The sequence below is a fragment of the Phaethon aethereus genome, assembly GCF_964289735.1.
Source record: "Phaethon aethereus genome assembly, chromosome: 23".
NCBI lineage: Eukaryota > Metazoa > Chordata > Aves > Phaethontiformes > Phaethontidae > Phaethon > Phaethon aethereus.
Genome location: NC_138599.1, coordinates 6646474 through 6789318, shown reverse-complemented (window position 1 = coordinate 6789318; position 142845 = coordinate 6646474). Strand labels below are relative to the sequence as shown.

The 142845-nt window shown below is 50.8% G+C and overlaps 1 protein-coding gene across 5 annotated transcripts; it reads right to left on the bottom strand.

The window, feature by feature from the left end:
- Positions 1-52064: 52064 nt before the first annotated feature.
- On the bottom strand, positions 52065-127189 carry ETS1 (ETS proto-oncogene 1, transcription factor; the record flags this gene model as incomplete). Of its 5 annotated transcripts, XM_082009882.1 has the most annotated exons (10): positions 52065-53669; positions 54252-54370; positions 64006-64266; positions 67691-67939; positions 68862-68939; positions 72352-72552; positions 73220-73339; positions 117169-117313; positions 119334-119416; positions 125901-127189. In XM_082009882.1, the coding sequence occupies 10 exons, from the start codon at positions 125944-125946 to the stop codon at positions 53454-53456; spliced, it is 1518 nt and encodes a 505-aa protein (XP_081866008.1). In that variant the 3' UTR covers positions 52065-53453. The 5 variants fall into 5 exon arrangements, with proteins under 5 accessions (XP_081866008.1, XP_081866009.1, XP_081866010.1 ...); XM_082009883.1 differs by lacking the exon at positions 125901-127189 and having other exon boundaries at positions 119340-119405; XM_082009884.1 differs by lacking the exons at positions 117169-117313; positions 119334-119416; positions 125901-127189 and adding an exon at positions 96811-96880.
- Positions 127190-142845: the final 15656 nt, after the last annotated feature.

Genomic DNA, 142845 nt, shown 5'->3' with positions numbered 1-142845 from the left:
TTTTTCCATTCTTTCAGAAAATTATTATTTTTTAACAATCTCCTTGCCAACCAAAAGACAAATTTTCTTTGAATGTCAAAACAGGATGTTTTTGACAATTCAGGACATTCTAAAAGCTTTTTTTTCTCTCTTTTTGAAACAGGAAGCTTGTTTGAAAGCTCTTTCCTGCAAACGGTTTCAGTTGTGATAAAACTAGAACTTTCTGACAAAGTTTTGGGGTTTTTTTCTTTAAAAAAAGAAGATGCCACACGCAAACAAAAGTTAAAAAAACCCCTCTGCCAGGTTACTCCTTACTGAAGGTGGGTGTGGATTTCTGCCCCTAAAAAAGCCCATAAATGGGTAATATGTCAAGACTGAAGTACTGCAGGAGCTGGGCGGTGGGGATGGGGATATCCAACACGGATATTTGGAGACCAAGGTCATGGCAAGTAATTGAAGTGAATGTGTCCACGACATATATTGCGACCAGCCACCCCTGCAGCAACCCTAAAATCAGGCAGGAGGCACATCTTTGGGTGCAGGCGTGATGCAGGAGGGAATGGAGGTGGCGGTGGATGGTGGAGGATCTCGGTGAAAAACAATGCTGCTCAAAATGCTCAATTCTCGACGAGGAACCGAAACAATATTTGCAAGTCAAATTCTTTGCCCCTCTTTGCATGCAGAGGGAAATGGGGCTAAGGCAGGTCAAGGGGGCTAAAAGGCTGGTCGGGGTGGGTTCATGGTGGGCTGAAGCTCTTGTGTGGGGCTGGGAGGTGGTCAAGGCTTCGTTAAATCCCAGTTGCTTTGCAATGCCTGTCGAGCTGGATTCTGCCCAGATTGCCTGGGACTGTAAGCCTGGGAGCAACGTTGGCTCCTCTGCCCCTGTCCTGCCGATGCATTTAACCTGAGCTCTGGAAGGGATTGCAACAGGATGAAGTCCAAGCCCCATCACTACCAAAAATTATGGCAAAGGGCTGATCTGGGGCTCTGGATCCCTAGACCTTGGTGCACCAATGAAGGTGCAGATAGGGCGCTTTTCCAAAGAGCTCTCCTCCTTTCCTAGCCTGACTCTGACTCCCTCGCGATACAGGGATGGGAAAAATAACCTGGTTTACACAAGGGCACAGATATTGCAAGACATTTGTCTTTTGTTTGCTTTGGGATGGGACCAACGCATCCTGGCTCGGCTTCAAACCATCACCACTTTGCTTGGCTCTCATCTGGTCCTTGAGAGGACGAGCACCCAGCTTTCCAAATGCCACAAGAGCAGATGCCTGGTTGAGATGTCTCCTCTACAGCCTGCTACATCCAGCCTGGGCATTGCATCTGCAAAGCCATGGGAAGCCTCCATGAGACCCCAGCCCTGTCAAAGCTCAGTGTCACCCACTGACCACAGATGAACCTGGGTGGAAGTGGGAAAGGTAAAATCACCATCGAGTGACAAGCCAGCGTTCTGTATTGTTGGGTGGTCTGAAAGTTATGGGATTAATATGATGCATACACAATACTTTGCATTCATCTTCTCTATTTTCGCCAGGCTTTTGTGGTGACTTGCAAAAGAAGTCAATGTCAGAAGGAATGTAATGAAATATTCATTCCTTCTGTTAAGGAAATTCAGAGAAAGGCAGGAAGAAGGAACCAAATGTGAGATCAAGACAGGAGGATGTGTCCTGCTCATTTCGTTTGCATTCCTGTAACCCAGAGCAGGGAGAGGAGAAGTCTGCCTCCTCACCGTCATGCTGAAGAGAGCATCGCAAGCAAAGAGCAAAAGCAGGACAAGGACTCTGTTGGGAGAGACAAGAAACTCCTTAATTCACAAAGGAAGAGAAGTGCAGGTTTATTTGAATTTTAGCAAAGGGACAACATAGCAATGAGAAATAGGTCTTGATTTTCTCTCGCACAGCCCAAAGCAGCAGGACTTTGGTAGCGGTGGAAAGGATGTTCACCTTCATCTGCTTGCCTCAGACGGTGCGCTTGCTGAGTGACACTGCCTGGATGAATTAATGCGCCAACGTTCCCCATCAAAAATGTTCTACAGGAGTGCAAAGCACTAATAAAATTGTTCCCCAGATGGGATATTCAGACTCCTTTTTCCTTGTCTTTCATCTAATTTGATTAACTTAGCTCATTTCCTGTTCTCCCTGTGATCTCGCTTATGAGATGTGCAATCACAGGTTTTATTGCAGCCTGATTAGGATCAGTAAATGACAGGAGGGAGCTTTGCAAGCACGACCTTGGCCCGGCTCGGCTGCTTCCGTGTCCTCTGGGTTCCCCGAGCTACGTCTCTGTACCCCGCTGTCGGGAGATGAGGTAGCCCAAGGTAGCAGGAGCGGGCTGGGCCACCCAGGGAGCGCAGGAGCATCTCAGGGCCACGGGGCTGCAGTTTGCTGGTTACGGGCAGCGCAAGACCTGCTGTGCTTATGCATCATGGATACCACAGCGACGTGCTGGAGGGACCCCAGATTTTCTGCTCTTGCCCTCCTTTTTGGGGGTACCAGCTTTGCACCGCTCCATGTGGAGTATCGCCTGATGCGCAGGGGGTGGGAATCGGGGGCTTGTGCTCCCAGCCTTGTTATCTGCTCTGACCTTACTGTTTAAACAACGTTAAGCCTTCGAAAAATAAATACGCTGGAAGAGTTTGGCTTTATTCAGCTCACTGCCTGGCAGCGCTCCTAAAACATCCAGGAGTTCTCGCAGAGCTATTTAGCATAATATTTCACACTTCTATCACTCTTTTCATCCTGAAGTGCTTCTCAAACCCAAGACCACCGCCGGAGCCAAACTTCACATTGGACAGCAGGGTTTTTCCCTAAGGACCAAATCCTGTATCATCCTGGGACCCCCATGCATCCTCCATCCCCCTAAAATCAGTGAGAGGTCAGCACGCTGCATATCCATGAGGATGTAGCTAGGACCATGTGAAAAGGTTGGGGAGCACAGGAAAGTGGTCCTGCTTTTGAAAAAAGCAGTGCCTTTGGAAAAAATATGCCCAAAAATGCATGCACAAAACACACAGGAGATTGAACTTGGCTCTGTAATACTCTGCTGGAGCATCGGCTGGTGAGGTGTTGCTGTTAATAACACCCAAAGCAGGACAACCACCTCCCAGGAGCTGATTCCTACACACTTCTACCTCCGGAGCCGCTTTGGGTCCAGACAGAATGATGCTTTCAGGGCTTCGGGAGCAGTTTTGTCTCTGAACGAGCTCCCGAGCCACCAGCATGCCCCAGGACAGGGATGCAGGGACAGGGCGAGGGCAGCGCAGCATCTTGCTCAGCACCTCCCAAAAACAGATTAACCTTAGGCTTATTTGGCTTTTTCCACCTGTCTTCCAGACCCCAAGCACTTAAACTCCTCTTTCTACCTCAGTGTAGGTGAGATGGAGAAGCTCACCCCATTTTTGCATCTAGGTCTCCCTGTGACACTGTTTATTGAGAAGCGCATAAAGCCTTAGATGAAAAACATCCCTGTCCCCACGATTAAAGCCGACGCTCGACAAACACTGGTATGAAAAACCTCCAGCGCAGCGTCGGGTCACAGCGGCCGCACAAAGAGGGTTCAGTGCGAAAGGCCCCGTTCAGATGTTGCACTTGGACTCGATCCTCCCAGCTCAGCGAGATTTTAATTCACTGTTTTGCTTAAAATCGCCGCAAAGAGGCAATTGGCCCTCAAATCCTCTTTCTTCTCGGTGCCTGTATTCGCCAGCGGGGTGAGAGCTGGGAGAAGGTGCTTTTGGGTCCTGCAAGAGCCAATTTGTGCTGGTGATGAAGGAGGATGCTCTGGAGCATCATGTTTCCAGGCAGGCTCCGGAGAAGCATCCTTGCAATTCGAGACAGGTTTGCCAGGAAAAAAATAGACAAATATGGAAAAAAAAACGAGCCTAGGACTCGCTACGGGAGCTCTCCTCCCTCCTCCGGACACCCAGGTATCGCCTGGCCCTGGAAGCTGTCAGGAACGTGGGACTGGGGTCTGGCTGACGTTAAGCAGGATGGGGACCGGTGGGATTTATTAATTGCAACCAAGACTTGAGCGTGTGTGGCTGGGGGAGCAGGACATGCACGCTTCGGGGAGATGTCCTTGGGGGAAAGAAGGGGAATGCATTAACCCCTCCATCGCCGAGCTGGTCAACCCCTCTGCAACCCAAAATCTGCCCCTGCCTACTCTGGGCTTTGCTGGTTGGGTGCTGGAGAAGGGAGCAGGGTCCAGGAAGGGCTGTTGGAGCTGGAAAGTTCGTTAGAGAAGGATGGCATCTCCCTGCTAATGAGGCTGGCAATGGGGAATGTGCAGCGCATGGGGGAGCTGCCTGCACAACCTGGGCTGAAGTTACAGGGAAAGCAATTACATAATTACCGGCTAACGAAGGACAATTGAAATGGATAAGTTGTGCTTGGGAAAACCAAACGAGACCGACCGCGGAGTTTCTAGGGAGACCAAATTGTCATGATCTCAGCTGAAGCAACAGCTGAGGAGGAGAAAGGGAGGATGCAGACCCCAAGCCAGGGAGGACAGTGTCTTTTCTGACTCAGGATCCCCAACTTTGAACCAAATCAAAGCCGTTTGCCATGACTGTGTGTGCACACATGCTCACGTACCCCAAACTGAGTTAACAAGAGGCAACTACTTTGTGCAGCCTGCAAGGGCGAAGACAAATTGCATTTTCCAGCCGCTGTGACTTCAATCGTGTCTCCTAGTCCCTGGGCAGAGCTACAAAATGAAGTTTAATGTGTCTGACTGGGAAGGAGGTTATTAATTCATCTGGGGGCACAGGGGTACTGGTCATGTTGCAAAAGTGATGGTGCTGCTTTCATCCAGGATCATGGAAGTGAATCAACAGGCACCCAGAAGACACGACATCTATTTATTTGTTTTATTTAACAAATGTATTTAATCCTTACGCCTTGGCTGGCCTCACAGCCTAAGCTGACCTCCTGCATGAATAGATGCTCTGTTGGGGGAAAGCTGGAGGGCCGGCTGGGCTGAGCATCCCACCCGAACCACGGCAGCACCCGCTCTCCTGCATCCCTCGCTGCGGGGGAGGATGCTGTGCACGGCCAAGGAGAAAGGGCAGGGTACCAAGTTCTCGGCACGGCAAGAAATAACAGAGCGGCTGAAGGCCGGCGCAGATTACCCGTCAGCTGTGTTATTTCTGCTGCCGGGAGATAAAAGGTTGTAAATGTGTCCGAGCCGGGTGTGCCAGAGATAGATTTCCCGAAGGCAGGTGAAACGCTCACCGGCAGAGGTTGAACCAGAACGCGACGGTGTTCGGAGACGTCCCGAGCTGCTCGCTGGGGACGTCCCATCCCCATTCCAGGAAAGCGCCGGCGCTGCCGAGCCGCGTGGGTTCCCCCTCCCCGGCACAGCGAGTGGGTCCGGCACGCGGAGGGGAGGGGGTCACGCCGGGCTGATAACAGCCCCGGAAACCCATCAGAGACACCCGGCCCCGGCCCTCTGCCTCTCGTCAAAATTACCTGCCAAAGGAGGCTCCGCTCCAGCCCTGCACCTTGTCAGCTTTTACAGTAATAGGAAACAGCTGCTGCTGGGGGATGGCGAAGCAGAAGTGAAAGGGGCTGGCGGGGAGGGAGAAGGAGCCATTCATAATTTTTACTCCTAGCCCAAGGCTCCAGCGTGAGGCAGGGATGGGGAGGAGGCACCCGAAAAGCCCGGCGGTGGGGATGCTGAGGATGCTCGGACCCCCCGGAGCTGCCTTTTGGGACCTGCTCACCTGCAGATGTGGCTGACATGTGCCGGGGTTGGTTTTTCCAGCCGGTGAAGCTCTCAGTGGGGTTTCCCATTCCCCAGAGGGAGTCTTGGCTCCGGTGCCGTTTCCGGACATTTCCCCCTGCCCCAGCTAGGGGGAAAGCTTCGCACGGAGGAGGTCCCGTCTAGCACCAGAGCTGAGCTTCCCAGCCCAGGCTCAAGGTCATCCACAGGAGATAAGCTCAAATTTTTACCCAAAATAGCCCTTCCACATCCCGAACCGCCTGCGGAGCTCAAATCACTGCTCTGCACAGACCACAGGTCTCCAAGGAGGTGTTGGTCCCACGGGGATGGTCGTCCTATAGGTGCGACAGCACCATCCCTCCCTGCGCTCCAGCACCCCAAGCCATGCAGCACCCCAAATTCTGGTCTTTCCTTTGGGGATTTCCACCCTCCTTAGCACTGGGAATAGAAGCGGGGTGAGGATTTACACGTGTGCCCAGGAAGAGTTTCTGGGAAGAGCAGCATCGTCAAGGAACTGGCTCCATAATTGGGTTAGCTACGCTCATTTTCAGGAACAGGTTGCTGCTAACGAGTTTTAATTAAAACCATCTTCACGGTGTCAGCAAGTTGAAATCAAGGGCAGCTATTAATATCGGCAGTAATTCTCCCCACCTGATAGACAGGCATGCAGCTGGTAGGACCCACCGTCTGCCAGCGTTTCAATTTTGGGGTAAATAAAGCAAAATTTGCCATCCCAAAGGGCTCGAGCCCCTCTCAGACCCCACACACAAAGCCTGTGCTTGGCTCAGCCTCTTCCAGCAATGTCGATGCTTTCTCGCTCTCCCAGCTCCCAAGCTTTCTCCAGGCTAATTTTAGCAACCAGAAGGTTTCTCCAGGGCTTAATCCCACTCACGGCAGGGGAAGGAAGAGTTTTCCTGCCGTGGAATCACTCTGCTTTTTTTTTTTTACCATGAAAATGCGAGTTTTGGGCCCTCTGAAGCTCTGGAAGAGATTTTCCCCTGCTCTTTCCCAGCCCTGGCTCTGCCCTGAGATTTCACAGCTCATTGCAGCCGCCCTTGAGTACATCTTGAGTCTTTTAAAGACGGCTCTTTTATGCTCTCTCCAGCTTTTAACGCGGGAGGGGGACGGGGCTGCGGTGGTTTCGGATGCACCGACGCTGCACCGTGAAACGGGGTCTGTGCCGGGAACCGCTTTCCTCGCTGGAGGAGGAGGGCGGTGGGTGCTGCTGAGCATCACTGGGTGCAGGAGAGGATCAAGCCGATGGGAGCACAACCCTGATGCAGCCACTTGCTTTTTGCAGAGCTGCATAAATTCGCTTCAACAGAGGCCAAGCGTATTTTGTGCGTGGGAAAAAAAGGGCCTCTGTCTCTCCCCTTGCCGTTCTGACAGTTGGGTCAGGCTCACCGGCTGCGCAGGTAAGGGGTTTAATTCACCGAGAGATAAAAATTCTGGTTTGATCCATTAGTTCAACCCATTAGGAAAATGAATATTGAATTCCAGGGGCCGTTTGGGTCCATGCCATTTCCCTACTCAACCCCCAACACGAGAAAAGCTGAAACATTGCGCTTCTCATCACGGAAACACAACATTTTCCTTTTTTTCCCGCAAAACCAAGTCTCCAATCCAAACCTGCTGCTGCTGTTGGCTTTTTGTCTCCCTCTTGTGACTGGCCCGGAAAGGGTTTCCAGCCGGCTCGCTGCGAGAGGTGGGATGCTGCTTTCGGCACATCAGGCCTCAGCTCCATGCCGGGGATGGGCTGAGCACAACAGGGCTGTCGTGACATCAGGCGAGAATTAAAGGCAGCTCAAAGATCTGCCCTAACGCAGCAGGAACTGCAAAGGCACAAATCCTGCACGGGCACGTGCATCACTCGTCCGCCACAAAGCCCGAGGACCAGCGCCCATGGCACGTAAACCTGGAGAAAAGCTGAATTTTTTAGAGAATTCTCATATCTGCCTTGCTCACCTGGAGTAAAAAGACCCCGATTTGCTCTTAAAGGCAAAAACCTGCCGGAGCGGGGTTTTTTTAGGCTGGAGGGCTCCAAACCAAGCGCGGGGAGCGGGTTTTGTCTGCCCAACGGTGCCTTTAAGACCCCGAACCGCAGCAAAACTTGGCTTTTCCCAGCGCTGGTCAGATGAAGGAGCGATGGGAAGCAGATGTTGGAGGCAGCAGTTTGTTGCGCGGGGGCGGACGGGGCACGGCGAGGGGTGCGAGCGGCTGGGGCCGAGCCCCCGCCGGCAGCCCCGGGGCTCCCGTCGCTCGAGGAGGGGGCTCGCCCCCCCCCCCCCCGCCGGCGACGCGCTTGGCGGACGGACTCCTAACCCAAACCAGATGGGAGGGGGCGGCTTTTTTGGGGGGGAGGGAATGAAGACCTGGTGAGATAAAGCAATTAAAATAGATCATCTGCAGTAAGACAGCCGAGGTGCCCCGGGGATGGGGGATAAAATTTGGGATAAAGCCTCCAGCGATGGGGGTTTTGCTGCATCTCCCTTGCAGGGATGCTCTTACCGGGATGCCTGAAAGCACGCGTGCTGTGGAGTTGATCCATTCTCCTTTCCAGCACCCAACTCATGGCAGGTTTGGCAGTCCCCAGGTCTACCTTCACATGTTCTCCCCACCCCTCACCCGGACCCTACGGCAGGAGCGGGGCGCGAACGCGGCGTCCCCCTCCCTGCCCGCTGCCGCGCGTGGATTCCACGCGGAAAAAAAAAGTAGAGAGAAGTCCTGGCTCCCTCAGTCCCCAGGAAAATTTGGGGATTTTTTTTGGCTGGGATGGGAGATGGTGCCCATGGGACCTGCGTGCCTCTGGACACACTGGGAGGGATTTTGGGGTTGGCAGGAGTGCCGTATCACCGTGCAAGCCCCTCCGAAAGTATGGCAAAATTTCCTCTTTTCACCTTTCAGTTCAGAAAAAAAGCAGAGGGAATAGGGTGGGTATGTCGGTGCAATGGCTGATCTCCACCCACAGCACAGACTTCATGGGCTCCTGTGGGAAAAGCTGCTATATTTGCAGCGGTGCCGGGGGTGGCAACATGATGCACTGGCTCCAGCCAAATCTGAAATGCAACGACAATCCAGTCTTTATCCAGTGTTTTTTCGCTGACATTCTCCCTGCAGGCTGTCGTATGCAAAAAAAAAAACCAAAACCAACCAAACAAAAAAAAAACCCACCAAAAAAAAACCCCAAAAAGCCCTTTTCTTCTGCCTTCGTGAGGCTGGGACTCTGCATGCACAAATTCTTCCCTCTCCCTTTCCAAACCAGCCTTGGAAAAGAATAAAATCATTGAATTAGCCAAGTTAATCAGGTGAGCTTCTGATGCACCTCATTTATCTTTCTTTCGAGGCTGAGCCCGGGAGACCCAAAAATGGGATTAAGTGCAGCAATAAACAAAAGATCCCAGACGGCCAAGAGATTTGTGGATTTTCCCCTGATCTGAACTCTGGGCTGTACGGCCCAACATTTGTTTTTTATTTTTTAATAATAGGAAATGACGGAATTGGGTTTTTCTGCCACACTTTACTGACCGATTAAAATAGCCTGGAGGAGGCGGGAAGAAGGTGTGGTGAGGCGATGGCCAGCGGGATCCACTGCTCTACCCTGTTTTGGGACCTAAAAGATGGATCTTCTCCACCCTGTTAGTGCAGAGGGGCTGCAGCTCCCACCTCCCCTCGCCCAGATGCTTCCCTGCCTGGATCTCCCTGTCTGGAGGGGGAACGGGAGCTCATTTTTGGGTTATGCAGAGTGCAAGGATGGGGATGAAAACTCTCCCGAGGCTTTCTCAGCCTGCCTGCAGACACCCTCGGCCACCCCCATCCATCACCCTGGATCCAGCCCCTGTAGGCAATCCATCACCCGGAGGAGCCCTCTCTGCCCGCGCCCTCCTGATGCCTTGCAGGCACGCAGCTAAATCCCCCTTCCTCCCCTCCCGAGCCCCCAGCTAGTGCTGATCTTCCCTTGGGTTCAGCAGAAATCACATTTTCTGTTTTAAAAAAATCCTTTCCTTGCAAACATTCCCACCGCCCATCCCGATTTTCTGGTCACTGGGGGATTTTGGGTGCTACGGAGCTACTGCTTGCACTGAACGTAAGCAGCAAGGCAACGATGCTGTGTGTCTGGAGGATGTCACGGCAAATGGAAACACATCCTAGACCTTTCCAGCAGTGCTTCTTGTTTGGGGATAAGTGGAAGTCCTTTGCTAGGATTATAATAGAGACATAGAGGGATTCAAAGCCCATGAGCTAAGTGAAAATTTTCTAGCAGCTTTCTCCTTTCACATTTGGCTTTTCTTCCCCGAATGAAATATGTTCCTTCGTCTGGAATTTCCTGAGAGGAGCACAGAAACCCATAGTCTCAGTGTGAAAAATTATAATTGATCTCTTCAGTTCTGTATTTTTAAGGGAAACTTTTTTGGCTGGAAGATTTTAAAGGTTTCTTTTTAAAAAAGAAAAAACAAAAAACCTACATATACAGCAACCAGCATGTGAACTCTTCTAAGAGCTGCAGACTTATTCCTAAGGCTCCTAAATTAGCATCATTTGCAAATACTGAATCTAAGGAATACATCTTCATAAGAAAATTGGTGTTTTTCCTTTAGTTTAATAGAAAACCACCCTGGAAGGACAGTGCTCAGTGCTGGATGGAGGAAACTGGGTTTTTTTGCTGCTTAAGATGCCCTAAAACTAGTCTGTGCAGGCTTGGATGGACTGCGCGGGCAATCCAAGAGAGCATGCACTGATCTGGGCGTAAAATCCTAGACACGCATCCACAGTGAGAAAACTCAGTCACCCCACTGGTAAATGGTTATCCAAGTGGAAATTTTATTTCTGTAGAATTTATTCACAGGCTGGTGAAAAGGGAGGGCAAGAGAGACGTTTCCTTCTTGGAACTAAGTGTTTCACACCAGGTTACGCATGCATTGAAATTTAACCCCTTAGGTCAGCTGGAAATAGCTCCCAAAGACCCTACGAGGCAGAAGGCTTGGGTTCTTCCTTTCACCCAAGACCCTTCATCTTTTAGGGTTTGGGTTGCATGCTTTCAGCATCCCCAAGGCATCCCAAAGCATCCCAAAGGAGTGAAGGCAGGCTGGAGGCAGGAGGAAGAGGAGGAGGTGGCCTTCTCACCCCAGTCCAAAAGCAGAGGAGGCATCTCCGAGCCTATAACCACTAGATGGTGCCAAGAGAAAGAGCGTGTGAGAAACAGGGTGGGAGGAAGGAGGGGGGGTACCCACACCACCAAAAATCCCCTGCACATGGGGGATGTCGAGCATCGTTGCCAAACCCGAGTCTCAACCGATTGACTGCAAACTGCCGAGCCAAGCCTCACATCGAAAAATGGACAGTTTGCGGCTGAAGACCTCCCAGACTGGGTCCATCGGGAGGTGGTAGGCTTCACCCCTCTGTGGAGCGGTTAGGATCTATCCAGCGGCTGTGCTGGGTGATGCAGCTATAGTGGGAAAGTCCTTGCTTGGTTTATACAGGGTTTGCAGGCTGATTTCCCTTGTTGTGCTTGCACCAGGGGTGCTTTCTGCACTCCTCCTGCCTCTGTCCCCATCAGATGTTCCTGGTTTCCTCAGCCAGTGAAGACATGATGCACGGAAAGAGGTAGATAGCTCTACTATCGTGCTGGAAACTGGTAGCTATGGTGAGATGGGTCCTGGCTGACTTATCCATGGAGACGCCCGAGGAAATGAAGGGCTCCCCACACCGAAGGGGCATTTTCTCCTGATAGCTGGGAACCCGACAGAGTAACTAGCCTCCCCACAGCCATCTATGGGCTGTAAACTTGCCACTTCCACTGACGCATAATTTGGAAAGCTGAAGGATTCAGGCGGATCATAAAGTGTCATCAGCCGATCTTTCGTTTTCAGCCAACCTCTTACATCACCTCCTTTATTCCTCCCTTGCAGCCAGCGGTCCTCTTCGACAGCCTGACCTGTCCGTCTTCTTGCAGTTCCCGCTGTCTTCCCATTTCTATTTTACCCGTGACCTACTGGTAAAAAAACCCCACAGCTATTCTGAAACCAACTCCTGGCTTTCCTCGGGTTGTTGTTCCATCACGAAGTGTCATTTCTTGATGTCCATCTTCTCCACACTAGCAATCGAAGCCGAACCTCTGCAGAAACCCAACTCATCTCCAGAGGGACATTTCAGAGAAGCCTGATAAAGTACGACCACGCCACTCAGGCTGAACATTACCTAAATTCAGCTGAACCAAGAGCCAGAGATGTGGCTGCGGGTTCGCCACACGGAGATTGCTCATAACAGTACCCTTGCAGGCTCCTGCGGCATGAGAAAAGATGGGTGGAAAATACTGCTGGGGTGGGGGAGATGTGAGTGCACAGAGTGGCCAACCTGCAGATATTACAGACTCCTTGCAAATTCGGGGTATGAAAGACCTGGAAGAATTTGAGGAGTATCTCTCGGTTGCGTTTCAAGATCAAAAGCAAACCTCATTTGGCTTCATTTCAATGAAAGCTGGAAGTTTGAAAGAACTATAAAAGTAGAGTAAAATTTCTCTGTATCTGTCAGCCTGCTGAATTTGCCCATCCGTGCCAGGTCACCTGAGTTGGTTTTGTGTCTCACATTCTTTATATTTCTCCTAAAAGCCTCAGTTCCTGGAATGCCATCATTGCAGATGCACCTCAACTTTCTTTTCTATTGAGGAGGTTTCTAGACTTGACTCCATCTCAAAAACATGACCTCGGGGCACCTCAGAGGCTCAGAAAAACCTTGCCCGTTCCCAGAGGATGTATAAAAAGAGGTCATGAACTTTGATCATGAGCCTTTGACCAGGCTGGATGAGCCGGACTCGTTGCACGTGCGACAGCTTCAGTTTTAAACTGGAGTAGGAAAAGAGCCAAAAGTGCAGAAAAAAAAAAAACCCAAAGTATTGGGTTTCCCGTGGTTCAGCATCTCCATGCAATAATGAAGATCAAGGAATAATGCCATGGTGCACACGGAGATGAGGAGATGGAATCCACACCACCACGCATGATGCTTTCTGGGGAAACCGAGGCACGGAAGGATTTGGCTGTATTGGAAATCTTCAGCACAGCTGGTGGCTGGATGTAAACGTGCCGAGCGCCCTTTACCCGCATGTTTCCGTACTAATAGGCAAGAAAAAAATTGCCTGCAGCATGGGCATTTCTCAGGACTTGCCTGCAGCCAGTCAACAGAGCTGGAAAGCTGGTACGTGGTGTGGGGACGTGTCTCCAGGCCCCCTTTCACCCTTCTCCTTCTCTTCCCAAAGTCCTGGGGGTTTGCTTCTTCACCTTGTATCATCCGGGCTGGAAAATGGATGTGAAAGCAGCGCTGGGCTGGATTCTCCATCTGCAGCACTCCTAGAAATTGGTAGTTTCCTCTCATTTTTTAACTCCTTTGTTTGGCAATCAGGAGTGGGGAAGAACAACATGTTTCCAGAGAAGAAACCACTTGAACTTGCTCACCAAGCCAAGGCAGAACCCTCCGGGGAAGCTCTTTTTTCTCACTCGTGTTCAGATATGGCTCAGCACAGAGCAGGCACCCACCACGGCTCGGCCGTTTCATGCTGCCGCATTCCCATCCCTGGTGTCCGGGAGCTTTTCTTCTTTTAAAACCAAATTAAAAAAAAAAAAAAAAAGGCAGCTCAAGCTTGGAGCCAAAACCCAGGGAGAAAAACCCCTTTGCTAATAAGCTGCGTGCCGAACACCTCCCTCCTCGCCCCTTCGCCCGCACGTCCCCGTCCCGGGGAGCCAGCTGCGGCGTGTAGGAGAAAACGACCCTGTCACGGCTGTCTGCGCTGTGTTATTGTTAGTGTTACGTTACAAATCCCCTTTCCATGTGGAGGTCCCGGGGGGGTCATAAACGGGGGGGGAGGTCAGGACCCTGCCAATAAACAGGACCCCCAGCCCCACCGCGGCCTCCCCACAGCGGCTGGAGCAATGCAGATGGGATTTACCTGCTCGTTTGCAAGACTTGGTCCTCTAGATCCCGGCTCCGAGATGATCATCGTCCGTTCCCACCCAGCCAGGACACATAAATCCCCTTGGAAGCAGCGGTGCGGGGTGCCCGGCGTTGCTTACGGCCACGCTCGATCTATAATTAACTACTTTGCAGAGACGAGGCTTTTAAAAATAGGTATAAGCAGGAATTGTTGGTTTTCCCCCATAATTAGTTTATGTGTTTGGCCAATACTGTTTTCCAATATTCCCTGGACGGCTTGCTGGCTGTTCGTAGGCATGTAGTGCAAAAATATCTTAAAATAAATTCGAGTGTAGATGGAAAGTCAAGGCTGATGCTCTGGGTTGGCTCCTTATGCACGGTACAGGGCGGCTTTCCAAAGGCTTTTTGGCACCTCCTGATGCAAAGAGGTTTTTGAGAGCCAGGCTCGAACTCGGCCACAGCATTTGTGATCGTGAGCAACAGCAGGGAAGGGGTTAACGTGAAGGTTCCTGCCGCAGAAGGTCCCATTGGATGCCGTTAGGAAGGTGCACAGTAGCCCATGAGGCAAATGTCAGGAGTGGTATATCCTGCAAACTTCTCTTCTCACCATCTTCCCCTGCCCTGGACCACACTGCTGAGGATATTTCTTATTAATTGGGGACGTTTCTTATCAATGTCTGGATTTATTTTGCTGAACACGGTGGGAAAAGGCCAGAGAAGCAAAAATCACCCGAGTGAGGACCAAAACTCAAGCTCTCCTGTTTGCATCTCGCTTTCCCTCAGTCTTCTCCAGCACCTTCTGCCCTCCCATGGTTTGGGATGACAGCCCTGGGTAGGTATTTGCAGAATGGGGGAAGATAAAAAAAAAAAGGGACTTTTCCACCATGAGGACAGAAATAAAACCCCGCAATAAATCATAGGTATTATGCAGACCATAGAGTTCAAAGCATTGAGGTTTCTGGATGATTTAGGAGCTTGAACCTCGCTCAGATGGGGTTGAGTGAACCTGTGCTCCACAGGCAACGAAGGTCTCGTTAAAAAATCCCACCCGTGGCTGCCATGGGAGGGTTGCAGGGGTGGAAGCCGTGGTTCATTGCCCAAGTCCGAGCGCCTTTCAGTGATGCCTCTGGAAACCCCACGCCCAAAGAGCAGTTTGCTGCCCACGGACTGAAAGACGGTCCTTCCACACCTGACGCGTGCAGCCAGGCTCAGCCGCTCTGAAACCACCTTGCAGGTAGTTTCCTAATAGGAAGGGGAAAAAAGAGAAAAAGAGGGAAAAAGAGAGAAAAAGAAGGGCTCAGCTGGCTGAAGGTGCTCAGCTTGGGCTGGCGATGGAGCACCTGGGACTGCTTTTAGGTCCAGCGCCGGAGCACACTTTTAATAGCCAAAATCCGGTTAAAACCAAATCTTCTGCCATTGCAGACTGAAACTTTTCAGAAGGGCACAGCTTACACTCAGTTTGTAAATCTGCATCTCGAGGAGTCAATAAGGGACCCACATCTCTTAAGACATTGGGCCATATAGTCAGTGAAGTTGAGCAACAAAGAGGTCGGATGCTCTCCGTGCAACGGGACACGTCAGTTGTTGTAAACATCTCTTTTACGTTGCGTCTCTCTGAAAAGCAAATACTGTAGATGCGCGAAGAGATTTCTACGAGTCCTCTCGTGCTGAGATCCTGAGTGTTACCATGTACACCCAAAAAAAACCCCGAGACAAACAGCGCGGTGACTCAGAGCTATGTGTGATATCGGTTTCAGGTAGATGTGAAAAGAACTCCCCGTCTCATTTCTACTTGCGGGTTGGGGTTGGTAACAGCTCCTTTTTTAAAGGCAGGAGGGTGTTTTGTTGGGTTTTTTTAAATATTTTGCGTTTTGTTTTGTTTTGCAGATGCTTTGCCCAGAAGCCAAGCGAAGCGCTGGCAATCAAGATAAAGGGCTGAATAGCAACGGAGGACCCTGCGCTGGGCAAAACAAAATAAATAGGTGCAGAGCACTAGGAACCGCAAGAGCCAATACTGGGGCAGTGGTTGGGTTGGTGTTCCTGCTCCAGCTCTTGAGCTTACATGGTGGAGAAAGCTTCTTACATGGTGGAGAAAGCTGGGGGACAAGTGTAAAATTGCCCCAAAATTGCCCCAACTCCAGGGCAAAAATGGCTTTATGGGCTTCAAGTCCTTTCCCCAGATTATACATGCAAATAGACATGAAGCATCTTCCCTGCAAAAACCTGCAGATCAATGCCAATCTATTGAAAGGAGTTGAGGTCGGAGATGAAAACGCAGAAGCCCCTGGCCCAGATGCTGTAATACGCTTTATTTAGGGGACTTTTAATCCATTTGCAGCCTTTAATTGCATCATTTTTCACAGGAGAGTGACAAAGTCACGATGTGTTTTGCAAGGGTGGGAAAAAACCCCACCCTGTTTGTAGAAATAGGGAAACTGAGGCACGGCATAGGGAGGAGCTTTGCTTGCATGGGTGGGATAAATCATGGCCAGCCACAATATTTCATGTTTATTGGAGGATTTTGGAGCTCGTTTTTATGGTTTGGGTGGAGTAAATCAGGGGTTGGTAAGTAAACCAGTACGAAAATAGTTTTGTGTCCAGGGAAACGTTGACTGACGACGAGTCAGGGTAGGAAACTGCGCTGAAAAGGTCAAGTTCATCTCCAAAAATGCAAACCATTGTCTATTTTGACAAAGTCCCCCTTTTCTGAAGGCAGCTGATACTTTCCCATGTAAAGTTGTATTTCGCTTATTAAAAAGAGAAGTCGCCTTGCCCGTTCAAGCATCCCAATAAAGGTTGAATAAATAAATAACAAAGAGTATGTTCAATAAAGAGCGTATATAGGCGTCCTCGGTCAAATGGAGAGGTCTGCCCAGGAGCATCAGCAACTGCAGATGAAAATAAACTCTCCCCTTCCTCTCCATTCACTTTTTCTCCCCAAACCAGGCTTTCCTTTAGAAACCAGAAACCTCCAGGATCAGAAATATTCAAACGTTCCGGCTTTATTTGATGGGAAAGTTGAAAAAAGAAAAGCATCCAACCCCAGTGACAATTTGCATTCAGTAAACTCCCAATTTTCCATGGATACATTAATTTTTTTTCGATCAGCCATGAGGCCTTCCCCTCCATGAGAAAATATTTTAAAGGCCTCAGAAGAAAGGAGCAATTTGGGCTTGATTCAACCCAAATACCAATAAAAAAGCAAAGAGTCTTCACCTTTCTCAGCCTGTTTTGCCAAGCAGTGAAGAGCTGGAGCATCCTGGGGACTGAGGTCTTTGCCTTCATCCCTTCTTTTCCCATCTTCGCCTTGAAAAGCGGTTTATTAATGAAGCCTGGCATAATTACGTCCCCTCCTCGCGCTACTGTAACCTTCAACAGTCTCTATATGAATAAGGGTTAGTGCTTTTGATCCCCATTTTCCCTCCGGCTCCATCCCCCCAGCCTCAGATATCCTCTTCCCCACCTCGTAAAAGGATTTTCTCCCTGAGAAACGCAGTTACTATTTTACTGATGGGGTCAGGACCTTTCTTTTTTTCTTTTTTTTAATCCATTTTATTGCCCCCCGGGGAATGAGGCTTTCCATCTGGGGAGACGTGTAATGCAATCCAAAAATAACAGCGTGGCTGGAGAGATGGAGAAATGGAGATCGGCGGCAAAACCCTGCACCGAAACACCCGTCCCATGGTACAGGACCAGCGTGGTACACGTTTGAGAGGAAGGTTTACACATATATTTGTATATTTATCCCAAAGGCACTGTTCCTGAGTATTATGTTCCAAAATGAAGCGAGTGGCGGTGGGAGCATCCTAAACCAGCTTTGTCCCCACAGAGATCTTGGCAACATCTGGGTCTGGGGTCTCTTCCCCCCAAAAAAGGTGCTTCAGTGGAGAGGCTGGGCCAGATGCACACCGCTCTGGATTCACCCTGGTGAAAGGGAGCCGGAGCTGGACAGCATTTTCCTTCTAAAAAAGGGGGAAAAAAGCAAAAGCTTTTGTTTTCTTTTGTTTCATGCTGTTCCCAACAGCGCAGAGCCCGAGCCATGTCCAGATGTGCAGGCAGATGCTGATAATGCTCCCGATAACGATGAATCCAGTGAAACGCTGCTGTACCCTGCAACAAGGTGGACTATATCCACTTAAAATAAAAGTTTTCCAATTTTTTTTCAACTTTTATTAAACTTTCCTCGCTTCTTGCTGTGTCTCAGAGCCCAGCAGGTACCCTGGGCTCCATGCAGGCAGGAGGTCCCGCCGGGGGCTCGGCCCCAGCCCTGCCGCGGAGGAGCTGCAGGTTACCAGGTCCACCCTCACACTCATCTCAGGAGCACTGACTCAGCCTCCAACGCCAGCCGGTAGCGAAGCGAAAACGCTTTTCCTCCAAAAAGAAGTGGGTGTGTTGGCAAACCCACCCTCCCCCTCTAGCTCATCCTTTTCGGCATCCCATCTCCCTTATCTTCTCTTTCCATTTTGCTCATCTACGGCTTGGTGTCACCTTCCCCCTCCCCACCCACCTGCCCTCTCCTCCGAAAAAAGAGAAAAACCTATAAAAAGAAGAGTTCCGCACCCTTCGCCTCTCGCCATCTCTCCCTTACGCTGGCAGTTGAGCGCGGTCACCCATTTGGTCCGCACGATGCTCCTCACGCCTCTGCGTTCATCCATAGCAGTCATTAGTAGTGGTGATATTATCACCCATAACGTAATTAAGGAGGGGAGGGCAGCCCTCCGTCCTCGTACGGTCAGGCCTCGCTCTGCCGTTTTCAAGGTGGGTTCCCCAAGAGGCATCCGGCACCCAAACCTTGGCAACGCCGTCAGGACATGAGCGGGGCGATGGGACCAGTGTGCCCTTGCAAACCAGTAAAAAGGGCAGGTTGGGGCTCAGGGTGGGGAGTTGAAGGATGCTGAATTTGGGGTCCCTTATGCAGAGCCCTTTGGACCACGCCACCGGCGTGCACACACTATATTGCACCAGAAAAATACATTTTGAACCCAAACCCACCCGAATCGGTCAACTCCACAGCTCAGATACCTCCCCAAAACACGGGGGAAAAAGGTGGCTTTTAGCATCCAGAAAGCACCCACAGAAGCTACCGGGCGGCTGAGGACTGACCCACCTCATAACACAGACCCCCCAGCCCCAGCCCCTTCACATCAGAAGGGATGGGAAAGGGATGGGAGAGTTATTTTTAGGCTGATAATTCAATATGGCACGGGAGATGGTTCTAAAAGCCACCCTGAGCACGGGCTGCGGGGCTCCAGGGGAGTTATTCCCCCTGGATACCCACCCAAATGCCGCCCGCAGCCTCTTTTTTGACCTCCTGCCCAAGCCTGTCTGCCTGCGGAGGTGCCAGCAGGGTGGAGGTCTGGGTAGCCGACGGCAGAAATCTACCCCGAAACCTTTCAGAGCCCGCGCTAAAAACGCTGCCTCCGCCTCCGCCCTCTGCAACCCCTCGAAACAGCTATTTCTGGCAAAAAATCACACCCCTGACCAACAAAGCTCTGGCAGCATGAACACTGGTGGGGGGTACTTAATGCATAAAGCTGCATGTTTCCTATGAAAAACCGGGATAGGATGTGACGGACAGGGTTACTTTGGGGATTATTTTATTATCTACGGTTTATTTAATAAACAACCCCCAAATATACGAGGAGGACGCTTTTCAGGTCGCCTTTTCCCATTCTCCCCTTTGTTAAAATGTTTGCAGCTCCCAGCCAGGAAATCAAATCTAAATATTTTTTTCCTTTTGCAACCAAAATAAGCATTTTTTTAAAATGCTTTTTCTAAAACGTTATTTCAGAAGCATGCCTTGGAAAGAAACAACGTAAGCTCTTCATAAATCCACCATCCCTCGAAGCTCCCACAGACCCCTGAAACATCATTTTCTTTTGAAATGGAAAGGGGGAAAAGTAAAAGTTAGAGAAAAAGCCTGGTCCCCATGTAGTCCTGTTTCTCCTCCCACTGCATCACTCCTCCTTTAGCTTTTCGAAAGGGGTTTTTTTTCAGTTTTGAAATGAATGTTCACACGCCGTTCGTTGGTTCAAAAGGTGCCAAGAGAAAGGGCTCAACCGCTCGGATGTGCGGCTCTTTCCGTAGGTGTGCTTTAAGGAAAGAATTGAAAAAACAAGGATTCAGGTTTCTTCAACACATTTAGGGAAATGTAATGAGGAAAATACTAAAATTGTGCACTTTTTTGGTGGGTTTTTTGGGGGAAGCAGAGCTGACCCTCAGCGCTGCCGACACCACTAGAGGGCCCAAAGAGTGTTTCGAGTGATGCCGGTGCCTTCCTATATGTCCTTTCCATAGCCACTGCCTTAAAAATGGCAGGGCTGCTTGTGCATCCCCCAACCCCTCCAGGAAAAAGTATAGGTTAAAAAAATAAAAGAAAAAGAGCTGAAATTAAAAAGGTACCAGCGGTTATTTGGCAGGATTTTGCTATAGACACTCCTCCAACTCTCCTGCAACAGCATCTCTCACACATTTTAGGCCACTTTTGCAATCACCAGTACATCTGTATGTGTCGGTAATCTTTATTTTGGGTATGTTTGTACCTGTATAAAGTTGTTTCATATCAATACAACTCACATGGATGTAATTCCCCTTCTCAGGGGTGAAATTCAGCTCCTGGGCTGGAACAGCCCCGCACTGACCCTCCTGCCATGGCCGATGCCCGTGGGCTGCGGGACCCCAGCGGCTCCAGGCAGCTGCGGCTGAAAATCGATAATTATTTCTCCTGGGGTTTTTAAACCGCTTTTCCACATTCCTCTACGAAGTGAAAGAGGGAACAGCTTTTCCTGGCATTCTTCTGTTGCGATATTTGGTTTTCAGCTTATAAAATGCAGAGGTAAAGACCCCACGGGCGCAGGCTCGGGGGGTGTTTTGGCTCCTGCAACCCCTCCGAGGTGGGGGCGTGGGGAGATGTTATCCCCAGCCAGCAACTGTCGTTGCTAATTGGTATCTGCCCCGCCCCAGCACCCTCTGCCCCCTCCCGAATTTTAGCTAATTCCCCGGGGGGCAGAGGCATTAAGAGCAAGGCGCGTCTCCTCGGGGACAAAGGGAAGCGCGATCGCTGCCCGGGGCAGCGGCGAGGGGGAGCAGAGGGGGGTTATCGGGCGTGGGGAGGGCGAGCTCAGGATGCGAAGTCCGGAGACCAGCGCGGTCGCCCCGGCCCAGCTTCCGACCTAAATTAGGGGATTTCCAGGGCCGAATTCGCTGAGCTCTCTGCGGTGCTCAGGCACTTTCGCATCCAGCGACTGAAATGCCCTTTCGGGCAGGAGCCCAGGTCCCGGGGGGGATTTCGGCGCCCGGCGTGCCTCTCCTGAGGACCAGAATGGAAAACCAATAGATACGATGGTATTTGAGCCCCGGGCCACCGTCCCGGAGGCAGGTCCCAGCGGAGCAGCTTCCTGAGCATCCCCGTGCCGGGGACCGCGTCTGGGGCGCAGGAAGGGGCTGGGCCCCCCTCCAGCACCATCACGATGCTCTCGCCGGCGGTCACGAGTGGCCAAGATGTTTCCTGCAATTCTTGCCGGCCGTGACCCGGCTTTCGTTATCGAGCGCGGTCCTGATCCTCGGCACCCGCAGCAGCCGGCTATCGCTGACATCCCCTGCTGAAGCCGAGCCGGGCTGCAGCATCCCCCTTTATGCTGGTTTATCTGTCCATGGCTCTCGCTTCCTTTGACGTCTTTAGATGAGCATGGAGCAGAGGTGGCTTCGTGGGGTGGATTATACAGCTTGGGGAGCGTCACCGCCTCCTGTGTCCTCGGGAATCGCGGCGACGTGCGTGGATAACCCCATGAGATGCTGGAGGAGGGTGCGAAAGTGTGCCCGCCTCCCGCCAGCTCTGGAAGAGCAACCTAAGGTGTCCACATCATTCATGAGCAGCTCCCTCGCTACCAAACACCTCTACTTAAAATTGTATTGGTGGAAGGTCCTGGCTAGGTTTAGGGCATCCTTGCAAAGTCCTGCAAGCCTGGGTGTGGAGCAGGAGGTGTGACCCCTCCTCTCCAGGCTGTCGGGATGCTCAGCGTGAGACCGTGGTGGTCTCTTAGATCACCCTGTCCAACGTCAACCGGGTGCTGTGTCCCTTGCCACCCCCACCATGGCAAACCGGCACCCGCAGAGGTACCTGCACCCCTTTTGGGGGAGTGGAAACCGCAGAGCCGGCCAGTGGTCCAAACCAAAACCCCCAGAATCCAGCCCACACCAAACTACCCGACCCTGCAAAGGAACCAGCACAGCTCTGCTGATGGGGGGGTCACTGTGTGGCTTGGGGAACACCCAACACCCCACAACACCCACCACCTCACAGAGGCCGATTGCATCCCCCAAGCCCCTGGGAGCCGAGCTGCATCGCTGCGTTACCGCCTGGGACGCCGGCCTTGGCCCTGTGGCGCGAACGGCTCGTCCTCGCCGGCCTTTTCCATCCTCCCTCTCCCTATTGTTCGCCAGGGCCCGGCCCTGACCCCGGGTATTTATAATCCCCCTTTCCGGCACGGCATTGTGTGCCGGCAGCTCCGGCGTGCACCCCACGTCCTGGATGAGCCGGGGCTCGACTCCTCGCTTCCTCGCTTTCCTGTTTACGGGGCTCGGGAGGAGCCGGTTCTGGCCACTCCTTGGAGGCCTCCGTAAAATCCTATTTATCCTTCCAGCAGAGAGAGGGACGGCGGCTTGGGATGGGTCTGGCGACTCCATAAAGCGCCCAAAATTTGGGAAAAGGTGGGTTGAGCCAGGATGAGGTGTAAGATGTCTTATCGCCATTGCAAATGGGCCATGCACGCTTGCAAACCCTGATGGGTTTGTCCCGAGGCTGCTCACCCGTTGCAGAGGAAAAATGGGTGCTGTCAGTGGGAGAGCAGCTCCCGTGATGTTTGTCCGTCTGTCGGGTCAAACCCTTTCTGTATTCGTTGCTTACGCTTCCTCCAGGACAGGCGCACGTTGCACCGAGCCGTAAGATCTGGGCTATCTCACAGAATCACAGAATCACAGAACCATTAAGGCTGGAAAAGACCTCTAAGGTCATCAAGTCCAACCATCAACCCAACACCACCACATCCGCTAAACCATGTCCTGAAGTGCCACATCCACACATTTTTTGAACACTTCCAGTGATGGTGACTCCACCACCTCCCTGGGCAGCCTGTTCGCATGCTTGACCGCTCTCTCAGTAAAGAAATTTTCCCTGATATCTAGTCTAAAATACATCTCAAGTCTCTTAACCTCCCTGAAATCCCCAAAACAACATCCAGGCTCAGATTTGGGCCCAAAATGGGCTTTTTGTTCTCTCCTAGAGCAGTTGTAACCCAACGGTCCATGGCCATGGCCACGCCTTGATGCAGGCAAGCCTTGTATGCGTGCTGTATTAAGTAAGGGGGGGAAAAAAAAAATCTACACTCTGCCCTGGTATCGTGTGCGAAACAGTTTATTACAGCAAAAGGGACCTTTTGCCCGAATACCTTTTATTGTTCGGGGAGGTAAATTAACAGCGCTGGCAAATGACCTTGGCTGGGGCGCGGGTGTTGCCGAGGGCTCGCAGGCATTTCCCCCCCTGCCAGTGACCTCTGCGACAGAGCTGGGCCAAAACAGGATGGGGTTTGGGCTTCTCTCTGCTGAAGGGATTGGTTTCAGGCTGAAAAAAAAAAGTTAATCGACGCTTAATGAGAAAAAGTGTGTCAAGAAAATGCGAGCACTTGACCCCAATTTCAGTTGCTTTTGCTTGGGTGGGTGGATGAGTGCGAGGGTTCCCTGGCCATCAGCATGATGCCGTCCTGGCAGAGGGAGAGCTGAGGCACAGGAAAAAGTCATTTTGCTTGTGCCAGAAAGAGGGCAAAATTGCAAAAAGGAGGTAAACCAGCCCTTGGGTTTGCTCTGAAGAAGTTGTGATCAGCAGGTTGGGCAGAAGGGTGGCCCGTTCCCACCATCGCCCTCTGCGCTGCACAGGGGGATGATTTATCTCCATTTTTCCCTTTTTTTTTTTTTTTTGGTCTAAACTGAGATGTTGCTAGCCCCATAGTTTGCAAAGGATACCCACAGGGTCAAACTCCATCCCCCATCCCACACCCTGGCTAGGCACGGTCCCCTCCCGCCACCCGAACCCCCCCCCGGTGCCATCCCAGCAGTGGGATTTAAACAAAGCCAAACAAGAACCCTCCCAACATTAATCTAAGCCTTGCAAAAGCCGGGTGGAGCGAGCGCTCCAGGAAACTCCCATTCAAAGCCATTCATTAGTCAAAACGCTGTATAAATAATTATCTTTGCTGCTGGCCGCCAGTTCCCCAGCCCTCAACCTCTGGGTCCAGGTGGGGACATCAGTCCCCGCGTCTACTCATCGCTGGAGGAACACGAGTCGTTTTTTCCCCCCTCCGACATCCAAACAACGGCGCGTGAACAATAGCCTTGCGTCAGCCCCTGGTCCCACCGCCGCGGCTCATGGAGCTCCAATATTTGTGTTTTTTTCCCAGTCCTGACCCACCGATGGAGAATTACCCCCCGAAATCCCACCTGGCGCCCCGGCTGGGCTGTCAGATGTGCAGAGCCCATGGCTGTCACTTAACACGTATTCTTTATCTGGCTGTGACAGGCAAGACAAATATATTTCCAGATGTTTCCTACCCCGGAGCCCAGCCCAAGTCTTTTGGGTTTTTCAATGCTGGGCTGCCTGCTTGGCCAGGCTGGCGGTGGGCTCATCTGTGGGAGGGAGCAGCCACCTGCAAATGATTTTTTTGTAAAAAAATAGAAAAAAATCCTCCCCCCCCAAATCCATAGAGCTCCTATTAAACAATATTTAATATCAAAATAAAATCTCATGTGCTTACTTATTTATTAGGTCATTGATATCACTATTTGTGGGGTTTGGGGTAGGGGAGAAGGATGGATAAGAGGAGTAAGCCCCCATAAGGGAGTCAGTAGAAATGTCACTGCATCATCAGAGCTGGCCTTTGCAAGGAAACCAAATTTCCTTTGCTGAAGATGGTAAAACGATGGAAACCCAGCTGAAGGCTTACACATGCACTCCATAAGTCCCACCGATCGCTGGCAGGGAAGGGACCGAAGCAGCTCCTGGTATGATTTTGAATGTGTTGGTTTTGGCAAAACTAGATCTCATGAGAAAAAAAATTAAAAATAGTCTTTAGTTTTCATTTTTTATTTTATTTTAATTCTAAAGCAAAATAGTGTACGCATCTCCCATGGAGACCCCGCATCTGGATGTCACCATCTCTACGGTGGAACTGGTGACATCTCACCCACGTCCTGGCAGGAGGAAAGTCCTGCTGCCAGCGTAGGCTGAGGTTTCTCGGTGCTGTGACTGTTTACTCATCTGCTAGACCTGCTGCAGCCAGCGCAAAATGAGCCTTGCCTTAGCACCGTGCATCTGTTGGCCAGGATGACCTTCATCCCCCTGAAACTCCTCCTGCAAACAAGCTGGGGAAGGAAAGCGATTTCTCGCAAGCAGGGTGGCATTTTTTGGTGAAAGAAATTGTGCATCAAGGAACACGGGGGTTGTGTGATATGGGAGTTTACAGCAGGGAGATGTCTATTTTTTCAGGACAAAAAGAAAGGATGGTGCTGGTGACCCACCTCGAATGAGCAGGGAAATTATAGCTGATGTAGTTGAGGTTGGAGATCCACCTTCCTTCCAGATGGTAGCCAGGATGCTTCTGAAAGAGCTGTGAGATCCTGCCTTGCGTTTACGCCAAGTATTTTCTCCCTGCATTAATTCTCCCTTTGGACTTTCCTGGTTGAGTACCTACACAAGTCCCCAGCTGCATCGATGCTCCTGGTGCTATTGATGAGGTCTCTGGAGACGTCCCCATCACTTTCTGCTCTTTCCCTCATTTGGAGGAAAAATACAGTTCCTACCTAGATGTGAAGCCTACAGTCAGGGGAAATAAACTCCATCTCCAATTAATAAGGAGTTCCAGAGAGAGTGTCACACATTGATGGTGTAATTGAAAAAGCACACAGTTTCTCCATGTCCAGAGGAGACTTCCCAAAGCCTTCGTGCACCTCAGGATGACAAGCCCAGCTGGCTTCATCCTGAACATCTAAAAAGATCTGAAATAGTGACTGGAAATGAAAAGCTCTTTCTTTCACTGACAGCGGTTGCTACAGAAAGTGGAATTTCCCTTTATTTATATTCAGGTCATTAGAAAGAAACACTCAGAGTTGTTGGTTTCTTCATCTCCTGGACATCCAAATGAAAGGGTGGACAAGCGTTCGGTGAGGTGCGCACTCGTGCTTCTTTGCAAAGGGCGGGGTCCATCTTGCTTGGTGGGTCGAGACGTCTCTGCGGGGTTAACGCCCTGGATCCCATGGGGACACGGGTATACGGCTCCAAAATCGGTGCCCTGAAACTATTGGCACAATTTCAAAGTGCTTTGCAACCACCAAGGCTGTTGGGTAGAGATGGTCCCACAAGCCATGTCCTCACCACACTGAGCAAGCAGGGTTTGGGCTACCTGAAGAGAAAACTGCTGGGGCACACAGGTTTAATTTTCCCCCAGCTTTTCCTGAGACGAAGAAGAAATAGATCTCAGCTCCACGGCCGTAACACCCATGGGGTTCAATTCCTCTTGGATCACCCAAAGCCCTTGGAGCTGCCACGTCTCCCAGGTCCATCTTGCTGCACATCCCAAGCTGGCGTCTGCCCAAAGCCACGTCGCAGCCTCCCACACGCTCCCCTCGCCTTGCTGCTGTGACTCAGGAAACCAGAGCCTCCCTGTTTGTAAACTCAGCAGCTTTTATCAGAGCCCAGGCCCCAGCACGGGGCCGGCGGGGAGAGGACACAGGCTGCTTTGTCGTGCAGACAGGCTGGAAGGAAGGAGATGGCTTGAGACCTAAAAAACGTCCCCAAGCCACAGCTGGATCCCTGGAGTCCACATGATGCGACACTGCCCATGTAAACCCACCCATTTTACAGATGGGGAAACTGAGGCGAGATGTTACAAGGGAAATAGTGAGACTCTGTGGCCTGAAAAACCTGCCTAATCTTCCAATTTTATTTTAGAAAGCCACCCTAATTCTGTGTATATTGTCCAGGTTCACGGCTGTCAGCAGAGACAGGCTGGTTGGGGGTTGTTTTTCCGAATATAGGTAGGCTTTCAAAGCAATTTATCTCATGGCTAACCACACTGTGCTCTCATTCACACTGCTGAGACTCTGCTGGCTCTGTGGTCTTCACCGTGGCGTAGCAGAGAGCAAAGACTTTGCGAGGCACGTCTACCCGTCCCTATCCTCCCCCGGGCTTGGCCCTGAAATTTCTGCTACATAAGATCACAGATTTATTTTTAATGTAAGAGTATAGCTGCTTAGGATAGTGCTACAGCACTCGTAAAGGTGGCTCGTCTTCTCCGGGGAAGAAATGGCTTCAGTTTGGGTACGGCAAGAAACGTTGGAGGAAATCCCAGACCTGGAGAACCCGTGGCGGATGCTTCGGGATGGCTCCACGGAGCATTTCCAGGATCGGCTCCCCCAGGGCAATCCAAAGTTGGCTGGGGGGTGATTTATTTTACCCACGGCAGGGGAAGCGATATGGTTTATAGGATGGGTCTTCCTTCCTATAAACCAGAGCCTGAGGTCAGCTCTGCTGCCCTTTAAGCCTGGGATGAAGCTCCAGGGTAAACACGAACATGGCAGGGATTCCATGGAAAAAGGGATCTAGAGGAGCAGGAGAGCTCTGGGCACAGGGGGTGAGGACAAACAGGAGATCTTAGCGGCGAAGGCGGGAAGAAGCCAACAACAGGGATTCACGGGAACGTTTGTGGATGTTTAGAAGCTGGAAAATCGGTGGATACACCAAATCAAACACCCACCCTTTTTTTTCCCCCACTCCAAGGTGGAGATGGCTGCAGCTCCCTGTGCCCAGGGTGGGGGAAAGAAGAGCAAGGAGGGTTTGATGAGGGAAAGTGGTCCATGATGCTGGCTGGCATGGGATGGGGAGGCTTTGCAGAGCCGTTCAGCCCTGCAACGACGCAGTTTTGGGATGAAATTCACAATTTTTGGCCCAAAAGCATAACATTTCTTTTTTTTCCTTCTTAATTAACCATTACTTCTGGTGGGGAAGGAAACCTCTCCCTTGGAAATTTATGAGATTTCAATGAAAACCAGACCCCTGCCCCTCATGGGATTCACCAAAACCTCTTGCATCCATTTGTGTCACAACATCCCTCTCCCCACACCAGGGAAATAAAAGTCACTTCCCCACCAGCCCTTCCCAAAACCTTCCCAAGCCCTGATCCCTTCCCCCTTTTTGTCCTCCAGGATCATCCAGGCTATGAGGAACCGGGATGAGCAGAAGATTGTTTAAACAGGAGGATAAACACCGCTGCAAGGAGGAGATGTGCGTGGTCCAGTGCCATCTCCCCATAGGGTGCACCCGTGGGGCATCAGGACATCGGCATGGGACCCTTGGCGAGTGGCTCTGGGCAGGTCAGCAAAAGCCTGGCTTAAGGCTATGGAAATCTAATAGCTGTTCCAAAACCTGGCTCTGGAGATGTTTACCTTAAATCCAGCTTTCTCAGGGACACAGCCAAAAATACTCATCAATGTCTTCACGGCAGGCAAGAAGCACCCAGCGGAGACCTTGTCCCTATTCCTGTCCCAGCGATTCAGTTGGGATTAATGATCTTTTCCACCCCGGCTCAATGAACGCCTGCGTGGCACAAGGGATGCAGATAATAAATACACTTTTTTAATGCTATTCTGGCATTTGACATCTTAATCTTCATAACAACGGAGCCAGCAGATGGGCGCCTCTGCACCATGAGCCATGAGAAATCAAAGAGCGAAGCTCTTTCAGGGGATGGGCATGGAGAGAAGGTTGTCTTGGTTTGTTTTCCAGTGTTTTCTTTTGTTTTCCAGTGCACCTCAAGGCTCTGGTGAATATAATCAGGTCCCTAAGATTTTTCCCTGGTGGTGTTAACCCCTTTCCATCTACACACTGAGCAGAAAAGGGTGTAGAAAGACCACGCGTCTGCCAAGCTTCATCTGCAGCTGAGAGATGTGACCTGCCGATATTGATACACCATTAATAACAGCAAAAGGTGCTTTGGAAAAAGAAGAAATTCCAGAGAAATTAAGGAGTAAAGCAGGATAATGCAATGCCCTGAATTGCCCCACAGGTTGGAGAGAGCTGGGATAAAGCCTCGGTGGGTTCCCCATCATCCGCAGCCCTTGCGGCAGGACCGCGTGCATCTCCAGAAGCTGTATATGTATAGCCTGGAAATAAGAATAGGTTAATTTGGGAACTACAGGATAAATTTCCTATGCAGGTCAGTTCAGATTGTCTCACCGGTGCACTGAATCCTCGAAAGCTTATAAATCTATTAACTCAGGACTGCTAAGCTAATTACAGCTGGTTACACTTCCAGCTAATAAAATATTTGTTGTTTGTAAAGCACGTGGGAGTTTTTCTTCAGCTTAACCAAATCACCCTGACAATTCCTTCAACTAAAGAGATTCCCAGCAGCATTTTTGCCAGAAGTAGGAAAAATCTGATGACGTGAGGTGATAGAAAGGTGCGTTCCGGCAGTTGTCCCGGCTGGAGCACAGTGCGGCGGACAGAAGCGACACGTGGCTGCATCTCTCCGGCATCGCTCCCATCAATAATCCAGCAGCGTTGCAGCAGTGGGGATGGAGATGTGAGGAAATTCTGGGTTTGAACGTGCAGAGACCCGTTGGACACTTGGGTTCGAGGGGGATTCAGTATTTCAGCTTTTTCCTTAAGCCAAGTCTTTCTGAGCCTGGGAGGATTCAAGTTCACCTGGCTATTTTTTCAGTATTTGTTCATCTCCCACTACGCTTGAGACATGTTTAATGCAGCAAAGGAAAGAAGCCTTTAGAATGAGTTTCTGCATCTAAAGACAGCTTTTTTTTTTCCCTTCTATCTTCTCTTATTTTTTAATGGACTTAATAAAAAAAGGAAATGTATTAGCCAAGTGCAGCCCATGTGTTTTTAATAACTCAATTTAATTAACATCTCCCAAACTGTCTTATTAAAACTAAATTAAATCCTTATTTGAGATGTTTAATAGATAACACAGACTTTGTGCAGAGACAACTGCAGCTGTGGGACTGCCAGAAAAAGGAGCTGAGATTTTCCTTGCTCACCTTTGCAGGGGCCAGACCTGCTCCTTCTCCCATTTCCAGGACACAATCCGGGTCTCCTGCTGGGATAAATCAACGTTAATTCACTGGGGCTGGAGAGAACCAGGGGTAAGAACTGGGCAGTAGCCCCCCGGCTCTGTAGTCTGTTCTGGAAAGCAGCAAAAACTGGCAACACAGCAAATTATGCAGATTATACAACCTTTTCCATTATGTTTTCTGTTTATCTAAACCACATTTCTGTAAGATTACTTTTTGACCTAAAAGACTGAGGATGCTCAGGTTAAATAAGAATTATCATAAAAATTGCACCATTTACGATACACACCACGTGGGAAAGGAGATTGGCTTTGGATTTTGCTGGAAACGAGTCATTTTTGAAGAGAAACAGGGAAGAGCGAGAAATTACCAATTTCTTTTGCAAATGTTTGCTCTCAACAACAAGTCAGCAGGAAAGTGCCGCCCTCGTCTTTTGTTGAAAAGCTGTTGCCTTCTCCTGGTGCCTTGTCCCCATCATCTCATCTTTCTGTGCCTTTTTCTATTTACTTTCCTTTGCTTCCTTTCTACTTTCTGTGTTTTTTCACCTTCCCCCCTCACCTCACCCAGTTTTGGTGGATGCTCGCACACCACAAAACATCCGGGCAACTGCTTCTGATCATGCTTTTCCCACCAGGACCTCCAAAGCCAGCCAGCCAACGAAGAGGCATCTGCTTTCCGTCACACCTGCCAGGCGCTGCTTAGATCTCCTCCAGTTTAAGACATGCCGTTGCATTAAATATACCCAACCAGATTAAAACCATGTTCAAACAACACTCGCTCGTGGCTGCTCTGGCCCAGCGGGTTGGAGTTCAAAGGAGCTTGTTGGGGGCGATGGCCTGAGATTGCACAGCCCGAAGCCCAAGGCGAGGAAGCCTTGGACCTCTTGGATGGATGGACAGGACTGAAACTGCTCACTGGAGTTTTTATTTGGCATCTGCTGGCTCATGCTGACCACTGAGGTGATGCCAAACACATGGCCAAGCTCTTCCCTGTGCTCTGGATGGATGGGTTTGGTAGCAGGGTTCAGCTCCTGCTTTCACCGTAGGAACGCGGAGCTGCCCCGGCTGGGCGGGGGCACCCGTAATGGTGGGAACGGCCGGCCTCGGGAGATAATGTCAGTCTGGAAAACGTCTAAACTAAATACGGAAGACACTGTGCAAAACAGCAGATGCAAAGGCCATGGGACTTGGGGAGAGTCATGCAAGTGGGCTCAAATCCCTTAAATCCAGCTGGTCAAAAGGTCATGCCTGGGAGGGGCTGGAAAGTCCCGCTCCTCGGTGGGTGTACGAAGCCTGTGTTCACACAGCAGCAGTGGGAAGTCTGTAATTCATTTATTTGTGCGCCCAAAAGATGCCCCATGCCCACCGAAACGAACACTACGTGTCCACCAAGAGCGTGGGGCACGCAAGGGAGGGCTGCCAAGATGGGTCAGACACAGGACTCCGGCGCTTGGGCAACAAAGCATCTAAAAACATACTCAAAACACAGTAATCAGTTGAAAAGCCTTTGTTTCATCATTTTGCTTCAAGAGAGCAACTTTAAGCCGGCAGCTGGTTGTTTTGCAATTCTGTTGACAATGATTTTCCAACCTCATGTCCATTCCTGCTGACGTTCGTGGAGTTATATCACCTGGAAATGTGCTCCAAATGTGTGTTGAGCAGCATTTTTTACTGAAGATTTTTAATCCTCCATTTACAGCTTCTCTGACGCAAAGCTGCGCTGAAATCAGTAAAGGCATCTGAAAAAAAAAACCACCACCAACAACAACAAAAAAAACCCCCAATGTTTGTAAGTGGAAAGGGAAGGAGATTTGAATCATTGAGTGCTGGAAAACTTCTCTCATTTATTTGTTCCCGGGCCTGACATGTCAAAAAACAAACAAACAAACAAAAAAAAAAAACCCAACCACTTTCTAAACTCAGAGAGGGGTCTGAAAAGGTTAATCCCAGCACAACTTTACCATCAGCCCTTCTGGAAGGCGTATCCCCTTCGGAAAACTTTATCTTCAGTTGGGTTCATTATCTTTAGCTGGGTTGGGGTGCCCCTGGGTGCTCGGCTCTGAGGGATGAGGATTAGCCCCCGCGCTGGGTTTGCACCGTAACTCCTTTTAACGGTGAGAGATAACGATCGTGTGATAATTGCCTTGGAGCAGGGAAAGATAAATGCTTATGGTTTCTACGCCATCGCTTGTACAGCTCTAGCCTTGTGCTGACACCGCCGGGGGAAAAACTCCCTTTTCCCTAAAACGCATGAAAAAGCTCGATGGAAAACCATCGCTGGGTGGGTTTTTTTGCATGACACCTTCCAGGGGCAGCCCGTGACTTCTCCTGATGAGGATTTTTGGGTGCTTTCTTCTCATCACGGGCTGAGTTTTAGGGAGGTTTAGGGAGGCGTGTTGAGATTCGTGGCGTGCGGCGATGGCTTCAGCAATGGTGGCATCTCGGCTCAGAGACCCTGAGTGTTTCTGATGAAATGCGGTGGTGTTTCCAAGCCGGAGCTCTAGCTAGAAGGGTGATTTAGGAACTGAGCTCTGCAGGTTTTAAAGGTTTTATTTTCTTTCTACAAAGTCTCCTTAGAGGCTCTTACTTCTTGGCATCAAAAATCTGCTTTTCCCTCGCCTGGTAATTGAGACTAATAGCTCTTTGGTAAAGCCAAGCGTTACCCTTCCAGCATCCCAAGGAGGTTGGCTGCCATCGTTAAGGACATGCTCAGAGAAATTCAGGCAAAAGAGGAAAAAAGTAGAAATCCTTTTCCTCTCTTTTCTAAAACCTCTTTCCCCTCTCTGCCACCTCAGTCTCTTTCATCCATTTCTCTTCCTTTCGTGGAGCAGCTGGTTTGTGAGAGAGGTTCACCTTTTCATTTTCAAATTGAACTTTTACTTTGAGAAGTAAAAAATTTCAATCTTAAAAAAAAAAAACCCCACAGCATTTTGGGGAAAATGGCACCATAAAAATATAAATCACTGTTTTAAGTGAAAAATAATGGTAAACAACAAAGTTAAGGACAACCCACTTATTGACCCACTTCTGTGCAATAACCATACGCGACCACCCTGCTGGGGTTTATTTTGGGGGGTTGGTTTTTTTCTTCCTCAAACTGCCTTCCTTCACCCCAAGGACCCTTTTAATGGTGTGAGTGCCACGAAGCGCCGTGGAAGTGGGGTCCCCTCGCGTGGACCCTTGGAGCTTCTCCCTCTCCCCCTGCATCAACGCGATGACCTGAGCTTCCCAGGGCAAACATCAAAGCTGTGGGGAGTCGGGGCTGGTGCACAGAAGCCGGGGGCTGGTTTCCAGGGTTTCAGGTGGTGAAATCCCCCCAGCAAATCGGAGAGGTTAATGTGGCCATTTATAGATGGGAGCAGAGATTAGACATGTTGAAAAGGGAGAGGAGGAGGAACCCAACGTTGCTTTTGATCCCTCTTCACCGTTCCCCCAAAAGCCACCATGTGCCCAGCACCTGATAAACGCTATTTATAAACCTGGAGGAGGAGAAGGGAGGCCATAAATCTTCTTGCTTTCCTTTTCTCTACGGATCGAGAGGAAAATTAAAACCACACGCTTGATTTCCCAGGGATGCCCCATCCTCCTGCCCAAGCACGGAGGCGGCCGTGGGGACCGTCCCATCCCGACCCAGTGATACCCGAATATACCCACACGCTGGCAAGCTTGATGTTTCACCCAGGTGAGAGGTTGCCATATAAAACTAGCAGGGAAGAAATTTTACGGACATTTTGGTGGAGTTTCATGTAAAAAAACAAGGCTCCAGGGCCATAAACTTTGCTGCCGATGGCGGAGAACCTCCGTCTCCACGGCTCCTCTGAGGACCATATTCCCTCATGTCATTACCAAAGCCGTTTTATTGGAAAGCAGGAAGCTGATTGCTTTTGGTGGGGAGCCAAACCCTTCATTTCACCAGGCAGGAACCACGGAGTTTCCGACAGGCTCATGGAAGCTGCTGTGGAGATTCTCTGATGTCTAATACGGGCTTGAGGTTGTGCTGCAGCCCAGTACCCCTACGCTCATGCTAAATTTGGTCGCTGGACCCAAAATCCTGGGTGAAAAGGTGGGTGCCAAGTGGGCAGCATGCTCGTACAACATCAGGCTCAGCGACGCAGCGCACTGTGCTGGAGCGACGATGCCCCACCAACACAGAAAGAGTTATCTGACGGGGAAAGCTGCTTGCTTTGGGAGCAACGGGTCAAAGGCCAGTGCCACCAAACGTGACCCGCACGGATGACCTCGCACAGGGGCGAGGAACACATCCAGATGCCAAAACTCATGGCGGGGGCATCGGAGACAGCGACAGCGGGAGACGGGGAGGGAACGATGCTCCCTCGCTCCGTCCCCGCCGAGCGAGCCGGGGTGAAAGGGGAGATGTGCCGGGCAGAGCCGGTGACCCAAAAGGCCACGGGAGAAGTAGGAGCAGATGTCAAACAGAAGCTCGCAGTGTTGCCGTGGCCAGCAGGAGCCTGCCCCGCAGGAAATGACCCTGCGTAAGACGCATTGTCACCGAAATCTCTGAACAGGAGATGGCGGCTGACTGATTAGGATGAGCTGCCCAGGGGCGGCGGCTGCTAAAAATACCAGGAGGCAGAAAAACTGGCTCCTCCCGTCCCTGCGAAGAACGGTGCCATCGGGGATTTGCCGTGCTGCTGGCGTGGCAATGGAAATAGGACTTTCCCCCAGTTTGGGGATTTTTTTTCCCCCGTTCCTCCATCCTTTCCACTGGTGGTGTTCAGCTCCGTGCCCTGGACCTAAAATGCAGAGGCTGGGGACCCCTTCTGCCCAAAAAACCCACAGAGAAGTACTTTTCAATACCATTTATAAGACGGGGAAACTGAGGCATGGAGCAGGGATGGGGTTCGCTCTCCCCTTCATAACCTGGGGATTAGATGGGGCATATCACACCAGTTTTTGTGCAATCCTGGCCAAAATAAAAACCACTGCCCGGCTCCCCACAGGCACATGCGATGCCCTCCACCCGGAGCAATGCCACCCTCCCAAATCCATTTGCATCCCCTTTTTCTCTGCCGGAGGAAAAATAAATAAATCAAACAAACCAAGTCGCCAAAATCCCTCCTAAAAGCCCAAGTTCTCACGGCCGGCAGCGACCAGCCGGCAGCAAGGAGCCTCCCTGCGGTGATTTCCTTGGAAAAACTTGGGGGTTTTTATCCATGCAGGATAATCGGAGCAAAAAAAGAGCTTATTTCAAAGCCACAAGTCCCACGGTGGAGAGTAACCTGTGCCAAGAGCCAGCCCTTCCAACGTGGTGGCAGATAGCGGCGAGTCTGCGAGAACCAAGTTTTTGGGATGCAGTTGGGCATAAAAGCGGGAAAAGCAGCAAAAGGAAAAAAGGTAAAATATCCTCCAGCACCCTCCAAGTGTTTCCTCAGCCTCCCGGACCAGGCTACGCATGCAGGAAAACAGCCATAACTCAGTAAATAGGAGCAGGATTTCAAGCATTGGGAAAAGCAGCGTCTGAAGTTTCCAGAAACGTCCCACAGCACCTGCATAATATTTTTTCTTGCTGCCTTCCCCCTAATTGCATCCATCTGGGACAGAGTATCTCTTTCAGCGCCGCAGTGCGTGGGCAGGAACCATCGCTTTTTGCCCCATTTTTTTCTCACAGATCGCAGATAAACATGACCTCTTCCCTCGGAGAGGCTCTTAGATGCTACGATATTGCAAATACACAGTATTATTCTCAAGGTGCTTTCAGCGGAGCCTTTAAGAAAGAAGTTTTTATAAAATAGCTGGTTTTCACTCTCTTTTCGTCGTTGTTTTGGGAAAGGGGGGAAGGCGCCGAAGGAGAGCGCAATCTCGGCTTTCCTTTTCCCCCAGGAGCAACGTTGGGGGATGTAGGCACTGCCAACTCCTGCGCCCGCGTGCGTGCCTCAGTTTCCCCGCTTAAGGAAATGCTAAAACTTTATGCCTAGGTGACCTTTGCCAAAAAAAATGTTTCAAGGAACATTTCCACGTGCCCTTCGCAGGCATCATGTTCCCTCCATCGGACCAGCATCAAAGCACCGGGAATTTAAAGAGAAAGAGAAAACGGTCCTGCTCTGCACCGAAACCTCTCCTAGAGGGATAACTCCTCCGAGACGAGGGATCGGGGGGGGGGGGGGATTCAAGATGTTTGGAGTTCAGCATCCCCCCAGGGAACAGCGTGAGGCTGCAGCAGGGGCTGGAATTGTCATCACATTTTTAACATTTCTATAAAACATCCAAGTTTTCATCTGGTGGGAAAATCTGCAGCGAGGGAGGATGGTTGTTTAGGGGGTCTGAGGTTGTTTTTTTTTTTTCTCCTGATTGCAATTTTCTTTGTCTGGACGTCACGCCCTGCTGCTCCAAAGCACCCCAGTGACTCCAGATGCTTATGGACACCGACTCAAAATCAACCCTTTCGCTTTTCGACACCAGCCGGTGAAGTTGTGGAGAGATTTATCTCCCCATCAGGAGCGTCTATCGATCGTTTCCTAAAATAGTGGGGAGAGGAGATCGTTTCGCTGCCACTTCAGTGAAACCTCATTAAGTGTTTCGAGAGTCCATCTCTCTTAAGTGCTTGTAACGGTCCCTGCGACTGCAATTAGTCTCGCAGTGATCTGCTGAGCTCATCCCATATAACACCACTGGAGAAGGGGGAAAGAACCAAACGTGAGATGCCCAGGGATGGAGAAGGGTCGGCAGCAAGGATTTAGACCTGACACCCTGGGTGACATCTCCACAGCTCACGGCCAAAAAGTTGGGATGAGATGTTTTAACGTCAAGCGGTGGCACCTGAAATCGCAGTGGGACTCACGGAGGTCTCGTAGGATGGTGCGGCGCTGCTGCCACCTCAACACCCCTTGCTCCAGGGTGCCATGAAACCAATCGCCAACAGCATCACAGGAGTCTTGTCTCTGCCCCAGGGTCCCACCTGCTCCCCCCAGCCCAGCCAAACCTTGCGTAGGGAGCTGGATGAGGTGGTCAGGGGGGTAGAGGAGGGAGGTAGAAGAGGGAGGTTCAGGGCCAGCAGATCGCTGAGGTTTCTGCTGTTGTTGTTTCTATTTTTATTCCCTTTATGTTTTTCCAATTTCGAAATTCCACTTAAAAAAAAAAAAAAAAAAAAAAAGCCCTGCCTGGAATTTCTTTCATGCCCCGTTCTCAGCCTGCGTGTGTATTTCCCAACGCGTTGTCAAGGGTTGCATTGACTCAGCGGGGACAAGAGCCAGCTCTGGTTTCTATTACCCGTGATTAATGCCAGGGAACATGTTTAGACTCCCAGGGCTTACACGCTGCTCAGGGACTCGGGGAATTTTCGGTACCAGCTCTGGTAAAACCCTTCATTCCTACAGGGCAGGCTGGGTTCACGTTACCGGCCGGCGTTTTGAAGTCGGCTCCCCGGGAGGGTGGGAGCAGGGCAGCGGAGCAGGGCACCCCGAGTCCTGGCAGCCGCCGGGGTACCCCCCGCTTGCCCTGCTCTCTGCAGAGGATTTCTTCGGGCTCAGGTCCCGGTTTCTTCCGTGGGAAACCCAGTGGTGCAATACGGGGAGAGACACGAGCGAGCGGTGGTAAGAGGTTTGCAACAGCAGCCGTGAAATGAAGGAGATGATCCTCCTTCCCTGTCCCACCAGCTGCTGATAAAGCCCTGGGGACATCCAAAATTAATCTCCAGGAGCAGCATCTTCCTCACCCCCAGCAATTTTCAGCTAACTTCAACCCTTTCCCTATAAAAAGAATCACTACATTCAATTTTACTTCATTGCTTATATTTTTATTTGCTTTACTTTGTCAAAATTGCAAAGACCGGCGATGGCTAGCCCCAAATCCTAGATGATGGGGGGATTTTAGGGGGAATCAGGAAAGCTGGGAAGATCTTCAAGGCCGTGGGATGAAAGCAACCCCATCCAGCCCATGCACCCCAAGCTCGGGGTTAGGAGCCCTCATGCTCCCGCGGTTGGGCTTCAGAGGTGAAGCCATACCTCCCGTGGGAGGGCTAAACCTTTGCATCACCCTTGCCCAAAGGGACCTGCAGACCCAACACCAACGGCTACCCTGCTTGCACTCGTAAAGCTCTCCCCATGCTGGGTTAATTGGATTGGCCCCAGGAAGAAATGCCCAGACTCCCCAAACTTTTCTCCAACAGATGTTCAAATAATGCTGCGTTAAAAAATAAAGTTTCCTCTTCCAGGTAGCTTTAGCTGTCAGCGATGCAGAGGTGAGGTTTATCCTTTTGCTCTTGGTGGTATAAATTCTTTCCTGGGCTTTGGGCCAAGGCAGCTGCTGTTGAAGGGCCGATCGCTGCTCAGAGAGTTAATTCCTGCTGCCCTCACACCAGCCAGCCTGGACCTACAGGATGAAGACCCCCAAGTGCCTTGAGACCCCCTTGGGCTGCCCTATTTCCGACTCCTGGAAACGAGACTTCTCCCTGCCCAGAGAATCAAGGTGGCCTTGGAAGTGCATGAATTATTCGGGGCACATTGGTGGTATTGTCATGCACCAGGAAGACCTTGGCAGGTTGGTTGGGCCACTTCACCCAGGCAGATGGCGGTATCCATCCCTCTCGGTTGCCTCCAAAGCCTTGGATGGCCACCAAAATCTCCGGCCATCAGCGCTGACCTCCAACAGCCGTTGCACTGGGTTGCAAACCCTTTAGAAATCCCATCAGCTGTGATTTTTTCTGAACACTTTCCATTTTCACCTCCATCCCCCGCTCTTTTCAAAAGTCTCTTTGATCCTCAGAGCTGGGCTGTCTTTGGAGATCGAGATTTCTGCTGCCCAAAATAATAGCACAATGTTGCTTGCAGGCCTGGGGGAGATGCCAGCGACCAAATCATATCTGACTTACTTTCACAGCCAGCTTTTATCTGCGTTACCTGCTTATCCCTACGCCTACCAGTGAGGGTAACTTCGCTCTCACTTCAGTCTTGTCAATGTTGCATTACCAGCTTCATCTCAGAAGACGCAGCGCTTTACACCTGCCTCTGGTCAGCTATTGCTAAGCCTTTGAAGGCATCTCATTGGAGGGTTACGGTCCTCAAAGCAAGATCAGAGCTTGCTTTTGCAGACAGAAAGGGCTACAGGATCTCGAAAGGATGGAAGAAAGAGCCCCTGTGCCATGCTGGGAAGACTGCTTGGGTTACAGACTCCAATACCCAGGAGGCTTTGGGAGAGGAAGATGCCGGGATTTTTTGGAGAGCTGGTCAAAACATGTTTTGATTTAATTTGGTTCCTCTCCACCCCCAGAAAATGGTTATTTTTCAGCTAAAAGTCAAACTCTACCGAGTTTACTCCCACACAGCGAGTATTTCTGTGTAAGTTTGTGTTGATTCCTTCCCCTCTTTTGCAACGTCAATCCCAGAATCTCTATGGAAAGCAGACAACTTTAAAAAAAAAATACCGATTTATCAGAAATCCCATTCTTCACCTAGAAAATTGTCTTGGGGAATTGTTGCCTTTTCCAGGAATGCAAATTATGCCCTTTTCAGGCTTTCCTTTCATTCAGCAATTCAAGCGACCAAGAAGCTGGCAGAGCCGTGGGGCCGCAGGGCAGACATGTCCCACGCCTCTGAGCATCCGGCACGGAAGAGGAGAGCAAACTGGGGCTGCGTTGGCCCGTTCAACTCTGCTTGAGGTCACGGTCCCTTGTGTTCATCCTCCATTCCTGGAAAGCAGATGGATATTGTCTTCTCCATCCTGACTTTCAAGCCAGGCTTCTTACTTCCCAGCCCACCCCACGCACTCCTGTGTGGAGCCTGAGCAACCAACTCAAGCCCAGCTTTGCTCCGCTGGTGATAGGGATGAAGAGCCAGCGCTGCCTCCTCACAACCATGATCCTAAATAATAACACACACACACACAACCACGTACTTCCCGCTGACTTCGGCGAGACCTCTTGTCTGCTTCCCTCCCTGTCCTTCATGGGGAGAGAGAAAGTGGTGGGAAAGTTATTTCCCAGGGCACCCAGCCGGCTGCGGCAGCGTCTTCAGGCTTGGAACAATGCTTGGAAGGGAAGATGGGGAAAAAATAGACTGGGATGACAGCGTATGGACTTATCCAAGCAGCAGCAGTGCATAGTTTGTGGTGGAAATGTCCTAGAGTTATTTCCTACAGAAATCTGGTTTAGGTTAGGCAGCCCCGCTAGCGGGCTGAGATCTTCACAGCTCCAAGTTCCTTTGCTGGACTTTCATTCATTTACTACTAACTTTTCTTCTATGGGCTTTGCTTTTCCCAAAGGAGAACTATTGGCCTCCTCCCTGGCAGGTTTTCCAAGGGATGTTCCCAAAAACGCATCTGCTGGTGGCTGGGATTTCATCCACAGGAGGACACCATGGGACGACTCATCAGAACATGTAGAGCTGGAGTCCCCTAAGACTGTGTCTTTGCTCTTACCATCCATCACATATCTGTGTTGGGGCTTCAAGAACGAGTCAGGGACCGTGCCAGCGATTTTGGTGGTGGCAGTTGAGTGAGATGAAGCTCACAGAGGGGGTTTGTTCAGCAGAAATGGGGACATGCATGGCTTGGACCTCTCTGTGCCACCAGAGCATGGCAAGAAAAACAAAAGTGCAGCTGAGTCTGGGACCTTCAATGACTCTCAGTGTTTCGGGGGAAAAACAGAGAAGGCAAGACCTGAGTTCCCGTTTGTCAACACTTCTGATATCTGCTAGGATGTGAATATACCTACTAGGAGTTTTTTGAACAAATTGCAGACCACCTTCATCGTTCATATGAAGTGCACATGAGAAGGCACCATCATTTTTTCCCTTCGCACCTTCATGTATGTCACTAAGCTTAGACACCCCTCTCTGTAGCTCCATCAGCTCTTACAACACCATGCCCTAAATTTTGGGACTCCATGGACTCCACTTTGAATGGCTTTGAGCAGCCCTACTTTTCCCAGACGACGTCACCAGCGCTCTCTGAAACGCCCTCCTTTTCGAAGCATCTGGAAGTTGAGTGCAGAGAAGTTGGTCAGTCAAAAACCACAAGTCATTTTTATCCACCACCAGAATCTTCTGTGTTTATTTCTGTAGTTATGGCAACCCAAAACGAAGATCTCTACAGCTTAAAAAGAACGTCTGAGAAAATTGTCGAGTCTGAAAGACCGTCCGGGTACAGGAGGGATGCGCTCGGCAAAGAGAAAATGGTGCAGGTCCTCAACACAGCGCAGGGTTGGAAGACCATCACCCGCACTGCGCCGGTGCTCCTCCTGCGCCACCTCGTTTTGGTCATGGCCAAAGCAAGATTTGGGGGTAAATGCTTCAAATTCTTCTTCTATCCACTTTTCTGAACTAATCCAAGCCTTATCCGTGATGGGTCGTGTCCACACATGCACACGATGAGTGAGGAGCGGCTTGCAGATTCGTGTAAACGCGGCCGGCGAGCGCATACCAGCCTACGACTGATTTGTATCAGTTTTGCTTGTGTGGTTAAGCAAGTTTGAATCATAAACCAAATTGTTTATTAAACTAATTTAGCTAAAATGTGCAACTTCTGGAAGCAGCCTGTGCTCTAATTTTTTTCCCCCTCTCCTACAAGCCTGATGGTCACGGCGGGGGAATTGAACGCTCCAGCTGCTGGGATTTCTAAATCCACATATAAAACTTTATTTGTTCTGTTTCTGTTTATCATTTCCATAAGCCATCCTGATAGGAATCGCACATTCCTCACTGCTAATTTTAACAGAGAAGGGTTGCACAGATCCCCAGGCCGCCGTCAGGAATGCTCCTGCGGAAACTGCATCGCGTTTTCCTGCCAGCCCGTTGTGTGTGCACCGGGTGGCTCTTCCTGAAAAGACTCGCAAATGGCTTTTTGTTGAGTTGTTGGGCTTGCCTTGGGCCCTTTTCCTCTTTGCTGGCGGGTGAGCCAGCAGTTGGCACGGCCTCGCTGGTCTTGAGGTTGCCGCTGACTCACCGTGACGAGGCAAATGCGGCCTCGTCGCTCTGGCTTTTTCCCTGCGTGGCTGGTTGCAACCACCATTTTGGGTTCGGGTTGTGAGGTTTTGGGGACGGGCACCCGCTTTGCGCCGGGTTGGTGCAGCCCAAGGCGGTTGGGAAGGAAAAGATGCAAAATCCTATTTTGCTACGACTGCAACATTGCTAGGTTGGGATTACTGAGGGATGGGCTTCCCTTTGGCACCGAGGTGTGTCTCCAGCTCAAAATACGATCTGGTTGCCAAAACTCTCCCAAAACTCATGTGAAAACCCCAGGCTTGCTGTCAGCACCGCTGCCCCGGCAGCCTGATGGGGTCTCCGTGAGGAGCGGCTGTGCCTCTCTGCTCCATGAATGCATTTCTTTGAGCTAGAGCAAAAATATTCAGAGGGGGGAAAAAGCAAAACAAGAGCCCCCCAGGCTCCGCTTGAGCCACGGCAGTCGTGAGCAAGCCCGTGCGGCGGTTACCGCACCTCGCCCTGAAACGCGTCTTCCTCGTTTCCACTTTCAATTTGTTCAGCTTTTGCCTCCGGATCTCTGAGCCCTCCGCTGCCAAATTTCTCTCTTCCCCACGGAGGGAGGGAGCCTGCGAGCCGGATAAGCCCTTTCCTACCCATAAGGAGAGAGATGAAGCTCCCGGAGCCTCATTCCAAACATTTTCCCTGCTCTGCCCTGAATCGCGGCCAATTTTGCCGCTCCTCCACGCCGGCTGTAAATATCGGTGCTGCTGGAGCCCAAAAGCTGTCACCCCGCGGGGATGCTCCTCACTGCTCCTGGTTCATATTCCCCCACTTATTCACCCCAAAAGCAGATTCGTATATTGGCAGAGCCATGAGAGCAAGCACTTTTTTTTTGGCTGTTATCTTTATTTTACCGGGGGGACGAGGATGCACGGACATTAAAATTGAGGACAGATTTTACCAAAACCCGGCAAACCCCATGGCAGCACCAAGCAGAATCTCATACAGCAAACCAAATCCTGCAAAGAATCTTCATTTTTGTAACGTCTGAGACTATCAGCTGGGTCGCGCTTCCTCGGATGCTGAAACCGCTTTGAGTTACCCAGCACAGCACAGCCTTTGCAAAGGCACCCATGGGTGCTGGGGGTGCCGGGGGGGGGCTCGAGCAGCTGAAATCATGGCAGGAGCTGCCGGTATCCCGGAGAAACCAGAACAGATTTGACACCGTGGGATCTAAACCCCTCGGCACGTCCCAGCCAAGAGCTCGGTGCTCCCTTTGAAGAGGTCAACAGCGACAGAGATTTCCACATTCAACCGGAGACCGGGCTGTAGGGTTTAGATTTACACCGAAGGGCGTAAATCGGCGTGGATCCATCGCTTTGCACCAGCAAAGGGGTTTTCCCCCGTGTCGCCCAAGGACGGTGGCAAAATCGCATCATTTGAGGCCTTTCCCTGTATGAAGACCCGTGGCAGCCCGCGACCCCTCGGATCCACAAGCCCTCCAGCCAGTGCCACTCGCTTGCCTTTACTTATTTATTTTGCATTTCATCCCCTCCGTCTCCTCTTTGCCTTGCTGGCATGGAGCCCTCGGCTCCCATACTCTTACCCTGAGGGACTGGACCTGCCATGAAAGCCACCGCCCCGGGACCTCACAGGAGCAACACCACGACCCCAAAAAGGGTCAAAATAAAGAAGAAAATAAAGAAGAAAAATAAAGAAGAAAATAAATAAATAAAGAAAGAAGGGAAAAAAAAAAAAAAAGAATAAAATAAAGAAGAAAAATAAACACACGTACCACCCCGTGCCAGCCAGCCGGGCCGGGGCCTGGGAAAAGCCAAACCAGGACTGTGCCCGTTTTCACGCCGCGAGCGATACTTCCCCCCGCTTGCGATTTTTTTGGTGCCTTTGTGATGAAAAACGAGCCCCCGGTGATGCAGCGGCCGGTGATTTACGGGGAGCTCTGCTCCGACAAGGGCTTTCCGCTTGCTCGGACCGGGGGCGTGCGGAGGAGAGGGGTTTTGGGGGGGTTTAGGGGCAGGGGAGCACGAGCTGGCAGGCGGATTGGAAACAGATGCTCGCGGTGCTGCCATGAAGGGCTGCAAAACACCTCCAGCCCGGGGCAAAAAGGGCCACCTTCACCCAGGGTTTGGGGCGGCCGCAGGAGACGTGGCACCTCCATCTGCTTTTGCCTTCACCGAGGTGCAGCCACCGCCACCGACCCCATTTCGAGTGTCCCTGAGCCCCCCGGACCCCTAAATAGCAGGATGGGTGCGAGCTGGATGCAGCGATGCTCTGCAGAGCGGGGTTTGGCTTTTGCAGGTCATTAAGGTCCAAAATCACCCAGGTTAATTTTTAAACCTCTGTGTTGATGCCTCTGCTCTCTCAGCCGTCCCCCATCTTCCCAGAAAAGCATTTTGGGGACCCAGATGGGTGTATCTGGAAAATCATAACCGCTTGTCGAGGCTGTTCATAGGAAGCAAGTGCCCTGAGCTGATCAGGCAGAACATCCCACCGACCCCCCCACGAGACCCTGACCCGCACGGAGGGTCCCAGCCCCCAGGTTTTGTATGCAGTGTCGCCAGGAAACCCCAGATCACATCCCCAATGACCCCCGTCCCACCCTCCTGAGAGATATTTGGGGTAGAGCCGGTGAAAGGCTACCAGCGATGCGGGCACGGGTTTATTCTGCAGCGCCGGGTTTATTCTGGCCGGGTATGCGGGTAATTGGAAAAAGGCTTTGGCAAAACAGCAGCAGCCATCCCATCCCGCTCCCAAACAGGGACCCCCAGCGCTCGTGTGGTCTTTTTAAACCAGGCAGGGAAGGCTTGGGAAACGGGTTTGCACTTGGGGAAACCGAGGCAAAGAGGGTGAAAGAGGCCAAACTTTTTAACAGCTCCGCGAGTCACCGCTGCTGCCTCCTAAACCTACGCCGTGGGACACCTGCCAACCCCTCCTGCCTTTTCAGACCCACAGCAAACCCCCTTCCTGCTGCCAGATCCCCCCGGCCAATTTCTTCAGCTCGTACGAGCGGAGGCCCTGGCACGAGGACAGCGATGCCATCACCGGCGCAAAGCCACGGCCGGGATTTTTGCAGGAGCAACTGGGATGGGGCAGGGGAGAAACATAAAAACCCCTGAGAAAAACCTCGCTGTTCGCTGCAAGGATTTTTATTTTTAATTCTCCTTGGAGCGCCTAGTCCCTGAGAGGATGATTTCCCCCACTCCGAAAGAAATCCCTTCTTCTGCCAGGGTTTGAGCTCAGCAGCAATTTGCTCTCCCCTCCATCCCTCCCAGCCCCTCCCTCACCGTCTCCCGCTGCCCCTCCTGCGGGTCACCCTGGGCCCCCGGCCCTTCCGGTCTGCCTCCTGGCTCCAGGCTCTGGCACGGTGGAAGAGGCAGCACAGGAACGGTGCCACGGTATTTTCGGCTATCGTTTCCCGCTGGTAAATGTCATTAATCAAAGCCGAAAATACGTGGCACCGTTCCTGTGCTGCCTCTTCCACCGTGCCAGAGCTGGAGCAGGAGGAGAAGGGAAGGGGGGGGCCAGGGGTGACCTCGGGCAGGAGGGGCAGCGGGAGACGGTGGGTTTGGGATGCCAGGAGGGGTGAAGGAGAAGGGGGTGGGAGGGAGAGGGGGGTGTAGGAAGGCAGTTAAGAAACATCACAGAGCTGGGCTGGGGCACGGAGGGGGAGGCAGCGGGCCTCGGGGGCAATTCAAGCTGGGGGGGGGATTATGATATCCCGGTGTTACCCCGCACAAAGACAGTGCTGTCTGAAGAAATAAGCTCAGGTCAGCATGGCCGGGGCTGCGAGTGTCCTGCTCCCACGCCAAGCCCCAAAAGGATGCTGCAGGCAAGAGGGGGATGCAGCATCTCAGGGAGCATCCCTACCCCAGGGATGCAGCTTCTCGGGGAGCATCCCTACCCCAGGGATGCAGCGTCTCGGGGAGCATCCCTGGCCCTGGGCTCCCCATGAGGCAGCCGGGAGCTGGCAGGCACACGGCCCTCCCGGCAGCCGGGTTTTGGCCCCGGTCGCCGCGTCTCCTCCGGAGCAGCCTGGCACAATAGCTCATTGTGGGGCTGGCTTTCAAGCGAGGCCAGGGAACGGCAGCGCTCGCCGGCGCGGGGGAAAGGCCGCTGGAGGAGCTGGAAAGTTGCTGTTGGCCAGCGTTCAGAGGCCTCGGCGCAGCGGGAGGGAGCCGGCCATGGAAAGCAAACAGCGCGTGGAGCGGAAAGCGCTGACTCCGACAGGCACCCCCGGCACCCCCCGCGGCACCAGCACCCCGGGCACCGCGAGCCCCGGGCGGGCAAATAGGGCTCAAGTGTCTAAACACCTTCCAGCAGCCCTAAATTTCCAATTCTTCTGGTGTGAGGTCCTTGCTGTCCCCAGCGAGCACTCGGCTATGAACAGCATGTGTGCGTGGGCGTGCACATGTGCGTGGGCGTGTGCGTGCAGGCGTGTGCGTGGGTGTGCACGCGTGTGCGTGCCCCACCTCACCAAGGGAAGGAGCGAAGCTCATCATCGCCTTGCTGCCGCTGCGCCCCAGCCCTCCTCCTCGCACCTCTCCCTCTCCACCTTGCCGCTGCCTTCCTGTGCATTCACGTTCCTCCTCTTCCACCGCCTCCTTCCACCTCTCTCGTTCTCTCTCAGAGATTTCTAGAGAGCCCTTCCCCGAGTTTAGCCTTCAGTAATTTCGGTTCCTCTTTCGATCTCTCCTTATTTCCCTCAAGCGCCAGTTTAGACGTCTCATTTCAAGACGCCGATCTGAAGAAGACCCGTTTGCTCTCTGGCCTCTGCTCTGAGCCGCCGCTCCCGGCGCCTGCGGCTGCTTTCGAGCGTGCAAAACCCCCTCCACGCCGCAGCCCCCGGCCCCGGGGGTACGCTGCCTCCTGCTCCGCTGCTGGATGCGGACGTCCCTGGACACCTACGTGCTAGAACCTGGGAAAACCCTCCTCGCTGCTCCGGCTTCGTTTAAATCACGCGCCTCAGCAGCCTCACAACAGCACCTGGGGGCAATAAGCCGTGCAAAATCCTCCCCAAAGTGCAGTTCCCCGCACAGGCATGTTTTTCCTCCCTGGGGAGTTCACCCCCCGCAGCAAACCCTTCCTCTTGAGCTAAACTGCGATGCTCTTTGGCGGCTTGCGGGGCAGGGACCTGCTTTTGGGGGTGCAGAGCCGCGCCGGCGACGCTTTTCCCGCAGGAAGAGCTCCGGCTCCCTCCCCAAACTCCGCTTCCCCCATCCCAAATCTCCCGAGCGGGTTATCGCACCCGGTGCTGGCACAGAGAGCCTGGGCGCGGGGAAAGGAGACGGGGGGGACAGGGCAGGGGCATCAAGGAGGGGGAGCATTGGCTTCGCCCGCCGCCCCCGGTGCTCGCTGTGGGGCAGTGGGGGGGGAGCTCGGCCGCCGGGGCCGTTAACCGCTGGCCGTCATTTCCATAGCGGGTACCCCAGGTGCGCGGGGGCTTCCCCCGGCCGGTATTTTTGGCGCAAGCGTTAAAGCCGTCGTCTGCAATTGCAGGGGGGAGATGAGGGATGCTGGGCGCCCGCGGCTCAGCTTCCCCTTCGGTTTTGAATTCCTTCCCTCTCGCTCGCAAGGGCCAGCAGCACGCCGGGTCTGGCGAGGGCTCTGCAGAGCGCCGCGCGCTCGCGCAGCCCTTCTGCGAGCGGGGGGGAGACCCTCGAAGAGCTGGGGCACGGTCACCCCTTTGGTTTTTAGCCGCTCCCCCTCCACCGAGAGGCCTCCGGCGCGGAAGGGCCGCGCGGAGACTTGAAAGCGGCGGATGGGAAAGGAGCTGCGCTGGCTGTTTATTTACCCAGGGCTCTGCCAAGCGCGAGGCCGCGCTGCCTGGCCCGGCGGCTCCCGCTGCGATGAGAAGAGCTACGGCAAGATCGAGGTCCCGTGGCTGTCCCCGTTTTGGGGTCTCGCCCAGCCTCCCTGCCAGACCCCGGTGTTATTATCGGGGTTAGCCGAGCTTTCGAAACACGGGGGTGTCCCACAGGCATCCCGGGACCATCCCAGCTGCGAGGAGGACCATCATGGTTCTCCACCCCTCGTCCTTCAGTCCTTCCCCAGGACATCTTGCTTGCTGCATGGCTGCAAGCTATGAATGGAGTTGTCACAAATATTCCTTATCCTGGATTCATCTGTTCCATCCTCTCTACGCCGATGACTCCTCTGCCCGTCTTGGTGTTGAGCAAATCTGAGCGAGGCATTTCTGAACTCTTAGTCTAATCCACTTCGTGCTGATTCAACCAAACAAGCGTCAATGATGTTGTCCTCTGGGAATTTCCCACCACGCAAACTCGCCAGCCCTATGACTCAGCGCTGTCTTCTGGACCGTGAACCTCTCCAAGATGCTGGCCTCATTAATCAGCACTTCCAGACCTACACGCTAACGGGCTCCCCTCAAACCCCTGTCCCATTAGGCACAACACAGGTTTCCTCCCGGCTCGATGAGGACGAGGGGATACCTGAGCCGGCGTAAAACTCACTAGGAAAAACATAATGTATAAAACTATACGTATTTTTCAATGACCTGAAGTACAATGGACTGACCGGATCTATCAGGAGCCCAGAGGCAGGTTTCTCCTCCTGCCGAACCACAGCCCGAGGTCTCGAGTGGGAAAGCGGATGCCCAGCAGCATCTTCACGCTGGTGGCCACGGGGCTTTGCAAGTTGGCTACACCTATTTCACAAGAGCCTGCTGAAGAAAATATTACTATAAAAGTCATTTGGGGTGGTAAACCACAGCTATCCCGAGCTTCCAGTGGTGATTCGGGATGAAAGGACACGTTGAAACCCTGGAATTACCCCTGGGACAGCAGTGCCAAGTGGTGACGGTCTCCGAGGAGCCAGAGAGGACAACCCACGTGTCCTGCTTCCGAAGCGAGAGGGAGCCAGCGGGGTGCGGCATCCCAAGTTGCTGGGATTTTGAAGTTTTTGCATCGTTTTTCTACTTTGCTCCCTGAATTTAAAGAGTAAAGGCAACCAATAAGCACACCGACACTGGGGGTTATGAATTATTCTTCTTTTAATTTCACATGGTTTAAAATACGATATGAAATAAGGCTACAGTATATAAAAAACTCTCCAGCAAAATGATGTGCCAGCATCAGCAATTAAAACAAAACCAATCCCCTCCTTCTTTAAGAATTCAATGTAGGAGGGACTTCTTTTTGTATCCTTTAAAAAAAAAAAACAAAACAAAACACAACACACAGACACAGACACACACACACACATCGCTACATCTCTAAGCTACCTCAGCTCAGTTTTTTTTAAAAAGCACCTGCTTTTTCCTTTTTTTTTTAATCTCGCTTTTAAAATTTTTTTCCACTTTTAAAAAATATAAATTATACGAAAATACAAGTTGGAAAATAGTCGAACAGCACAATATAACAATCTCTTTTTTTTTTTCTTCTTCTATGTTTATCAGCTTAAAAAAAAATTCCATGTGTAAAAACAAAACCAAACAAAAAAAAGACCTTTTTTTTTTTTTTTTAACTGAGGCAGTTAATTCCTGGAGATATTCCATTAAAACATATATGTATACATAGATTTATCATTTATTTTAAACCTCTTTGGAATGTAGACAACAGCTCACGGATGTTATATAGACCCTACCAGAGAGCAGAGCATGCCAAGGCATCCAAATTTTGCGACGTTAACAAGGAACAAGCAACCGAGCCCTAAAGCCTCGCAGAAAACCTCTCCAGAAGAGCAAGAGTCAGAAGATGGAGACGTTTCCCGCAGCATCTGAATTTATTGGCGCTCACAGGGACCATTTTTTTTGGAGGAGGCATTGGTTTGGAAAGATGTGAGAAGGTTAAATCATAAAATATCTTCTATTTCTTGCCCTGTTTGGCTATTTCTACACCTGCGCGGTCGTGGCTGGAGCGGGATGGTGGTAGTCTGGAAATGAAATGGATCTACACTTGCCGCACGTGTCCATGGGTTATGGTCATCCTACACACGGAGATGGAGGGAGACAGGCAGCAGAAAAAGTGCTCGCATTTTTCATCAGGTTTTGGGTTTTTTTTTCCTTTTACTGAGGTCCCAAATATCAACTGCCGAGGCCCCAGAAAGCTGCTTGCAAGCACTACGCTCCCAAGGTAGGGCTCAGGCTCTCCCAGGGGGACCACGGGGACACATCCCGCACGGGGAACAGCAGATCATAAGCAGGACACTGAAAATATCCCAAAAAAAAAATCACCAAAAGCACCTGAGACATTCCAAAACAAGACAAAATTACCCAATTTCTAAAAGCCGTGTGTATCTGCCGAGGGTGAAGCTCGCCGCCATGCAGAGAAACCAGCACGGGAGCGAGTCCCGACCCGGGCAGATCTCCATCATCCCCTCTCAAACCCAGCCTTCTGGTCCAGCACGTGTGTGTGGGTTAACCAAATTTTCATGGCCCCAAAGAACAGGAGGTCAGAGGGTTTGGGTTCCCTCACCATAAGTCAACACACAATTAAAAAGCAGAAAGAAAAAGGAAGAAAAAAAACCAAACCAAAACAAAAACAAATCTGCAAATTTCCAGTGTATAAACAGCACACAGGCCTCTCTGGGATGGTCTCTAGATGGGGAAAAAAAAATAGAGGAAAATAGAAAACGATGAACCTGATGTCCCTAGGACTGTACTGCCCTTTTGCTGCTGCACTTGCACACAGGTTGCGAGCCGGGATGGCAAACGGCCGGGAGAAACGATGGAGAAGCTCCAGCCAGGGGCTACTTCCAAAAAACAGAGCTGCTTTCCATGACTCGCCCTTTCTAACCTTTAAACCATCTTCCCAAAATCACTCGGCACACACAGTTTTGGCTTGGAAACCTGGAAAAAAATCAGCATGGCGGAGCGGGCAAGGGATTTAGCCTGGCAGAAGGATGGGGTTGGTACCCGAACCTGCGGTTCCTTCTGTCGGAGGGAAATTTTATCCCAGTTTTCTGCTTGAAAAAGGCACTTCAACTGGAGTGGAGCAGCCGAGCAAAGCAGGAGGCATTTCCTGGGGCACAGCGGGGTACTGAGGGCATGGGATGGGGTGCCTGGCCTCTTGGCAGCACCCCTTCTGAGGGTGTAAGGGGGATTTTTCAAAGCAGTGTCAGAAGCTGCCCGTGAAGGGTAAGCTAAGGGCACTTTGCAGCCACATGCAAGACAGCAACCCTGAGCACCTCAAAAAAGCACCCCACTGCTGAAAATCCAACCCAGACGATGCATCCTGTTGGGATGCTCTTTAGCTACTCCCCCCCCGCACATTTCTGTGCCATCACACCTTGCTCGACTCCCTTCTCAGCCCGCTCAGCGGCTGCGGCGAGCCTTGGCTCTGCCGTAGAGCTCTGCCCTGGTGCCTCGCCGGCGGGGGGACCTCGTCCACGTTATCTGCGTTCTCCTTTCCTCTCTCCAGCTCGGCCGAGCTGCTTTCTCCCATCCGCCCTGTCTGCCCGAGGAGAAGAGCTGGAGTTTTACTTCCCAGTGGGCAGCGTCCCTTTCCTCCTTTGGTGCATGCTCCTTTCACCTCCTTTCCATCCCCTTTTCCTTCCTTTCCGTCCATCCCACCCTTTTCTTTCCCTGTGCTCAGTGGGATGATGTGCAGCCCCAGCCCCATGAGCTAACAGCATAACTAATAACCCCCCTTACCTAAACCACTCCAGCCCTTGGCTGGAGCTCCCTCTCGGCCCACTCATTTCCTCTCTGCCATCCTCTTTTTTTTAAGCACGTAGCAGTTTTGGGGCTGACTTGCCCCAAAACGACGAGACGGGGATACTGAGGTGCTGGGTCCCCCCAGCTCCGGAGGAGAGCCCAGCACCTCTGAGCATCACCTTGTCCCGGGGTCGAGCTCCCCATCTGACACTGTGCAGGGGGGTTACATGCCCAAGTATCTGGGCTCTTTGCACGCAGAGTCCTGTCCTGCCGACCCGATACATCAGGCCCGCAGTGCCCGACAAGCATCCCTCCTCACCTCGCTGCCCACTACTGACTCGCAGCGCGTCTCTAATGAACAGAACTACTTAAAACACACAGACAGACAGACAACACAAAAAGAAGGTACTTTTGGTTCAACCGTGTAACACTGTCTTTAAAAAGAGAACGCCCAGCAGCTCACAGGGGCGAAAGACCCCGTTTAGGCAGTCAGCTCTGGCTTCAGGGTCATCGCTGGATACGGAAACACTCCCCACCCGATCCTCTAACTCACACCGAGCCCACCCCGAAGGCGGCTGTCAGTCCCCGTCTGCTCAGAGCATCCCAGGAAGCGCTCGGTGCCGCGGGATTTACCCCTCTGAACGCAAACCAGTTGCAAAAGGTTTGGAGGACAGACGGAGCAGCTCCCCCCGGGACTGATCCTGCAACCGTCTCGGGCAAGCACGTGAGACCTCTCGTTTGCCCCGGCGACACCGGTCATATGCTTCATGTTAATCACACCCTGACAGGGTTTGCAGGATCAGGCTTACAAAGAACAGTAAAGAACCCATTTGCAAGGACAATTTCCTTTCTGCGTGTGCCCAGGCTGGTTAAGAGATACAGCAATAAAGATAGAGCTGGTCGAAACAGGAAGGAAAAAACATTTCCCGTCGGTTTTTCAATTTTTTCCTGATTTTGCCCCCCAATCAACTTACATATTTTCTATTTCCCACATTCAAAATGTGGGAATTTTTCCCCTTTCCCCTCAAAAAAAGGAAAAACAAAAAAACCACCCAAATTTTCTGAAAGCACCGAAGTGTTCCTTGGGCAAAAAAGTGATTTGGAAAACACAAAAAGATGTTTTCCCAGCAAATCTTGATAGGTTTTGCGCACAAAACACAGTCATATAAAAAGGCCCCTTTTTAACAACAAAATAAAGCAGACATTTCAACCAGCTTTATCAGCAAATGGCGGAGCAAAGTGTGTGGGACTGGAAGCAAGAGCGGCACACCCAGCCAGCATCACTAGGAGCTAGTTTGGAGTTAAATTTTCCTTCACATACGATTCGGAGACGCCGAGCCGTAGCGCTACGCTTCTCCGGTGGGGTCTACATAAACTAACTTGGGGGTTTTTTTGGTTTTTTTTTTTCTTTTTCCTCACTGTAATAAAATTCTCTGCTGGCATAACAGAAACAAACACACACAATATTGCAATACTGAGACCATCTTAGAGCTTAAGACTATTTAAAAAAAAAAAATACTGGCACAAAATTTAATAAAATAAAACTTTAACAATTTTTTTTTAAAAAAAGTCTTGATCCCTCCTAGCAAAAATTCTGTCTTTTGTAGAAAAGAAGACAACTGACAGAAAGGTGACGTTACAAGAACAACAAACAGTTCTTGGTTTTTTCCTATATTGCCCCTCCCCGAAGCAGGAATTTTCACCCACTTTGGCTTTCCCTCACCAGCCCCAAAAAAAGTGTAAAATCCTCAAATCCTCGGGAACACTGTCATTTCCTGAACCATCAGTTTGTGTGCGAATAACACAAAAACCGAAGGGATCCATTTGATAATACGTTTTCTAAACAGCAAGGGATGGGAGGGGTTTTTTTTGTTTGATTTTTTAAGTGAGCTACATTGTTCTGGCTTTCTTAAAACTCAGAATTTCACCCCAAAAAAGCCTGTCTTGGAGCTTTCAAGAAAAAAAAACAAAAGCTCTTCCTTCTCCAAACCAAACTTTTTAGGTTTCGGACAAAAGTTTGCCTCTTCCGCCACCCTCTCTCCCAACATCCTCAAAGCATCAAATCTGAGTTGCTCTTTTTAAAAAAAAAAAAAAAAACAAAAAACCAACAGCAAAAATAAAAAAGAACCAACAGAAAAAGTCCCATCAACTCTCCAAAATGACACGGGGTGATCCTCCGCCCCAGCCGGCCACCCTTCACTCATCGGCATCTGGCTTGACGTCCAGCATGGCGTGGAGCTCCTCGGGCGTGTAGCCCAGCAGGCTCTGCAGGTCGCAGACAAAACGGTAGACGTAGCGTTTCCCGGCCGTCTTGTGGATGATGTTCTTGTCGTAGTAGTAGCGTAAGCCGCGGCTTAGCTTCTCGTAGTTCATCTTGGGTTTGTTTTTCCTCTTGCCCCATCGCCTGGCCACCTGGGAGAGGGGTGAGGAGAGTCAAGGGGTGGATGCACATGGCAGGGGAGGGAAAGAAAAATCAAACTGGCTTGGCTGGGCGGCCATCGGCAAGTAGCAGTGCCGGACACAAGGGAAGGGAGAGGACTTTCCTCATCTTTAAGAACAGCACAGATGTCACAAGCATTAAAGTTTGGTAAAACCAACCTCCATGCAATGGCAGGACATTGCAGAGGACTCTACGAGGATATATAAGTCAGGGAAGGGAATGAAGGTCCCATCCATTCCCCAAAATCGGTGGGAAGCTCCCCCTCTCACCTGTATACATCCTGTTTGAAGAGCTTTGGCACTACACCTCTCTCTACAGCATTTCAGCTACTTCCCACCAACTTTGGGCACAAATTACTGCTCCCTAGGTATTAGTGCAGCCCAATTTTTAACAAGTTTTCAGACAGGTTCTAATTAATTGTTTTCCTCTACAAATACCCAAGACCTGAACAACGTGACTGCCCAAATCTCAGACCTGAAGGGAGGAGGGAAGGATTATCCACACCAATATTTCAGAGGAATTTGGGCTGTGCACTTAATTCCAGGGCAATCTACCTCGTCTGGGTCAGAAAGCTTGAACTCCCAGCCATCGCCCGTCCAGCTGATGAAGGACTGACAGGACTTGTCAGTGAGCAGTTCCAGCAGGAATTGCCACAGTTGGATGGGTCCACTGCCTAGAAGACAAAGGAAACATGAGACATTAATGCCAGGAAAAGCATGGCCCCTTCTACCCCGGGGAGGGGGTAAAAAAATCACATGCAAATGGTGCTCACTATAAAAAATAAAACCTTCTACTATCACAAAAACCCATCAACGGCCACAGGGCAAGATCTGGGCTGAGATGACAGCTTGAGAGTTAAATCCTGCAGGTAAAAGAGCTTCCTATTTGCAATAAGAGCTGAATATTCATGCACTGGAATGCTTCACTTCGAGTTACATAAATAGGATTATTTTTCTGGCACCCAAACAGTGAGGAGTCATTGTCTTGGCACAAGATCACCACCATTTCCTCCATGCCAAAAAGCTGCTGGCCATTGCATGAACTCCGGCAGACTCCCACTTCCCGACCTTGACTCTTTGCTCCGTCGCTGTTTACCGAGATAAGCGGGGACCCAGGTATGAAAATTATTTGGCCTCTTTCCAGGGCATGTTGCTGCAGGAATGGGCTACGCCAGCTTGCAGAGCTCAGTGTGGGGAAGGCAGGGGCTGGCTGGCTGAGCAGACAGATAGCACCAGCTCAGGGCCGATGGATGTCCCCATCACCGTCTTGGCATGGTCTTAGCAAAGCCATAAGCAAACCTCCCTGCAGCCGCTGGTTCCCCTAATCCAGACGGAGAGGCACGAGGCGGCACACAGCATCCCATGCCACGTACGCTCAGCCTCTCCTTACAACGGTGAGGTCTCTAATTTTTCCCTGGGTGCTAATTTTGGCCAAAAGCTGTTTTCCTCGAGGTCCTGAGCCTGACACAACTAACCTGCCGTAGCTGGTGCACCCTGTTGAGAGCCTGTGGCTCCACAGCCTGGTTTTGTCTGGATTAATGGTGTACGTGGAGTGATTTCAAAATACTTATCTCTTCTTTGTGCTTGTGTCCCAATCAAAGGTAGAGGAGAAGCCCTCAAGCCAAAAGCTCTTTGATGAGCAACTTCCAACTGCGGCCGCACCCAAAATATTGTGCTTAGCTCTGGGCAACATGTTTCAGGAGAGATTTTGCCGTGTTTTAAACGCAGCTTAGAATATGTTAGAATATATTGCAATAAGAATGACAATAATAATAACAAACAGAGCCAGAGGTTAGAGGAAATGATTTATCACAAAAAGAATTACACAGGCTGGATTAGGACGGCAGGCTGGGGTAAACCTGCCTGCTGACAGCAATAAGCACAAGCTTCAAGGAAGGAAAAAAGAAAAAGGGACAGAGAACAGCCTATTTCCATGAATGACAATGAAGACTGTCAGAGCTGTGGCTGTGGGATAACCCGTGGAGGGAAGACAGGGCTGCTCCCCCTTTTCCACAAGGTTTAAAATGACTCAAAAGCAGACAAGCTGCTGGGGAGGAGGAAATGAGAGAGCTGGCTCTGGGACAGGGGAATCGCTATGCCCTTCCCAAATTGTTTCCCTCCTTGTTATCCCTAAGGAACCGCTCCAGGGTTTTGCAGGCACCGGATCCTCCGCCAAGCCCTGGGGGTTATTGCACAGTCATGGGCAGGACAAAGCAGGGAGCTCACAGCATCTCTCTGCTTGTAAATGGGAAGATGACACTTGGCAGGGAAAGGCTCCAGCCCATCGGCCACAGAAGGAGCTTGCCAAGACGTTAACTCTGCAACCGCGCTCGCCGGTAGGGATGGAGTTGGGTTACCCACGCCAAAATGAGGGAGGAAATTCAGATGACGCCTTTGCCTCTCATCTGAAAGGGCAGAGCCAAAAATCCTGGCCTGAAATGCCACCGCATCTCAAAGCTTAGACCTATTTATAGCAGTGAGCTTTTAATACAGAGAAAACTTTGGTCAAAAAGGTTATTTCAGCCACCTGAGATCCTCCACGGGGAAGTGCAGGTGAATTCACATGGGGACAGTTTCTCTTGGCCCATCTGACTTTACATCAATTCCCTATACACAAACAGAGAGCAGCCCAAATCAGGTTAACAGAGAAACAGTCCTAGGAGACAAAACTGAAGCAAGACCAGGTTCATCACTTCGCATTGATTTCTCTCCTGCCCAACCAAAGAACAAGGATTTTTGTTTATTCCTTCCCTTAAATAAGATGGATGGAAACCCATCACCTAGGCACCAGGTTCTTGGGTAAGCAACTGCCCTGAAGATACCCCTGGGCCACCCTGGCTCTGCAGGAGCTTTTCAAAGTTCAGGTGTCATTAACCCAAGCCAAGCAGCCAGCACGGTTCACTCAGCTGCCAGCTGGCATGGAGAGGTGTCAGGAAACCCAGCAATTTCTTGCCCTCTCTCCAGCCAAGCGAGGTAGGGCTCCTGCCACTGTGCCGGGTACCACTCTGCCAGGTATTTTGGGATTTTGAAGGAAGCGGTGCCATCCTTGGAACAGGGATTCCCAAGGTCTATTCTGAGCTGCCTGTGGGACACACGTAAAACCCCAAATTCCTCTGTGTTGGACAAGCAATTATGTCAAGAATGTGTTTACTGCAGGGCTTGCAGGCATGTCTCAGCTCCTATAAACACACGCCCTGCCAGAGGGGAAGGCAGCAGAGGCCCTGCAGATGTGCCGCTGCTGCACAACTCCAAAATGTCAGCGAGGCGGGCGATGCACGAGGTGGCAGGAACCAAACCCCAGCACATGCCCAAGCCTGCATGCCTGAAAACAGCTCTGGAGAGATCACAGGGTAGGAAGGTGAAATGCTCAGGCAAGGGGTGCTGGGGGTCCAGACATGCATCATCTGGTGGGCCAGTACACCTGTAATTAGTACTGGGAGGGTATTTTCAGAAATGAGCTGCTTTTGCCCACTCTGCAGACCAGCAAGGAGCAGGGAGTTATTTTTCCCAATACCTAAAAGGATTTCAATGAGACCCACGGCTCATGCAGAGCTACCACCCCCACACACATCACATATCCAAAACTATCAGGGCAAGCATGAAGCTGCCGAACTTGTCTCCGTACCCCAAACCTCCACCCTCGCAGGAGCTGGGAGCAGTGCCCATTTTCCACCCCTTCTGCTTCAACCCTTCCGCTCATCCCCGGCTGGGGCTGGAAATCCCCACGACGACGCCTGGTCCAGATCACTTCATGGTACAAGCACGCACAGCCGCACCGACTGCCCCAAGGCTGGTGTAGCTCGGCGGGTGTATTCCACCACACGACCTGTTGCCTTGGTTATCTCCAAAAACGACCACTGCTGGAGTGTTCCTGCAGCCTTTTTTTTGGATGCAGCCCCAAGTGTCGAGTGGACAGACACAAACCACTTTTCGTGGTGCTGCTCCTGCTGCACACATTCAGGGGCTTCCCAGAGCAAACCCAGCCCTGGCGGGGGAACAGAGGCAGCCCCCATTCCCCAAAAGACAAGGCGAGGACTCAGAGGGCAGTGGGATGTCCTCCCACCCCACTGCGACCTCTAGCACCCACGGAGGCTGCTAAGAATAGCACCCGCCGGAGGGGCTCACCCGCCCGCCCCGGCCACAATGGGGGCCCTGTCTGGCTGTGGTGGCACTGAACAGGGTCCTTCAGCGGGGAGTGTCACACCGCAGGAATTCTCCCACGTCAGGGGGAAAATATGCCTCTTGAGCCGGATGACGGCCAGCTGCTACAGGCGGGAACCGCTGGCTGAGCGGTGCCTCTTTGGCACCAGTCCTCCGATGGCACCCATGGGTGTCCCCAGAGCAAAGGGTTTGGTGCCACGCCATCCCTGTGCCATCCTCCCTTGGTTGGGACTGGAGGTCCCCTACCACCTTCCTACCCAGTGGCTCTGGAGGGGTTTGAAACCAAAACATGTACGACAGCTGCTTTCACTGCCACGGTGATGGTGGTACCACTTGGCTGGGGCAGGCGGGCATCCAGGCATCCGTGCCATACCTTGGAAGGCATGGCCCAAAACACGTCATACTCACTCACTCTCAAGACGGTTTCACACCCCCACCCCTCTCAACGGCCTCCGTTTTGTTTTCCTTCTTTCAAACAACAAGAAAAGAAGAAAAAAAAACCCTACTGAAAAAAAAAAGTGGCGCACCTATGCTTTTCGCTCTGTGGTTTGTGGTTCCAACCCAACAAAACAATTGGGCATAGCAACATCTCCAAAACAGCCTTTGCCTCGTTCACGTGCCTGCCCTGCCCAAGCCCCCTTCAATGGCACTGCGGCACCAAAGGTCCCCAAGTTCCCCCACCAGGTTGGGGGACGGCAGAGCTCATCCCCGGCGCTCCCTTGTTAGACCAAGCTCAACCACCTCCTTAGCTGCTCTTGCTCGGATAGTAGTCAGGTCACTGCGAAGTGCCAGCTTTGCATGGGTGAGAGGGCAGCAGTGGAGCTCAGATGGAAGCATCTCCAAAGAACAGGTGTGAAGAAAGCAGGGGAGGACCCAGAAAGCACCTTGTTGGGGAGCCACGTGCTTTTGGCCATGCTTACAAGCAGGAGAGTGGCCAGGCTGGCCACTCTAGGCCAGTCTGGCTTTCCTGATGCATCTCCTCTGTTTCGAGCAAGAACATGATGGGAGGACTGGTCTCACTCCCAAGGCATCTGGCAAAGCACAAGGGGTTTCGTGAGCTTCACATCTCCCTCTGAAGCTGGTCCTGAAGGCCAAGAGCTGCCGTGCAACGCTCCAGCTCGTTGCTCGAAGGAGGGACTACGCCACAGTTGCTGCTTTGCCATCGCCTCCGGGCTGCGGAGAAGCTGGTGCCGGCGGCTGCAGCAGCTCTGGTGCAAGCTGAGCTGCTGTCACGGTTGGGCAGCATTGCGTGGGGCTGATTTCACTGTCATTTGCACATGTCTAGCAGATGGAGCAGGAGCCACTGAACCAGCCCCAAGCCTCACCCTCAAGCTCCCCACCTTACAGAGGCAAAAAGGGCTGCTGAGCCCATGCAGGCTCTGCACTGGAGGCAGAAAGTGGGCAGGAGCTGCTGGCTGGTCAATCACCCTGCAAGGGCAGGTAAAGGTATGACCCAGAATGAGCGAGCTAACAACATCCCCTGCATCACACAGGGGCCAGAGGGGCTGTTGTGCTGCTCATGATTGCTGGAGCAGCTGAGTGCATCTCCAGATTCCCCCAACCCAAGATACAAGTGGCTCTGCATGCCCATACAGACACACTTCTCCAGAAGTGCAGGCAAGCAGGCAGGAAGGATGCTGACATTTCTAGGAAAGCTACTGTGGACTCTAGATGTCAAGGACAGCCAGATCACTGGACCATGGCAGGAGAGGGGCCAGGAAGGCAGCAGCTGGAAGATTTTCGGGTGCCGACGACCACAGCACATCCAGGGAGCTTGCTGGTGGAAGCTTCAGGCCAGCAGCATAGGCAACAAGAGGGAAAGCAGCACAGAAGCTCTCTTGTAAGAGACCCACTTTCTTTGGCACCGACTTGACTTTCTTGCAAAGCAGCAGCTGCATGCTTTCACTTCTGTGTCACAGATAAGCATCGCTCAGAAACGGAGGCTTGCTGAAGGCTTCAGGCTCTGCACCACAGATGATTTGGACAGGGCAGATGGGTTTAGCAGGCAAATTTGGGCCCTATCGACATGGTACTGCGAATGCTGATAGCGAGGATCAGGGCTGGATCTGGCCCAGGCAAAACCGTTTGGTAGACAGAAGCGCTCCCGGGTGCTTGGGTGAGATAGCATCTGCTATTCCCTGCACTACTTTCTGTCTTCTTTAAGGGCAGCACGATAATGAAGATAGCATCAATCTGTTGCTAAGAGGTCATGTGTGAGAAGGGGGCATTAACTCTTTAGGTGCTGAGATTGTCTATAAAGGCATCAGCAACTTCCTAACCAGGTCCATAAGAAAGGACAGCATCACAAATGCAAAACCAGCCTTGCAGATGAGGGATCAAGGTTTGGTGTGCACTCGCTTCACCTTTCTTGTCCCTCTTTCCTCCTTTCGCCTCTCAAACATGAGGGGCATCGTTCTGCTCTGTCTGTTCAGCTATGTGGAGCAGCAGCTCGGCACATCACAGCTCTGGTGGCGTGGCAATGCAGACAACACCGCGAGATGGAAAACCCCGGCCCGCAGAGACGATGCTGAGGTCCTATGTGCCACAAAGCAAACAAACAGCACATCTTGGCTATAAACCCACACAGGTGCTTTGGGGTGCTCAAGAAAAGTTGAAAACAATTCAGTCCTGAGTGGCTATTGCCTACCACAGAGGCAGAAGGAGGGTCTGAACCTCCGCTGGACCTGCGTCACCAGGAGGGCAGCAGCACAACTATGTCAGAATAGTGGAAAAATAAATATAGGGCAGAAAGGCCAAAGACCAATGCAGTCAGACCCACACCACCTGCCCTCTGCATGGGCTGTGCACTTCTCTGCTACAGATCGTCTGCGTTTATCCACATGATGTCGGGTCTCACGAAGGATGATGGTGGCTGTGGTACTCATCAGAGCCAGCTATGGCACAGCCACAGGCAGGGCTGCTGTAGGTGGCACGGGGGCAAAGCTGAGCTGGACTTAGCCCAGCTGGGCTCAGGTATGGAGGGATCTGTGCCCGTGTGCCAACAAGCACACAGTGCAAGCCGCCCACCCACACCAAACACTGTGCTGGTGCATGAACAAGGGAGCTTAAACTGAGCTCAGCTAAGCCAACGTAAGGTTTAGCACATCTGCCTGGAGAGAAGACACATCCTGACACGTGCTTGCCTAAATTTCATAGATGCATTCTTGTCTCTGTTTCGCAGGTCATGTCAAAAAAATTAAAACCTGGCTTAATGTAAGACTCAAGCTGGCCAAGTTTTGAGAGATCTGGCCCCAAAACCAGAGGTGTCTAGAGACAGCCCTCCTTGCAGCTATGGAAACTGAAGTTCACCAACTCCTGAGCAGTTACATTTCTCCTTCAAAAAAGATAAGAAAATTGCATCAACCTCTATCTGAGCAACCATGGCAACTTGTAAAATTAGGTCAAGATGTGGGGGCAGATAACACAGCTTTGAAAAGCTGCTTGCGAGCTGGGTGAAGAACACATCAAACGCAAATGGAGCTTCCGCCAAAATGCACCTTCTCACCAAAGCATGCTCCTCCTATGGCAGATACCATCAGAGATCTGCCACGGCTGCGATAAAGCACTGTGCCACCTCCCTGGGCCACCAGCAAAACAGGCCCTTGGTAACAAAACCTGAACAATATTGTCAAGTTCTGAAAGTCAACCAAGAGAGCCCTGGAGATGAAGGACATGATCTCCCAGGCTTCACCCTTCCAGCCCTAAAAGGTGCACACCACAGCATGCCTGGTGGGTGCTCCGCTGGGCTGGTGACTGGTGTTGGACATGCCCTTGAGCCATCATCTGAGTGAGAAAGGGAAAGCGGGGGTCCTGGCGCTTTGGGACCCTGGGCTGGTAATCCCCTGCTTTGCTCGTTTGGAGGCTCCACCTCCTCACCAGAGCTGCAAACAGAGCCTTGACTTCAAGTTCCTCTGTTCTAGCTGCTAGACAGCACTTCCTCCCCCGAGTAAAGTAGAAGTAATGTAAAGCAAAGCAAAAAAAGGACCTAAGAGTTCTGCCTGAGAGTCCCCATGCTCCTTGCTCAGCTGGCCCAAGAGAGGACTTCTCAGTGGCCAGCCTGGATTTTTTTTTTTTTTTGGCAGAAATACACAAATACAAAGCGATTTTTAGAGGGCACAGTTCTCCTATGGTTTGTAATGCAACGTGTTCTCACTTGCTCTTGCTGTGACCTGCTTTCACAGCAACCTGGCTTCGCTTTGCACCCATACTGGGCTCCCTTTGCATAGAAAACTTAAGGTGCTGACAGGTCAATAGGCTTTAAAAAGGCACAGAGGAGATCTCTGGAGTCACATGCCTGCAAAGTTCATCTGTCCAAAGATCCTTCCCAATGGTAAATGCAGGCTGTGGCTGTTTGAGTACTGAATTACTGCTTAGCAGCCTTCAGAGCAAGCAAGCAGCGCTCCAGCCCAAGGATTTCCAAGTGACTGCTGATTCTGGAAGCCTCTGTTTTTCCTCTCCCCATTTAAAATTTCTCAAGTGAAGCAATGCAAAAAAAAAAAAAAAAAAAAAAAATCAGGCGCTCCCACTTATTGATCACACCGAAATGCCTGGGCCAAAGGATTATCTTCCCAGCTCAAAACGGGGTTTGAAATGAGGCAAGGGAAAATGTTATGCAGCGCAAAGCGTCTGGAAGTGTGCTCTGGCATTGCATTAACCGAAGTCTCCCCTTCCTGGCGGCATGAGTCCAAGGACACTCTTTGGGGTGCTAATACTCCTTGGCAAAGGGTCCAGCCGCCGGCTTCAGCTCCTCGCTCACGGAGGGAGCTGGGAACGCCGCCTCTCTACGGGGGCGGCTCTTTTCCATGAGCTAGAGCAAATGTGGGAGGAAACATCCAGCTTGGAAAATAAAGCTCGTAGTTTTGCCAGTGCCTCCATGCCTCAGTTTCCCCAGCTGTTAAAACGCAACCAGTGCTCCTGCCCAGGCACTGGGTACCCAAAACAATTCCACAGGCCGTAATGAAAGACGTTATCAGGAGAAAATAGGAATAAAAATTGCAAGTTGTGCTTCACTTGCCTCTTTTCTTAGCAACATCAGCCTTCATGGCATGGTGGAGGATGGTGGCCGGGGGCACGGCCTCTCCTACTGCTCATGCCTCTCCCCGCCACATCCCACAGCCGAAAACCATTCAGGAATAGCAGAGCACACTTTTATTTTGCATAGCCTTGGTTGAAACAGGCTCATTCAGCAAGCAGGGCTGAGCTTTCTTTCTAACTAAAGCTATAGCAACAAACCACTTCCTTCTTTTTTTTTTACACACAGCTCCTAAAATTATCTCTCTACCTCTCCTCCCCTCTGCATCTCTCCCCCCCCGCCCTTACAAAAAACTAGATATCAGCCCTAAGATGAGCCGTGCGTGGGAAGAGATTTCAGGGACAGTCGCACCTCAGGATCTGCTCTGAACCTTTTGATGATCTTTATCTGCACAAACTATTTCCACTGCTCCTCCGGGCCACAGCTGCTACCAGCTGGGGCAGGAGAGATCAGTATGTGCTAGGGAAAGGTGAACTGGCAGGAGACTATCCCGCAAATTTTACTTATAGTACAGGGAAAAGACATGGCACAGAAAGACTGGAAAGGATTATCTCAGTTTTAGCTGGAAGCCCCATCCCACCAGGCTTCTCTCCATGGAGATGCCAGATTGTTAGAGGGCCGGAGTTTCCATGGCCTATCACCTTCTCATCTCTCCCAGTGCAAGGAATGGAAAATTATTGGGTCTGCTTTGGCACCACCGCATCCCTGCCTCACACCAAGGTAAAGAGCAAAACCTCTATGCCTAAAGGGGAGAAGATCATTTCGTATCACACAGAGCAGTGCCAGAAACGCAGCCGCTCTGGCCCGAGGTAGGAAACCACAAGCAAATAGCCAACATGTTGCATAAAAGCATTGGAGGGGGAAACGAGAGCTCTCTACTACCTTGTGCTCTCAGCAATACAAACCAGACACCAGCTCCTACCAGACCCAAGCAGCAGGCATCCAGGCGTAAGTGAAAACACAAGGCATCAAATGCCCTGCACTCAGCTGAGTCCAGTCCGCTGAACCAGCAACACAGACGTTGGGCAACCCAGAGACCCTGGAGGCTCTGCCCTCCACTGATGGAGAGGCTCTACCCAAGCCAGAGAGGTGGTTTCCTGAGGAACATCACCCTACCTGTGTAGCCAGCAAGGGCAGCAGCAGGAATGACAGGCTTGTCCTTGTTCATATCGGCCCGATCTCGAACATAGTCCTTGAAGGTGCCCTTAGGCTTGTGGTTGGGCAGGGCGGCAGGGTAGTCCTCCGAGTCAAAGCTGTCGTAGGAGGGGACGCGCTGCAGGCTCTGGAAGGAGGACTGGCTGCTCCAGGACTGTGTCAGGCGGTCGCAGCTGTCGAAGCTTTCTATGCTCTCGAAGGAGTCCTGGCCACCCAGTTTACCTGGCAAGAAGGATGGCATGTGAGATGTGCCTGGCCAGCACAGAAATGCGTTAGCTTGCCACGGCTGGGAGAGGATGTTTTGCCTGCCCGCTGCACAGGCAGAAGGCAACCAGGCAAATGTTGCTGTCCCACCATGCCTCATCTCCAAATAAACTCAAAGGTATGGCCTGAAACGGGGATACTTATCTTCATAATTCAGAGCAAGGCTATCTGAGCCCCGGAGAAGTTCAGGCAGCAAAGCAAGGCAGGGTCAGGGGAAGAACCCAAAGTCCTGACTCTCTACCCAACACTGATGCCTGAGGCTAACTGGAAATTTCAAAAAAGCAACAGCAGAGAAATAGTCCACCTTACACAGACATGCAAGGCTCAGTTCAGGTGCCAGGACCTCTTGCTCTTGCTGCTGAAAGATATGGGTCTCCAATAAGTCCCATATTATATCTGCCAGCCCTACAGAAATGCTGCTCAGGCATATTCAGGGGCAGTGGACACCCAGCTTCTTTACTTTTGATGTTTCCTGCAAAACTATACAGCAGCCTTTTATTGCCATATGTTACAACCAGCTTCCACCCCCAAATCCCCAAACAGCAGCAGATTTGATGGAGGAGGAGAGCAAAAGGCTGAGAGCTCAGCTATTTTTCCAGTTCTGGTAAGGTGAGCACAGCTGGGTTGTATCAAGGCTACTCTCTGGGGTATTTTTAGTGAAGACCAGAACATGAGAGGCCGGATCCTCAGCAGTGTTATGCTGATTTACACCCACTAGAGACAGCATAAGTATACCCTCTGTACTTAAAACAGAGAGCTAAAAAAGGATCCAAAGAATAAATTGAAATTGCTCTCTCTGATCTCCTGTACGCTGCCGATTGCTCAACATCTTTACTGACAAACTAAGAGCGTAGCAGGATCATTCAAGTTCACTAATTTCCCAAACCGGGCTAAAAACAGCTGCTGGGATTGTGCAAGAACTGCTGGAGAAATTTCCACTGGCAGAGCTACCCGCTGCTTGGGCCCAGATAGTAAATCACAGGGGAACAGGAACGTGGAAGGACGCTGGCACGCTCCTCCAAATACTTGTTGTGTTGTAGTTTGAAGAGCACTTGCTGTGAAAAGACTCGACTACCGTGGGCTCTGCCCTGATTGCTGGCCCAGAATTGTTTGAAGTTTGGACCCATTGGCTTGATTCTGCTGGTAATATCCACGCTTCAAACTTACTTTAATTTTTTCTTCTAGTTTTTTGAGAATTTCACAGATTATACTTCAATCACTTCCTGAATCCTGCAAGGGGAAAATAACCCTGTTTTGTGCATGTTCATTAATTGGCATAACCACTTCCCTGAGAAGTCCTGTGGCACAAGCTCGTTTAGAAAAGGAATTAAAAATCTGCCAGACAAACAGCCGCCGTGTCAGAGATGTGACTTGGGTAATTTCATTGAAAATTCACCTAAATTTGACCTAAACGTGTGCCTTTGGAAAAATCACGCCTTGCACCTACTCAGGAGAATCTTGTAATGAGTTTGGCAGCTACACTTTCCAACCAGAGGTCGTCACTGATAAGGCAAAGTGAAACAATTCCCATGGGACCACAAAATTAACTCCTAAAGCCCACACAAAGAAAGGCTAAAGGTGACTGTCTGGAAAACCTTCATCCTGAGTTTCCTGCTGCTGAAGCGCTTGACTTTGTGACAGAATAACCTTTTAATATGCTGAAAGGTAAAGACGTACGTAAATATAAATTAACTGGACTCTGCTTTATATTAAGGCTTCTTTATACCACTCTGGGAGGATTTATGCCACCCAGAGGCCCTTCTACAACGGCTGAAATGTAGCATTAGAGTAAGCACAGCCATAGCCTGTTGCATTTCTTCAGTCACAACCAGTAACACCAGGGGCCCTTGGTCCCCAGTGCTGAGTTAAGGGCTCTTTTTTCGCTCCCCTAGAGTCTTTTTAGGCTTGCCAGTGAGAACAAGCTCAAGGTACCATTGCAAAAGCATGCCTGGATCATTGCATTTCAATGAGAATTATTATGAAATCACCTATGTTAAAGAAGAGGTCAAGAAAAGGGAAAGACACTGATGAAAGATAGCCAGAAAAACAAACCCAGAAAGAGGATCTTGCCTAAAATTATTAACGCTGCTGCCCTTTTGGCTCACTGTATCATCCAAGTCACCTCTCTCATATTAACACTCAGCGAGCAGCAGAAGCAGAGGTAATAATATAAATAATAGCTTTCCTGTCATTAGCTCTCCCAGCTTGGAAAAAGAATGAGAAATTTAAAATGAGCTCTACTGAGCAACGCAAATGCAATGCAGAACTGCAAAGAGGCTCCGGCTTTCCCAGAGAGCCAGCACATCTTCAGTTCTTGTAGCTGGATGAATGGGTTTAAATGTTCAACATCAAACCTGGCTCACAGCAACACGTTACTATAATGAATTTTAGGCATGGGGACACCTGGATTCTATTCAGGGCACTGTTGCAGGCAGGTCAGATCTGTCCCCCGTGCCTGAGGTTCCCTACATTATCAGGAGATAATGATACTCCTTTTGTAAGTGACTTTGAGTTCTATGGATTAAACTTTCGCTTTGAATATATGCTGTGAGCCAGATCCTCAGCCTTGCACTAGGCGATGTAATTACAAAGTAGTTGGGCATCTGGGTCCCATGTGTTCAGAATTTAATAATATTAATTGAAAAGGCATTTGGGCTCAGAACCTCAAAAGTGTTTAGGTGTTTAAATCCCATCATCTCAAACAGGAATCATGTACCTATAACTCTTTGGAGATGTAGGGTTGTAGCACAAGGATTCAGGAGGTCCTTCAGCTCTGTCGCTGACTCAACCCATGACATCTGCATCTCCGAACAAAGCACAGGGCTTGGTTTCAGCAGAACAGATTATCAGTTCAAGCAAACAGCCATCGAAATCAATGGAGATAATGGATAAAGACTTTGGATCGTCAAGTGTAAAACCCTTCGGAGCCTTGGACAGTAATTCCTGATGAGACCTTGTGAAGGCTTTGTCGGGTTTTGCCTGGTCTCCTAGGAAAATCAGATTTAAACAACCACATAGCAGTCTGTCCTCCCTAATAACCTTAAAGCCTACTTCAACTTCACTCAAGTGAACATCAAGTTTGACATCAAAGTACAGAGCCAGAAATGCTACATTTTTGCAGATGTTGAAAAACAGCAGCAGAGTAGAGGAAAGAAAGACCTTCTTCACGGTTTCCCCAGAGAGAAAGGCAGAGAGGGCTCAAAGCCATCAGGGGATTCATCTGGTAGTTCAACCTCATAAGATATGTGGCTTCGTTACTGGCATTGCACGATGCCCTGATGGCCTTGGTCCCCTCAAAGTACTATCTCCTATAGAGGGGAAGGCAGCGCTTACGTTGATATAGCAAGAACCCAAGCAAACCCCAGGAGATACCCGACTTTACCTCGACTGGCACGTCCCATGCACATGTTGTCTGGCGTTACCACTTCTTGCTTGATTGTGAAGTAGTCTGTCTGCAGGGAGTCCGTCTGGACTGGGTCACGGAGGATGACCGAGGGATAGTCGTTCTCATACTTGAGGGACAGGAGCTCTTCTGAGCTGATGGGATGAAGGGTCTGGTAGGACTCTGTGATGAAGCTGGGCTCGGAGAACTCTGAGGGCGGCACGCACTGTGCGTGCTCGATGCCATAGCCTGCCGGCAGAACAGCAGCCTCAGAAAGCAACGCAAACACAAACAGCTCAAAGAGAACAGCGCGTTGCTCACTCCCCCTCCATTTTCCCACAGCTCAGTGAGATTTGAGGTCTGCAGTGCAAGAGGAGACTGCCTTTGGATATAAAATACCCAGCGCAATTGGGCACTAATTTTGAGTAAGGTTTCTAAAAGCTACAGAGAGATGGTGTCTTATAATTGCAGCAATTTAAAAAAATAAGACATCCTCAACAGTCATCAACGTGCATTATGCCAAACTCTTGTCAACAGTGGGAAAAAGCTAGAAAAATCATGAAGAGCATGTTCTCAACAAAGGAGAGAGAGGGCAAAGAAGTTTCACTGGTGATTGTAATAGATGAGTCACTTCCACAGTCACCCCTCCTCACTGGCCAGAGCCTGGAATCCCAATTCAGGTGAGCTGGTTTTTTTGCTGGTTTATGAAATAAATCACAGATTTCAAATGCCCTTAAAGAACACCTCCAAACCAAAAGCAATGGGAAGTGCAGGAGTCTAGATTGATGACTCACCCCTTTTCTTACTAGGTTCCTACATAGCAACCCAGAATTAAGCCTTCTTCGCCCATTCCCTCCCTTTTTTAGTAAGTTTTTTAAAATTCCCAACATTCTGGAGTATTGAGGTTGCTTTTCAGGTCTGTTGAGCTACAGCTTCAAACAAATAGTGTTTGCAAAGTCAGATTATGGCATCTCAAGGCAGTCCCCAAAAATAAAGATGGCTTCTAAATAAACCCAAAACACTAAGAAAGACAAAACTACACACTTTATGTGCTCTGCCATGACACAGCAACAACCACATGGTGCAGTCCTCATGTGATGCAAACAAACCTCTAATAGGTGGCACTTTCATGCCTGGAAGCACCAGAATGATACTGATAATTGAGACTTACTAATGAAGTAGTCTGAAGTGTAGCGGGATTCTGGATATGTTGTGTTCACTCCATTTACTGGGTACGGTTTTACCTCTTCTGCAAAGAGAAAAGGAAGGAAATGTCACATGTCCATGGGCACATCGTGCTTCGCAAGAGTTGCTGTAATGCAGAAAGGTCAGAACTTTCTAAAATGCTCCTCTCTAGGTTAAACTGGGATGTTAAAAGGAACAGAAATGAGTTAGGAGCTGAAATCCCACTGAAACAAGTGCTTGATGCACTTGGGTTCCTTTGGGATTCCTTGCTGCAGGCATAGCCCAAAATTAAACAAAACAAAAGAGAATAGCAACAACTTTCTCAATCAGAGGCTCCAGGTGGTTCTGAAATACCAATTACATAATTTCCTTGCTTAATTTTTGTTGTCTTTCATCCTCTTGAGGATTGCTTATCATACTTACATGTATGAGCTCGTGAAAAAAACCCCCACCATACAAGGACAGTTGTTTCCCTGAAAAAGGCCCTATTTTTAGACCAGCAGTAGGTGTGTGCAAGTGAATGGGTAATGCATACCAAAACCAGCTCCTACAACCCCAAATTAATGCTAATTCTCAGACTACGCAGCACCTTTTACCTTACACCTGATGCAGGCAGAGGATCCTATGCTCAGAAAAGCTTTGTCACGCTGTCCATCACCCAACTCCTGACATACACTCCACGTTGTACATATGGGCAGCACTTAAAATTTTAGCCTTTCTGTAGGCATAATTCACTGAGAAAGAGCACATCAAAGCATAGATTCTCCGCTTCTCATTGCTTTTTCCGAGCACTTTGGTACTCCTGGGCTTGGCGCTGAATTTGCTTTCCCATGTAAAAGCCAGATTGCTCCTACCCTGACCAGTTTTTCCATTAACACCTTACTCATTCCAGCACGGCATGTGGGCAGAGATACCGGCATGGGAGATTTTATTTTCTTTGCAGAGGGTAACCAAAATAAAAAACACACAGACAACTCCGGGTTATGTTTATTTCTGCTGAGGCTAAAGAGAAGTGAACTGAAGATAACGCACATTCGCTTGCAAGGAGCCTAATTTTGGCCCTCTCTCCTGGGGATTGCAGGGTGGAAAATATTCTCTAACAAAAGGAGGTTTTGTGCAAACAGAGAGACCTAATGAGAAACGCTCTTTTCCTCTCCCCACGGTGTCTGCCAAGGGGCAGAGTGGGTGACCACAGAGAAAGAGAGCAACCTTCAGCTATGCTTACAGTCAAATGGAGGGCACTGCTGACTGCTGGTAACTGAAGAGGTTATTTTAAGAAGAAATTTGGAAAAATATGCCTGAAAATACCCAAATCCATGCAGGGAAAAGTCTCCCATCTGCTGCCGTTTTTAAACCCTGAGCAGCCTGTGGTACATGAGTCAGTCTCAGAAAGCGCTCACAAGGGAGGCATGGTAGCTGAAGGGACAGCAAGGTCACAGACTGTCCCAGCGTGACCCCATGCCAGCGGTCGAACCGCTATAGGTAAAGCTAAACATTTTGGGGTGAACCACCACTCCCAGCATCAACACCCCCAAGTGATGATGCTGGGTGGCTGGGGAAGATCGAAGAGATGGAGACTGGCAAAGTTGGACTTTGACGCCATGGGTGAGCCTGGGGAAAACCTTGACCTCTTCACACTTCGCATCTCCAGCTGCAAAATGGAGACAACCATCTCTTCTCGCATAGGGAGAGATGTGGCAGGGACAATTTTGCATGTTATGTTTGTACAGCACCAGCACAACAGAACCCAGCTCCTGTCAGGGGTTTGGAGATGTACTACCAGTAAGGCAATTCCCATGTCTTAGAGGGAACAGAAATTAGTCCTTGGGATAAGACTGCTTATTTCTTGGAAGCTCTTCTTAGTTACTCTCCAAAATACTTCACAGATATTGCCCTTCTGGGAAATGTGTTAAGAACCCACCATAGAAGCTAAGGCTCAGATAGCTTATGCAAGGAGTGACAAAGTCACCAGTAAAAACTGAACACAGAATGGAGATTTCTTCGTTCCCAGGGCTACGCCAGCAGTGTTGAGACAAAGAAATTCAGTTTTATTCCTTTTCATCCTTTTGGAAGAAAAGCTGCAACAGGCACAAAGATTTACAGCTTCTCTGTAAAAGCTCCTCTCCATCTCAGACCTTTTACATCCTCCTGACTGCAGCATCTGAACACCCATGTGTGTCAATGCTATAAGGAAACATGATCCCCAATTTACTGTGAAACTGCAGCACCAAGTTCCTCTCCATGCCTTGGGGAATCTACAGGAAGGAGCTGCAAACCCAGCTCTGATGCCTCAGTCAATACCTGCAGCACATCACACCCCTCTCCAGTGGGTTATAGCACAAAATGAAGAAGGGTTGTGGGAAGGTAGAGCTGCATTGCAAGCAATGGCTTATAGCAAGGAGAAATCGGACTGAGCGCAATGTTTTGCTTTGTTTGGTTAAGCTGCTTGCTGTTGATATAAGCACTCAATAGAAATTATGCAAAACGAGAAGAACAGAACAGATATAGAGTCAAAGAGCAGAAAAACAGCCTGTCGTACACAGACCCTGGGAAGAGCCATGTTTACCTTTTGCAAACCACAGGTAGCAGTAAAATTAGTAATCAGCAATTAACATCCATTTGTCGATGGTTTCCTGGAAGGCATAACTTTGCTCCCCCTCCCCTTCCTGCCACCAATACAGGCCCGCTGACAAGCATGCAGAGTCGGTATGACAACGCAAGGGATATTCCAGGAAAGCAAACAGCTCTGTGCAAAAACGAGCTAGAGAAAGAGCCCAGATTTACTGCTGCTCCTGGTCGTGGCTCAGTTAAAGGTGATAAGCTCTTCACCTGCTCTTTTGAAACCATCCCAGGTTAAGTGTTGCTTGGGCATCCAGACACTATGAAAATCAACACCCAAAAATCAATGTGTGTGTCCCCAGTCGATGAAAATTAATGCCCTTAATGTTGTCATGCAGGAACTGTCAGAGATGGCTTCTTCTGTGTGGGACACAGCCACTCTTAACAAAACGCCATTACACCTTTTGGGACATGAAACAAAGAAAAGCAGCTTCCAATCACCACTGGGAAATTAGGGTGGGATTTTGGTGGTATTGTTGTACCCAGCTCTACCGGAGGAAGTAGTAAAATTCACAACAGGAGCTGAACGAGCTGAGGAAGAATGCTTTGGAAAATCCCACCGTCGTTTCCAGGCAGGCAGAGCGTTCCTGCCCACTGTGGATTCCTGCCAAGCATCCAGCACAAACACCCTTCCTCTTTCAAGCACTGCCAGGATTTGCATTGCCCACTACCGGTTGGGATGCCCATTTGAAATCCTACTGGGAAGCTGGGCTTTGAAAGCTGTTTTTATTGAGGTTAAAGCCCACGGTGAACACCTTATCACAGAGTCAGACTGCAAGCCAAGGTCTTTGGAAAGGCCCAAAATCAGACTAGCCAGGATGGCATGAGCCATTCACCCTGGAGACTCCAGGACTTACCTTTCTGCAAGATCTCCAGATGTTCCCAAAGGATATCTCCCACAAAGTCAGGTGCTAGCTCCAGGAAGCACTCCTTTCCCAGGGCACAGAGGGCAGCTCCATTCATGCAAAACTTCTGGAAATCCACTCCCTTCAGGCTAAACTCGTTCACCGCCCACATCACCCAGTCTCGCACATGCGTCTCAGTCCACTGCTGGGGATCTGCACCAAGGGGTTGTAGAAGAGATCCATTAATGAGCAACCACAAGCCATTTCCCCAGGAAAACAGGACACAAACAAACAGTGCTACAGCTGCACTGCACTTGCAAAGCCTCATCCCATAGAGATTGGCAGCCCATTGGCATAAGGGTAAAACGTGGTGGGGGAACACCATACCTACAGTTTGGATCAGCCTCATTTGTGGACAAATTTCATACAAGGAACGAGCTTTGGATTTGTTTGGGGCTTTTAAAAATCCCATCAGTTTTCTGACCCCTTCTCCCACACATTTCTCCATTTTTCTTGGTTTCTCCCTGTCGTCAGCCAGGGATGGGGTCCCCGCGCTTCTCCAGATAGTGGAGATGACTTGCAAATAGAAGTGCTGGAGCTGCCTCCAAAGGAGCAGGTCCCCAAAGGTGCAAGAGCAGTCACCCAGCAGAGGCTGGCAGGACAAAGAGGCACAATCTGTCAGACAGGTATAGTTTGCAAGTGATACTGAAAGCTTTTGTCTGTATGTCCAGGTTTTTCCAGCTGAAGCTGCTAAGAAACAAGGCAATACTACCTTGAAGAGAATCAAAAAAAGGGATGGTAGATGTGGAGAAGGGCAGCCTGGCAGGAGGACACAATCCCTGTGACTACCACAGCTGCTCATTGGGAAACCATGTCTTACCTTTGGGGATTCCCAGACGCTGTTGCTCTTTTGCGAAGCCGCTGAAGGTGGCTTTCAACGCCTGAGACATCATTTCTTTGCTGCTGGGAGTTAATAAAGGCACATCTGCACATTCCATATCTGAAAGAAGCAGGAGAGAAAAATGGCCATAAGGACATGGGACTGGGAAAGTCAACAGAAGCCCTCATAACGCAGCAGACATCGAATTGTCAGAAAAACAGAGCAATCCATTTCACTTTTTTCTTCTGAAATTTTCACACCCAGACCTATAAATCTATGCCCTGCAAGTCCATGAGCAGACTTCTTACAAGAAAAATAAGCATGCTTCTAGTAAGCCTACGCTTAAAAGGCATAGACAAGCCATGTCTGGTAAGATAGGTTACATGGTGCACATGGTCTCCCTAGAAGTCAACCATGAATATGCTGCTGGAAATTCAATGGTGATATCAAAGACCATTACGGACATCAGCCTGCTGGGCTTCATCACCCCAGGTGGCATCTGGAGCCTGGGAGATAGCTGAGCAGCTCCAGACGCCAATGAAGGTAGAGAGTCCTACACCAAGGTGAACAAGAAAGTGAGGAGCAAAGCATCTCTGAATTATCGCTCCACTGCTGGGCATCCCGGTCCAAAGAAAAACAAGAGGAAAAAAACAATTTTAAAGAATCTCGGGCAATCCTGGAAAAATTAAGTTGACAGCAGGCTGAGGCAGGATGAAGAACCGGCAGAAAATCCATTTGAGGAGGGAGGGAAAACAAAGAGCTGGAAAATCCCACATTAGCACAGTTACATCATGCGCAGCCCATAGCACGGAGCAATGCGATTCAGGGTGAGTCACTGAACAATGCTCAGCCACCCCCATGGGAAAGCACGGGGCCAAGCCAAGAGCTGAGCCTTGGAGTAAGTCCTGATGAGAAGCAAAGCTCTTCCTTTCTTTTTTTTTTTCCTTCTTTTTCTAATTTATTTGGAAGGAGGCGGATATTTGTAGCCAAAGAGTTTCATAAACAAAAGCAACCGTTTAAAAAAAAAAACCCAACTCCTCGATCTGAATAAAAGTTTGGCTCTTTTTCATATATTTTAAGCATTCCTGAAAAACATCTTTCGCAGAGAAGGAAAGCCTCCTACAACAACTGTCTCAACCAACTGAACTTTATTGGTCTCCTATGTAAATCTTCCACCTGAGCCTGGTTTAGCACTGTAGCCTATTGGAAATTTTTCAATGAAAACTGTTCTCATTAGAAAAATGACAACATGCGTAAGCTCTTTTGGTGCTTTCATGCACGTCTGGATGTAGACCTCAAAAGTCAAAGAATTCTCTGTTTTGTGGAAACCCTAGCCACCTCGGCTTACCATCACTCTAAGTTAATTTGAGCTCTGATTTAATAAGCCATTATACCTGCAAACCGCTGGCGAGTGCTTGTTTCAAGCAGCTCCGAGTGCATCCCTTATGCAACGGCGAGTCAGGGCTGCAGCCAGCGCTGCAGCCGCCAAGCACGGGCAGCCCCGCGCAACACCACCGCTCTCCAGTCTGACCCAGTCTGGGGTTCTTGCTCTGCTCAGCTCCTCCACAGCCAAACTCTCCGGCAACATTTAAAGTCCAGCCAACACAACGTTGGGGTTTTTTTGCAAGTGGGAATCTGGCAGTTGGGTCGATAAGCATCCACGTGCAGCTCTGCAGCACAGGGTGAGGTTGATCACGCTGCAAAGCATCCCCAAATCATCAGCTGGATGCGCCAAATGCAATTCCACCGCCAAACCTAACAGAATCACTTTTCTATCTCCACCTTTGCACCTTCTACCTATTGTCCCCAAGTAAAAGACTTGCAAAATCACCCCCTCTATTTGCAGCTCCCTCTGACTTCAGGCACTCAAGTAACGATTTGCACGACTCTTTGCTCAGGTAGGACTAGTAAAATCCTCGACACCAAGCCTCTTGGGACCCGATTCCTCTCCCTAACCCCACCACATAAATCAAGGATTCCCCGCCACATTGGAAATATCAGGGCCTTCAAAAGCAAATAATATATTCAAAGGCTATTTGGCAAATTACACTTCATTATTTACTGGATTTGGCTGGAGAGGGCACAGAAAAATGAGCAGCCACCCTTGCTATCTCTGTTCTCCATCTGCTGCTTTGAGATAACACTGGGAGAAAGTGGTTCAGTGCCCCTTTCCCTTCATCCTCATGTTACATTTTAATGCTTTGCTTTCTGTGCTCTGTGGTTACAGGGACCACCCAGGAATCCGCTCCCCTCCTCCGGCTGGTTAAACGGCAGTTCACTGCTCCCGGGTGCTATGGGAAGATGAGTCAGACCTAAGCTAAAAAAACGTTTCTAACCCCAATTTTTACACTGACTCACTCGTGAAAACCTATGCAGAGATGACCTCCTTAGGCAAGCCACGAAGAGCAGCAGGGCAAGGTGAGGTGGGTGTAAAATTGTATTTTTATCTCTGCAATACAAGCAGGTACCTACACTGATCCCCCCTGTTTTCTCCTGCAGGATTCATGGAGTTGGGTTTGCACATACCCAGCAAATCGATTTTTCAGTAGCGGGGGATAAGGTTTCGGTTTAGTAAGGTGAACACTGAGCTCTGCACAAACAACATGTCAAAACAGGGAAGACTTAAAAGTGACTCTCAGGGAGAGGTCATCAGAGAAGCAAACAGTCTATTTTCAAATTTAAAAAAGATTTAAAAAGCGAAGTGCCAGAGGAGAGTTTCTATTTAAACATCAAAATAAACGAAAATGTGCATTTCAGGGTTTCTCCTTCAAAATACATTGTACTCGGCAGATTTAGGATAGAAACACCATCTACTTTTTTTCCTGTTAAGATTGTTGCTACTACTTAAAATTTCTTCAGAAGACAAAACAGTCAAAAAGCCCCAAGCCTGCAAACGCTTGCAGCAGCCTTATTTTAGTCAGCAGTGTCCCACATCTATAGAAAAGCTTACACGTGTAAAACTAAACGTGCTTGTAAAGCTCTGCATACGTGTTTGTGGACAAGTCTTAGCCGTGTGATCTGAGAGAGACGGGGGGGGGGGGGCAAGCAGACAATTTTTAATCTAAATTCTGCCTCTGCTGGTTTTGAGATACTGAATTTACTTAAATATCATTTTCTTTGTTAATCCCTGCATGTCCGGAGAGCATGAGGGGCTTTACCCAGCTCTCCCCAATGCAGCTTTGCTGGGTGCAGGGGAGTTATTCCCAGGGAGGAGAATCAAGCCCTGGTGATGTCCTCCAGCACCCGCAGACAAGTCCTTCGCCTCCAGTTTGGGATGCCTAAAGGTCAGAGCCAAGTAGGATTTCGGTAACAAAAGCAAACCAGGCTTAGCTCCCCTGGTTTCAGCTTTCACTGCCATCTGAAACCTGTTTGCAAGATTTTAATCAAATCTTGCACAAATAAAATGTCTCCTTTTGTGTACCTCCTGCTGTCCACAAAGTACACACAGGCATGCATGCGTGCACACACACGGGCACGGAGGAAATGTATGGGAAAGAGCATTAGCGAGCACCAAACCCAGCTGTTACACCTAAGCTCAGTTTAGAAATTTCAGGGTTTTAATCCAAAAAGCAAGCGCAGCAGCAGGGGCCAGGCGACCACGGCGTTGCATCCCACACTCGGTTTGCTGTATCGTTTTTATGACGCCCATTAAAGCCTCATCGACACGGCTGCCACGTGCAGTTTGCTGCCTAGATGCCATGTCCTCCTCTTGCTGCTGCTGCACTGACAGGGAACTGCATTTGATTTTCCTCCTGGGACACCAGGCAGGGTGTTATGGTTTGATTTTTAAATACTAACAGGAGTTGCAGGCGCTCTGGAAGATTATGTCACCAGCATCTCCAGCATCTGTAGAGCAGAGATAAGTAATTTGCCTTGCACGGTGGGAAGGCAGCGAGGGACATCTATTCATCTGGCTACAGTTTTCCAAAGCAAGGATGGATCTGGGGGCTCTGTTTGAGACCCTGGAGACTTCTCAAAACTAGACTTCTATTTTTCCTCCAGCTCCCTGACATCCCAGGGGACAGGACTTCAGAAAGACAAGAGTATAATAACAACTCTGCTATTACTGAGAGCCATCACTGCATCCCTATGTCAGTTTTATGCCAAAACCCACTACCCCACTGGTGCTTGGTGTTGCACCAACAGCTGCAGAGCCTGGAAGAAAACCAGCTAGCAAACGGACAAAGAGGCCAAGATCACCAAGTTCATCTCCCAGCCAAATTCTCACTCTGCTCTCACCAGGCTCCGCATGTATAAACTATTTCTATGCATCTGATCTTTTTAAAGGACTACAATTTACAAACTTTAGGGATTTTGACCTTAAAATGCAAGCGACTCCGTTGCACGCCAAAGCAGTAGCATCTGATTGCATAATCAAAATAAGTGGCAGTAAAGGAAAAAAAGATGGTCTGAGCAGGAAGATGGGAGCAAAGTCATTTTTCACCCGAGTTTCCACTCGGGGTCAATGCATCTTTAAAGCTCCTCTCGGCCACTCACTTTTTTTCCCATCAAAAGCCCCAGTGTGTCTTTGTCTGGTCCCCGCTATTTTACCCAGTAGCCTGAGTGTAAATGGATGTACGGCGGGTCAGAATGGAGCCAGCTGACCTAGCAGCCTCCTCCTGCCCTTGCTCTGATGGATGGACACCGAGGTCGGGAACCCAACGCGCTGTTGTCTCAGGTGAAAGCCTGCTCCCTGCCCAGCCTCCTCGTCCTCCCCTTCCCAGGCCTGAGAGTAACCCCACAGTACGTTGATACTGCGAGGATCTTAAGCCCTTTGGTGGCTTGAAAGAGGCATGGGCACAAGTTCAGGAGCAGATGCGTGTTGGCTTCAAACTAGACCATTTGCAGAGAGTCAAGAAAAATCATCTCTCCCGGATTGTGCATCCAAGAACTGCATGAATTTGTACCTGTCTCCCTCAAAAGACCTCAGTCCTTGAGCCCCGAGCTAGCTGAGATGCTCCTCTGAGCCCCCGTGCATGACAGCCACCAGCACTGCCAACCTCGAGGTGTCCATGCTCCGGGACATTCCCCCACCGCTGGATGCCTGTCATGGAGCAGGAGTTTCTCAGAGGGTCTGCAAGGAGGGAGGTGGGTTTGCTCTCCTACCCTCCTCCTGTGTGCCCACAGTGAGCCCGTGACCACCAAGCCCAAAACTCATCTCCAGCCCACACCAAGCCTGATGCTGCCCGAGCTCATCCCCCTGCCCCCCGAAGCCCCTCTGTCCCAGCCTTATGAGGACGAAAACTAGGGCAGAGTTAGCGATGAGGGAAGCTGAAACACAGCAGATTTCCCAACGTCCCCCAGCTGGCAGGGTTCAGCAGCCGAGAAACCTTTCTCAGGGTAAGAGGAGGCTGGGGAGAGGGGGGCCGGGAGCCGAGACCCTTCCCACGCTCCCCGACGAAGCAGCCTGGGCACCGTGGAGGCACCATCTCCCCATCTCAGGTTTCCACCACCACCAAGCACCTCCACTCCCCCCGGGGCAGCTTGGCCTTTCCCAGGTGCCCCCCGTTCTGGAGCGGGGACGCCCGGGCAAATAACCCCGGCTGAGCCCCCTGTTATTTAGGCAGGATTAGGCAAAAATTTGTCTGCACTTTTGAACTGTTTTCACAAGCGTTGCCTCTCACTCCCACGCAGGAAGCAGGAGAGGAGCCGGCCTGTTCCAATTAGGGCTCCTTGGACCAAAAGGGCAGCGAAATTCAGGGGTGGGGGAAAGGGAAAGCGGGACAGAAAGCTGGAAAAAAGGGAACAGAGGGAAAACCAGGAAGCAAGGACAGATGGGGAGAAGGGGTGAGCACAGGGAGAGGCGTTTGCTGGGGATGAGGGGACAGGAGAAGAAGAGAGAGGCAGAGGACCGGGCAGTACAGAGAGGAGGTTCGATTCCCCTTCCTGCAGCAACTTGCCAGAGACCGGCCCTGCTTCTCTCTGCAAGGAATGGCACAAAAGGCACAGACATTTGCTGTTTTAATTTTAAATAAATATAAGTCTTTCTTTTAAAAAAAAGACATCTTTTTTTTTTTTTGTCCTTCAAGCAGTGAAAAATAAATACTCTGAGATGAAAGACGGGCTTCAAGAGAAAAAACAAGAGAGGAAACCGAAAGCCCACACTGCTTAGCGCTGCAGAAAGCACAACAAAGCCAGCTTTCTTCCGGCATTCAGCAGCTTTCTTATGGAGATGCGGTGTGTCATGGGGGCGAGCTCTTCCCCTAAATAAAGGGCCTGAAAACTGTCTTCCCTAAATGCAGATAAAAGCATTTCTTCCAAGGTTGGACTCTCTGCACTCAAAGCATCGCAGGGAGCGAGGAAGGAGAAAGGTTAAGATGAGGGTGAGATGTCAGGATGCTCTGCTCGGCTGCAGGCTTTGGGGTAAATTGCTTCACCCCTTTGTAAAATGGAGAGACCCTCGCACAGGTGCAAGAGGGTGCTCAGGGAGACATGCCCACAAGGAAAACTGGACACAGAGCAACCGAAAGGTGAGGGAGGGTTTGTTTTGGCTCTGGGTATCTTGCAGCTGGTGAGGAACCAGGCAGCAGCACCAGCAGCTGAAATGATGCTTCAGCCGCTATCCTGATGCCATCAAACTCGCAGGCTTCGCCCTCTGAGCCTGCCTGTTGCCCTCGTTCAGGCTCCTTCCCGCTCCCTCTCTTTCTCTCTCCCAGCTTTATACATTATAGTGTGGGTGTTGGACGGAGATCCTGGGAAAGCGGCATCCCCTGCAGTCCCAGGAGCTCACAGGGGAACAGCAGCCTGGTGGTCAGCTCACTCGGTCCTCCCCAGTTTTTGTGGGGGAGAGGAGGGAAAGAAGTGCTAGAGAAACCCCTGGACCAAAGCTAAGCAAAACCACAGGGCTTGAGTCAATGCTGGCTGCAATTACGGGAATGTTTCCCCAGCCTCAGCGGGCAGGGACAGGACCTACGGCTCATCTTCCCACAGCAACTGGAAGTGGGGCTTCCCTTGATGGACGGCTTCACTCCGTCTTCCCTGTTTCTGCTGCTGGAAGGAGCACAGATGGATAAAAGCAAGCACCGGGGACATGCGGTCACCTCTGAGGTTGGGGAACGTGGCCACGGTTTAACAACACTCGTCAAAACTATGCAAAGCAGTCAGCAGAAAGATTTTTCCATCAAGACAAAGCAACAGCAGAGGTTAGGATGTGCTACGAGGCCGGAGTGGTTTAGGTCCAGCACCGCTGTTAACCCAACACAAGGCCCCCCCACAAAGGCAAACATGCTTGAATCAGCTTTGAAATGCCTTCTTATCGCTTTAGATTGAACAGCATCGCAACTAAAAACTTGCACAAGCCTTTTCTGAACCCTGGCAGAGCCTGGGTTAATTAAAACCCCTGCAAAAACCCATGTGGAGGCTGAGCACACAGGTTAGTGCTCTGGAGACAGCCAGATCAGGAAGCTGCAGCCAACGCAGAGGCAGCAAGGAACAACCTCCATGTGCCCAAACCACTCCTGCGCGGAGTCGAAGCCTCATCTTGCAGCAGTCAGACCCTTATCGCCTTCACGCTTCTGCTTTCCCAATCGAACATCATATGAGCTGGGTCAGCCCCTCTGAAGAGAGGATTAGCATCTCACTTTCAGGTTTGTTTGCCATCGATCCTTCCTTAGGAGGGCTGGGAGGACACTCCCTGCCTCGCATAAACCTATGAGACATGCTTCCCCTGTGATAATTCGCTCTAATCCCCACTAACTGTGCTGCTAAAGAGTTCTAATCCCCATGCACAGGCACACACACACTAACAGGAGCGTGGGGTAGGCTCAGCAAAGCCTGTAATGGACACCCAGCCCCGACTGAAAAGAGGTCAAGTGTAAATAGCAAGTCCAGGTCATGCCCGTGTCAGCTGCCCCGCATCAGTGCTCCAGTTCCGGGAGATGCTCCTCTGCAAACAAGCGGCTAAAACCCAGCCCCTCACACTCCAAGTCCCAGCAGCGAAGCTCAAATTGCTCAACAGCAATAAGAAAAAAGAAAAGAAAAAAAGCCCTCCAAAAACCCAGCAATCCCCACCGAACAAACAACCAGATATTCATTTGCTTCTTGGAAGGGTGCCCGAAGTATTCAAATGGCTCACGTCTGGGACCAGAAGCCTCTTGAAATTCCTCGCTCTCTTCGGGCTGGGAGCCCTGCAAGGCCAGCCGTGCCGGCTTCACCGCCCTGGAGGTTTCCACAGCCACAGGAGCACAGCCTGAGCCCTCCCAGAGCGAAGCCGCGGCTGGGCTCTGGCACTCCATGGAGGAGACAGTGGTCCAGGTCATCCACACCCAGCACTCCCCACCATCCGTGAGAGCATACTTTTCTTTCCAGCCAGGTTAAAACCAGGGCTTCTGCTGTTTTCACCTCAAACCTCTGACTGATGATGCCATTTCCGGCATCTTCGATGAAGTGATACAACTGGAGGATTTGTCCCAAGAGAAGGATGCATCCCAGTACTCCGACATAGATTTATTCTGGCCTGCAAAAGCACACACAGGATGCTACCAAGGTACTACTGTAATCACACCCCAGCAGTTCAGACTGAGCATTGCCCTATCCAAACCAGCCCTCAACTCTCTCCTCCAGATATTAATCTCCCTCTCCTCCATCATCCAGGGATATGGACAGACAGGCAATGGGGATTCAGCTCCAACGCCTCCAGCTGCTTGCTCCTGGGAAGGATGGGGCTGCCAAACCACGAGTGATAGTCTCCCAGAAAAGGGAGAGCAGAGATTTTGCAAGGCCGGGTTGAGGTTAATCATCAGTACATTGTGTGAGGAAGATGCTGTCAGGATTGAAAGTGTGAAAAGGGAAGGCTGAGATCTCTTGGCAGGGCTGTCCCCTCGCAGCAGGGATAAGGGCCAAGGAACCTTCAGTTATGTTGAGCTCTTTCATCACCCACAAAGAGATCCCAACCCCTCTAAGTCGGCTCAAACACACCTGAGGAATCGACACATGACCTCACAGCTTTGGGACTGTTTCCTTGCATATCCACGGCCACATGAAATGACTCCATGCCCAGAATGAAAAACGAATTATTTGTGCTGCCTGTCACCATGATAGGACACACTTCTGATATGTAGATGGACTCCACAGATGTCCCTGCTGCTGGGAGCCCACAGGTCCTAAAAAGGAGCCTCAATTATCCTTGCCTCAGGAAGGGATTAGACATGCAGACGCTCAGCCAAACGCCTCCAATCCATGTGTCCCAAGGAATTCCCTGTCATTCACTTGATTTTCAGCCCAAGTCCCGCATAAACTGATCTCTCTGTGTCCCAGCCCCAAGGCTGAATCAATGCCATGTCATGCCAGACATGAGGGTACCACATGGCAGGCCACAGCCTCAAATGCCCTCAAGCTAGGATGATGTTCAACCCCCAAAATATGTCCCTCCACTCTTCTCCACTCACCACCTCTCTCATTCGTAAACCAAGAATGTTTGCTAAAGCTGGAAGGGCTGGACCTGCTGTGGATACACGGTGGTGGTGTCCGTACAATAAAAGTGCTTATCAGTCACGAGTGGAAGGTGCCCACAGATATTCCTACAGCATTCCTCAAGCCCAGGACATCTCCATACACTGCCGAGAACACGAAACCAGTGATGCCGAAGGGACCGAGCCGATGATGAGGAAGGGAGGCTCGGCAGCTCCGAGTCCCCTCCCGAGCATACACGCTGCCCCGGGGCGGCAGGGTACAGGGGCGAAGCTTGCCACATCACTCTGCAGCTGCAGATTCCTGCCGCCTGTCCCACCCCCACCTCCGCAGCCTCCCCAGCCAACCCTTCCCTTCAGGGCAATGCCAGCCAGACCCAGCCAGACATACAGCCAAGCCGGCAAAAAAATGCGGCCGATTGCTCAACGGGAGGGTGCAAGTTGCAGCGTATCACATCCCCCATGGATTGCAGAGGGATTGCCACTGCTGCCTTACCCAGAGAAAGCCCTTCTTCTAATATTAAGCATTTGAAAGCATCTTTTTTTTGTTTTTTTCTCCATACAGCAGGGAGTGTTTTGGCTCTGCCCAGGAAGCACAGGCAGCACTCAATGAGCAAGGCGAGTATATGTGGAGGAGGAGAAGGAGCCTGAGAGCTTTACCCTGTCCTCACTGGGTGACCACCAGGTCCCCATCTCACTACCTCATCTCCTTCTGCCCAGGGACCTGCCACCACACACAAGGACTCCAGGTCTGTCCTCCCTTATCAGGCCAAGCCGTCCATCTGTCTTTGCAGTTACTGAAGGAGCAGAGAAGAGATTAGGGTATTTAGCTTTGAAATCAAACAAATAATTGCACAGGGTTTTTGCAAACAGATCAGGGATGGGAGGTCAGAGCGTGGCTGGTAAATCTCAGCACTGTTTGCTCTGACTAAATAATATTAGACTAAGGATAATCAATCGTTTTAGTCAACAAAATTATTTATAACTCTTTAGAGCAAATAGTAAACTCTGCTAGCCGCTGCCAAGGGATGGCAGGTAGTGTAACGATCCACATACCTCTAATTCCCCTGCGCTAGATATGGATTTACTTCTTTGCATCACTGGATTTACTGCCAATGAAGACTTGCAAGTACCTTGACACTTCCTCTCTGAAGGTATCCTTCCTCTCTCTCTGTGGCTCACAAATACACACAACAGCCCCCTGCAGCTGAAATCAAAACCAGAGTAGCTCGCAATACTCACTGCACACCCCAAGTACCTTCCCTACACTAGGTGTGTCTCAGCATAGCAGCATTTAACAGGAGGAGAGACAGAACCAACTAAACAGAAGAGGCGAAAGATGCTCAAAGCAGAAGACCCACTCTCTTCGCTTTGCTGCTTGAGCCAGACCCATCTCCTCTGTTCCCCAGGCATCCCTTGGGGTTGTGACTCCACTAATGTCACCAAATGACACCTCCGTGAGCACCATCCACATCCCAGCCCACGGACGAGAGCCACACGTGCCCTACACCCATTGCACACTGAAGGTTTCCCCCCACCAGCCCTGAGACAGGTGTGCTTTGCCCAGCAGCAGGTGACCCCAGCAGCCACCAACTGGGGAGGATTTTGCTGGCTGGGCTGAAAGCCGTGCCAGTGAAGGTATCGCTAGGGCAAGGTGAACGAGGGTCAGCTTCACATCAGCCTTGGGGCCAGGAGGGGCACAAGGCCATCCCTGGGTGCTGCCTGCCAGCCCCACACCGTTTCACCTCCCTGTCCCCAGAGACTGAGCCAAGCTGCTCAGCTCCTCCAGCGATGGAGGCCAGAAAGGGTCCTGGGAGAAACTTGGGAACCAAAACTCTCCAGCCCACGCCGGAGAGAGTGCCTCAGAAACACCGGTGCCAAACCGATTTCATTTCACAACGTCCCAGGAACGATTCTCTTGATATGACTATTTTTAATCAGGCAGGGAAACGAAGGCAAAGAACAAAGGGATTTTTCGAAGCACATCAGGCAGCTGAAGAGCCCCAAGATTAAGCCATTAACCATCCCAGGTCAAGCACAGAGCTCCTGGGCTTTGCCCCTTCCATGCTACACCATGCAACCCCCAGGTTATCAAGCATCCCCATGCAGGAGAGCAAGGGTTTTCCCAAACAGCCCTAGGAAGGTCTTTTCCAGCTCCAACTGGGAAGGGACCGGCGCAGAGATTGGGCCAAAGTCCTGGGAAGATGAAGAAGGTGGGAGTGGGCTGGGGAAGGTGGCCAAAGATGAACTGGGCTGCCCCATCAGTTTCAGTCATCGCCATCCTGGAGCCGAGGGTTGTCCAGGACGGGGATTATGTCACTGATCAGCCTCAGTCCGGAAAGACAGGAGAGTAAAAGGTGGGCAGGGATAAATCAGAGAGGGTGGAGATGCTTGGATTTGCCCAGAGGAAGCCTGATCTTGGAAACCTCAGCAAAGGCTGCAGGGAAAGAGGCTGAGACACTCGCAGCCCTCACATCCACCCCGCGCGCTGCATCCGGAAGCTATTAAGGAATTACAGCCTCTCTGGCCCCGAGCCTTCCCCAGCAGAAGTGCCTGGGAGCAGATGGTGAAAGGGTTGATTGAATTCGGCTGCTCAGGCCAAGAGGCTATTAGGAGACGTAAATGGAGGAGGGGGTGGAAGGGGTGTCATTTGGCGACTCAGGAGCTGGGAGCCCTTGCCAGGAACTCCAGGAATCCTCCACCAACCGTAACAAGCTTGGAGGAGCTTCGGCAAGGGCCCTGGATGGGTGGCTCACGAGCCCCCCTGCTGCCCTCAGCAGCTCTGCCCCGCTTAGGGGCTGGGGTAAAACCGGTAAGTGTATGGGGTGCAGCAGCCACAGGCTGGCTCCTCTCCCCAGGCGTCTTCACCTCAAAAGGCAGCGTGGCCGCCCTGGCGGACGGACACCCTTCCAGGGAGGCAGGACGCCCGCAGAGACCCGTGTCCCTGCGGTCACAGCTCCAAAGGCTGTGTCCTCCCGAGCCTTGATCCCTGTTGAGAAGGAGGTACGAGAGCTGTCAGCTCAGCAGCCCTGCCCACCCACGGGGCCAGCCTTCCTCCCAGAAAAATGCAGGTCTGCAAAGATCCTTGATTCCCAACCCGGTCTAATCCCAACCCATCCCCAGCACTGGGCATGGGACCAGATCTCTCAAAGTGCCTTCAAACGGGAATGGGACTCAAGTGACTCTAGATGGGCAAGAGGTGGGGAAAAAAGGCCAGGGTGAGAGAGACACGTAGGATGAAAAAAAGCCAACAGGCAAAAAAAGCATAAATACCATCCGTAAGTCATCCATGGTGCCAGCCCCGCTGAAGGTAACGCTGGTGCCTGAGCAAAAACACTGACGGAAGAACTGAAATTGCCTGGGGGCAAAGGTGGGGCTTAAACCCCTCCCTGGGAAGTGGAGGAAGAAAAAGAAGGAATGACCCAAAAATCCACACAACCCCAAGCTCTGGGCTCCCTGCCCTGGCAAGCCAACTCCAGCTCCCCACAACCCTGCACCCCAGGGGGAGACAGGCACCGGCTCCAGGGCCCCCAAGCTGCCCCCATCTCCAAATACCCCTCTTTTTCCAAGGGAGAAAGGTCCAACGGGTCCCCTCGGGCTGCCTTGGCTGACTGCCCCGGCTCCCCGAGGTTGGGAAATCGGGAGCCTCGTCAGGGCTCTGCCGGAGGGGCGGGCACAGAGCGCTCCGTGACCGTAAGGGGATCTTTTCGGAGCAATCTTTTCCGAGACAAGTCATGAGATTATTTCTTGCCTGGAATTCGCTCCCGCGGCTCCCATCGGCCCCGGACTGCTGAGTCAAGAGACCGCCGGGGCTGTGCCCTCCAGATGAGTAAATAAGTTGCCATGGGGAGTGGTGGGGTGGCTGTGGGGGGGGAACGGCGCCCCGGCGGGGCGCAGGATGGAAGGAGGGAGGGGACCTGATGACTCCTCGAGCCTTCGGCTGGGGACGCAGCCCGGCTTGGCAGCCGGCTTCGCTGCTGCTTTGCAACGCACCAAGTTAGTCACCAGATTAGCGAGCGCAGTTACACATGCTGGCGCACAGCTGTTTAAAGGCACACTATCCTTCTCCTTTGCCTTTCTTCTTTTGCTCTGTTGTTTCCCCCCCCTTCTTCCTTTTTTTTTTTAATTAATTTTAATTTTTTTTAGGTCTAACTTCAGCTTTCAATGAGTGCTTGGGACCAGCAGCCAGCAAAATCCTGGGGAAGCCAAAGAAGAGGCAGCCCTCAATCACAAGCTGAAGATGCCAAATGGCCTGGGCTAGTGGCAAGAGGGCTGGTCCAGCCCAAGACCAACCCAGAGCAGGGGCAGCCCCCTGCTCCCTGCCGAGCCCCCTTCCCTCCTCGCCCTGTTGATGTTATGCCGGTCCGATGGGCAGCCAGGTCACTCTATAGGATCCATATGGCCCCGGCTGCTCGGGGCTCAGCCGTTTGAAAGCAGGAACGCACAAGAGTCATCCAGCTCGAAGGCAAAAACAGGCACACGGCCGGCGCCTTTCAAGTTGCAAGCTTTAGAGCCAGCTTCAAATCTGGAGCCGCTTAAAGGGATGGAAACCAGCCCCAGTGACTAACCACCCTGCCAGGCCACGGCTACCGTGACAGCTCCGAAACCCCACTGCTGACGCTGGAAAGCAAAACTTTCCCAGAGCCGTGACAGCACTGGGCTTCCCAGAACCAGGGACAGCCCTGTGACATCAAGTCCAAATTTCTTTGCGTCCCTTTGAAAAGATGGGTCCAGGAAACACCACGAGGTCGGGGTACGGGATGGGGAGCCACGATGCTGCTACCAACCTGCTGGACTCATCCGCCGCCTGCGGCTGGTGCTGGGGATTGATTAAACGAGTTTTTCCCCACCTCCGGCTGCAAACGAGGAGGAATTGTGTTTACTGACCTCACGAAGCGGTTTGGAGAGACGGAGCGGTTGGGTAACATGCCTTGAGCATTTTAAAAGAGAAAGCACTTGGCATTGCATTTTAAAACCGCTTCTAACAATAATGTGTAAAAAAAGGGGGAGGCGGGTAAGATCCAAATTTCACGTGTTCCACTACATCTTTTTTTAATTTTCCAGTGGAAAAAGCCAGGAGTACTCAGCTTTTGCAAGTTGTTTCTTCTGACAGTTCAGGTTTCGGTAAACAATTTCTGAAAACTAAAAGGTAAAAAAAACCCCAACTTGCTGCTTCCAGAATACTGACCAAAATTAAGTGGTTTTGTACAAACACAGGCAGACACCTACCAAAAAAAAACTTTCATGTGGGTCAAAAAGCCACATCTTGATTATTGTGATAGATGGTGCTGGAGGTGGGGGGGAAACAACACAATACAAACCCCAAAGCACTTCCCAGTGTCCGACTCCAGTTTCGGGGGTCTACTGGCTGCAACATCAGCGGCAGTTTTCCCTTAGTCAGCAGTTTTCATCCAGAGACCTCCAAGCACATCCCAGGAGAGGCAGCATCCCAGCAGAAAACCCAGCCCAGGGCTCCAGCCACCATAAGGACACGCAACCCCCATCCTGCTGCGCGAGACCCTCGGTTCCTGGAGGGACGCAGGGCTGAGCCATTCGCTTCCCCCCGAGTCTAGCTCCCAGCCCCAAATCAGAGTCAACCAGTACACTCAAACTGGAAATCCTGAGAGGCAGATTGGTCCTGGTGCTCTGGAGGAGCCAGAGAGGTGCAGCACAGCTTAACGCAGACCATAAGAAAACCTGAATACCGCAAGTAGAGGGAGACCTGGAGCACACAGCTGGGGATGCCCCCACATCTCTGCTGCAGCATAAAGGGGGCACCATGCCTCAGTTTCCCCTAAAACCAGGTCTCATCAAGCCTTTCTTCGACATCTTTTGGGGTCATTTAAAAAAAAAAAGTCCCACTGGCTTCTCTTGTGCTCCCCACCAGCCATCTGAAGAATGCCTTGGAATCACGTCAAATATTTGAAATGAGATGGGGGAAGAGGGGGCACGGGGAGGGGAGCGCGGGGGGAGCCACTCCGCTTTTGACTCAGTGTCTGGCTTCTTTCATCAAACCCACATTCCTGCTCATGCCATCACCCTCCGGGAAAGTGCGACAACATACATAATCCATGTGGAGCCAATTTAAAATCCCCTCCGTTTAAGAAAATGCATTTCGTTCATTAACAAGCTCTGAACGCTTAGCTGGATTTAGGAGCCGGCCTGCAGCTCCACAGCCACACCAGCAGCATGGTCTTCAGCGGGGAAGGTTTCCTACACCCAGCGACATCCTAGTCCCTTCAAACCCACCCTGCGTGCTGAGCCAGCACTCCTCAGCCCACCAGACACTTGTTGCAGTCTGAACAACCCTGGGTTTTCTGCACCAGCCACCCGAGATGGTGGTTTCTGCCTCTTCTGGTTTTATAGGAAATGTTTAACAGGAGCAAAAAAGCTGGAAAGCAGAAGGATAGCTGGAGCAGGGGACTGCTGCCATGTCCCACAACAGCCGCGAGATGATGAGGACGGGAATTACAGCCCAAGAGCCCGACCAGCTCAGACCCAGACAGAGCCCTGCGACTTTGCACATCCCAATCCACAACAGGGGCTGCCGCCAGCACACAGCGAAGAGCCGCGGGCTCACAGTGACCTCTGATCTTCAGCTCTCATTCCCAAACCAGAGGGAGTCACAGAAACGAGGGGATTTTTCCTCTCTGGGAAAGAAAGCTGCTGTTTCTTCCTTGCATTTGTAATATTTTTCTGGCGGGTAACATTCCTCCGCAGGCTGCGTGGCTACGGGAACCAGATGCAGGACTGAACGTCTGTGCTGCACCAGCATCCTGGCTTCCTGCAAACAACAGGTCCACCTGTGTGGCACGCAGAGCAGGTCGCTGGATGGAGGGACCTGGGCACTGACAGCAATTCGAGGCAGGCTAAAAAATTTTGCCCGGTTAGCAAGACCAGGGGAAGCAATGGGGAAAAATCCATCGCCTGCCTGCTCCTGCACATACAGATATTGCCCCAATGACTTGATGCTGTTCGTGGGACAGAAGAGCAAACCAGACCTCAGATTTTTGCAAGTTGAGTGGAAAAAAAAAAAGAAACAACTCAAAAATGTGCAGTTTCATCTCACAGTTCAGAAAGAGGCGAGCAATGGTGGAGAGCTCTAGGTTTGTAGGTTTGCCCCCCATCCGGGGCTAAATAAGCCAAAAGTTACCCTGAGCCACCCACCACATTGGACTAGGGAACAGAACAACTTAGAGCACTTTTGAATGCAAGTGCCAAAAGCTTTGCCTTCATCTAAACACACGCAGCCTTGCAGAAGCTCAGGCTTTGCATGCAAACATTTGCAGCCTGTTAATGCTACACGCTTTCAGATCTGGTGGGTATCTGCAATCTAGATAAAAAGGCTGAGCCTTTTAACCAAATTACAAACTGAAACAACCCTGATTTTTTTTTTTTTTGCCACTTCTCGGGACCGACATCGAAGCATCACCCCACAGGATGCGAGTCCCTCCTGTGTTCAAGGAAATATTTGGGCAGGTAAAGCAACTTGCAGATTTGCACATTTTCACATAATTACCACCAATGCCTGCAGCAGTCACAGGCACAAATCCTCAAACCTGGTAGCCGAGACAGACACAAGACAGGAGATCTATGGGCTGGATGTGTGGGGCCATACAGCAGGACCGAACCCAGCTTTGCAAGAGTCACCTTCCCATCTGAGACTACTAGAGAGCCATTATCTCTGGAACCATCTCACAATTTTACGACCTTCAGGACTCATGTGGCCCCCCTTCAAATTCCACTGCACCTGGGAAAAATGTAGGAGCTTGTAGGAGAATCAATAAATATTTATTGTTTAACCAGCAGTATTTTGACTGGAGATGTAAGCATGGCCCGATGCCAGGGAAACCAGAGCCTTCTTGGCCAGCACTGCAAACAAATTTTTTTCTGTATCTAGTTGGGAGATTATAAACTACACAATGAAAAAAAAAAAAAGAAGAAAAAAAAAGAAACACAGGCAGTGAGCAGCTTAGTCACGGAAGAGGAACAAAAGAGTTGAGATGCATAACTATGTCGTGGGTTAAAAAAAAAAGAGGGGGATGCAGGCCCAAGTTTTGGCTGTGAGACAGCTGTACAGTTTATATCAGCTACAGATTTATCCCACTGGCTTCTGCAGTGATGAGGCTTTACGGTGGATCAGAGCATATATCCCCAGCTTCAGTGGAGCTACACTGACTTAGACAAGCTGCAAACTGGCCCGTAACTCACAGCTGAGAAGCAAATCTGGGCAGTCAGGTCTCGACAGTTCTGCACCCATAAGGAAGACCCCAGTTTCTGCAGGGATCCCCAAACTCACAGTGCAATGAAGAGTTAGTCCCTGGCTCAAGTAAGGCAGACCATCCTCTCTTTCTTCACTTCAATTAGACCCCTGGCACCATCCTACCAAGCACAGGTCTTCCCCCGAGGAAAATTTGTAAGCCTGGAAGATGCCAGCAGGTCCATCCTTTGGATCCATTCCTGGGACAGCAATGACACTCACTCTCCTAAGTCACGTCATTTGCTCACCTTGAGGCAGCTCATGGCCCCATGCAAGGACCACCTGACGATGCAAAAAGGAAGAGACACCCTTTCCGTCTCTGAAACAGGGTCTTGGCAAAACCTCAGTTGATACCAGTACCGCAACTGGAAACAGCCATTCCAGATGACACATCTGCAAGTTTACATCCCTAAACTGTATTCAGACAAAAGTCTGGTCTTACTCACACCCACCTTTTCCCCGAGTGCCTGAGATCTCTCTCTTCTCACCGAAACAGTAACGGGTGAAGAACACCAACACTGCCTTCCATTTTGCTTCCAGCATCAAACTATCATCCCAAGGCCTAGCCGCAGGACAACCTTCGCACCCTAAACCTCATCCCCGCTGCACCCTCCCAGCTCAGACACACAGCAGGGAGGATGCAGTCGCTGCTTTTTTGCAACAGCATGCTCAAAATCTGGCTCCCCTAGTAAAACTCGGCGTGCCACGGTCCCGCCGGAGAGCATACACGCTCCCAGCTACTTGCTGCCTGCCTGCCAGCAATCTGCTATGGATTTGGGAGAGCAGGATGGCATACGACGTGCTCATCAGCTCGCTTTGGAGAGCTCAAGCGCAGCATTCCAGCATGAGACTGTGTTATCCCTTCATTTTATAAGGCTTATCAAAGCATGGCACACTGTAATTACATGGCAAATTAGCAGCCACTTCATGTAACAACACTGTAATTACACAGTTGTTACATGCTTTGGGGAGTTTATGATGAAAAAATGGAAGGAATGGGGCTTTGCTCCTTTCCCCTGGAAATCCATTCTGCTCCCTGTACCCGGGTTAAAAATGCTGTAGTCAGGCATGTGCTTTAGTTGGTGTATCCCTGAAGGAGAGGTCTATGGAGTTCACCCTCTTTCCACCTCTTTTCACAGCTTTGTCCCTTAAGCAGACAGAAGGTGACACTAAAAAAGCTGGAAGCCAGGTGCAGACAGTCCCCTCCCTCCTGGGAAACTATCATTCCCCCATCCTACCTGGATACCACAGTGATGGGCATTTTGTAAGTGCATAGAAAGATAATTGCTCTTTTTCAGTTCAAATTCTCACCTCCTCCACAGGCAATCAGCATCGAAAATGCCAGAGGAGTCCAAAGCCCTCAATTTATTAGAGGCTCACTCTTGTTGGCTGATGATTCATGCCCACAGAGAGCAATCCACAGCCAAAGCCGAGCTCTCACCTTTGCTGTTGCTGCAAAAGCAAAGGCTTTCAGAAGGTTGCCAGATGCAATTCTCTGCATCCCTGAAATCACCTTTCAGTGCTTGTGTCCTTTCCCCAGGCTTTGCTGGGCTTCCAGGCAAACACTGTGGCATTTTGTGTGCATACAGCCTGTCCCGGTGAGGACAGGTAAACGATCTTCCACTACAACTGATGCAGAGGAAGGGACAGAGGTCATCTCGAAGCAGAGAGGGAAATGCTGGTCTTCTGCTGCAGTGTTTCACCCTGCATGCGACGAGACCATGCGAGCCACTAGCAAGACCCATCTCTTAACAGCAGCAGGGAAACTTGAGTCAGACAGCGGCTGACACAGCTGTAGCAACCAGCCTGGAGTCTGAGTGCTGTGCAAGGATAAAGCAAGAACAAACCTTTTTTTGGAAGAGATGTTGTTCCAAGTCCCTGTGCACTACTACTGTCTTGTCCCCAACCAGTTCAACAAATTGACTCCCTTGAACGGGCTGATCCAGCTGTGACCCTATTCTGTGCACACACATAAAGACCTGGGATCAAAGGTATGGCTGGAAACTTGCCCCCCCTAGACAGAATAGAGGGAAGGATGAAGGATCCCATCCTAAGACCATAATAAAGACGCATTCAGACTCATCAAGCACTTTGCCATTTCCCTGCACTGCGGAGGAGGGTATGCCAGAAGTCTCACTTTAAATGCAAACTCCGTTATTTGCCTGCGTGGAAAATGAAAGGCTAGAAAGGAAAGGTTGACCTGGCTATGGGGAGGGGAAGCACGTGATGCAGGCAGGTCCTACGTCCAGATACACACTGCATAGAAGCTGTCCACTTCCCTGAGGACACAACAGCAGGAGAAATCTTTCCACAGCCCTGACCCGACATGGTCCCAAACCCTTAACAGAGGGAAAGGTTCTTGCCAGATAAAAATACACCCCTGGGATGCCACCCACGCGCAGGCCAATGGAAACAACGTCTCTGTCTCCCAGCTGTCCTTAAGATACACATGGGAAGCGTCCTTCCATCCCTCAGCAGTCAGGATTTCTACGCTGCATGTTCACAGACCAATTCCTCTTTTCATGCTAGGCAGGAACAAATCCACCACCGTGCCAGTAACACAGCTCCAGAGAAAGGAAGGAAGGAAGAGGGGGAGTGGATGGAGGAGGACTGGGAGTCCTGCATCTCTGCCTCACCTGTGATGCCCAGCATCACCACCTGCCATTACAGCCCTTCCACGGTACCTTGTGGCACTCCTCGGGGGCAGCAGGGCAGCAGCTTCATTAGCGAGAAATGTCGTTATCTCTCAGTACTTGGGAGTCCCAATTACAGGCTGCCAGCATCCAGCAAGGGCTTTGGAGGAGCTGCTTTTAACTCTGACCACACAGAGCAAACAGCTTTGCAGAACTGGAGGAAACAAATTGATTTGCGGAGGGCAGCGTTTACCAGTCGCAAAGGTAAGTTCCAGTTAGGATTGGTTTTCTCATGGTTTGGGTTTTTACTGTCTGAAAAAAAGTCAGTAAACTAAGTCCCACCAACCCATTGGTGGATCAGTCATATATCTGCAGTCAAAAGTGATGTTACCATCTACTCTACCAGATCCTTATAATGAAAATCCACACACATACAATTTGTATGTGAACCAGCACCGTGGGTTTTTGGGTCCTGACTTACTCATCCCGCTCACACATTCTTGCTGGCAACATTGCGGGGGGAGGAATTTGGCTTTGGAAGCTTTGTACAACTTCATATCCCTTTCAGGTTATTTTTAAACCCTTTGGGCACATTACAAATCCCATCTAACTTTTATAGGCAGGGGCTGCCTGCACGTGTGGCTTGGAGCAGGGTTTTATTTCAGGGGAGAGAGGGACAGTACTGTGCAGCCAATGCATCTCTGCAGTTTTACGGAGCATCCAGCACCTGGTACATTAAACATCTTGCACAATTGAAAACCTATGTCTGTAAGGACTCTCCCTGCATAAGGTTAACCCTATGGATACCATGAAGCAAATCTCTTTTGCTGCTTGCTGGCAGGTAAAGGAACAAGGGGCTGGACTCCTTCTCAGTGAGGCCGAGGCTCATTTTGAAAAGAAAGGCAACGGGCACATTTGGTGTCAGATTCAGCAACCGAGACCGAGGGCTGAATGAGCCATCCGGGAGCAGTTAAATCACCTCAGGTGCAGCCCAAACCAGACAGGAGTAGGGAAAAGTTATGTCCCCTACACATGGCGTTGCTGGACCCCAGAAACATAAGCTAGCAGCATCCATACTCCTTCTCTCCACATCAATCCAACCAAGCAAGAAAGCTTCAGCATTCTCTAAAAAAGTTAGAGGGGAAATGAGGTTAAGCCAGCTAATTGACAACATTGACCTTTTGGCTCACAGTGTTAGCGCAGCCACCAAAACAGAAGCAACTGCAGCTGAAGTCAATAGGGAGTCAGCTCTTTTTTACCTTTTTGGTTTTTGTTTTTCAGCGCTCTTCCTGCCAAAGTTTAAACTTTGGGTCAACTCTAAAAATTGCTTGCTGACATAAGCTGCAAAAGAGCTTTCACAGAGAGCAGAAAACGAATTTAACGCAGCGCAAAACACCGCGTCCTCACTTTAGGCACAAGGCAATTACGTTGACCCAATGCTCCAACACCTAAACAGCACAGACATCTCTGTAACATACTCTCAGCCATGCCAGGAGATGTGTAAATTTAAACAGATACTTTGGTCTGAACTGAAAAATAAACCCCACATCCTCCCAGCCCTGCCCCAATGGACGAGGTGTTTCTTCCCACCCCATTTTCTGCCCCTGCAAGCAAACAGACTACCAGCACGACCTGAAGCGCAGGAATGAGTCTCCAGCAAATGTGTTTTTAACCAAAGCTTTAGGAAATAGGCACGAACAGGTCCTCAACCTGAGCCTTTCATTTGACCTGCATAGGTGCTTTGGATAAATCACCCACAGAGTCCTCATTGCATTTTGAAGCTTGGCCTTTCCAAGCCTACAAGCTGAAAGCCAGGCTCAGCCTTGGTGTCAGAGGCACAGAGCGCTGAAACAGCTGCAACCAGAGTCTGGGTCCGTTCTACATGCAGGTAGAGTGGGATGATGGCTCATGCGAAAGACACCCTCCCCATATAGGACACCATGTAGCCCATCGGTGGCAGATCCTCCAGGGTTGTGCTGACTTACTGGAGCTCTCTGCAGACAAGCTGATCCTACGCAAGCATCTATTTTAAGTCTGAGCACCTACCCCTGCGCCGCTCCGGCCCCTCTTGCACTCCAGCAGTCAGCTGTCATTTTATTTCCCACACACTGTCCGAAATCCTATTGCCTGGCAGGAGCTGAGCCCCCGTCCTGGGTTTCCTACAAACTTGCTAACTGGCAAAGAAATGCACAACTCTATCTTCAATTTTCTTCAGCGCACTGGCGCTACACGAAATCCAACAAACCTCCACTTCAGCACAATGGGAATTACAGCAGGGAGAGGTGAAGCAACAGGACTCATTTCACCCTCCCTTGCACCAAAAAAAGAGAAGTTTGTTTCCCTGCAGGCCCTCCAAGCCCCATCCTCTATCTCGGCTGAGCAAGGCAGAAATCAGTTGAGTGTCTGGGGTGAGCAGGCAAGTCAGACGACATCAGTTTGTGAACAACAGCCCTTATTATGGTAAAGGCTCAACTATTAGCGTTAACCACAGCCAGCAGCAGCAAAACTTATCGCTACAACATTAAAAAAAACATACGCCTGGTTTCAGTAACATATTGCTATCTTTCCTGATAGCTCCTGCACCTTTCCTCCACCCATTTCTCCAGCTCCAGAGAGGGGGAAGAAAAAAAAAAATCAAAGCAGCGGACTTCCCTGGTTTAAACGTGGTAAATCTAGAGGAGGTACCGCTGGAGTTTTGTTTCCCAAATACCCCGAGTGCTTGGACCACACAAGACATTTCCAGGGCGGGACGGGGGGAACGTACACCCCAGATAAGGCTCTTGTCCAGGGCTGCCAGCCGCGGCGTGGCTCACCCACTCGGGAAAGGGTAGGGCTGTCCTGAGGAGCTCGTACCAAAAAAACCCACAACCCATCCGAGTGCATCTCTCCTGCCTCCCAGCCGGAGGTGCTTGCCTACATCCCCGCAAGGATGCCAGAAGCATGAGGAAAGACGGCTGGAGGGGCGGCAGGCTGTTTTTTGAGAGAAGGGGGGGTGTGGAGGGGTGGAAAGTCTTAAAACCGCTCGGAAAGCAAGTCCGCCTTCCCCCAGCGGTGCTGCGGGGCAGAGCCGGGGGAGCGCAGGGCCGGCGCCGCGCCCCTGCAACTTGGGGAGTGCCTTTCGTTTTCCCTTCCTAAAGACACCGCTACCCCCCCCAAAAAAAAACCCAAACCCAAGCCTCACCGGGCAGATCGTTCCCCACCACCGCCCTGGCTGAGAAAAAGCGGGAGAAGGGATCCCCAGGGCTCCCCGGCGAGGGGGGGGGGGCAGGGAGAGGAGGGCAGGGCGCTTACCGGGGGACGGGAAGAGCTCGATGTCCACCTTCTCCGTCTTGATGATGGTCAGGTCCACCGCCGCCTTCATGGCTGGGGCAGCGCCGCGGGGGCGTCGCGCCGGGACCGGGGGGCGGCGGCGGCAGCGGCTGCTGCGGAGCCCCGCCGTGCGCGGAGCGGGGCGCCCGGGGCAGCGGCGGCCGGGCGCCTGCCTGCCTGCCTCCTCCTCCTCCTCCTCTTCCTTCTTCTCCTCTCTCCTTCCTTCCGCGCTCCCTCGCTCCTCTCTCCCGCTCCTCCACCGCCCCTTCCGCGCTCCCCCGCTGCCGCTCCGCCTCGCCCGTCCCCCGCCGCCGCCGCCGCCCCGGCCCGGGCTGTGCAGCCGAGGGGAGGGCGCTAGGCCGGCCCCGAGCGGTGACAGCGGCGGGGAGGGCCCCGCCTGCCCCCGCCCCGGAGGCGGCCCCGGCACCCGGCGCCGCGGGGAGCGGAGCCGGCGCTGCCCCGGGGCCCGGGGAGGCGAGCAGGCGGGGGGGCGGGGGGAGCGCGGGGGGTCAGCGCATCCAGCGCGAAGCTCGGCGCTGCTGCGACCGCCGCCGCGACCTCAGCTTGAGTCCCAGCCCCGAAACACGAAGGGGAAGAAGGAATTACAGCTTTAGCTCGGGAGAACGCCGCTGGCTGCGCGCAGCCCTGCGCCGGAGCGCCGGTGGCCTGCCCGAACCCGATGCTTCGGGCAGCCTTCACCCTGCCTTGTCTTGACACGAACCACCTGCCTTTCACGCTCCCATCACCCCTTCACACTCCCATCACCCATTCACGCTCATATCACCCCTTAACGCTTGCAACACCCGTCATGCTCGCATCACCCCTTCAAGTTCGCATCACCCCTTCATGCTCGCATCGCTGCTGCCTGCTCAGAGCTGCACGATCCTCTCCCCCCCGCAAAGAGAATCCAAATGTGCAGGCACGGTCAGGGCAGAGCATGTGTGCATGGGCGCACTCAGTTGTGGGGTGACGGGTGACAGCCAGGGGTGCTTCGTACAGGTGGGAGGCCAAAACAGTTTGGGAACTGACTGGATAAAAAGCATCTTAAAGATGCAAGATGAGTATCATGCCAGCATGGCATGAAGTTAACAGAAGAATATCGGTTTTCACATGAAATATGTTTTATTATATTTGGGTAGCACAAACTTCAGACCACAAACGGCAAAGCAGAAGGGAGATTATGAGTCACAGATGTCAATTTACCGGTACAAGTGTTGGAAAAAAAAAAAAAAGTCATTAGCAACCAGCTCTTGTGGTTCTCCCACTCCAAAAGTCTTAACAGTCTCCGACACACTGGCAGAGCCCAAGCTGTTCTGATCAAAGATGGGCTCAAATGAACATCCCGGTGGTAACGGTGGGGAGAGGGCAGCCACGTCAGTCAGCTGCTGGGGTTCAAGGCTACCTGCTAACCCATAGGATGAACCAGGGTCCTGCTTGCAAACACCATAGAAATCTTCAAACACACTTAAAGATGAGCTGCAGATGCAAATGTGACAGCTCAAGATTATTTCTAGCTCCTTCAGTGATTCTTTCTCTGTCGCCTAAGGGGTATTTATAGAAGAAAAGTTCTTCTAAGTAAAAGAAGCTGCGAGGTGCCGGGGCCAGAAATCGCAAGCCTGATTCTGGCTCGCACCAGCAGCCGGTTTTACCAAGGCGGAGAGCTCAAGACGCAGCCAGCAGGAAGTCTGAGAGCTAGCAAAGCCGGGCAGGCAGTTAGCACCAGCCCAAAGTTCATCTTTCAGGCACCTCACCCGTTGACAAGCACTCGCATTTCTAATTCACAAGCAATTGTCTTTCTCATTTGCTTGCAAGCTCAGTTATGGGCAACTTATTTTTGCAGCAGCGGAGCAGAACTAGCGATTCGCTGTGTGACCAATATATAAGCTCCCTCCACTGTTTCCCGTGTGCTTTGAAGAACCTGAGCTGTGCTCAGGCAGGGCACAAGGTTTGAAACCTCAGGTGGTAGGTCCTTGGTTTGAAACCCACCACAGGCATGAACCTGGAAATCCGAAAGTGAAAAGAGGACGGCCATAAGGATAAAACACAGTCCCCATTGCCTCTACCCATACAGGATGATGTGCTTGCACCTGCCCATTGTTTTGGGTTTCTTTCCCCTCCTCTCCTTACGGAATGGGCAGACTGAAGGAAGAAACTATAGAGAGGAGATTTAGCAGAATGTTTCCAGTTGAAAATCAAAAGGGGATTCAGGAGAAACAGCTGCCTTTCTCTTCCTTCCAGATCCCTTCCAGAGCAGACTTGGGAAGAGAAACCTGATGCAGTTATCGCAGCCTGACAATCTCTCCCTTCCTACACGTTGCTCGGCAGGCTGCAAACTCCCGGGCGAGCGTGCGCACAGGCAGGCTGCGATCCTGCGCCGGGGCGAGTGTGGGAGAGTGCATGCGTGTGTGCACGCTGGCGCGCAGGGGACCGGTTTCCGCAGCTGTCTGCGGCGATGAAGCCATCAGAAAGCACCTGCAGTCCCAACTGTATTGAAATGACCCGAGCGTTCCCTCCAAATCGGCGGCGCTCGGTAATCCACCCCGCTCAGAGCGAGCGCAGCAAACCACAGTCCCCAGACTGAAACAGAAGAAGAGGTGCGCGGCGAGGTCACCAAGGCTTGCCCGAGCAGGCACTGACAGGGACAGGCTGTCGATGCCACATAGGAGAAGGCTCTCAGGAGCAGAGGTGGTCCCAGATGGAGGTGCCAGTGGGATTAAAAAGCAGCACCAGAGGAGGCAACGGCTGTCCCGGCAGTGTCCGTGCTCTAGCCTTGCTCCCATGGGCCGATGCATTTGGCTCGGCCTCTCCTGTGAGAGTTAGAGTCTTAAGGACTGGCTGAACTCCAGTGCACCTGTAATGGGGCTCCTTCTCTTCTGGACCAGTACAAAGGCTCTAATAAAGATCTCTCTCACAGCTTGTGTGTTTTTTATTAGGAAAGATACACGCGCTCTTGGCATCCCGGCTCAGCCCTGATCCCGCAAAGCTGATGACACTAAGCCACAGCTTGGTAGCATGGCTGCAGTGAAGCTTTGAGCTCCTCCACCCGCCTGCCTCTCCCGCCCCTTCATGCTCCCCCAAACTTGTGTGTCATTTTGATCATGCAACGTACAGCAGCCCCTACGTGCAGGGAAACTAGAAATGCTCCCAAAAGTAGCACAGTGGCAAAAAAGCCCAAAGTGGAGAAAAAGAATGGACAGAGAGTTCCTCCCAGGGCAGCTGAATCTCTCCTTCGAACTCGACTCCGTCCTAGCGGCCGCCTTAATTTGTGTTCACTCCAGAGCCTGCAACATGAAAGCCCTGGCTCTGAACTCCAGCTGAGCCACTCAATGGCTCAGTGTTCGCAGAAGGCATGGAAGGAATCCATTGATTAGTTTCTTCAGCTGGGATGTGACCATTTGGAGTCCAAGACCTGCCAAACATGACTTTGCCTCAGCAACTGGTTCCTATTTGCTGCTTACAGGCTTTAGAAAAATCTTTCCTCTCCCACATCCAAGTCTCACTCTCCTTTTCCATTCTGCCGTTATTCAACATTAATATCTATTCAGGCTCTCTCCTGTCGAGGGAGGATGCTGAGTTGTGGAGAACAGCCCTCCTGCCATTAATACAGCCAAAAGATTTTGCTGTTGATTGGAGATAACCATCTGCGCTCCCTCCACAATGCAGCCTGACTATTTTTCAACAGTTTGGAACAAAGAAAGGACAGGCAGTAATGCCACATTGTTCCCAGGGACGCTGACTAACCTTGGTTTAAAAGAATAATAATAATTATTCATTTAGCATCGAGGAAAGGTATTACGAGACCAGAGCCTTTGCCGTGGTTTCCGAACACGCAGTGCGGGCAGGACGGCTCTTCCACGACCTCTCTCCTAGCTGGGGTCAGGTCTTTCCTTTCAGCAGGGCCAAATTCACTCCTGTCACATCCCTTTTGTAAACGGGCAGCTGCTGGCTCTCCTCCAGATGTTATGGAGCTGGAACAGTTTCTCCTCTCCCTCGGATTTACCTGTTCTCATTACAGCAGGCTCAGGATTAGGTGTTACCGGTAGTCTCGAGAAGGAGTTCTTCTAGAACCGCTGCTACCAAAACGCGGCCACCTCTGGGGTGAAATGCAGTGGCTACGTAATAACGCGAAGCAACACCACCCAGCTGTTATGGACAGGAAATGAAGAACACCATATCCAATTAAAACTGCAGGGGGATATTTATGGCAGAACATAATTAGCCAAATTGGAGCCTTTCCCAAAACTGCCATGGGATTTTTAACGACCGCAAGCGGTCAGGGCTTTGGTTTGATGTTTTGTCAAGTAAACAATATCCAGAGGGCATGAGACAAAAATCAGGAGCAAAGGGGAAGGGGGAAAAAAAAAAATGTTGTGCAATTCCAGGGAGAAACGGAGACATGAAAGGATTTATCGTAAGGGGGACATTGTTGGAAAGAGCAGCAGCCACCACTCTAAGAAAGGAAAGAGCAGGGAGGTGGCTCTGGGTGTGGAGGTGGCCCGCTGCAATGAGAGGAAAGAGCAAGCAGCTGCCATGACCATTCCTCAGGGAGATACCTTTCCTGGAATTTAAAATGATATGAGAAATTATAGCTGGGTTTTCAATATTTGAGTCAGTTGTTTTATGCTGGTAGAAGGAGGCCAGATTAGTAGTCCTGGTGACGACAGCCTCCTCTTTTTGGCTAAACAGCAGGCACGGAAACAGAGCTCATTCGTCAGCACGTACTGCGTGTGCCCCCCGGGCCATCTGTAGGGAAGGCAGGCTGCTCTCAGATCTAGCCTTTGTGGCCAGGAGGCGATGACCATCACGAAAGCTTCAGCTCCTCCATGACCCAGATGGCTGTGGCCTCTGGGGTCCCCTCGCTGCTCCGTGCTATAGGGCTGGAGTCACAGAAAGTCCCCATCCTCCATGCTGACTGCATTTTAAAAGCAAGTTTCTCTTCACGCTGCGGAGATCCAGACTTCAGGCCCCGGCTCAGTCCCGCGACATCGCTGCCACAATACCATCCTCTGATTGCCCTCCAGGCGCGAGCAGAGGAAGCCGCCTCCCAGCCTCCCCGACTCCTGCTCTCATTAACTTCCCAGCAGAGATGGCTCACAAAAGCATCTTTGTGGCCAGCTAGGAGTCAGGACTCCATCGCACACGCCTCCCCGCATGGCTGCAAGGGAGCAACAGCTCCAGTCAACACACTGTAGGTACCTCAATCAACAGCCTCGCAAGCTGCTTGAGCATCTTCAAGTGCCTCCTGCTATTGGTTTCCCAGAGGTGCCATGCTGATTTGTAACCTGATTAGCTAATCTGGGCTCCAGCAATGTAATTCTGCCTTGAATTTCGTTGGTGGGGGGTGCTGTCACTCACTTGTTACCCTGCTGGAAGAACTGGCTGCATGGAAAATTCTCGTAAAACTGTTCTGCAGTGCTGTTTGCTCTTGGTACATTTTCCCTCTCCTCCTCAAATAACAGCACTGAGTTCTTGGTAAACATAACCTGAGGATTTTTGCTGTTTAACTCTTGATATTCACAATTACTCTGAGCATGCACAGATGACACACATCAAACCTCACCTGTAGGACCTTTCTTCTTTGGTCAGATCTCTTGGGCAGCCTCCTTCATAGCAGAAACAAATGCAGCCAGCTCAGACTTAAGCAGCACATCTCTGCTTGCAATTTCACCCTTGGTATTCACTGATCTCTGGTGACAGAGGTTACCGAACTGATTTCTGATGGTGCTTGAGATCCCCTTCCCTGGGACACAGGTGAGGGATTACGAAGGAGAGGCAATGGGATCATTGCTAATAAGCAGATCTCCTAGACAGCTAGGCTGTATTCACTAACACTTCTCTGCCCTTTCAGTCTTTAAAAAAAACCAACAACATCAAAGGAAAGACCCAGTACTTCAAGAAATATCAAGTCACAGCCACATTTCATTTTCATGAAGCTGCCAGGAGCCACACAAGCACCTGCCAAGGAAGGGCAGTCCAGCACCAACCTCTAGTATACAAATGCACAGCCTAAGAAATGGCAACCACCAGAAAAACACACACACAGCTGGTTGGAAGTGGTCAGTGCAGGGAAATGAAACACTTGGCTGAAATGACCCCCAGGTTAATGCTGTGGCCAGGACAGAGGGGTTCAAGAGATGGGAGTTTAATTCCTGGGCAATATTTCCACATGACCTCTTACAAACCTCCGTGCCTCCATCCCCCTTTTTTAATTACACTTTCTCGCTTCACAAGGGGCTGGGAGTATCAGGTTGGCAGTCCCGAAGGAACAGCTCAGGGGCTGGGGACCGTGACAGGGTCTCACCAGAGAGAGATTTGTGGTGAAAGCTCAGGAACGAGAACTGGGATTCCCATCCCTTGTCATGCACAGACACTGATCCAACAGCCAGGATCCCTCCAGCCCAAACCAGTGTCCCACCATGACCGTGAGATGACAGGTGCATACAGCCAGTCTATGGAGATAATTCGGCGATGGGCGCGATTACCCTACGTACCCCATGCCCACAGCGAGGGAATTACAGGATGAGGCCCACTCTAGCAATTAAAGCCCTAAAGCTGCCCTCCAAGATAGGGTCTGCTGGTGGAGACGCTGCCGTCGCTCCTGTGACGAAGGATTCGCCTGCGTATGTGTTTCAAAGAGGAAAAATCCTCACCCGGCGCTGGAAACCTCCTCGCTTGCAATTGTCTCTGCTTGGCAACCCAGCCCAATAGTGAATAAACGGCAGAGAAATATTCCGCTCTACACGTGTTTGGGTTTTTCGGGGTGGTTTTCTTGGACGGTGATCCTGGCTCTGCAACAATACCCGTCTTGTTCGGCCCTGCACTACAGAGCAGGCTTGAATAGATCTGTCTAAAATTATAAGCGGGCAGCCCCTGGGCTCTGAGAGATCACAGGCCACATGCTGGGGCTGAACAAAGACTCTGCTATTTCCTAACAATTAGCCCAGCTAAAAGGACATCTATCTCCTTCCATTAGAGCCACCACGTGCCTCCCAGTCAGTCCATTGTAAAGCTAATTAAATAACACGCCTCTCTCCCCATGAGGGTCTCCTGATTAGTTCGCCTCGGTCCTAAATCCTTGCTGGTGTAAGTGGGGGAGAGACAGCTGGTCGGCAGGGGCCTGTGGCTCCAGTATGGGTCACCCATCTATAGCTATCACCATCATCACCAGTTATTTCAGGTTTTTTAATTATCTTCAGAAAGCTGTTGAACGGAGATCTTGAGATACAAGGAGATTCAGCACACAAACTGGTTTGCTTCCCTATCCGCTTCCCCACTGCTTTCAGCAAAAGTTGTGAAAACAGCTGATTTCTTCATTTTTTGGGGGGGCTTTGCTGGTAGTTGGAGGAAAAAAGCAGACGTAAATATTTTTTCTGAGTATGTTCTGGTTTGATGCAAACCACTTTGGGTTTTTTTCACACACTTCTCATTGGGCTAAAACAGTGAAAGGAAAATAAACAAGGAAAATGGTGTGTCATTCAACCTGAGCTAAAACATTCTATTTTTGCACTTTTAAATTGGGAAGAAATTTCAAAATGAAAAAAAGTAAATTAAAAGTAAACTGTTAACAAGCCCTCTTTTCACCCAGTAGTTCACCTCTTCAAGGAGGTTTGGGGGTGGGGGGGTAGGTCTCAGGTGCGTATGAGCTGAAATGAATCTGCCTTTTCAGCTGGGAAGCCCCATTCCTGTTTTAGCACCACGAATGAGATGAAACAAAATACATCTCTGACACTTGGAGTTTCCTTCCAATCGGAAAATTAGTTCTGGCAAGTCAAGAAAATTCATTCAGACGATACACCAAACATCGCAGGAGCTGTCTGCAATGTCCTGAGCAATGCTTCAGGGAGGCCAGAGGCCACTACAACCCATCATCTGTCGCTGGATGAGGTCAACATGATCATCTGCAACGCGCAACCTGCGCCTGCTCAAGCCAAACGTCACGAGTGGCTTTTCTCTCCGTCAACCCATCCTGATTCTTTGGGGTGAGCTAGGTTTGCATCACCATGACTGCGCAGCCTCGCACAACAGCACGAAACTGCTAAATCGCTCCAGATGTTCAACACCTTTTCTCACACGCTCCCAAGACCCGGAAGAAATACCGTTTCCTTCTGCCAAGTCTACGGCCAGCAACAGTTGCGGATATCCCCTTTACCCCTTTTAAATCATTATTTTCCACCCTTGGCTATTTAAATCATTATTTTCACACCGAGAGAGCATGGCTGGAAAACTGGGAAGGTGGGTCAACAGACTAATGAGCTGATTTCCTGTGGACCTTCGGCTCCAGGCTTGAAACAGCTGGACCCGCTGCTACGGACGGAGCTCCATCTACCCAAGGAAAACAGAAAGACCCCATTCCTCAGCTCTCATGGTGGGGAGACAGCGGGAGGAAGGACACAGAGGAGGAGGAGGCAGAGCTCAGTTTCATTCTGATGGGAACAGGGGGATGCTGACATGAAGCCTGCTCCTGTTTTCCTAACCCATGAGCTGCCCATGCTGCTCACAGCCATCCTGGGTAGCCGCTGCAGTTGGAGCCTGAGTGGGAAAATGCTGGGAAGCTTTAGAAATACATCAGGGCCAGGAAATACATTGATCAGTGTGTGTGTATGCGTGTCCATAGGGTTTTATTGTAAAAGCACAAGGATCAACTCATTGCCCATTGCTATCAAAATCATACGAACCCTACACTCAGGCAATGCAAACATTTTACATCAAATAATCAATTTTTACAGGGACATATCAACAGGGCCAGGTAGGTCATCATTAAAAGATGCTACATGACTCACTTGAAGGCCTACAAGGGGTTGGTACAAGAGTCAAGCCCTAAACACAGTTTGAATGTAACCTAGGAGCATGCTACTCAGCCTTCCAGCTGCTTTCAAACCCCAACAGCCAGGTCTGACTGCTTCATTCATCGCTAACCTACAAAAAAAGGGCAAGAGCCAAGAAAAAGATGTCTTGTATTAACTGCAGGCCTCCCATCACCCACCTAGTGCCCTTGATCCCAAAGCTATGGGAATGGCTCCACAAGCCACTTGATTAATAAGAGCCCAGGGGGGAAAAATCGTTTATATAACCTCGTCTTCTCTAAACTTCCTAAGTGCTTTAGAAAGTGGCTGCCCTGGAAACCCAAACTGGAAACGAAAAATATTATCTCTTCCATTTATAAACATCTCCAGTGCTAATGAAGTGAAGAGCAGCAGCAACGGGGAGGGGAGCGTCGAGATGCACTTGGCAGGCGTGGGAGAGCCCCGATAAAACCATTTCGTTTCAGGTGGGTGTGGAGCGGAAAGTCCTCCCACTGCGGTCCAGTGCCACTGTAGGCTGCTGACTACAGCCCTGCGGGGCCCCTGGGGAGGGATTTCGGAAGATGGATGGTTATGGAAGTATCTGCTACACTAAACACAGAGGCAGACTGACAGCCTTACTAGGTGCAAATGTGGGGGGAAGGAAGACAGGCCGACATGAACGAGGCAAGAGCAGATGGATGAAACCTTAAAAATCAGTTCCCTTAACTTGAAGCTGGAGACTGGATGAAGCATCACGTCCTGATGAAGCAGAGAGCGAGAATCAGCACTTACTGTGCACACATACTTTATGGCACAAACTGCACAAGACCAGGCTCCTTGAGCATGTCAACAGAGCACGTCTGTTTACACCAATCTGGTCTAAATAAACATACGAGTGGTCCGGATTAAGCTCTTAGGTTCAACCACCCTCTGCCTTGCAGCCCCTCAGACACACATCTGAATCAGAGAGCTAGGAGAAGTATTCTGCAGAATAGTCCGACCTATTTCTGCATTTTCTTTCCATGTTGGCATTTCCCACGGAGATTTGTTTTTGCATCAACATAGCCAGCACCAGAAAACGCTGAGTTTTGGCTGGAAATGTTTGGATTTCATTTTGACAAAATATTGGTGATTTCCGCAGAACAGTCTGTCACTTTTGGCAGCAACAAGAAGAAAATTCAAAAAGCCGTATTTCATCTAGATAGGGGACTGAGCTGACACCCAGCCTGGAACTCGGCACAAGTGGAAGGCAAAGCAGGCTACCGGGTTGCTTTGTTATCCTGTCATTTTGATTACTGTAAAGCAAGGGAAACTGCTACTACTTTCATGTAGTAGCTGCTTGCCTGGATAGAAACACAACCAAAGCTGCCAGACAAAGGAAGCATCTGGTCCCCTGGGGTTAGGCAGTAACTAGACTCAAAGCAGGGGAAGAGAAGGTTTGATCATCTCTGGAGATGTTTCACAGGAGATGCAGATACCCCAAGGTTGCAGCGTGGCAAAGAGCTGGTCCAGGGCGGGACTGAGATGCCAGTTTTATTTCCATCACTACCTTCCATAATTATTCATGCCTGCAAAACTGGGTTGAAATCGTTCAAGTGCAGGCTTTTCCGTGAGATGCCTGGAACTGACCAAATTAGAAATTTTCCATGAGCAGGCTCCCTTGGGGCATCTCCTCCTTTTTTCCTATTCTACCTCAATGCTGACATCAGTTTGGCCAAAACTAATGCCCTCTGGCCCTCCTTGAACTTAGGATGTGGAGAGTGAATCACACAAACCGGGGCAGAACGGCATTTCTGACTCCTGAAAAATAGTTGCTGATGAGTAGTTTGGGCCAACTCTTCTTTGAAATCAAATCTCTGCTTTGGTGGAGCAGTTTCTTTTGCTCCATCCCATTTGTGCTACGGGAAGCGTGAATATCTGCACGCGTATTTGCCGCCCCACGCGCCCCTGCTCACGCAGTGTATGCCATGTCAGCAGCCTTGTTTCCTTTTCCAGGAAGGGAAGTCCTGTCATGAACTTTATTATATCGCTTTTTGGTGTGTGCACCCACCCCCTCCATCACTAAAATCAATGGCAGTGTTCCCACTGGGCGGGTTGAAGCCAACCCTCTTTTCCCGCAGGTTCATCTAGGGCTGCAGCTGGCTTTGGGGGTTTAAAGGCTAGATTCTGGCCAAGAATCCCACCTGCCCTTGCAGCATGGCGGGGAAAAAAAACGCACCAAAAGAGGAGCCCTGCCTGTAACAGGGGATCAGAGGTCTCCAAAGGCAGCTCCCAAAGGATGGACCTGCACCGCTCATGCTGACTGAGAATCACCTTTCATAAGCCTAACACTGAAAATAAGCCTGCATGCAAATTCCACCCTCCATCTCAAGCTTTTCCCACACCTCGCTTGAATTATTTTGAGGCCGGCAAGACGCCCGCTGCAAGTCTCCCATGGCTCTTCCGCAGAGAAACCATCTTCCCGACGTACACACACAACCTCATTAGCCCTGCCTGCTGCCAGAGAGGCAGCCTCCCTTCCCGGGAACCAGCTGCAGAGAGAGAAACTGTATTTCATCTATTGTGAAACAGCCAACAATTGACCCGCTGCAACTTTTTCAAAGCCTATTGATACAAAAGCCCACGGGGGAAGGTCCATCCGGTGGGCTGTGTAAACTTCAGCACGTGTGCAGCAGCTTCAAGGCCTCAGCCAACGCTAGCAGCTCGGTACCGCTTAAGACGTCTATTTTTTTTTTTTTTTTTTTTTACAATACCAAGCACTTGTACACCATCATTCTCCAGGGACTTCCAGCCACTCGCCTGACCTCAGTGAATTAAGCCTTGCAATAAAATGTGCAATGAATTAATCATCTGCATCTCCAACGTGAGAAACTCCTACGCAGTGGCTCACAGGCAGAATGATTTGGGCACCTTACTCCAGTGGAAGGCAGTGGGGTTTAGATGCTTAACGACTTTCTGTTAAGTGATGTAGCCAAGTTCTTCCAAATCCCAGCTGTAAGACTCTGTAATCTTAGCCAGATCTCCTAAATTTGCTGTTCTTATCCCTGTGAACTCTTCCTCTGTAAAAAGACCACGGATGCTGGGGAAGAGCCACCAGGATCTAGAACTCAGATGAATGAAACCACCCCACAGTCTGGGAAGGGGATGTTGTGTTATATAGACCAAGCACTGCAGGGTCCTTTCAGTCAAACAGTTGATTGCTGCAAAGCAGGAACGAAGAAGAGAGATGCTAAGAGAGCAGCAAGAGAGCATGGACCCCGTATGTCCCCCCAGGAACTCCAGAGAAGGTGAGAAAAATGCACAAATCAGGGTCTAGTAAACAAGGCGCAGAAAAAGGAGGAATCATTTCCATCCACAACTAACAACAGGGGCAGCTCAAGCTTATTTCTGTTCAATTTTAGAAAGAGAGCAGAGAGATGCCATCCCTTACAGGGCTTTGAGGGAATATTGGTCCTAATATTGTCCTTACTCTTGTGTGGCATTTCTCCTTCCTGCTCTTCATTTATCCAGCCTGCATATAAGCTCCTTGAGCTGCGTGGGGCACAGGACAATCCAGTCTTCCTGGAGGTGTCTGTGTGTTAGAAATAACAATAAAAAAAAAGACAGACCATCCTAATACAATTTGCCCCCTCCCCAAATGTCTGACAGCACGCTTTCTCAGACTGAAGTGATGCAAATAGCTCAGATAAGGTTCAGATAAAGTATCTGAGCTCTCAAGGGCTTATCTGAGCTGAACACCAACTCCAAAAATTCTGAAATTCGCCCTGTGGGACTATCTCCGTAGGACTTGATTTCCATCTGAAGCCTCGACCTCCAGAGGCTGCAGTAACAGCTACTGTTCAAATGCATTCTTGAGATAGCGGAGTGGGACGTGGCAGGTCTGCAGCTCCCCTATCGTGTGCTATCTGGGGATTTGCCTTCTGGTGGGAATGTTGCAAGAACCGGGCTGATGGCTCAAGGAACCGGTGACGGCACCTTTCACCGCCAGCGCTTACACGGTAACAGATGAGGTAAAACCTTCTTCAGGCGGTGTCAATGGAAAGATCACTTTCTCCTGGCCGCAAAGGGCTCCGTGCTTGTCCAAGGCTTTTCCTTTCAGCCCTGTTCTCCCTCAGTAATTGGTAGCAGAGGGAAGGCTTGCGGGAGAGCACCAGCTTAGGGTGCTGCACCGTCACAGGCTGTGTCAGCATGGGCATCGTGCTAAGATTTGGGGTTTCCAAAGCAGGCTGGATGCAACAAGGAGCTGGGTGCAAAACCCATCCGGGCTTCTCTGAAAATCTCAGCCTAGCAGGATGTAAAGGGAGTCAGCAATCGTGGCAAGGAGCTCTGATCAAACAGACCGAGGCTTGCAGTTACAGACAATCTTTAATATTCAATTACGGTGATAAACATTCATGCTTAGAGATCCAGCCTTTCTGAAACACAGATAGCTGCAGCAGCCTCGAAATGTGTGAGGCCTGGTACTGAACGCCTGTTTATAGTATGCAACTCAGAGTGTGGAACGCTAGGCTTAGAGAGGGTAAATTGAGATCCCTTTGTAAAGTTGGTACAAAGGGCCATTAGCTCACTTACACCTGGACTACAGTTATTCTTTGTCCTGCAGGAGCACCAAGGGTCCCCCATCTTACAGCCAAATCCCATATCCTGGGAGCTCTACAAATGCAGGAGTAAAAGACAGCAGGAAGGATTCCTCCTCGAAGGGTTTGCAAACAAATAATCAGTAATCTAATAATTTATACACCTATTGCAAACCTAGGAAAGGTGAAAAAAAGAGCTTTCTGAAAATGGTTCAAAGCTCTGCAGAAATTACCCCCAAATCTTGCTGATTCCAGCAGAGAAAGATTTCCTCTCTGTAGAGGTCTGCAACAGTCAAGCAGAGTTCTCAGGCAAGAATAACTATGAAATTCTATAGGATGGCTCATAAACCATAGAAAAAAGGTTTAATTTCCTACTAAAAAATTCCCAACGGCTTGTTCCCAAAGGGCCAGCATGCCAAAGGACTGCTGCAGAGTGCTGGCTCCCCTTCCACATCGGCACTTCGCCCTGGCTAAAAACCAGGGAGCTGGGGAAAACGCGTGGGCAGGCTACGGGCTCTCCGCAGCTCCCCAGCACTCAGCTGCGTTGGCAGCACCAGGGTTAACCGCGGCGGCGCCCTGTAATGCAATGATTTCTGGTTTATTTCAGCAGGGGAAGTGTGTCCCGGCCTGATTAGCCCAATGGTTTCCTCTTTTCCCATAACCTCCAGACCCCCATGGCCTAAGTGTTTACTTTCTGAAATAAAAAATCTGCTAGTGTTTTTCTTTTTTCGGGGCATGTGTATTTTGGGAGGATTCGGGGGGAGGAAAGTGGAGAGGGGGATTTGAATGGGGTGGGAGGCTTGCATACACCTCCCTTCTCTCTCCCACCCCTCACCCCCAGCTCCTTTCCAGCTGCAACCTCTGAGCTGAGACTTCTGGCTTCAATGTGAGAGAGAGAAAGGGAGAGAGAAACGTATTAATGAGAGAGTTCAGTCTCTTGCTTCAGCAGCTATAAACACAGTGAACATCTGGAGGGAGAGAGAGGTGCTTCATGCTGCCAGGAGCTGAAAGAAACAGGCTGTTTTCAGGGTCCCAGCCCCCCGCGCTCCCCACGTCCCCCTCTGCCCGCCCTGCACATAGGTCTCCTGGCATCACCCAGCCAGTCCTGTCCATCCAGAGAGAAAATAGGAGCTGGCCTCTCCTACGCTGCCCTTCCTGCCCCATGCCAGCACAGCAAAGCCCACTAAGGTGCTGCTACAAGAAGGGCTGGGCACGTGCAACCCAAACCCTCTAAAGAGGGTGCTCTGCTGCTCACTATCCCCAGAGGCAAGCACTTGTGGGTCCCAGCATAGTTCTGTAGGCAAAGGAGGTTGGGAAAGCTCAAAAAAAAGGCAGCTGTGCTTTGCGGGGCCTGTCTGAAGCAAGCGTGTGGTGGCTCAGTATAGCCACCTCTTCCAGAAAAAGAAACAGGTACATCCACCTCACTCCGTCCCTACAGAGGGACCAATCCTACTCCAATTCTACTCAAAATGAGACATTTTCTGCAGTCATCCTCAAAGCACTACAGAAGCTCTGGATAGCCTGTTGCCTAGTCCCTTTCCTCCTTGACTCTACATCAAGTTATTCCTTCCCCATGGCATACCGAAGCTGCCAGCGCTCCTGCTCATTTTTGCAATGGTCATGGTGCAGTGTGCTAACTTGCATTTGCTGAGCTCCCATCCCCCTGCTATACTGGTGGCCCTCAGCAAATCTGCAGGCATCACCCAAAAAACAAGCAACAACCTTCCAGTTTTCACCCAGCCGCATCCAGGGGACCAACGCCCAGTTCAGAGCACGATTCCTCCCTGTGCGGCAGCTGATCCCCAGCTGACACCAGTCTGCAGCTCAAGTGGGAAAAGAGCTCAGTGCTCATTCTCTGGTGATGACCCAACGCACAAGGAGCTCCCTTGGGTTTTGTCTTTGAGAGGCGAGACAGGGATTTTTCCAGAGTCAGGCAGGAAACAAATGGAAAAGCGAAAGCCTGGATTTTTGTCATTCTATTGCTTCAGCGCAAATAAACCTCTCCAAGTGCTGACTTGCAGCAGGTTACAGTGGGGGATGCAGAGGGAGTGTCACTAGGTATCATAGGGTTCCCTGCACTTGTTTTTCTCACCTGTGAAACAACAGGGATCCACAAAAATCAGGCACCAAGTCCAGCTCCCACTGAAGAGCAAAGCAGCATCCTTCACAGGGCCCTTTTGCTCTCCCTGCAAAAGGGCCGGGAGAGCCTAAGACACCACAGGCAGCCCAGGGCTCTGCGATTCATTCACAAGGCATAGAGGGATCTTTTCTCTCCACCGACAGACTGGAGTAAGTGCTCTTAATGGAGAAAATTATTCAGGTCGTTCAACAAACCCAAAGCATCCAAGTGTTGTAGGTGTGACATGCCTTTAACTGGAGCCAATGAAACACCCAAAGACTCCCACAAAGTAAAAAGGTCAAAGAAAAAGCCATTCCGGCTGGGCTATAAACAGAGCCCAACGCTTGCAAGAGGCTGCGCCGCCTCGCAGGCCAGAGGATGACTGCAGAGTCCAGCAGAAAGGGCTCATTCATCCCCCAGCCTGGAGCAAATGGCCAGGGAGGGCTGCGGATCTGAAGGAACGAACAGCAGCAGGTTGGGCAGAGGCAGTATTTTGTGTACGGCTTTTGTTGAGCCTTGAAATTAATTAGCATCCATTGCCTCACTCTCGCTCATCCTTCCCCGTGGTGGCTCACCCCTTTTTTTCTCCCCCTGTTCTGTTTCCCTTCACCTTCCTCCATGTCCTCCTTTGCCCATTCCTCATTTATTAAGGAGGGAGAGGACAGACTGGTCGATCCAGGAGAACTGCCTGAGAAGTCCTGCTAGGTCTCGCAGCCGCAAGCAGATGTGCGTGCCCTGTGAAAAGACGCCCATTCATCTCTGCGGAGAGCGTGCGGGGGAGGCAGCAGCAGTGCAGGGGAGGGGGGAAGTGTTGGAGGAGGCTGAGAAAAGGAAGGAGGCCACAGTTAAAAATAGGATAAAAGGACATGAAAAAAAAATGCAGATTTTTTTTTTTTTTTTTTAAAAGCTTCGCTTGGAAAATGTGCTGCAGCTGGAGAAGCCATCGGGCTGAGCCTGGTCAGCTTTCACCTTCCCCCCCCGCTCCTCCCCAAGCCCCTTCGTCCGAGCGTAGGCCTGGAAGACAGCCCAGAAACCGCTCACAGAAAGAGCTTTCCTCCGGGGATCTCCACCAGGGAAAGAGCAGCTCTCTTGGCGAAGGAGGGGGCAACGTGGGGAAAAGCAGGGAAAGTTGGCCACGGATGCAGGCAGTCCCCATGGGACCCCTGCCTGCAGTCCAGGCTGAGCTGAGAGCTGGGCTTGAAGGAAGATCCAGAGTGAGCAAGGTGGAGGCGAAGGGAGGGCATCCCTATTTTTTCGGCGTGGGTGTGGGGCAATGCGACACGCTGCAATGCACGGCTCCAGCTACAAGGGCTTTGTTTTCCTGCCAAACCCAGCACAACACCACTATGGCCCAGGCTGCAGGGGCCTGATGTCCATGAAGCACTGGGGGGTTGGATGCAGGTTTGCTGCATTAGGGACATGCCACCCCCAAAGCTAATAAACGCAAAATATTGTGGGTTGGGAGGTGGCACTAAACTCATGTGTCCAGACAGCATCGGCAACGTATTGGGTAAAGGCTGGTCTGCCACAGCACTGGCCTGAATGGTGCTGGGTGCTGGGGATGAGCCTAAGTTGCTATCTTTTATTCATGAAAGTGCCTTGGTGCAGGAAGCCTGACCGAAATCAGCCGGACTGCTTTCATGGCGGCATCAGACCCGCAGCTCTAATTTCTCCTCTAGAAAAGGCTTTAATTTAATTTCTTGCTTTGTAAATCCCCAAGCCAATCCCATTTGCTTCAGTGAGAGCAGGATCACTCCCCAAAATGCTCCTGCAGCATCCAAAAGGCTGGGAGCTCCTTCAGTCCAAGCATGCTAACTCAGCACAACAGTTGTAGAAACTTCTTCAGCCAGAGTCGTTTCATCCCTCGCTTGCCATGAACAACAGTTTTATCTCCCCTATCACTAAGGAAAACAAACACGTTCAGAGTGGAAGGGGTTGTCAAAGTGGCCTTGGCTCAAAAGGTAGTGCAGCCAGGATTGTGTCCGTGCTGAAATTATAATACTACTTTCAAATCTTTTCCTCCACTCCAGTCTTATGCCTAACCTTTTATCAGCCAAAAAAATTACCAGAGGGTAACATCAGGATACTATTACCTTATGAATTAAACATACGGTGCTAAGTGTGGCTTTCAGCATCCTTTCAGCAACCCTGCCGCTCCGGGCAGACACATGGCACCCTTAATTTTGGGCTGCCAGATGGTTCAGCTAAGGTGCAATGGCCTTTACACTCCTATTCCCACCTGTCCAAGGAGCAGAACTAGTTTTCAGCAACAGGCAGCAGCTCTCTTCTTGCTATTTTTTTTCTGCCACCTCTGGGATGTGCCCTTTGCTTGCTGTGGATCCAGTTTAGGTTGATTCTCTGGGCAGTAATAGTCCCAACATATGCACTGCAGATTGTGGTAGTAAGCTAACAAATAAAACTGACTCTATACCATTTCCAAATTTTTGCTTTTTAAATAAAAAGAAACAACAAAAAACCCCCCACTCTCCCTTCTTGTTTTTATCAACAAGCTACATCCACATCAGGCTTTCCTTTATCCATATCACCAAATAATCTAATCGGACTTCAAGCACAATGTAAATAAACTCACCCAAGCTTCAAAGGCAAAATATCTTCTCTAAACGCAAGCAGTTCTAAAACTTTTAGAAATGTTGTGGGTTTCTATTGCAAGAGGATCTATTCACACTTGCATTTTCTTTGTTGACTTGTTTCTTTCACCAACATCAAGACCATGAAAACCAAAATAGCCTCTAGTACACCAGAAGAATAGATGACAAATGGTTTTAATGTGCACCCGAAACACAAAGGAGAAATGAAAGACTGTTCCTAGCGGTATATACAAATGAGAGTTTCCTCTCATTTAAAATTAGAAACTGCTCTAGACTGAAGAAACAGCAGTATTAAAAAATAAAAAATCAGAGAAGGAGTACCTTGCATTGCAACAGGAAGAACTGAAGAGTAATTCTTAGGTACTGCAAGAGAATTAAAGGCCTGTCCTACACAGCCCAATGTACCGAAAGTTTGATCAAAACCTATTGAAGACAACGACAGCTTTTTTTTTTTTTTTTTACTGGCTTCACTGAGGTTTGAACCAGGCTCCAGTCTCTGCAACAAGAAATTTCACAGACCCAGCATGGGGTAATGAAGATCTGGGTTGCAGATATGTTGGTCCCTGGAGAGAGCACTTTCACAGAAAAGGGGAGAGGGTAGGGAAAAAAACACAAAGAAAACTTTCCAGGCACAGATTTGCAAAATGTTTGAGTAAATCCAAATGCTGCAAGGGCAGATTTCATCAGAGCAGAGTTGACATCATGCTGAGAGAGGTCACCCACAGGAGTTGAGCAAATAGCTGAAATAAGAAGGTCTGGGAATAGGCAGCAGAGTTTTACTCCAGCCACAGGCACAGCGCTCTGCGTCCATCTCCTGCTCACACACAAGTGCTCACCGAAGGAGGAAAAAAAAAAATCAAAATGCTTGAATATTTGCCAAGGAGAGATTTCAAACTGTACATTTGATCGCAACAGTCACTGGTTCTGCTGAACTCTTTAGCTGCAAAATTCTCTAAACATCAGGGCTTTTCCCCTCCCAAGGGGAAAATGTGCATAACTAACGAGCCGGGAACAAGTCACAGAAGACCAGCACATGCCATGCAAAAGCTTACATGGGATTTAAGTGCTTCATGATAGGCTTATGTGGGACTTAAGTGAAACATAAACTTCATATTGGCCCTTTGCAAAGGTCACATTCGTGCAACTTGAGCTCTTTTGCTTAGTTCCTGCAGTTGGCCTGTGCCACGGTGTACCTGAGCCTTCTCCTCTGCCACAGCAAAACTGGGCTCTTGCTGATGCCTCATCACCCGTCCCGCAGGCTAGAGGACCAGCTGCCGGCCCGACATCTGCACTGCCAGTTGGTTATACAAGAAGCAGCCCAGAAAGCAAGCTCAGCTTGAAGATTCACGGATTGAACAATGTGAGGGGCAAGAATTAGTCACCAGCGATTCTGTAACGACTTTCAAATTATGAATGTGTTAGAGAAGATGATTGTCTCATCCAAGTCAGTGAATTGCTTTAGCTGTGCCGCACATTGCAACCACACAGCCCTGACAGCACAACGTGACCATACGTCTCCAGTTGTGGTTGCCTGAAGACCTTACCACCACCCTCCCAAAGAGCAAGGTGATGAGCTACAAGAGACCCAAAGTTACTACCACAGTGGAATTAAAACTCAGAAGTCTCCAGCTCCTTGCAACCCTTCCATGGAGGCCACATTGCCTTTCCAAAGCCACCAGCGAGGACATCAGTCCTGCAAATGCTATGAGAAATGCTGAAGATGCAACCAGCAAGTTGGCAGGTCCACCTTGCCCACAGTATCCTCCCAGAGACCCCCATATCTGTCCAGACCCCAGGGAGTAGTAACCAGGGCTGCAGTCCCTAAATGCAAGGGAGGTGCACACAGGACATCAAAATCACCATCCAAAAGAGGAGAGGGGTTCTCCCAGCCAGGCACCGTGCCCTGGCAGGGAAGAAGGAATAGTTAAATGAGGCAGCTTCAAGGTTTTTATCTGCTTTCTCATCCCATCTCCACCAAGGGAGACCCTTGAGGGCCAGCAAGGCAGGTATCAACCAGGTGATGCTGTGGTAGGTGCTCTATGGCTGCATTAAGGGCAAAACACCCCGATAAATTAAGTCACGACTGGAGCAGAAAGCAAATATAGGAGGAAGGAGACATGCTGGACAACTAACAAGAGCATGGCGGGGCTTTAAGCCTCGTCTTTTTATCCAAGCGTGCTGCCAAGCCCCACGGCACAGGGGAGAAAGGCGCCATGCCATCTCACAGACCCATCCTCAAAATGGTGTCCTACCCGTGCTGTAGTGCTCCAGGCCGGTGGGCACTTCTTGCGTGGCAGGCTCGTCCCAGAGCGGGCAGCATGTCCTCGGCTGGCAGCAGGCGGACTGAAAACCACAGGTCACCCAGGGATCCTCACAGGGGCCGGCGGCACCTTGCTTCTGGGAGCAGGAGAGGGAAAAGCGTCAGAGGAGGGGGACCCCGAAATGGCCGCCCTGTGCAAGGTGGCAGTGCACCTTTCCCCCACCAAATTCAGGCACAAAGCCCCGAGACGGCAGAGTTTGCTCAGGAGAAACGATGCCATTGAAACTCACCTGGCTGAGGGGCATCATGATGAGGCCAAAGAGGCCCTTTTTCAAACAAAAACGAGGAAAAACAATGAAGGCCCACAGTGAGGCTGTGCTCAGCAAGATGGCGGCGGGGAGGGGTCTCTCCTCACGGCTGGCCGTGGGGAGGACACCCTCCATGAGAGGGGGCAGGTTTCAGCCCCTCCAGCCGGGGCTGTTATTTTTTGGCAGTGTGAGGCCGGAGGCTCCACCGTCCCCCAAAAATGTGAGGGGCCAATGAGGGGGTGGGGAGGCCACAGCCCTGCCCGGGTCGCAGTCCTGGCACTATGGGGGAGCCCGGCCCCACACGGGCAGGAGCTGGGGCAAGCCGTCGTATTTACGTTCATATTCCTATTTTTATTGATATTATTCGTGACTATACTTATGTTTATATGTTTATTTCGGTTTTACATTTATATTTATATGTCCATGACCATGTATGTGTATACATACAGGCGTATATCCATATGTAGTATGCACACATGAATTATCTACACACGTGTATATTTATATAAGCTTATGTATGATTATACTTATGTAGTATTACTTATATATTACATAATATGCTGCGTTATTATATGCTTACACATAATGCATTATATATGTATATATATGTATTGATTATATGTGTGATATAGGCATGTATATACCCACACGTACGTAATCCTAGGTTGTAACTTTCATTATATATTCCACATGTATGTTTTATTGTATATAAAGTTATATTTATGCTTTATAAACTAAATATATGTATTATATATACAAGCATATATAGGTATATGGGAATAATCCCAGAATATAATTTTAATTTTATTTTATACATACCTATTTATACAGATATATTTATAAGTATGTCTACATATAGTGTATCTATATGTATATACCTTATATATAAGTATATATATTTACCATATAAACATATATGTATAAACATATATACCATAAAATATATATGGTATATATACGTGTATATGTCTATGTAAGAGGATAACATATACATACGTATGAATAAATTCAGGATGTTTATTTTTTAATTGTTGTTGTTGTTATTTCCCTGTAGGGAAATCATTTTTCATCATTTCCAATCAATATTTAAAAGCCAAATGTGTGCTTGGAACCATTTAAAGGATAATATCGAGCTGCGTTAGAAATATTTCATGTGTCGGAGTGGTCTTTTCCTCCTAATTTGGTGACAATTTTGCTTTCTAGCAAGCCTGGTGTCTCAGCTCAGAGTGACAGCTTTCATCTGACCTTGTCTAGAACCTTTAACACTGACCAACATTTCTTTGGGCAAACATTTATTAATGTGATTTCTCTAAAGAAGGGTCGAAGCACGGTCAGACCTGTGCCATAGCTGCCGGCAGTCGGCACAGGCATGCCCACAATCACACTCTGATATACGTTATACATAACCACCCATCAGCTGCACAGACGGAAAGGAGCTGGCTCGGGAGAGGGAGCACCAAAGTTGTCCAAAAACTCCAGCCAAACCAACTGAACCTTTTCCAAAGCCTGGTCTGCTTTGTGCTGATCCCACTGCATCCATCCACGGCAGGTGAAGGTCAGCACGGGGAGCGGAGGCACCGGGACAATGGTTACCCTAACAATCCTCCTCCAAACACAAGCGCAGGAAATCCGATGCAGCGATCCTATTTCCAGTTGAGGTCTGCAAGCTCGAGAGGTTCGGATAAGCTCTGAGTAAACACGTTTGGATGCTGCTCTGAACTACGTGAAACCTTGGAACGATTTAGCCGTCGACACCAAGCCGTGTCAGTGAATATGTTGGCAAAGTCACAGCAACCAATGAGAAAACCCACTGCTAGGGATAGAAAAATAACCCAAACTCCTTTCTTACCATCACCGCAGGGCGAGGCAAAGGGTAAGGGGCTGTGTTGCCGATGGTTGCGTCCATATAGTAACTCATCATCTCAGAGGCGCCTGCAGAAACGGAGGTGGACGTTAGATGCCCTGCTGCAGAAAACAGAAAAATCGGTAGCATCAGCTAAACCTGTGCTTTCTCACAGCCATACAAAGCTAGGACCAGACTATCGTCTTAATGAGTTTAAGCTGGAAAACTTAAGAGGAAAAATATCTGTATTACTAGCAGATATTGTGATTAGATGTTGTATCAACAATGCAAACACATGGATCCATTACTGTAAACTGATGAGAGCCTGACAATGGTGAATGAATTATCACCTGGAAGCTGATGGAGCTACTCTGAGGGAAGATGAGATCATATTTCCTTTGCTGTAGAATCGGTGGGAAATTGTTGCCAATTTTTTTCTTTTGACAAAAAAAAAAAAAACAGCAGCCAGTTTATTGAGCTCAACACCTTTCCTGTAAAAGTTCCGTCAAAAACAATCCGTTTCACAAAGAACTCCTCTGTTTTTAAGAGATTATCTTCTGGTTTCCCTGCATTAGCTTACACTCCCTCTGCTAAAGCTCTCCTTTGCGTTGCCGAGACCCAGGTTCATATTCCTGAATAATTAGCAGCGCAGCAATCATTCATCTCAGGAGCACATCACAGTTTCACATGTCATTCCTAGCACGGGATGTACTCCTCTGAGCAAGTCCTTCTACCAGTGCTGCTATTAGATGCGATTTTTAATCATCGATTAGCGCATTCGTGTAGCTGAGGGGAAGGAGCTGCAATCTGGCTCTGTTTTCTACTATGTCGATGGTTTTCCCCCTCTCCTTTAAATGCACAGTGGAAAATGCAGGGCCAATGCACTTTCTGTGATTTGGGGAATATGACTTGAAGGAGGAAAGAGTAAAGGGGGAGTAGCCTGGGCTCAGAAGGGCTCACTCAGGCAGGATATGACTTGGAGCCAAGGGGAACGGCTATTTTCATCACGGCATAGCCCGCGAGATGGAAGAGCTGCCACTGCTTTAACCTCTCTGAGGACACAGCAGCTCCAGCTCCTCGGAAATTTCTCCCCTTTGAGTCCTGCAGACCTCCCGTGCTACCAGCTGTAACCGCTGCAGATGCAAACCCTTGTCCGAGTCGTCTTCCAGACAGAGCCAGCGCAACCACCTTCAGCCTCCGCTTCCGCGCTGCGCCCACGAGCGGCTCCCGGAGGCACTGGGACCCGCTGCCAGCCTCCCCTCCGCTCCGTCCCTGCTCCCGGGGCCGGGGGCTCCGCTGGGGCCGGGGGCCAGCCAGCGGGTAGCAAACATCCAGGCAAAGGGCAGAGCCTGCTTCAGCTGAGCCTCACTCACCGCTCCAGCAACAGGGACTCCCGAGAGCGTCTCCCACCGCGCTCTGTGACTAATGGCCAAATGCGAAACACCTGCATGTGTATGCGTATTAAATTATCATCATTTCCTGCTTGTTATTACTAACTTTTGCTCTAATACCAGTATTTTTTTTTTAAAAAAAAAAAACTTCTCTCTTTAATTCACAAAACTGTAAACTACCTACGTGGTGAACGACGAGGCTATTTCTCTTTGCGCTTAGAGGAACCCCAAAACACACGTACTGCAAGTTACTGCGGCCGAGAAGCCTTAACTAATCTCAGCATCCTGCACGCCCTACCAGCCTGGTCTAACTAGGCGTTAAAACACGCTTGCCTGAAGCTCTCGGCAGCTGGGTCAGCCCGCAGCTAGGTAAAGCGAAGGCGCACGCGGCTCGTTTCTGCCACCCAGCTAATGAAGGGCGAGGTGCTCAGTCCCAGTCCATCACAGCCGACCCCTGATCCTAACCTTAAACGAGTGTAAGCCACCTCATGTAAATGCATCTGATCTCCCTCTTGCTCTAAAGACTCATGCTGCCAAACCGTCCCAAAGCAAGAGAGGCACTGCAAAATGGAGACAGAGGAATCTCCAGCCGGATTCACCTATTTCAATGACACACGTGTGTCCGAGGGTAAGGACTTACAGCATTAAAATAGCAGTTAAAACAGCAGTTGCCACGAGCAGCCCTTTTTCCTGCTTTGCAGCTTGTGCAATAGGCAGTCAGGGTTTGGTTGGGGTTTTTTTATTTCCTTTGATCAAGTCACCTAAGTCACACCGGTTCTCGAGAACTATTTTCATGCCTCGCTGAATGTCGTTTGCATCTTCCTCAGGATGCCGTTGCCAGCTGAACCTTCCAGCAAAGTACCTCACGTTGATGCTCGAAGCAGCATGTGCTTCGGTCACAGGAGAAGCACTAAACCCATCCTGACACCCAGGACAAGGCTTCATGCAACCAAGAATATCAATAAGATTGCCAGAGGTGTAAAGCAGCACCAGCAACCCCCTCCCGGCCCCGGACTGGGAAAGGGGAATTATCATCCCTAGACAGCAGCTCCAATAGATTTATAGCAAGGACAGTTTGCTTTTTGGTTTTTCTTCCCCTGCAAGCTGTACTGTTAAAAAGCGCAGTGGGGGTCAGTGCGACCTCAGCAACCATCCCTCCCTGTTCAAGGCAAGTCCAACTTAAATGCAAGTCACATCAGCCCCCCAACCCGATGCAGATTTTGAGGGTGATAATGGTTAAATGACAGAGAGACGTGGGCTTTAGGCTGCGAAAGGGACCTGGAAGGCGAGCACTGCTCGATAAAGGCAGGCGAGCAGATTCTGTGGACAAAATAATTGTGCTCTGGAAAAACAGGTATGCAAGGCCAGCGACGGAAGGCAAGATGACAGCAGAAAGAGAGCTCTGGTGTGCTTTGTCCGAGCTAATTTTAACAGAACTTCCACCACTTCCCATAGGAAACTACTTCACAGCCCAATACATCTCTCACTGTCAGCAAGTTTCCCTGATGTTTGAGCGATCTTTTTCTTCTCTTTAGCTTCCTCTAATAAGAGCCTAAATAGTTCCTCTCCTCCCCTTGGATGCTGTTAGATAGCTTTAATGACTGCTCCGGAGCTTGCAGCTGAGCTAAATTCAATGATAGTGCTCTTCGTGGCAGGTAACTTGGCCAATATTAAGGAAATCACCGCAGATTTACACCAAGATAATCAAGATCCACAGCTTGCTGAGAGCTGTTAATAAATAGAGGGGAATCAGAGCCATTTGGTAAAATCCTTAATGACTTAACAGCTTGACTTCAGTCTTATTGTTTGCTCTTATTATTCCTGTCTTATTGTGAAAACATGTGTGGGAGAAACAGCATTTATTTTGGGACTTGATCAAGTACCAGCCAAAGCTATTAGACTCTTGGGTCATTTCTAAACTAAATTAAAATTTTAATTTCATTTCAACATCCATCCCTCCTCTTTTACAAGAGATGTTTTTTTAACCCAATTACCAAGCCTAGTTTAAAAAGGGAAAAGTCATTTGTCCTTGTGATTAACACACATGCAGAAATTAGGAAGGAGTTAAAAAATTATGTTAAAAGAAATCAAACTTTGTCTATTGGATGTATGAAGACCCTTTACAATGCAGCTATTTACCTATTTGGGTAATATTTTTTCTCCATCCCAATAAACCAACAACATTCCCTTTCCGTCGGGTTAGATGGGGAGCTGGGAGGATGGGGCAGCATCAGCAACCCCATCAAAATATTTCTGACTTCAAGAACGTGAATGAAGACTTTAAAAATGAGAAGCAACACCTTCAACGCGCCCATCCTCCATGGGCTGCTGCGCTGGCAGCTCGCTGACCCAAAGCTGCTTGGTGATAGCCATTTTATTTTTGCATCAAGTAATAATTTATCATCTTTGAGGGGGTGGGGAAAATAGCTCGTGGAAATGACATTCTTCCGCAAGGCTTTAACCCTTCAAATCCTGGCACTTTCCAGGCCGCTCGCCAATTCAATTCTCAGGGGAAAGAGTGTTTGTTGATCTGTTGGCATGTTAAAAACCTCATTCAATTTATCAAACCCTGGCACCAGCTTAAAATAAAAGGAGCATCCCTAACGCAGGGATGCAAGCAATAGAAATGAGCATGCTTCTCTTGCTGCCTGTTTACAAACCATGATTTTTAACAGCTCGGCCACCTCCTGTCTCCGTTTCGTATCAGGGGATCCCACATTTGTTACGATTGCAAAACTTTGCAGCGTTCTCAAAGATAACACCTGATTTACTGACGGGAAGCCGGGCAGTAAATAACGATGCTATGGCAAATAGAGCAACGTAGCAATTGCTCTTCTGCACCCTCAGTAAACTCTGCAAGAGATTAAACGACTGGGATAAGGTCATACAGAGAAAGTGAGGGTGAGAGGCTGGGTATCTGAGCCCCCGAGCCACTATCTTAACTACGCGCCGGCGACTGCGGTCGGATTAGCGTTGCCGTAAGAAGGTTGTCCGCGCCGTTTCTGGGAACGATGCAGCTAACAGGGGGTCTGCCTGTCAGCACATCACTTTCTGCTTTAATGCTGTGCCCTTTCTTTTCCCAGTGGCTGTCAGATCTGAAAGAGATACGACGGTACCTCAAGAGCCTCCCCGTTTGGCTGGACAAACTCTAGCTGGGATGGATGACAGCGCTTGCAAGGTAGTGCCGGGGCAGCTCGGGTTTGGACCAGTCTCACACACACGTGCCCACGAGCCCTTGTTCTCTGTGCTTGGTAGTAACCGCTTTCTGCTTTCCACTTCGCCTTTACCCTGCTCATTTGTCTGCTACTCAGCTGCTAGTTTATAATTAAGCTAAAATAATGCCGCCGTCAACAGCAGCACCCGATCCGCAGCCAGCGGACATCGCAGGTCATGGCCAGGACGGGGGTTTAGGTGGGATACTAAACCAGAGAGGTTGTTGCCATTAAATCGTGCTGCTCTCTCTTGGATCCTTGCAGCTACTTGCAATTGCAGGAAGATGTGAATGGGTGCGGGGGGTTAATTAGGTCATCTGTTATTTCACTCACGAATGTCCGTGTCCCCCCCGAAACAGTAGACTTACAGCACAACGTCACGGGCCAGATCCTCAGCTGGGGCAAAGCAAAAGGGGAAAGAAAAGGATGAGTTTCTCGCAGTTCAGCGAGGGATCCCCTGCACCAGGGAAGGATCTGGCCCTGCAAGGAGCAGGCGTTCCCTGTCTCGGAGAACCCGATCTGCCCCGTGGCAAAGGGGATTTGGTCAAGGACTGACGGCCCAGCTGTAAGCCTGTGTTTTGCCCCAGACTCCCTGTACGACCCGCAGCAGGACGCTTGGGACCAGCCAGCCCCAAACCCCACCAAGCGTCCCTCTTCATGAGGTATCCAAACGCTTCAGAAAGCGAGGTTGCCTTTCGTTTCTCTGTGCCCCAACTTGCCAGACATGTAAAGAGGTAAGTAGCACCGGGGTGTTTTCTGATTTGGAGAGGCACGTGGTACCCCAAAGCTCAGCAGTGACGTCCCAACGCACAAAGCGCACGCCGGGCTTCCACAAAAAGCCCAGCCCCTGGGTGAGCGGTGCCGTTCCCTGCTGCCCAAGGCAAAAACGTCTGGGTAGCCCAAAAAATCTGGCTTGCCAGAAAATTGTTTACGCCACAAGCAGAGGGGTGAGCTTAAAAACCAGCCAAATTAGAGGTGGCATGAACAGCCTGTAAGCAGGAAACCGCTCTGGACCCAGCCCACAGCCCCCAAAGGTGTCAGTTGACAGCACAGGATGGGAAGTTGATGGTAACTGTAATACCAAATGAGTGGCCACATGCAAAGCAATGATTTAGAGATGAATGGGAAGGGGGAAGGTCTTGGCTCTGCTCCTTGGGGACTCATAACTCCTGCTGGCTCTTTTTGGCTGGGTGAGGGGTGCAGGATTGTGCCCTTCCCAAAGAATGGCAGCGGCACGGCAGCACATCCCTGCGGCCGTCACACTCGGGGCTCCAATCCCTCCCAAAAGCAAATGCTGGCACCTGTGGCACTTTCTGCCCTTTGGGGGATGGCATTGCTATTGAAAACAGGCAGAGGTGCAGCAGCGAAGCCCTTACAAGCACCCCTCCAAAGACAGGAATCAGCCCTGGCCTGAGGGGCTCTGCCTCTTGTCCGTCTGTCTCTGCACAGGGCTGGAGGGATCCGAGCGAGCATCCGACCCCAGACACTTCGCCTCTCCCCCTGCCTCGCAACGAAAACAAACCAACCCCCATCCAAACCAAAATGCAACTCAAAACATAAAACTGCAAATTTAATCCACTGTAATAATGCCAAGGCGCAGCCTTCTAGCTAGATGAGGAAAATAATAATGTTCTCCTAAAGCTACATATACAATTCATATAATTTATATTAAAAAAAAGAGGGATTTCTAAAGGGAAGCATCAGCTCAGACATTTATATAAGGTCCTGCAGTACTGTTAGCAAACACATTAATCGGTTACTGGGCGAAACTGGAAATGGAGAGAGTAAAAATAAATCGCTGGCAAAACAAATCTTAGATGTCCTGAAAATGAACACAGGTACCTACAACCCACAAGAGAGTTTAAAGAGACTCTCTCCCCACCGCCACTTACTACTTAGCTGAAAGACCAGGGGAAAAGCTTATGTCCTCCACGGCTTCCCACACTTGTCTCCGATCTCTCTCCAGCTACCTGGTGCTATCCTCTGCGCTGGAGCTGGAGAGGATGGAAATACCATAGTGTTTGCAGCAGGGCCGCCTATTCAAAGGGAGGGGGAGTGGTCAGCCCCGCATCCAGGGCGGTGGGAAAGGCGAGCTCCACGCCACTCACGCTCCGGCAGCCGCACCAGCCGCGGCAAAAACCACCTCTGGCAGATGTCACGCCGGTGGGAAAGAAAAATAACCTTCCTTGGAGGTGGTCGTGGGGGGGCAGCCCCACTGCCAGCCCCCTCGGTGCGGGGTGACGGGCTGCGGTGGTGGCCTTTGGGTCCGCGCTGTTCCCGCGTCCTGTAAAGCGACCCAAGGGCTTCAGCGCGCTTGGCGGGTGCGAAGCAGAGCTGTGAGGTGGAGCTTTTTCTTGCACGGCAACTGAAAAAAAAAAAAAAAGACACGCGGAGGACAGCCAGGGTGAGGTTTTTCCAGCCCCGATCCCCAAATCTCAGCTCGGCTGCAGCCTCTGTCTGGAGGTGCCTAATGGCAGAAACTGCTGTTTCCTCCTCAAAGGTCCCGTGGGCACCTCTGCCTTTCCTGCTCCCATGCACATCCCAGGGTATCGCCAGCTCCGGGAAGGGTCCAGCCTGGTCGCATACCCTAAAACCCCTTACCACGTGCCTCTGGTACCAGGCAAGCAAAAAAAAAAAAGAAAAAAGCCATGATAGCGGCTCTGCTTGCTCTTAAAAGCATAAAGGCTGAAGCAATCTCCCCTTATACAAGGCAGCAGAGAGGGGAGACGCTCGGGCAGCACTGGGAGACGCTCGGGCAGCACTGGGAGCCACTGGTTCAGCCCCCTCCTCTGAGAGGGGCCGACGGTCCCAACCTGCATCACCCCAAAGATTGCTTTTAACGCAGGTGCTGAAGGAGGCCGGGGCTCTCTGGGGAGGGGGTGGCTGCGGGGAGCAGAAGGGCAGGCGAGCGCGTTCCAGGCTGGGCAGGAAAAGGGAGGGCGGCAGAAAGACGGGTTGCAGCGGGCTCACTCCAAAAACCTCGGTGCAAATTACCCGCTGCGCTCTGGGAGAGCAGGACCGGGGGCTGCCCTCTCCTGCCGCACCCGCCTGCCCCGGCAGCCTGGCCAGGGACCTCCGAAGCCCCAGATCCTGGATGCAGGAGGACGTGCCCATCCTGCCTCTCCTGTTCTCACTCTCCAGGCAGCAAAACTGCCTTTTCCTCCAGGAGAGGGCTCCAGGCTGAAAATCCTCTCCAGCTCCAGCACAGATCCCCATCACGCCGCCTTCCTGAGCCACCCCTCCGGCTGAGCCCCCGCCAGCAGCCCCAGGAGCGGGGCGAAGCCCAGGCACCAAAGGTTATATATGTGCTGTTCTAGGACATTTTGCTTATGGGCCAAATGGGAAGCTGGGAACAGCTGCTGTGATTTTCCCTAGAAATCTTAATAGCAAAGTGTAACGTAACAGCAAAAAAGAGGACACAGCCATGAGACTCAGCCCTTGCTGCCTCAATGCACTGATGCCGTAATAGTCTGCTTGCCAGGATATTTACAGAAGTGGCTGGTTTACAGGGAAGTTTGCAGCATCCTCACAGTAAAAAAATGCAGCATGTACATCTACGTACTGTCACTGGAAATCCAGGCTGAAGCACTGATCAGTCTGGGGAGAGAAATGACACCCTTTCCCAGTCCAAAAACGGGTATTTTGGATACTCTCAGCTAGGTGGACATTTGCAAAGTGCCGACCAAAACTGTATTTGCTATCAGGTGGGCAATTTCTGCCTGCACAGGGCTCCTGTGGCATCTACTGCTGCCAAATGTCTCCCAGAGAAATCAAATGTGCAAAACTGGTGTTCACAGGCACAAAGGTCTCTCCTGCTCTTCACCTCCCAGTGCAGGAGATTGCTCAAACGCACATAGTGACAAATAACAAAAACCACCAATATTTATGCACATAAAACTATTAACAGGTCCTTCAAGGATTTCCTTGAGCTCCTAAGAATGAATCTCCACTTTAGCCGTTGCCTTAACTTAGAAACACAGAGCTACAGGTGGCCCGAATATACGTTACCTGTTGAACTTGCAGCCGTAAGGCACAGATCGCTCTTGTAGCTATTTTAACGCAGGAAATTATTTACAGGGTTCGCATCTTCTCGGGAAGGTTTCCAGCCTCCTGGGCTTTGGTACAAAGGCTCGGTCACGTCTGAGCACCAAAGGAGTGGAATGCATCCAGCAATCAATTTTTATCTGGGCAACTCTTCCCAAGGCTGCAGGATAAACCCGCTGGCAGCTGCACACAAGATGTCTTTCCCTGGGCTGGATGCTTTGCTCCGCAGCAGACGGTTCTTCCGATACGGTAATCTATATATTAATAGCCTCTCTATTATGGCTGTCCAATCGACTGTGTGTCTGCAAAATGGAGAGGCTTCTGGTTTCGGCCGTTTCGTACAAGGCAGCACGATGTCTGCTGCGTGCAGATCACCTCGCTCGGCTTGCACGTGGTCTCCTGGTTTTTGGGGTCACTGCTGGCACATCAATCACCTAAGCCAGTTGCTTCAGCTCGTAGCAAAAAGTTGGGTTAAGTTTCGGGTAGTTCATGGAATTTGTCGTAAAGCCACTGAGCTTCAAGAAGTACTTTCCATTTCAGATGGTTTGGATTTTCTTTGTGCTCGTAAAAAAATAAAATGATTCCTTAACGTTTAACTGAAATAGTTATTAATGTTTTTACTGGATCTGAGATGTCTCGTGGAGGCTTCATGGGTTGTGCCCTGGTAGGCTGCTTAAATTTAGGGGCACAGGGGCACACAGGCTCCTTCTGGAAGGCGCTGGACATAGTGTCAGCAGAAACAGCCCCCTTCCCCCTAACCTAAGAAATCCTTGTGACCGTTTTGCAGCTAGAGGAATGGATGATGGAACATGAGAGCAGCATCCTACGGAAGGTGGCTACGACTGGAGAGGGTCACGAGTTGTGTCCTGGAGCTGAGGAGTGAACATAGATCGCCTGGGCAAAATTCGTCACAGCCAGAGTGCTCTGAGTTTCACCGACGGTCACCTGCCCCGATTCACCCCTTGCAGCCCCCAGATTACTCTCCAGGCAGAGATCCTGCAGACTTGCAGCCCTGCTTGAGGACCGTAAGCCGCTAAGGGTGAGAAGCTGCATGTAATAAACTTCCACATCCCTTTATAGATCTGTAAGTATCATCGTTTCCATATTACACTGGAAAAACAGAGCAGGAACGGATAAAATGACCCTGAATGCCTGAGTCTGCTTTCAGGTGGTGTTACATGCCGACACCGTACAAGGGAGCAAAGAAAGGGGATTTTGGAGGGTGACCTTCCCAGCCACAGCTTGCCCTGGGGGAAGGTGATACAACCAGACCACGGAGCTGCCCGTGCTTGCAAATATTGTGGCAGGTTTGCCCAGGCTGCAGCAGCGTTGCCTCCTGCTCCTCCTCAAAATCGAGGCAACGACATGCAGCCTGTGCCCCAGATGCTTCAGCAGTGGTCCACCAAGAGCTGCGCACATCTGGTCGCCAGCTGCTGAGGCTTTCCGTCGCTGGCTGGCCTCGAAAGCAAAGCAGAGGCACCACCAGAGCTCATCCCTTCTGGCCAGCGGGCCGGGGACGAACACCTGATTAATTGCCTATGGAGAGCAAGGGTGCTGCGTGCCCTGTCCGCGCTGAGGGGAAATATCTGTCCTCAAAAGCAGGAGAATAGGGTTTTTCCATCCTTGGGTCAGGCAGGAGCTCAGATCCATCATCTCGGATACGGTGTGACAGATCCAGGATACACACTAGAGAAGCAGTTCAGGGTGTATGGGAGCATCCCGAATGCTTAAAACAGGCCCACACGTGACTTTTGTGAGGCTCTATTAGGTTAGAAGCTGCTACAGTTAAATCTCCATCATTTGGTTTGAGTTAATCGCTATAAACTTGCTCATACGTGGTGTTTCTCACTTCTATAAGGGGTACGAGAACCGTGCAGAAACGGGCTTTAAATAGCGTTGGCATCTGAAGAGGTTAGACTGGCTTGGGTGTGATACAACGCGCAGAAAAATTCCTTCCTTCAACTTTGAGTTTTCATTTTTAGTCTATACACATGACTATAAATACATATACGCATATATATAAGGTAAAACCCCAAATAATACCGAGTCCCATCCATTTTTCATTTTGGAAGAGGAAGTGAGAATTTTCCACTCAGCTCTAACTCTGATGTTAAGCAACATCTCTGGGGAAGCTATAGCCATAACATTGCCATTTTGAGCCCTTAAGATGCAAATTTGTGAATTTTGCCTTGTAAGCACAAAAAATAATCACTTTTTCAAAAGCCAATGTAAATATTATCATTTTAATCTCCTGTCTGCAGGTCTCTGCCCCACTCACACCATTAACAACACAGGGGAAGGATGCACGGGAACCCCTAAAGCTGTAATAAAAAGATAAATCAATTATCATTTATGAAAATATTAACTGGGAAATCAGTCCTCATTTACCAGTTCTCTCATTTCAAGAAAAATTAGGCCTGTTTGTTGGGAGGGGGGATCTTTTATTAGACTATCTGATACACTCAGAAAAAAACAGATAGGGTTTCATCACACTTACCCTCTCCAAATCTGTAAATTAAAATCCTCATCCAAAATCATTTAATCTAGGACTATAAAGCCAGATTTCAGAAGTGCTCTTTTCCCAGGCAAGCGTATAAATAAAGATCAGACTTCCAAAAATGCTATCAACTAACAGCTCCTGCTCAAACACATCTGGCCAGATTTCAAAACGAACTCAGCAGCCGGTTAATCACTTGCTCTTTATTACTTAACTTACTATTAGCGTGGGGGTAAAAAAAGAGAGATATTTTTATTTTCTTTTATCTGTTAAAACATTCCCCGCATCTTGCTGTAGTGAAATTCAAAACTTTGATAAAAATGCTGACATTTTTTAAAAGTCAACTGCTTCTCAAGCCGGTATAAAAATACAGAAAATGAATTGAGATCATTTCACTGCTTCCCTTTGCATCTTCTTCTTAAAAAATGAGATTAGCACCGCAGTGAAAATGTCATAGAAAACCCTTTCTGACAATAATAAGCAGCTTATTATGGTTAAACTGTGGTGATAACAAAGGGAAAGCTGTAATTATCGTCACTGCTGTCGCTGTTGTCTGAGGACACCAGCCGAAGTCTGAAAGCCGGGTACCCTCGTGCTGCCTGTTCTCTTTGGCTACCGGCTGAAGGTGGTCTTGCTTGGAGAGCGGGGTGCGGTGGCTGTGCTGGGCTTGGAAGACCCCCCTCCTGGCAAGCAGTACCTCCAAAAACGTTGGGGAAGGGTCGAAGGGCAAAAAAGCTGCTGCTCAGCCCCTGAGGGCTGCCAGCGGGGCGGAAGCGGCATCTGGAGAAGGGGCTGCAAAGGGAGAGCCCAAGTTTCCCGTTTGGCTCCCATCGAGGTGGTCCTGGAGACCTGGGCAGGTCTGTTTTCCCCCCCGAGAGAGGACACTTCAGCCGAGCACAGCACCGCTGCTGCAGCCGTCAGACAGCCCACGGTCCCCGCGCGTGATCCCAGGCCCGGAGAAAGGGGCGGTTGGCTTCCCAGCCGCCGCGCCGTGCCTCATCGCCTGACTCAGACCCAACACAGCGCGTCCTTTGAAGTCGCCGGGCTTCTCCCTCCATGGCTCACGTCTTTTCCATGTCAGAAGTGCCACCGTGCTGGGGGTGAGGAGGAGAAAAAACTCAAATGAAGTAAGAATTAAGAGATTTCGTTGCATGCGGGTTATATGGCCAGCCGATAAACCTGGGAAACTGTTTTTCTTCAGGCCTTTTTCCAATACCAGATGGACCTTTTTTGTTCTCCCTCAGCTGACAGACACACAACAGAGGACAACAAGGGTTTTTACAATCACCTCAGGCGGTGCCAGCTGAAATCTGTGCCCTCCTGGGTACCACCAGCCAGCCCGAAACGGGGCTTACGGGCTCAGCAAAGAGAACATTATTATCCTGCGTTTCTGTGCGAGGAACCGGAGGGCAGGGAAGCTGTGTGACGTGCCCGGCGGCTGAACGTAGATGAGATATTTCAGCACAATTCCCTAATGGGATGTCTAAACCGATGTGAAAATGTATGTGTCTTACAAAATACTTTTTGTTCTCAGAGTGAGCAGGAGGGGAAAAAATACGGTAGCAGAAGCGTGAGGTTTGGTTTTGTGGAAATGAGTTATTAACATGTCCTTTACCTCTCTGTTTATTTTCCACATGGTTCCAGGTCAAGGAAAGTTTGTCTGTGACAAAGATTAGGCTTTTGGAACAGCTGTATCTTTTCATATTTAATTCCTGAGCTCCACCGAGCCCGTTTGGACAGATTCTCTTTTGTATCCTCCGCCGATTATCGGGGGAGCTCAGGCAGGATAACAGGACACAGGTGACATCCCCCGAGAGGTGTGATGTTCCCCTCCGTGAAGGACGCCAAGAGCTCCAGGAGGAAGAAAGAGGGAAAATAACGCGTGTACTGGCGGGCTTAATACACGCTGTCACCATGACTGCCTGGTGATGGAGGGGTTATTTATGGCCAGGCTGGGGATCGTGGTGCTGGGTCCCACATGTGAAGTGAAAGTGGAAGTGTGTGGGTGGGAGGGGAAGCAGCAGCGTCTCATTTATCAGCGCTCCCGGGGCCGAGCACGTTTCCACCCAGATCCAGGCTGCGTTAAGGAGCTCTTCGCATCTCCCAAGGCGTTTCCTCAGCACATGCAGCACTACGTGACCCCAAGAGCGTGACCACGTCCCACCATCCGTCCTCCGAGGCTGGATGAGGCAGGCATGCCTGCCCAGGAGAGGGGGGGACCCTCACCGATGCCCTACGACCTGCTCTAGGTGCTTCATTAACCTGCTCATCCTTGTTGCAGCTCCAAAAAAGCTGCCCCGGGCAGCTCGGGATGCCCCAACCTGCCGTTCCCCTTCCCAGCACTCGCAGAAGTCTGCAGGAGCTGGCATGGGCCCGTGGGTTTTAAAGCAGAGCAAGGGGGGATGGAGGGGAGGGGGGGTCATGGTGGGGTTAGCTGATGAACAGCAAACAATCCGAATTTATGCAAAGAGCAGTCTGGAAAAAATGACATTCCTGGTTGTCTGCATATATAATATACAGAAATCCTAAATAAAGGAGCCAAAGATGTTTCTATGAATTAGAGCTTTATCCTTCCAGCATCCCAGAGCTCGGCCCATGAATTTGGGTGAGTTTGCCTTTTTAATTGCTCTGTCTTTCTAATGCAGGCTATTTAGAAACTGCACAGACAATGCCCTATTGGAAATCAAACAGGTCATTTGGGCTACGGCTTTTATCTGGTTTTCCACCATCTTAGACAACAAACAAGCCATTAATGTCTGGAAACACAGCTCTGATTTCAAGTCAAAACCACAGCCCAGATCACTGCCAGTCATGCCCAGTGTCACATTTAAGGCCAGCCCATGTCCCAGCCTGTTTAATTCCTCCCTGCCCTCATACCTGGGTGCCCACCTCCCATCTCAGCGGAGATGCTCTGGCTTCCCAGCCCTGGAAAGAAGACCACAGCGCAGGTTTTTTCTGATTGAAAACTTCCAATACTAAGCAAGTACGGGCTTTACTTTTGGTCCTAGATTTGGCTCTCCGTTAGGAGAAGGAGGTCTGCAAAGGATCTCTGGGCTAGCTGCTGGATCAGCTGCAGCAAACAAGCTGTATCTTCACTAACATGAATCTTCTGTGCCCTTGAATATCACCTGGTTTCTTCTGCTGCTGCTGAACCATCTTTTACTATCTACAGTGTCTCTGCCCGGTCTTGTCCCACTGCAGGTGCTTTTTAGGAGCCCCAGCACGAAGTCCTGGTATCCCCACCCATCTTAAGCTGCACACACGTGGGTTTTCAGCACAAAGTCCAGAAGAAACTGTGCCCCAACGGTACCTCTGAGCCTCTTGGTCCTGCTCCTGTGGCTGGGCACCCCAAGGTGGCCGCCTGCGCACGTACCCGGGGTGCCAGCCGGTGGGAGCCTGCATCCCGGCAGGTTTTCCCTGAGGTTTTCGCTCGCCGCCCCGGGGGCACAGCTGGCAGCTGCAGCCGGACGCCCTGCAGCAGGATACGGAAATTTTGGCTCAGGCTGAGAGCGGGCGAGAAGGGGAGCCCGGCTCGCAGGAAGGGCCGATGGAGAGCACCGTGGCGGAGCGTCACCGGGCTGTCCCTCCTGCTCCAGACGCTTTTCCCAGATGGGGAACGCCTCAGCCTTCAGCGGGCAGGGATAAGGCGGCACTGGCTTCCTCTCAGTCCCTTGGGCAAGCTCCAAGCCTCCATTTTCCACCAGCAAGCCTCTCCTCGGTCTGCCTTGTCGAGTGACACTGCAAGCGTTTGGGACCAGGGTACAGATGGCTTTTTTATTTCCCCACCACAGCGCAAAGATGAGGTTTCTCCTGTCGCTTCTTGTTGAGGGAGGAACACACACGGCTGGCGACGTTAACCCTCGTCCTTACCCAGAAGGTCTCGCTCAGCTGGTACTGAATCCCCGGATTTTTGAAGTCGGCAGGAGGCTGGCCTGGGGAAGGTTTACGGGATGAGTTTTGGCTGTCCTGATTGAAGCTGTTTCCAAAAATCAGCGAATGCCTTTTTCAGCGCATCGCAAGCAACCGAGGCTCACAGAATCAGTTCAGTCAGGGCCTATAAATCTCCCTCTGAGACTTTATGAACCTCAGCCGGGAGTTTCATTTTATTTTGGCCACCCTGGGCACGAGCACAGGGCACTGCCGTGAGCACGGACGCAGCCTTGCTTATCCTAATGCAAATAGGATGCGAAATTATTTTTTTCAATCCCGCCCTGAGCATCTGTGGGCTGAAAGGGACCTTGCTGAAACACAGAGCAAGCTGAATTTACCTCCTCCCTGAATGAGCTTCATTAGCTCATGCAGTCAGCTCCAGATTTTAATGGATGCAGCAAATGGGAGAAATAAAATAAATACTACAATCAAAGTGCTTAAACCTACGCCTCGTCTATGCCAACACAAGCCCTGAATCGGAGGAAGCATTAGGCTAAATATAGATCCTCAAGCAAAATCGGAGAGCTTTAATTTTTTTTTTTTCCTAGGTTCATACTGTAAAACATCTGCTGAACAGTTTCCTATAACTGTTTTTGGCTTTTAAATCAAAGAAAGAAGAAACAATGTCCCATTTTTGTAGAGAGAAGAGGAGGGGGGGAATAATAGACCTTCCTCTCAAAGCAGGATGACAGTAAGGATAGAAATAGAAAGGGGAGAGCTTTGAAACATCTTGAGTCCAGACAAGAAGTGGGTGGATGGCAGCTTCAGGTATCTCTGCTTGCTTTGGCCGCTTCCCATGTCAAGAGAGAGCTGGCAAAACTGCTGGAAGCCAAAAGGAAAAACCCACGGGCAGAGCCGGGTCGTGCCCGGCGGCTGCTTGGCTCTGGGTGACGGGGGAGCAGAAAAGCCGGGGGGATGCAGCGGTGCTGGGGGTGCACAGGAAGGCGCGTGGGGCTGGTAGCTTGCCGGGAGAAAAAAAAGAAGATTTTTAGCAAGAGAAAGAAAGGGAGGAGTTGTGCTGCAGTTGTAATGGCTTTTCCCCCAGCCTGGGAGAAAATCCCCTGCTCCTTTCAGCATCTCATGGCTCCATCCAAGCTCCGCGGGGTGCCCCGCAGCTGCAGCGGCCGGAGGGGTCCCCTACACCCAGGGTGGGTGGCCTGGAGCTGCCACATCGGCGTTTGGTCCCCTTGGCTCAGCCGCCACGTCGCAGGCAATCCGCTGCCCGGAGCCACCCGCTTTTCCCTGCCACCTCCACCGAGGCCACCGAGCCGGGCGGGGGGACACGGGGGGACGTGCAGCCGACGCTGTCACACCTCTTGGGCTCCTCGGCAGCGGTGCCTGCGCAAAAGCCTTTCCTGCCAAGTCACAGGATGCGATGACGGTGCGGCTGGGAAAACTTCAAAACAGCCCAAACAATCAGAGATTGTCTGCGGAGAGCGGGCTCTAAAATTGGCTCCTTGGATTAGCACCAGGCTCACCCCTGGGGCCTTTGTCAGGAGAGCTGGGCTCAGCAGCGATGACGGAGAAGGACCTAATCTCGCTTCCTATCTGTGATACGGGTCGAATTTAGCCTGGCTTTGCCGGCTGTTCTCGTCCCTCCATGACCTGCTGGCATCCAGGCACCCAGACAGCAGCCGGCTGCGGCAGCAGGGCCGGCACCGACTTCCCGCCGTCAGAAACCCTGCAACACCTATAGGACCTATATGACTCAGGAGTCAGCCATCCTTTTTCATTTATTTCCCAAAAAAAAGTTGCTTAGGAACCTGCGTCTGCTCTGTAGCCTGATTCCCGTGCAGCTCTGGAGGGTGGGGGTACAAAAATTGCTTTTTTTTATGGATTTAGCATGTGTTGGGCTGGATTTGCTCTTTTTAGGTAAATCCCAGTTAGGTGGTGGTAGACCCTCCTGTCTGTAGGGGTTTTTTAACACCTTTGGTCCTTGGTTTTGGGGTCTTCTGCCGCAAAACCCCTGCCATGAGCACCAGGGACCGGGGCCAGGATGGTAACGTGTCCCCATCCAGCCCTGAACATCTTTCCCCATCTTTTATTCCGTGGCTTGGCCCCGGCACCCTCCCGATCCCAACACCCTTGCAACACCTGCATGCTCCAGAGCTGCTCCCGGGGGTGGATTGAACGTGGTCGGTGCGTGTCCGACGGCTCTTACGGACCCATGGGCTCCCCTCCGGGCTGTGCACACTCGCAGCAGCATCCCTCTCCCTGCCCGACCCCTCAGAAGAAACCTCTGACAAAAGAAATTCAGAACAAAAACCAGGAGCGGGGAAGTGACAGGCGAGGGCCTGTGTCAGATCAGCCGGATCCCCAGGAGGAAATAATTGAAACAAGGCTCCGGCACGTGCCGGGAGATGGGATGTGTCGGGGACACGGCTCCCTGCCAGCCCTCTCTGGGTGCTGCGGGCAGGGACCAGCCGCTCGTCCGCCCAAGCCTGCGTGTTCGGCGCTGCCGGCCGGGATGGCATGGGAGGGGAGACATCAGAAAATGGCATTTTGGTAAAAAACCGCTCTGTAATTGAAGTCCTGCAGTCTGCGGGAAAGAGGTTTTGCTTTTGCGCGGGAGGTTGCCCTCAGTCCCGCCAAAGCCAGAGAGAAAATGATGTTGCAGATGTTTCCCAAGCAGCCAGAGCCACTTCTTATCACCCTGCTCTGGAATACACCTTCTACCTGGGGCAGAGAGGGTCTCCTAACCTTAAAGACCTGCTCTAAGGCCCATTTATCCACCCTGGCTTTGCAGGAGGGGAGCTGCAGAGGATGGGGGACCAGGAGCATCCTTTCCTCTGCGCTGGTACGGTGCCCGGTGCCAAGGTGCTCCAGCCCACGGGTGAAACCTCAGTGGTGGGATGAACGTGTGAAACACGTTTCAGCTCCAAGGGGCCACTGGCAACACAAGGTGGGGGGCAAAATTGTTTGTTTTTTTCAGGAGAAGGAGCTCGTGTGTGTGTGCAGGTGCCTGGGGCTCGGAGAGAGGGAAAGCAGTAACTCACAGCAAGCGACTTATTGAAAAAAAACACTGGGAAATGATGGAGAAACAGGGTCTAGGGGAGCAGTGGGGGACCCCAAGCCCACTCTGTCCTGGCAGGGACCCACACCAAGGGCAGAGGCACATCCCTCCTTCCAGGAGAGACTACATACGCCGTGTGCATCCATGGCAAGCAGGCAGGACACCCTCCTTTGCGGACGACGCTGCGGCAGGGGTGGCACGGAGGAAACCCCCGCCGTGTCCCTGGGGAATGCAGCCCCTCCGGAGCGGGGTGTCCTGCCCGCCCGCTCTCAGGGGGTGATGCCAGGAGGGTTGCTTGCAAAGAAAAATCCAGGGGACAGTTTTATATTCTCGCAAGCATGCCTTTGCCAGAGCGTTGATTGCAAGCAAAGGTTTGCAGCTTGGAAACTTGGAAGGGTCCAGCTATTTTCACTCTCTCTCTCCCAGGCTCTTTCATTCATGCTTCCTCTCTCTTTTCCCCAGTGCATTTCTCACTCACGCTCTCATTCATGCTCGCTCGCTCATTCTCATTTTCCTGGCTGTATTTTTAGCTCCCTCGCCGTTCGGAGGATGTGAACATTATCCCTGAGTCATGACTTTGTGAGGAAACAGGCAGCCAGGGCTCCCATTACAACCCGTGAGGGCTCTTATCAGCTGCAGCGCAGGCTTGCTGGGGAGGGGGCTTTATCTCCCTGGTCTTCTCCTTTTCCTTTTTCTCCAGCTGCTGCAGCCCCAGCTCCTCCACCGAGGCCAGGAGGCTCATCCCTCCTGGCCGTGTCGTGACGCAGAGCTCTAGGAGTTAAATGAAGATTGGCAGTCAGGAAATGGGAGTAAACCGTAAGGGCCAAAGAGCATCCTCGGTGCTGGGGTGGCTGCCGCAAGGATTACATCAAGCGAAAAGGTGTCTGGCAGGGCTTTGACACCAAATGCTGCTGGTGTTATTCCCAGCCCGTGCAAACAAACATGAGGTAATGGCACCTGGGGGCTTACTCGTAAGCTTGCTCTGCATTTGGAAAACACAAAACCCCCGAGTATTTCAATCTGGCTCACGACAACGTTGAAGCAGCAGCAAAGTGTTACGCCGGCTCAGTTCCCACACGTGGACGAGGCACTGAAATAAAAACCATCCCATGTTAGAAACGATCGGATCCAATCCATTAGTTGGGCTTCGTTCCCAAATGCCAATGACATGTTGCACGCCGCAAAACAGCGGACCCTCTTCTGGAGAGAATAAAAAAATCCCCCCACGAGGGAGCACCGGCAGCGCCGCTGCCTGCACGCTGCCCGCGGGAGCCCAGGCCTGACGTTACGGATGATTTCCAAGTGCCCCCCGGGGTCGGTGCCGGAGGGAGGAGGATGCAGAGCGGCAGCTTTCGGTCTATCTCGACGCAGCCTTGTGCATCACGACACGGCTTTGTTAATCACAACACTGTGCCGGTCGTGAGGCTCAGCTTCACCTTTTCGTGACATTCAGGCTGTTTGCGGCTCACTTCCTCCGATTTTCCTCTCTAACCTTTGTGTTATCTCCCTAATACTCTCTCCTCCCTTTTCCACCCATCTGCTTATTTTAGCTGCCTCTTCCTGCCTGCACGTGCGGCTGCTGCCCTGCCCTGGGCCGATCCCTCCCGTGCCCCCCCATGGCAGCTCCGGGCAGCAAAGGGGTCACTCCCCTGCCCTCAGCTCACCGAGAGAGTTTTGCCCCATTTTCACGCTTTCCAAACGATCGAGGTAAATCCCCATCCTGCCACCCTGCTGCAGACTCACCCCTCCCAAAACATGGCTTCACCTCCCCGTCCCCGCTCGGGAGGGGGACCTCCTGCCCCCTTTCCATGCACGCTGCAGGGCACGGGGAGTCCCTGCGGCTTTTTCCTCCGGCAGGGACTGGCTTGTGGTTATCCCCCACCATCTCCCAAAAAACCCCTGTCTCCAGTGAGCTGCCTCGGCATCCCAAGCCCGCTCGTGCCAGCTACGCTCAGCATCGGGGTGGCTGAAGTTGAGCCTTGTGGTCCCCTGTCCTCGCACGTCCCCCCGCGGAGATGGTCTCACTCCTTCATCTCCTGCATCTGCAGAGATGGTCCCACTCCTTCATCTCCTGCATCTGTGGAGATGCTGTGCCAGGAGCCAGGAGCCGAGTCCTGCTGCATCCCATCTTCGAGCCTGTTTGTCCACCGCAGGAGGACAACGAAACGGATGCTATCAGAAACTGCCGGAAGAGATGAAAGGCTGACACGGGGTCAAGAACCAGCTCAAGAAATTCAAGGAAGAAAAATCCATTGAGGGCTACTAAAGAAACCACTTTTGGGTCAGGAAATCCCAGCGCTGCAGCTCTCGGTGCTCAGAGGGAATACTGGGGAAGGATCAGGCCCTTTTCTTCTACTTCCCCCTCTGGCTCCCAGTACAAGACAATAGTGGGACCACTGGTTTGGCTTAATGCAAGCATTTCATCACACACCTCCAAGCTGGTGGTTTTCTTCCCTGGGACAGACACAGTCCCCAAGGGGACACTGTGGAAAAAGGGACCTGGGGAGGGAAAGAGGGAAATTTTTCCATGTCAGGCCATGCTGAGGCACAATGCAGTGGAAGGGATGCTGATGGTGCAGGGTATCTCGCTGTGACACCCAGAGCCCTCGGGTGTACGTGATGGGTAGGAGAGGACCAGCAGGAGCTTGGGAACCTTCACGGTTGTGTTTGTCCGAGAAATGAGGCCATTTGCAGTCCCAGAGTCAAAACACTCCAACAGTGGAATCCAGGACTTCCTGGGCTGAGCCTCGTTGCTAAATAAAAGACAAAAGAAAGAGTAATTAGATGCCATTAATTGTTGTTAAGAGGATTTTTGCTGGCGGCCAGCACTCCTCTCAGGAGGATGCAGCCCTGGCCTTACCCGGCACTGCTGCAATAACACTCATGGGTTTATTTTAAGTGCCCCTGCTCCCACTTTTCTCCCAGCCCCAGCGACTGCCAGCCCTCCCATCCCCTCTGTCTCCTCCAGCCATGCTCATGCAGAGGCCAGACGTGCTCGGGGACGGGGAGGTGAAGACAACCGGGGACCGCCGCAGGATCTAGCCCACTCCGGGCTAACAGGCAACAGCAAATCCATGGGTGCTCCGAGCATCATAGCCCTGGAAATCTCAGCTACCGCGTTTGTGAAGGAACGCAACGCAAGTTATAAGCAAAGAATATGTAAATGGTAGGAAAATACTTGAAGTGCATTCGGCTGTGAGGGAAGCGTGAAGGGTTAGTCCTGTAGACATTAAAAGGATCCTCTGCCCCTGTCGTTTACCTGCGTTCTGGCTTCTGTGTTTTACCATTAGAGTTTATTAATTATGATGGCTATTATTTTGTTGTATGATGAACACAGCCCTTTCAGCAGGCCTTGGGACATTGCCGAGAATTACAAGCAATTTAATAACAAGGAGCCGAACGCTGAGGCCCTGCTTGCACTCCTGCCTTATGGGTGAAAAACCTCACTGGCTTTCATCAAGAGGAGAGTCTCAACAAGCAACCGTGTCCCGCCCCCAGCTTCGTCTGGGTGCTTTTATGGTGATCCTGCTCAGAAACATCACAGATTTGCAAGGCTCAAGCAGGGAGCAAGCACTGCCAGAGCCGGTTCCCAAGCTGGAGAATCATAAAATCACAGAAGGGTTTGGGTTGGAAGGGACCTTTCCAGGCCATCTAGTCAGACCCCCTGCCATGGGCAGGGACATCTTCAAGTAGAACAGGTTGCTCAGAGCCCCGTCCAGCCTGACCTGGGATGTTCCCAGGCATGGGGCATCTACCACCTCTCTGGGCAACCTGGGCCAGGGTTTCACCACCCTCATTGTCAAAAATTTCTTCCTTAGATCTAGTCTGAACCTCCCCTCTTTTAGTTTAAAACCAGCACCCCTTGTGCTATTGCAACAGGTCCTGATAAAAAGTCTGTCCCCATCTTTCTTACCAGTCCCTCTCAGCCCTGGCAGTTGCAGGAAGGTCTCCCCGAAGCCTTCTCTGCTCCAGGCTGAGCCCCCCCAGCTCTCCCAGCCTGTCCTCCCAGCAGAGCTGTTCCAGCCCTCGGAGCGTTGCTGGGGCCTCCTCTGGCCCCGCTCCAGCAGGTCCATGTCTCTCCTGTGCCGAGGGCTCCAGAGCTGGACACAGCACTGCAGGGGGGTCTCCCCAGAGTGGGGCAGAGAATCCCCCCGCTCACCCCGCTGGCCACGCTGCTTTGGGTGCAGCCCAGGACACAGTTGGCTTCTGGGCTGTGAGCACACGTTGCCGGCTCATGTCCAGCTTTTCACCCCCCAGTACCCCCAAGTCCACCTCGGCAGCGCTGCTCTCCGTCCCTTCAGCCCCGCCCTGTGCTGATACCGGGGGTTGCTCTGACACAAGGGCAGGACCCTGCACTTGGCCTCCTTGAACCTCATGAGGTTCACACAGGCCCATTCCTTGAGCTTGTCCAGGTCCCTCTGGATGGCATCCCGTCCCTCAGGCATGTCAACCGCACCGCTCATCTTGGTGTCATTTGCAAACTTGCTGAGGGTGCACTCGACCTCACTATGTCATTGATGAAGGTATTAAAGTGTACTGGTCCCAATACAGACCCCTGAGGGACATCACTTGTCACCGATCTCCATCTGGACATTGATCCGTTGACTGCCACCCTCTGGGTACGACCATCCAACCAATTCCTCAACCACCCATCAAATCCATATCTCTCCAATTTAGAGAAAAGGATGTTGTGGGGGACCATGTCAAAGGCCTTACACAAGTCCAGGTAGACGACATCCATAACTCCTCCCTTGTTCACTGATGTGGTCACTCCACCACAGAAGGCCACTAAATTGGTCAGGCAGGACTTGCCCTTAGTGAAGCTATGCTGGCTGTCTCGAATCACCTCCCTGTCCTCCATGTGCCTTGGCATAGCTTCTAGGAGGATCTGCTCCATGATCTTCCTAGGCACAGAGATGAGGCTGATGAGTTGGTAGTTCACAGGGTTCTCCTTGCTATGTTTTTTAAAGATGGGTGCAATGTTTCCCTTTTTCCAGTTTCCAGGGACTTCACCTGACTGCCAGGACTTTTCAGATATCGTGGAGAGGGGTTTTGCAACTACATCAGCCAGTTCCCTCGGGACTCTGGGATGCATCTCATCAGGTCCCATAGACTTGTGCATGTTCATGTTCCTCAGGTGGTCTCAAACCTGATCTTCTCTTACAGTGGGAGGGATTTTGCTCCTCCAGTCCCTGTCTTGCAGGCCATGCACTTGAGAGGTGTAGGAAGAAAGACTGACAGTGAAGACTTGAGGGAAAGAAGTCATTGAGTACCTCAGCCTTCTCCTCATCCTTTGTCTGCCAGTCTTGCTCATTGCGGGGGGTATGCTTTCTTTGACCTTCCTTTTCTGGCTGACATACCTGTAGAAGACCTTCTTATTATACTTTGCATCCCTTGCCAAGCTCAGCTCCAGCCGTGCCTTGGCTTCCTG